General features: G+C 47.2%; 1 long non-coding RNA gene across 1 annotated transcript; it reads right to left on the reverse strand.

Annotated features, from left to right (window-relative positions):
• Positions 1 to 19645: 19645 nt before the first annotated feature.
• Positions 19646 to 110704, reverse strand: LOC309881706. Its single transcript, XR_014318172.1, has 5 exons — positions 110577 to 110704; positions 106724 to 106812; positions 43000 to 43097; positions 42265 to 42426; positions 19646 to 22143 (listed from the first exon to the last, which is right to left on the reverse strand). It is a non-coding gene; the product is annotated as an uncharacterized lncRNA (long non-coding RNA).
• Positions 110705 to 144179: the final 33475 nt, after the last annotated feature.

Raw genomic sequence — 144179 nt, forward strand, 5'->3', positions numbered from 1 at the left:
CTCTTCGGTCTCTGATAGGTTCTAAAATTGGGATTTGCCTTCCTGGAAAGCCAGACGCTCAGGGTGAGTGACTCACGAGCCTTGGCATGCAGCTCCCGCAGCCCGGGACACAAAGGCAGCACCTTCCCCCACATACAGTGGAGCTAACAGTAGGAAGTATTATTTTGCAGGGCTGTGCTCAGTGATTTCCTAGAAAAGCAACAAAAATGCCACATGTGTTTGTGTTTCCATGTGAATTCAGCACAAGGAAATCCACACAGGCCACATGCAGTTTAGAAATTGTAGGTGTTAGGAGCCTCATGTCTGCATAATGTCTTGCCTTTGGTATGCAGTAAACATTCCACATCTTTAGGGGAAACTCCCACATAGCCAGGAGAAGGAGGACTTTTAAAACCCAAGATCCTAACTTCAGCACAAAGGCACGAGCAGACAATAAATTTTACATCTGCTGAGGGAGCGTCCAATTTCACTCCATTATTTTGATACGCTACTTTAGTGGAACAATTATGCAAGAGCAATTGCAGACAGACAAAAAAAAAAAAAAAAAAAAAAAAAAAAGAGCTCTGAAGACAGAAGGATGTCTTAGAGGTAAGGCATTGGCAGAGACTTGTGAGATCCAGCCCTGCCAGGCATCAGGCCACACTGCAGAAGACAAGGGAGCCAGATTCTTACTGAGCCTTGCAGCTCGCAACCAGAGCCTTGTTCAGAAAGAAAAGGCAGCTCTTATCTCAGCACCAAAAAATCAACAGCCACTCAGAGCATGATGCTAAGCAGTTGCTAAATCACATCCTCCACATCTGAGGGATGCTGATGGGCATTGCCTTTCTGCAATACATTTCTACCTGTCACCTGGGGTCACGAGCACGTGTTTTCTTGTCCCTCTGCTGTCCTTCTCTGTGATAGGGGCTGATGTCCTAATTTTCCTTTGTTTCCAGCTTTATATCTGATTTTAAGGGATCATTTTTAAATAAAAAATTATATTTCAAAACACAGAATGCTTCAACCTGGAAGACAGAGAAAATGGAAAGCATTTGAACCTAAGCACAAATGTCACAACCAAGTCAGATCAGGCGAACGCCAGAGTATATGTGCACAGCTTCACACACCTTATCCCCATCTGTCCCCAACAGGCAGAACAACTGTAGGAGCTACAGGAGCTCTGAGGCCACTGGGAAAATATCAGAGCATCTCCAGCTTTCCCAGGTGCACAGACAACCCAGACACTTCACACCAGGGAGAGAGAAAAACCACCACAATTTCCACTACAGAATTACTGTAAAAAAAAAAAAGAAAAAAAGAAAAAAGAGAGCTTACACAATTCAACACCCCTCTGAAGGAAGAGTCATGTGGAGAAACATTATTTGAAAGGAAAAAAATAAAAGAGCCATGAGGTCATTTATATTGATTCCAGGCTGAACCTTGTAGATTAATTATGGGGGAAAAATAGGTATTGACAGCTGGATGTTGACTCTAAGCTGGTTATTAGAACAAGGCAGGTCGAGTGTGATCTTTAGAGGAAACAGCTTCTGATAGGGTCCTGGCGCTACGTTTCTTAGGTAACTGGACTCCATCCAAACCATCTGGCTCTTCTGCATTTCATGCTAACAAAGAGTACTTCACAAAGCCTGGAAGAAAATCCTGTACAAGAAAGGTAAGAATCACGCTCAGAAATGTGCCATCCAGGAGATATTTGATATATTTTTGGAAGACTGGAGTTAGAAGAATTAAGATAGGGAAAGAAAAGAAAAAAAGCAGAAAGAAATGTTCATACCCAAGAAAAAACAAGACAGTCCCTGCATTGTCATGTGTGGTTTTGTATTATTTGACCTTACTGAAGCTGAAAGCCTCTTTCTCAGGGAGCAGAGAACAGCAGACTCAGGACCACAGCTCCTGAGGCTGTGTCTTGGCTCATCTGAGGAGAGCGACTCGAGCAGGTAGCTTGCCTGCCTGCTTTCCCCCAGGACAAGTTAAGAGCTTTTTAAACCCAAACACAGTGGTGGTTTCCTCTTACACAGAGATGCCCAAGCAAAATCACCCCAGCCCAGATCACAGCTTCCTCAGCCATCAGGCAAAAACATGGGACTTCGAAGTTCCAGTGCCTCCTTCCACTTAATCCACTGGATTCAATCTCAGTTGCTAAAGCTAAACTGGACTCATGGGGATGCTCATCGTGAGGCACAGGAATGTGACCGTGTCCTTCACATCTATTCGTTTGTAGCAGGATCTGCACACGGACTCTGAGTCTGCGATGACAAACCTGTGCAAAACTGACAGCTACAGAATATTTGGCAGTGAAAAGGCATAATCAGGGTTTTCAGCAAATGCTCCTAATCTGCTCTCTAAGGCAGGTGGGAGCTTATTGGCAAATTCCTTGAGTTCAGCTGGGTGCCAGAGGGTTTTTCCCCAACTCAGTTCAGCCAAGTGCTTTGTCACCACCTACATACATGGTTATTCTAGGAGGGTACTGGGAACCCCTGGTCAGTACTGGGGTGGTCTCAGCAGTGCTGGGCACTCTGGGAGGATGCTAGGGGTATTCCAGGCAGTACTGGGTGAACAGGATGGGTCTCCTCTTTGTCAGCAAGGCATAGGGACAAACAACAGTGGAACACAGCAAAGTGATTGACCTCTGGCAGCTTTTAGTCCTCCTATGATACCTCATATGTGTCACAGCTCATCTGTGTTCACCCAGGTTCCTACAAGCGCTGCCTCTGCAGCAGGTGCTCCCATGCAGAGAACCCACCAGCTCACTGAGCCCCCCACCACAGCCTGGTCCCTGCTGCAGAGGAGTGGGCAGGACAAGATGTGTGTGCTCCAAGTTAGCCACGAGGTTTGCTCAGCAGCATGGGAACCTCTCCAGTCCTCCATCCAGGAGACACAGCACCCCGCTGTGTCTTTGCATGCATTTTAAACTGCAAATGCAAACAAACAAAAGCACGCAATAGGACCTTCCATGCCTAATAGTTACTCTTGGAGTTCTCATCGCCTGGGGGTGGACCAGATTCCAGTATGAGGGCTGATATAAAAACCAAAAGCCCTCAATTTGATACTTTTTAAGGAGGGGATGGGGACCTGGCCCTCATCACAAAGCAGAAGCAGCACCAGGGAGTGTAATGACCACAGTTACCTTCTACTGAGAGGCAGCAGCTATTTAATCACAGCCAATTATTCTGAAACAAGTCTAATTTTGCACTTTCACATTTTACAGCCATGATTAAAAGATGAGAGAGACCAACACCACATAACAGGCTCCTAACTCAGCCAAAACTATGGGATACAGTAGCTGATTGCAGGAAATAGCTTTCTATGGACACCTCACACTGGCTCTCAAAATTATTTTGGTCCATGATAAAAACGAAACAGGATGGCTCAGCCATCCTGTAATTACTCTCATGATCTGCTGTGAAAGAGGTGGTTAAAAAAAAAAAAAAGTCAGCATGTCGCATCTTCATTCATGTATTTTTAGGTTTTCAGATACAACTATGTATGTAACTATGTATGGGATCAGCCTATTCCTTAGGTTTAAAAAATAGAAGAAGAGTGATAACCTTTCCACCCAACCAAATATTGTATGTATCTGAATATATGTATGTAAGACCACAAGGACTGAAGGATAAAGCATCATACATGCTGTACACCAGCTGGCATCAGCTTCTCCCTCTTCAGCTGACTACTGCACACCTCTGGAGCATCCTACTACCCAAGGGAGACTGCCTCCACTCTTGAAGAATGATAGAATCATTAACGTTGGAAAGACCTCAAAGATCATCTGGTCCAGCCATCACCCTACCACCAGTGTCACCCACTAAACCATGTCCCCAAGCACCACGTCCAACCTTTCCTTAAAACCCCCAGGGACAGTGACTCCACCATCTCCCCGGGCAACTCATTCCAATGCCTGACTGCTCTTTCTGAGAAGAAATGCATCCTCATCTCCAACCTGAACCTCCCCTGGCACAACTTGAGGCCATTCCCTCTAGTCCTATCTCTAGTTACCTGTGAGAAGAGGCCGACCCACAGCTCCCCACACCTTCCTTTCAGGGAGCTGTAGAGAGCAATGAGGTCTGCCCTAAGCCTCCTCTTCTTCAGACCAAACACCCCCAGTGCCCTCAGCTACTCCCCATAGGACTTGTGTCCCAGGCCCTGAACCAGCTTTGTAGCCCTTCTTTAGACACACTCCAGAGCCTCGATGTCCTTGCAGCAGGAGGCCCAAAGCTGAACCCAGCACTCGAGGCACGGCCTCACCAGAGCAGAGCACAGGGGGACGATCACCTCCCTGGTGTGCTGGCTGCACTACTCCTGACACAGCCAGGATGCCGTTGGCCTTCTTGGCCACCTGGGCACACTGCTGGCTCATGCTCAGGTGAGCATCAACCAGCACTTCCAGATCCTTTTCCTCTGCACAGCTTTCCAGCCACTCTGCCCCAAACCTGTAGCATTGCATGGGGTTGTTGTGGCCAAAGTGCAGGACCCGGCACTTGGCCTTGTTGAACCTCATCCCATTGCCCTCTGCCCATCGACCCATCCTGTCCAGGTCCCTCTGCAGAACCTTCCTACCCTCCAGCACATCAACGCTTCTCCCCAGCCTGGTGTCAGCTGAAAACTCACTAAGGGTGCACTCCATTCCCTCATCCAAATCATCAGTAAAGATATCAAAGAGGATGGGCCCCAACACCAGCCCCTGGGGAACACCACTCATGACTGGTGGCCAGCTGGATTTCACCACTACTCTCTGGGCCTGGCCATCCAGCTAGTTTTTAACCCAGCAAAGAGTGTACCTGTCCAAGCCATGGGCTGTCAGCTTCACCAGGAGAATGCTGTGACAGGCACCACGCACACCAACCAACAGTCCCCCCCATGGTCCCACTTCATCTTTTGGAAAACAACCTCCAAACCATCCTGAGTGCCGTTATTTCACAGTGGCTCACTGCACACTTTGCCAATGCATCTCAACATTTATGGTGAGGGATCCCCCTCTGAAGCAAGAGAAGGCAGCTCTCACTGTGGCAGCGACCATCAGGAGTCTGCAGTCCTTCTGTATGCCTCTTGAGCTGCAGGATTGCAAGCTGAGTATGACTGAAGTTGATGAACCCAGGCTGGAGGATCCGCTGAGCCTGGGTTGGGCACCTGAAATTAGAGGCAGTAAATGTGGCTACACTACAGACCTACTGCACAGCCCAGGGTGAGCCCAGACAAGTCACCTCTAATAGCCTTCCCTTTAGACCCAAACTGACTTGTGTTTCTCACAAGCCTGCTGTTATCTCCATTTCCTTGGGTAAATTACATGCAGGAGTCCCAACCAGCACAGGGCCGGGTGGCACCCAGTGCTGCCCCATGCAAGGCCAGTGAGACGCCTACCGCTGGGGATGGTTGCTGCTAGGTTTGGGTAGGTGCAGAAGGGATGGGAAGTGTTTCTGCAGCAGTAGCTTCAGAGCAAGTTCATTCCTCCAAGCCCAGATCAAGGTCTAGGCTACAGATAAAGCTTTCAGTCCCCTTCTCCATTACCTCCTGGGAGCCCTGTGTCCACCACAAGCCTCACAGCCACCATGTGGGCTGCTGTGGCCCCTGCACTCAGCTGTCCCCACAACCTGCTGCAGATCTACCAGACAGACAGGCAAGGAAACCTCCTATTTTAAACAAAACCATCATCCAACAAATGTACCAAAACACTTTTCTTAAACATTAACCAAAAAAAAGTTCCAAAATGCTTGTTTTGACATTTCTGAAATGAGTCACCAGGAATACTTCGGGGTATTTATAAAATCTGTGTTTAAAGGAAGAGGTATAAATAGAGTTTAGGTTTTTATTTAAAGTGAAGATAGGGAAAAGGAGCTGAGATTTCTTGTTTGGTTGTTGTTGGGTGGTTTGGGGAGGAAGTTTTGCCTGAACCTGGATACAATCTCAAAACAAGACAGAGACATCAACTCTTGAAATTTTCCACAGACAGAAAATACTTCTCCTGAGCATCCCTAGTCACCACATCCATTGCTTACATTTCCCCATCAAAACTGTTGCGTTTCAAGCAAGCTTACATTCCCAGTCAGCAAATTAAGGTTGCAGAGGCCTGGATTCAAGGAAAAAAAGCATGCGCACACACACAAAAAAATATGCTAACAGTTACAAGCAACAAAACCCCAATGGAACAGAGTCTGGAAAGTTCAACATCAGCCTGGCCAAGAGCTTTTCCCCCATGTAACATTTTTGGAACAGATGAGCTAGTAAACAGCATACCAGGCTGATGTTCACCATATGACAGAAACCTGCAAGGACAGTGCTCCCCCAGCCCCAGACTCAGGACCACAGACACAGCAGAGTAGGCAGGATGGGCCCCTGGTTTGGTCCTGCGAAGTTCAGTTCTCCTCTGTGAGATGAGTCGCAGGGCTGGGAGAGGGGAAGGCACCCATCCTGCTGTGAGGGCATCGGCTACACTTGTCCTTCATCTCTGTCCCTTCACAGACCACTTCAGCCTGAAACCACTGACAAGAAGCTGTCCAAGTGGACAGGACTAGGAGACCCCATGCAGGCTCCACACCACCACCTGATGAAGGTGGCCAGCAGGGCACTAGGGTCACCACAGCATGCCCAGGGAGGCTCAGTGTGCTTTGGTCTGTCATGGGCTTTTTTTAATGCCAAACCAAGACCCAGCTTGCCCGATGGATTTTGGAACCTGTAGGCTGAGCAGGTGCACATTGGCTGCTCACTAGCGGATAGCTGCTCACCCCATCCGTCAGATGGGCACCACAGGTCTCCAAGCAAGTACATCTGCTCTGAACACAGCCAACTGCCTTTCTCAGGCTGGGGGTCTCTGAATGGTGTACAGAAACCAACACCAATTTATGGTAGTCAAAGCCAATCTGTCTGCAGAAGTAACCTCATTATCTGTGACAAGCTGAACTCCAGAGCCCAGTCATGATTTCAGGATAATAACTGAAGGATATGGCTTATCTTGCTGCTTCCATGTGGCGATTATAAATCCAGTTGGCTGGATTTTTATCTGTCAGCTGGCTCTCTGGAGGTGAACGGGTGGGATACGGTGAGGAGTATCAGCTGGGAATACAGATTTAGCTCCAGAGCAGCAAGCAAGCATTTGGGCTGTGCTGTCTCCAGGCTTGGAGTGGTTTCAGCCAATCCCCCAAACCAGTAGGAAGCGTCAGAGTCCAGCCCAGTGGAGAAGGCAAACATCTGAGTAAAGCAGTCCCAGGAATTGAGGCAAAAGGACTGCATGGCTGGTATTAGAGTAGGGCAGGAAACAATGTTATCATCTGAGGGGAACGTGGTATTTTGCAATGTTCTCCTGTCCAAGATCAGTGAAAAAAGTCTTACTAAGAGTTTTTGGCAAACCAAGTTAAAAAAAATAAAGTCTTAGTTTAAGCATTCAATCCGCACTGATGTCTCTGCCAGTCCTCCTTCCCCTCCCTAGTTTGCTTTTAAATTTAAAGGACGGAAGAGCAGGGTTTTTTTTTGTTTGTTTGTTTTTAAGTTGCAGTTTTCCATTTTTCTAAGCATTAAGCACCACAAAGACAGAAGGCCAACCTGTCCCAACTCCCGCAGGCATCTCCCTGCCCAGCTCCCCACTCGCTTCCATTGAGGGTCACAGCCATCACTTCTGTACCAGCTTTTGGCAGTCAGTCTTCCCTCCCTGCTGCTCAGCAAGGGAATAACGAGCTTGAAAAACCACTCACATGATAAACACGCAGGAACCATGGGCTTTCTGCTAAAACAAAGCCAGACATGTAGGATCCGTGATGCAGCCAGAAATTACCCCATAGCTGCATATTTGCAGCTTTGCTGCTGCACCCTATTCCAGAGGCCCCCCAGCTACGGTGACTGAGTGCCTATGGGACCAGGTGAGGAGTTTAATGAATTCGTGGCCAAACAAGTGAAATGCTGTGTGTGGAGCAGACAGGCCCAGGGGAGGTCCTGAGCTGCTGACATTAAACAAATCCCTCACCCTTACCTCTTTCTTGTGCCACATTTCTGCAAGCTTCTGACAATCTTTATATGAACGCAACAGTGCTCACACCGTTTTCATACAGCTCCCATTTCCACTAACAGACTCCGGCTATTTCTTCTATAGCTCCAGATCAATAAACCTCAGTGAGGAGACAAGCGCCACCTAAATTTCCATTAAATAAATACATATGGAAGCATTATGTGCTTCTTCAAAGAAGAGAAATAGCCCTCTTGCACTACACCACAGAAGACGCACCAAAAGCTGAACACCAGATGGGTCAAGGACGATGACCAGAAGCTGGGGAGGAGAGAGACCTGCAGAGCCAAGCCCCATGCCGCCACACATGGGGCAGCACAACTCCATCCCTGCAGGGGAAGAACACTCACTTCTGCAGGCAGTAACTAGCAAAAGGAGGCAATGAGCAGCAACCAGCAGGATGCATGCAGAGGCTGGCAGGAGTGGCCAAGGCAGAAGCTGCTGCTGCAAAGCCTGGGAGATCAGTAGGTGAGCAGGGTAAGGTGAGGCAGGGGACAGCTGCTTAGATACGGCTCATGGGGATGGCAGGAGGCTTAGGAAAAATGCCAGACCCGACGATTTAGCAAAGAAATGCTATTGCAGGAGAGGGGCACTCACAAACATTTCTTGTTAAGGAAATATATATACATGCATATAAATCACAGTTCAATCCTTTGCAGAAATAATGTGAATTGCTAACTTTCCTCTGTTTGTTCAGTGGCAGCCAGACTGACAGACAACAGCAGACAGATGACCTGAAATCAGGGAGGCCACTCAGCACGCTACCAATGCTTTTGCTCTTTCCATTAAAGCTCTGGGGCTGGGGCTTTTACAGTAACAACTTCTCTATAAAGAAAACAAATTGCTCTTCATCACAGCCACAGAGACAAAACTTCAATGTATTCAGCCTAAAGATTAGTCACAGTAAGACAAAAATAAATTCAAAGCTGGTGGCTGCTGAGAGCCCCAGCTCAAGGCTGCTAGGTCCCCGAGAGCTGCTGCAGTTGGAACAGAAATTAGGAAGACACGCACTTGACCTAGAAATACATTTTACTCTTTCTTGCACGTAGTCCCAAGCCTCCAGAAAGAAACGCAATGCTGCGAAGTGGCTGTTCTCGCCCCAGCCCTGCTCCAGATGACCTAAAAGCAGGTTGCCATCGGTGCAATGGGAAGGGCAGCAGGTGCTACAAAGGCTAAAGAAATGCACCAGGGCTAAAATCCAGCAAGCACCAAAGAACACTGCTGCACCGGGACTCCTGACCTCCTCTCCACAAGCCCTGCCGCCAGAGTAGCCTTTTCCAAATGAGATTTCCGCCCTATTCATTTCGACAGCACAGCCTGCACCCTTGGGAAAAAGAAAGAAAGAGCAGGAAGATCAAAGCTCTGCAAGTCTGTAATATTTTATTAGTCCCTTCCATCTGTCACGCACCGATGAATCATTTAGAATTAAGCCCCCTCCTGAGAACCGCTACCTTTTCGTGGCTGACTTCGGCTTGCAAGCAGCCTTTATCGGTTTTTCGTTCTGTCTGAATGAGTTTCAGCTCCTCATTCACAAACCAGCCCCTGCTCCTTGAATCAGAGGGTGAGGGAAGGGGAGGGAAGGAGGAGGATCGCGCTGCACTTGTCATCTCTTTCACATTCCGCTCGGTGCCTTCTGCATCAATGGAGACCTTGGGAATCCGCAGGCTTTGTTCTCCTCTGTGTGTGGGGGGGTTCCTGCTGAAAGAGCAGGTAGCAGCAATAACCCTGGGCAAACAATAACCCAAATCCATCTGCTGGGGCAAGAGAAAGATGCGACATGCTGCTTTAGGAGAAAGGGAGAGCGGGGGAGAGCCAGATTTCCTGAACACCCCTGAATAAGGCAGAGCAGAGGGAGATTTTTATAACGGGGATAATTGCCTTGTTCTGCTACCACTGCGATGCAAATGGAGGAATTTGAAAAGGCTTATTGCATAGTCTGCCTGTGGATAAGCCCCAGAAGATGCTGTGCTATGGAAATGGAAGGACCCCCACACATCTGCAGCCCTTCCCCCTGCAAGGCACTGCCGCAAACACGGTCCTGCCTTCTGCAGCTCTGAGGGCTCTCCCCCTTCACAAGGGTACAGCAGGTACAGACCACAGCAGCCCAGACTTTTATCATCAGTTAGCTTGCCAATTTTTAAAGGGTGCCCAACAGGAAGCATCTTAAAAATGCTCACATTTGTACTGAACACCCGCCCACTTCCATTTAAAAAAAATAATTCAGCTCCTACTCGGTGGAACCCACTAAAGCACACAAAAAAATCCCTCTTACAATTCACCTGGTTTCAGCAGGTTTTAACCTTGTCTCATTGGAATTGAGCCCCTTGCCTGAATGCAGGCAAGAACAAACCAGGAGAACATGTTGTACCGAAGCCTCTCCCCAGAGGCTTGAAGACAGCAAACGCAGGGCAGCATGCCCTGGGAAATATGCCCTGGGGTTTTAGGGGAAAAACACAAGTTTTCTTCATACCCTGTATTCAATGGGCCACTAAAACCAAAGCACACCCTAGGGACATCCCAGTTTTCCTGGGAGGTGTTTCACTCATCGGCAAGATCATCACTGCTGTTCACCCCTTGGGCAACCTGGCCGGCGCACCCAGCCACCACGCAGCTCTGTCCCAGGAAAGGCAGGGAACCAGGCAGGGAGCAAAGAAGGATTTTGAAGCCAGCACCCTCCTGAGGTCTGTCTTCCCTAAAGCAGGATTTTTTTTTCCTTTCTCTATTATCCACATTGCATTCAGGGGATGCATGAAAACTCCAGAGCTGCCCCAGGTGGTCTGTTTTGCCACCCGTAGTTACTGAAACTGGTGCTTCTGGATTGCTCAGCAAACACAGCAAGCCATTCACCACTTAGTGCTTCACAAAACTGCCTAACAAGCTTTTAAGAACAAATGCTGCTGCCATCACCATCATCGTGAACCTACATTCAGCTTTACAGAACAGCAGCACCGTGAGTGTTCGTGCCCTCTTAACACAAAGGATCTGAACAGTTCCTGCTATGCCAACAGGGAGGAAAGAACAGGAAAATAAAGGTGCTTGGCTGAGGCTGCTGCCCATGAAACAAGCAGCAGAGCTTGGTAAAGGTCCTCTGCTCCCAACCTTCAAGCTGGTATCCTCCCCAGCAGATCATGCCAAGGTACCCAGATTTTGAGGCCTGCCTATTACTTCAGTGAAAAACAAGCAAGGACACTCATGCAAGCTTTCTGTCTCCTGCAGATCTCAGAGCAGCACTTTGAGCCACAATGCAAGGCAGAAGAATAATTTTAAAACTATCTCCAACCTACAGTGCACCAGCCACAGTCTCATCTCAGAAGAATAACTGGCTGGCCTGAACATCGGAGCAGATTGTTGTCCTGAGGGCGCAAAGTCGGAGATGAGGCTGCTGCGCATCATTAAACAAACGGAGAGACAGCCCCAGAGACTCAGACACAACCTGACTCTTGCTGGCTCTGTGAAAGCTTGTTCCAGGAGCAGGAGTGGCTCCAGAGTGCTGTGTGGAAGGAAGAGATGCAATCATGGGCTGCAGCCTCAGAGACTTGATCTGATGATGGAGAATAGAGGCAGGAAGGGAATAAGCATGCTTCAGTGCTTTGCAGGTTCAGAGCAAAGCCAAACTGCCCCAAATGGGCTTGCAGGGCCTTAGGTAAAAGCTCTTTGCTGCAAGCTCTCCCCCCGCAACACCTGACATGAAATCTGATGGGAAATGGCTGCAGCTGTGCCTGATGGAGCACGTCCCAAGCTGCCACAACACACTGCTGTTCCCCTTCCTTCCACCACATGCTTGTTCAACAGCAAGAACTCAGAGCACAAACACACACAGGATGGCATCTCCCTGCAACCCCTCATCCCCCATTCTCAGCATCACAGGAACTGCAGCCCAGGGGCACTGAGCTCTGTCCTACCCTCAGCCTCTTGTCTGCTTCTGACTTCTGCTGCCCAGCTTGGCAGGACAACAAGGTGCCTCCATGGCCCAACCAGCTGAAATTTTCAATGCTGCTTGGGATGCAGCTGATGAACCTATTCCTACTGCAACAACCCCTTCCTTGCTCTCATTTCACTGGGTTGCTGCTGCTTTGTGTTTGCCTAATGAAGTTAACGAAATTAACTTACACAGATGGATGTAGTGTCACACAAGAAGGCACAAGTCATTAGATCAAGCCTGCTAAGAAGACCAAGCTTGTTCTTTCCAAGTGTCTTCCATCTCTCTGGAGCTCCTAGGTCCTGCAGCTGCTTTCTAGGTCTCTGCCTCTGTGCTACCCAAAAGTGCCACCCAAACAAGAAGAGAGGAGGCAGCTTCTTCCTCCTGTGTAGTCATGTCTATCAACATTCCCAAGAAGGCAGTTGACTTTGTTGTGAGGATTAGGCTAGATGACCTCCAGAAGCCACTTCCAATCTGGAAGTATTTGCTTCTATGACATCCTGGAATTAAAACCAAATTGGCAGGAAAACAAATACCAGTTCCTACACAGTTTTTATTTCACTTCTGATTACGAGTCATTAGTTAGGATCTTTCTGAAGTTTTCCTGGACTTTGTTTTGGCCTTTAGTTCAATCCTAGAAGAGTCAAAGGCAGCTTCTTGTGCTCTTGCAGCTAAACCAGGCTCTTGAAAGAAGATGAATGACCTGATCTATCCTAAATCCTGTTCAGTTTCCAAAGCAATGGAAGCCACATCCTCCACTGAAACTTCTCATGGCCAGACCTTGGTTCTGGGGTATGTGGGAGCCTGTTACCATCAGGACTTTAGGAAAATGTATCAGGACCACAAATATACAAGCAGAAACCTGAAGGTCCAACTAGACTGAACCAGGGAAAGTTTTCTTCCAATCTTTTATTCACTGTGAGTGAGTGCATGACCTCCAGCCCCAGAGAAATCTCATGACTACATGCTGAGAAATCACTGCTTGAATTGATGCTGCAATTTTTAGAAACAAAGGAACAGTACTGTGCTCTAGAAGTCTCCAGATGGGGATGATGAAGCCCATAACTTGCCAGACTTTTTTTTTTTTTTTTTTTAAATAAAAGTTTTAAGTGCGAAGCATCCTATTCACCTCAGGGGGAATGATCTCATCCACCTACCTGCTTCTTGGCAGCTTTCAAGATGGTAAGAGACCAAGCGATGTCTCCAGGATGGCAGTGAACTTCTCACAGAGCTCTTCTGGCTGAATTCATGCTAAACTGGTATTAACATCAGTTCCTTTATCTCCATTTCTGAAAAAGGCTCCAAGCATTAACAGCTCCAGTAATGACTCATGGGTTTAAATTCCTAAACCTTTTGAGAACAGGAAATTAAAGCCAAGATGAACAATACCCACAGATTAAATATATTTAGCTGCTGTGTTTCTTGTTGAGAAACTCAGAACTGTTTAGTGGTGCTTTTCATGTGGCTGCTCCATGTGGCAATGATGGCAGCCTGCACTTGGAAGTCAAACCAGCAAACTAAGAGGGGGATGCAGGAAGACATTTTATTGTTTTCCTTGTGCTTTCTGCTCTCCAGCAGAGCTCCTCCAGGCAGGAGTTTCTCACTAGCTCCCTCAGCAACAGATAAAAAACAACTAAAGGAACAGCCTCGAATTACGTGGTAGGGCACAAGCCACAAGGGAGGGAAACCACACTTCTCTGGGCAAGTTCTTCCAGGAGGGAGTCTCTGGAAATGTTTGCAGAAGTAGGTCACGCTCGCTCTGGGCAGGCAGCAGCAGACAAAAGCTGGGCTCCAGCACGCACCATCACGGCGCTTCCTCCCTGTGAGATAACCAGGGAAAGCATGCAGCTCCCAGCATCTCCCTCCTCCTTTTGTGCTGAGGCATCCTTTTCGGCATTTCGTCCACAGCTTTGTTGAGTCAGGAATCAAAACCATCCCTTGGAGCCCCAGTTCAGTGCCCTGGCTGCTAGGTCCTCGCTCCTCTGCTCCCAGGGCTGCCTGTTGACAGCTGGTGCATAGAGCCAAGGATCTCAGCTCTCTGTTTTTTCCTACTTCATTAGCTAAACAAACAATCACACCATATAAAATACCACCCGGCTAGTCCGCCTGGGAGACGCAAACCCATGCAAAAGGATCTCTGAGACAATTTTAGAAACAGGCTGCGCCTCTGCCAAACACAAGCGCTTGGATCAGGGTGGCTGCTGATCGTGCAGCTCCAGCTCTTGGAGAGCCACCAGCTCACGAGGATGGAGCACAGTCATCAAGATACGAAGACCTGGGCTATAATACTAACACGGCTTTCAATTAAAAGGCTGTGTATGAACAAAATACATTGAGTAATTCGAGGCATTATTTTGGGCTTAAACAGAACCCATTATATGGACATTTATGCAAACACAGTAAAGCTGGCTGGCTGTATGGGAGACTCACATTTCCCCATAACTCTCAGCACCAGATGTTTAAACCTAAGCTGCCACAGGAGACCAAGACTGACTGCAGTAAAAAGCAGGAAGAAAGGCATCTGCATAAATAAATCCTTCCCCCACGCCTCCATTGGTTATTCAGCACTCAGCCAGGAATGGGTTATGGCTCCGGGACCCACCAGAAATCCAGGCAGATGAATGCAGGGGAAGGAGCCCATGGGTACCTGGAAGAGGAGATGGGACTGCACAATTCCTTGCCCCTTGGACTTTCATCTTTTTGTTCAATTTGCACCAAATCCTCCTCATCAGAGGCACCACGAACAAAAGCCATCTGAGAAAAACTGCTGGCACAGGGTGACAAAATTGTTCAGATGGGGAAAATTTGTCATCCAACACAGCCTGCAAGGTGTCCCCAGCTGCAGAAGAGACTGCTCTGCACAGCAAGAGACCCTTACAAAGCCTAGATGCATGGGGCCATCCAGCTTCCACCACCAGGGTGACTTCAGCCAACGCTTGTCCCAGCCTGCAGTTAATGAGAGCCAGCTCTATCACCCACAGAAAACCCTGGGAAACTCAGCAGCTTCTGGTGAGTTTGGGTCAGATCTCCGAGGTTAAAGGCCAACATTTATGCAGGCTGAGGATGCACTTGTTCTCATGAACGCAGGTGCCAGAGCAGACAGCACAGAACTGCTCCATGACAGATGCCACCGCTGGCAGCTCCCTGGCACGGCACGGCGTAGCCCGAGGCACTGTGGTGACACCAGGCCCATGCTTCACACAGCGTTTGCTCCTCGGGGACCTCTGATGCCAGACTCGGAGAAGCACATGGTTCAGAGCACCCCTGTGGCTTAAAAATAGGGCAAGCAACTTGCTGGAGAGAATCAGCTTTTCTGTAAGCAGAATAAATAATTTACACACTGAAGTAGCTAGCTTTAGTGCTTTCCTGTGGCCTAGTCCTAATTTCAGAAGCCTTAGGGAGAACCATACATGGAGCTGGAAAAATAGACCTGCTACTCACATTTCCTTTGAGCTCAAAGCTCAAAATTCTAATCAGAATCAGTGAGCAGTTTGGTTTGGCCCTGCTTGGATTGGAGTCTGAGAAAGCTATTCAAGATTTGCTCACGTAACTCTAGGTCTTTTCTCTCTACAGCCCCCTTTACATCCCAGGGGCATTTGCTGCTTCTGCAGTCCAGCTACCAAGGACTTCTGCTGCAGGGAAGCAGGGAGAGTGGCTTCAGTTAAAGCCACAAATTTAGAAGCAAAATGGGCACTTTGAAAACAAAGACTCAGGAAATCAGATTATTCTGACTGATGTTTCAGTACTTTTTGACTAAACCTGTTCCCAAATTCAAACCTGAGCAGTTTTGTCCCAAACAAAGACAGCACTGAGGGAAAAACACAAGACAACAAAAATTTGCCCCACTTAACACTTAGTTTCAGCTCCTTGGCCAGCCACCAAGACTGTTATTTAAATTTTAGAATGAATTCATTCTCCATGAGAAACCAGCATGAAGCAGAAAGCCCAATACAAAGCTAGCTACTTTCCTTCTAGTGAGACACACAAGGCCAACCACGAGGGTCAAAGAACTGCAGACCTACGAGTCTCTGATTTTTCAGAAAGATTCACTTGGGAGGAGAGAGACAGGTCAAACTGACCTTCATCCTCAGCTGCCATCTCTATATTATACTGCTGTCTCAATACTTCCAGGTTAGCCAATTACTTAAAAATTCAACTCTTTAAGCATCAAATTTGCACCAGAGATGAAAATATCATCCCCCTTTTACCCGAAAATGCAGAGAGTACAAACAGAGCACTAGAGCTCCTTAAGGCAACCTTATAGTCCCGTTTCCTTTCCAGATCAACCGTGCTAGACTCTCATGCAATTACACAGGAGATCTTTTCCAACGCCAAACCCAGAAACGTCTATTTTTGTAAAACAATTCAAATTATGTAAATAATTCTCCAGTTCAGGTCCCCCAGACACATAGAGAGGTTTGACTTGGCACGTGCCTACATATTCTCCTCAAGTTCAGTCCACAAGCACTGCAGGTTTTTTTAAAGTTTCAACATCCCTCTGACCGTGCACCATGTGGGCAGGCCAGCAAATGAACATCTACATGTGAGCCAAGAAACAGTTGCTGGATTTTTTTTTTTTTAGCGTTTCCTTGACTTGCAGGCTAGTCCCCACCTTTTCTACACCTTCAGGAGATTCCTGTAGGAAGCTGGCTACCGACATACATACACCTGCAGCAAGGCTGGAGATGTTTAACCGTCCCTTTTACCTGATTATTTAGATGCAGCAGCCAAGCGAGCACCATTAAAACCAGTGGGATGTGCAGCTGGGAGCAGGCTGGAGCCTGGAAGCAGACCTGCCTGTACCCAGACCATTAAAGGAACAAAACACACCACACCAAACGGGCAGAGCAGACACAGTCACAGCAGAAACACGCAGCACCTAGGCTTGTTCCTCACACCAGTCATCATCCTAAGCTCTTCTGAGAGAAAACTCAGCTGCAGTTCAGAGCACCTGCATTCAAGAGCCCTAGTTAACCTTTAGATCTCCTTCCCTCTTGACAGGACCTCGGAGACCACCTCGCCTTCAGCGCAAACATTGACAGAGCACTTGAAGTAGATAAGAGATGAAACTGCTCGGTGCCAGGTTCCTTTGCTTCCCTGTAGCTGTGTTCTCACCCTGAATGCATGCTAGAGGCAACACAGAAGCTCAGAGTTTTGGCAGACCAAAGTATCTTGCACACCGCTATCAGAAACTGAACACAATCAAGTCAACAGCTCTCCCCCACCCATGGCTCTGCAGCAGAGACCAAAGTTAGGGCAAAGGCAGCATTCCCCCAGCCCATGGACAAGCCAGACCTCTTGCAGCACTGAGACCAACCTTGTTGCTTCCTTCATCCCCTTCCAGAATGTCCATACCACGAGCTGGCTGCAAATACCATTTCTTCCTTCTGTTTCCAGCCCACACCAAGAGCTCTGGGCACAGCCCGGCTCTGCCCAGGAACAGACCCACGAGCAGAGGGGAAGAGAAGCTCTTAGTGGAGCACAGCTGTTGCTCCCAAGCCAGCTGGTGCACATGCTCTGGGTTTTGGGATACCTTCTCATCTCCAGCTGGGTAGGACAACAGTGAGTCATCCAAAACACCTGTTTTGCAGAAGGATGAATCTTTGCATTTTCAGCTGGAAAATGAAGCTGAAACCACCTGTTAGGGATGCCTGCTTGCATTTTTGTTCAGTTACATTCATTTACTTTATATATATATATATATATATATTTTTTTTTTTATCTGAACTTTCATAATTCCCCATGAAATGTGGCTCAACCCCTCTTAAAAGATAACTTCAGCATCTGAAGGGCAGAGTTATGCCAGGATAGGGCTCTTGCACATCACTTCTATTAATGAGCACCACCAGCAAACTGAGTATTTTACGGAGAAATTCCCTGCCAATCCCGGATAGAACAAAGCCTTGTCTGCAGGTGGTATGTGCAGGTTGTGGCTGCAGAAACCTGCAGCCTCCTTTGTAACATGACCTTTATGGAAAGTCAGGGGTCAGGCTGGCTAAATCAACAGGAAAAAAAACACCCATGTTGTTCCTGATGCAATACCTGTCAGGGAGGTTTGACATTCCCAAATGCAGTGCTTTAGGCCAAGGGAAGATTGGGTCCAGGCCTGATAACCACTCAACTTTTAACCACTGCAAACACATAGCAATCTTCCCATGGTGACAATGCACATACTGAGCAAGGACAAGGGCACCTGCAATGGCCTTGGGCTACTGCAGGAGGAGATCAAAGCGGCCTGTGTGCATTTCCATCCACCCCACCGGATACGTGTGTGTACAGGGTGCATGCCTCTGGGGGCACTGCCCCTTCTTGTGCAATGTTCAAAGCATCAGGGCTCATTCTCTCGCTCACGTTACCAGAGGGTGGACTGCAGGAGCCGGAGTCTGTAGACAAGCAGCAGCCAGCTTGTCGCATGCGCCACGACTCGATGCAGGTGGTGGCCGGACTCATCCCTCCAGCTTCATGCCAAATTTAAGTCTTGGCATGACTTCACGGGTTCCATCGAGTTCCCAGAGGATTAACTTGACATGTGGCAGATGAAATCACCAGATCAGATTTCAGACTGGTCTTCTGCTGCCCTGCGCCTGCAGAAGCACGATAACATTTTGAGGGAAGAACCATTGGTGCAATTCTACCTTATACAGGAATTACGCAGGAATTGTATATAACACTGAGGCCAACAGAAATGCATAAATGTGATATATGAAGCATTACTCAGTAGAGAGGGATTTTTGTATATTGATTTATTCCCATCCAAGAGAACAGCATTTTCTGGCATCAGTGGGGTCCTGAGCACATATTTCAAAGTGAAACACAGACAGGGCAGCCCTTTCCCAGCTGTGCCTGCTGCCAAAAACTTCCAGCCACCATCTCCCCACACTTCCCTGGCCAAAGAGGTACAATGCAATCTGCAAGGCAATTCAGCAAAGGATCTTCAACATCCTCACATGTGAGATAGGACACCAGCACATGGAAGGGCCAGCCAGGTATAACCAATGGTTTGGGTGGGGAAAAATTCTACCTGAATTCTCCAAACTTCAAAAATGTGCCTGCTTTTGGAAAGCGATGATAAGTCAAGCAGGATTTACGTAGACACCGTGAGAGGTGAGAACAGGTTCTAAATACAATCTTATGTGATTGAATTTTAAGCACTCCAGTCAGATTCTTTTGGCATTACAGTGATAATCTTGGCATCATCACTCCCACAGTTGCCTGTGATTAGCAGTTGCCACATTTGAGTCTCCTTGTGTTCATCAACATCCAGGTCCTGCCTGACACCCCGCTGGGGCTGCAGATGAGACCACGGAGCAGACTCAGAGATGTTTGACAGGACAGATTTCAGTCATTCCTTTTCCTTCATCTCTGACCATCACGATTTTCTTCCTAGACCAAATACTCCTTTCCTTTTGCTCTGGTTTTCTCTGACAGCACAGTTAGCGCTATCAGAAATAACAGCAGTAGGTGGGTGAGACAGCAGTGTCCTGCCGGTGTCTTTTCACTCCCTGGTTGCCACAAGTGTGAGTGTACCAGCTTTTCCTAGCACTGCAGCCCCAGGAATAGTTAGCCTCTTCAGCTGGAAACTGAAAGTCTGAACCTACAAAGAAAAACCAGATGGGGGGAGAGGCTCCCATCCTCATCTGATATGTATGGTCAACAAGAGACAAAGCAGAATATGAATCAACAACATATTCAAAGGACAGGATTAGCTTTAATGGAAGAAGAGTATAATACAGGGAAATTCATAGAAAAGTACTTTCCCATACCCAGGAAGCATACTTGCCAATGTCACAGACTGCTGCTGGCAGAGCTGGGACTCAAAAACAGACCCTTGGCCAAATCTGTCTTAACCACAAGGCAGTTTTTGGCTCTCGAGAGTTAGTGTGAGTAGTTTGTATTTTATCTCGGTTAGAAGTCTTTAGTAAGTTGGGGCAACGGGGACATTGCATTCCACCTTTAAACTGCCTCTGGAGAGCCATATCCTCTTATCCATTAGGAGAGCAGAGGAGGCCAGGGAGGCATTGTCTGCTTGCCACATTAAGATAAAACAAATTGCTGCAGAGCTCTTTTCTGTTACCTTATGGTTGATGACTTCCTTGACTTTTCAAAAACAAAAACAAACAAACAAAAAACCAACAGTATTTTACTGAGAATCCCCATGTTTTCACACATCTTTGCTGGAGGTTTTTAGAAGCTAAAGTGCCAAACTCACCCTCTGTCACTGGTGTCCCTAGGTCACCAGCTTGGGTACCTCAGCACAGAGCAAAACAAGCAGAGACAGCCTTAAAGGAAACACAACAGTGTAAAAGCCTAGAACAACAGACGCTCAAGGAACTTTTTCTCAGCCACTTTCCGTTCATTCAAGGCTGGCTTAGCCCAAGAAGTATGAGACCTTCCAAGGCAGAAGTTGGATGGTTTCTGTTCCTGTACATTTTCTAAGGTACCAGTTTATCTCCAAGCAGCCTGAATTTGGGTTAGTTTTGCAGAGCCCTTGACAGGCTGTACCCTGGGGAAATCTCCCAGACTTCTGTTTTCATGATTACAGCTGACCTTCAAGACTTCTGTGCCTTTTTCCTCAGACCCCTGCGCTGTGGTCCCATCTTGAAACTATTTCTGATAGTGTCCTGAAAAAGGGACAGGATTTCAGTTCCATTCTCCCACTATTGCTAATAGAATAACACCTTGAAATCCCAGCATCCAAGTTGTAACAGTCACTGGAAAAAGAAGCAGGATTCCTCTTAGATCAAATAGCACAAGCTATGATCAAATTGAATATTCACAATACTGGCTTTGCCTTTCTTACCACATTTCTTTCTTCTAAAATGAAATATCTTAATAGCTATTAATAACTTAGAGATTAATGCCTTTGACAAATGTCCCATGTTGTGTCTGCAACCAACTTCCTATGCCTCATGGCATGAACCCTGAAAAACCACCTTCTGTGTTCACTCCAGCCAAAGGCAGAGAATAGAAGCCTACTTGATAACTGAAAAGATTCTGACCTGACATATGGAAAAGATCTCACTACGGCCTTGCTCTTCTATTTGTTATTCATATAACAAAACCAGTTCCTAGACCTAGAGATTATAAACTCTCTCTGGGTTTGCTCTGCACTACGGCATGTGACTTTCTATTGCTCAGTGTGCCAAAGGAGGACCTCGGAGGAAGTGGCAGAGGGCTGTTTATCCAGCTGACAGACTGGCTGTCTGACTCAGCTAATCCACTCCAGACCAGTGTACCTTCATGCTAAGCACAGAATCTCTTTAGTTCTTCACCAGATCATTTGAACTCTTTGACAGCTCAATAATTTACATAGTGGTAACAACTGGGAAGAAAATCACAGAAACGCTGAGGTCAGAAGGGTGCTCTGTAGATCACCCAGTCCAAATGTTCTGCTCAGAGCAGGGTCACATTGAGAATGTTGCTCAGGGTCACATCCAGTAGGGTTTTGTACATCTCTAAGGGCAGAGACTCCAAAACCTCCCAGAGCAACCAATTCCAGCGTTTCACCACCCTCCCAGTGAGCTTTTTCTTACGTTTAAATGGAATTTCCGGTGTTCCAGTTTGTTTAGCTTAGTGATATGGTTTAGTGGAGCACTTGTTAGTGTTAGGTCAGAGGTTGGACTAGGTGATCTTGGAGGTCTCTTCCAACCTAGATGATTCTGTGATTCCCACTGATAAGTCCCCCACTACCCTGAGCCTTCCTGTCTCTAAACAAAACAACTCCAGTGCTCTCAGCCCCTCTGCATATACTAGATGATCCAAGCTCTTCTTAATCATCATCTTGACCATTCACTTGACTCATTGCACTATGTCCATGTCTTTCTTTCACTGGGAGCCCAGCTGTACCTCACCAGTGCTGAAAGGAGGGGAAGGATCATCTCCCTCCACCTGCTGGCATCACCCCTGCTGGCCTTTGCCACAAAGCTCCAGTTCATGCTGGCTCCTGTTCAATGTGATGTCCACCAGGACCTCAAGGTCTTTCCTCTCCCAGCTGCTTTCCAGTTGGTTCTCCAGCCTGTTGTAGTGCCCTGGGGTTGCTCCTCCCCAGGTTCAGGACTCAGCATTTCCTCTGGCTGAACTGCAGGAGGTTCCTCTCAGCCTATTTGCCAGCCTGTTGATGTCCCTCTGGACGGCAGCGTGGCCCTCTGGAGTATCAGCCATTCCTCCAAGATCTGTATTGCTTCATTTTTTTTATGTAGGGCTTCATCCGAAGGGTACTGATTAATGTCGAAATACTCTAAAAGGAGAGATAATATTAAAATTTATTTTTGCCATGTTTGTCAATGATATGATCTTACACGCTCTGACAAAGCTGTGCCTGAAGCCTAGAGATGTGCGTGCACGAACTTCACCTGTGCATGACCAACTCAGCTCAAAGGTCTGATATCCAACATCCAAGCTCATGCATCCACGCTTGAAAAGGGAGAATCCTACACAGTGACAGTGATACGCATCCTATCCAGTCATTCCTTCCTTATTTCATTTGTCTGGCAAATTAAAGCTATAGAATTAAAAACTAGCAGCTGCAACTCAAAGCGGCCAATATCCTCTGTGGATGACTCATCCTCTTGTGTGGGTTTTTTTTGGGGATGTGTTCCTGAGGAAATGAAAACATGCTAGTGTATTCTTTTCTCTTGCTTTCTTACACAACTCTTCCTGTTCTCCTGCTTAGACACTGGTGTCTGTCCCTGTGGCTCCTCTCTGCATCAGGCTACACGTGCTGCCCGACCCTCAGTATTATGCAGGTAAGGCAAAGGAACTCCAAAAGGTAAGTGTTGTCTTATCACACCTGCTTCCACCTCTGGTGTGTCACAGCCAAGAAGGATGAAAATACCCATGAGATGGGCAGGGACTGAAATGAGGGAGAGAAATGAAAGAGAACGTGGTCCTGATGAAAGACCGCCCCTGTGCTGTTACAGCAAAGTGATGACAGCCAAGGGCTGTTTGATTTGCAGTGGAAAAGCAGTGGGCACACCCCACGTTGTGCATTACGTGGCCTTGCAAGACCATGAGAAACCAAACTGAGGAAGCTGAGCTGTGCTTGCGAAGCCTTGGTTCCAGTTGCTTCTCAACACACTTCCTCATGGTGCCCCGCTTTCCAGGTGGCTCAACGTGCACCAAGAGCTGGTAAGAGCTGCAAGAAGTCTGACCTCCTCCGAGTTGCCTGGAGGTGAGGATAAAGAGCACAGCCAGGGCCAGAGACACCGCAGCACTATGCCCAAAGGGACAGGCAGTGGGGAGGCAAACCCCATGCAATGATGGGAACTCCTCTGTCCAGCTAAGCTGAAGGATTAAGGAAGCTACAGCGTGAGGGGTTGTACCTGCAGTACACTGATAAGTCAGGATCCAGGAGCCCCAGTCCTCTCCCTTTATCCCCAGCCTACTCTGGGATTTCAGAGCTTCAGCCTGTTGGAAGGAGCTGTTTTGCACAGAGGTTCTCCCGTGCTCTGGTACGGCTTCTGATGAACTTTACATCAAGTAAAAGGTGTCTCCGTATGATGTAGGCTTGGCTTTCTGAGCCTAACATGCTGGATATGAAAGGAGCTGACATGCTGAGGTTTTCTCAAATTCTGTATTTTTAAGTGCTTTTGAGACTTAAAAATGTGCTCTAAAATGCTTCCCTTTAATTTCCTTAAAATTGTTACTGGAGCTGTTGGTATCTCTGACACATGTCAAATGCATCCTTTTCTCTGTTCTTTCTCCCCCACTACACGGTACATACAGAGATATAAAAAAAGGTTTTCAGCTTGGCACTTCACTACCCTCCTCCACACTTTTTGAGCACTTAGCCCTTTTTTTCTTTCTTTCTTTTTTTTTTTTAATAATAAAAAAGAAACTAAGGGAGTGCACCTAACTGAACATATAATTGTTTCATGTAAAGTTTCCCCAGAGAATTATATGATCTCAACCTGTCTTCCTTAGGCAGCATATAATCATGCAATCTACTGGTTCTTTGTTTCTCTTCGTTTTTTCCCCCCAATACTTGTAATAAGTTTTCCACCTTGTCTAGACATTTCTGACACGCGTTTCTTCATCTTCAGCAGCTGCAGCAGCTCTGCTCTTTCCACACCTAGGTCCAGCATCTCAGCAGCACCCAACTCCTCGTTCCAGTGTCTCCTCTGCCAGCACTGGCCACACTGAGATCACAGATACTCCTACCCCTTCCAGCCACATCTTTTGTCTCAACAAAGGGATTTTTATTTTTTATGTTTAACATCAGGACTGTTACCCCATTAGGATGAAGGCTCTCTCTTAATGGGAGAACACCCATAATGACCAAAATGGGCCGTGTTTGACAATCGGTGGCTCTGAATGCTACAGTAATTGCTGTTAATAGGTAGGTATGATCAGAGTTTTTCCACTGCAGTAGGATTTAACAGGAAAAGTAGGACTGCCACCTTTATTTCTATTTTAAGAACAAATGACAGTATTTCCATCCAAAAACTCTTTGTACATGGAAAGATGGCTGTGATATTTCTCGGAAATTGTGGTTTGCCTGCCTTGCCTTTCCATTGCCTCTCTCACCAGCCTACATCCCCTGCTGATAGAGCACAGCTGGAGCTCCGTAAACCAGAGCCTCCCCACCATGGGAAGGGTGGAGGCAATACAGCACCATGCTGTCTGACCAAAGGTTCCCCCAAAATTCCCACTGAGCACTGCAGCAGTGTTTCAAGGTCCCATCAGAGGCCTGGACAGCATGCTACTGCTGGAAAAGCTCCGTTTTCTGTCATCAAAAAGCCCTGTCTTCCCAACCCAGGTCTGAATGAGTCCAGTCGTTCAGTTAATGCTGAGGCAGAGGATAAGTATTGCTTATAGAGCAGGAATCTCCTCTCCCCTAGTTCACACACAAGGGCAGAGAGAGCAGAATGTAAAATTATTTGCCATTGTGTATTGGAAAAGTGCAAACAAAGTTACCTTGGAATGGGATTGCATCCGTTCGGCTCTAGGTTTTTGCCAGCCACCTAGCAAATATGTTCCCTGGCATGAATGTTTGCTGAGAAAATAAATCACATTTTTAGGCTTTTGTACAAAGTAGCACTGAAGTATGTAGTGGTGAGTATTTACCTCTCCAGCTTGATCATCAAAACTGCCCTCATCCACTTGGAGATTAGAAACATACCAAGCAGCTGATGTGTCCAAACAGCGAAACTCTGGATCCAAGCAACGGAGCTGCAGATTGTGTTTACACACCCTGAGTGTCCCAAGTACCTGCATCTCACAAAGCAACCACAAAGCCCTGGGGCACTCCAGAAAGTAGGAAATAGCTTGAAACTGGGTTCAGTTGCATCCAGGTTTCCTCACAGGCAATACATCCCACTCCCAGCTCCGCTGCACCTCAGCTACCCTTGTAGTGCCTGCTGTGCCTGGCCCTGCAGAAAGCAGGGGGTTGCTCTCATCTGGTCCACTCTAGGGGATGAGGTTCTCATAGCCCAAGGCCACGCAGTGAGTCAGACCTACCCTGTGTTTCCTGATCTAGCCAGCCACTGGTACTTGCAACCCATTTACAAATTCACAGCAGCCTCCACCAGCAATATTACTAATAGTCCAAAACATTCAAAATACATACGCAAGAGACCTGAAAATATATATATATTTTTTTTGTAATTATGCTTTTGTTTCTCTTTATTTCCCTTTGAAGTTTGGAGCCTTCAAGGACTATATTTAGCAGGTTCTTTCAGCAACTGCATTGTACTTTGAAAAAAAAAAAAAAAAAAAAAAAAAAGACAATCGCTTGATCCAGGACCTTTCAATGAAACCCAGTGTTACATTGCAGCAGACTGCTGTCACCCTGATGCATGGTGCATTTGCAGCGCTTGTGATGAAAGTGAAAGAAACTTCTCCATAATGATTCATGGGCCCCTGAAGTAGCTGCTAGAGAACAGCAGGCTGAACCCACGCCTGTCACAGCACTTCAGGTGGCTCCAGCAGCATGCTCTCTGAAGTCCAGAGCAGAGGACATCCACCAGTCCTGAGTGCCAAGAGACCTGGCTGCTTGACTCTCCACTGACTCAGTCACTGGCTCCTGGTAAGTCACCAGAAATGATTCATTTTGCCCCCTGCAGAACGGCTCCAAGGGTTGCCCTCTCGGGGCAGAAGCTCTCTGACCCACGGCTGAGACTGGCACCAAACACCACGCCAGCACTCCTGATGAGCAGCTCTGTTCTCACATCGGGGCCATGGCACAGACACCAGCAGAGGAAACTCCCACAGTGCTGGGGGAAACCAGCTGAAGCCCCCTCCTCGTTTAGATGTCCCAGGGGCTCAAAAAGCAGCAAAACACTGCAGTTTCTTGGTGCTCATCTTCCTTTTGACAAAGACCAGTTGGAACTGATTTTAAGGCCTGTTGGAGGATCTCCACCTTCTCCATTTTTTGGAAAAATTTCTTTGCAGCAGCCTCTGTTGAATTCCTCCCCTCTCATCCAGGGTTAAAAACCACTGGGCTGTATCCTGATTAACAGGACTTAAGAAAACTGGGCTCATGTCTTAATTAGTCCCCAGCACCAGACCTGCATCCTTCCATGGAGCAAGGCAGGGGCTGTTTTGCGACGGAGGATGGAGGGAACTCACCAAAGCAGGACCCAGGAACTGCAGTGGCTTGAAGCAACACATGGGTGAGATGAACACAGAGAGAAGCCAGACTGGATGAATGAAGGAACAGAATAAACCGCAGCACGGTTTATCATGACCTGCTGCATACCCAGTGCTATCCATGACCAACAATCACCACTGCCAGCCCATCTGCAGTGTACCACTGCTGTACCATATGAAAGTGCTCTATTTTCCTAATAATGTCCTCTGTGAACGTTACTTCCTCAGCTGGCAGCTCCAATCTGCCAGAACATTAATGAGAAACTAACGAAGAGTGCCAGGCTAATACAGAAGCAGTAACGAAGATTAATCTCTCCCCAGAGAGGATGACATGCCTTCTCAGAGACCTAGTGCACTGCAACAACATTTGGAGGGTCAAAATTAGGTCAATGAAAGCTAATTAATAGCAAACCTCTCTTTTGTTCTTAATTATGGAGCAGTGCATAGGGATTTCAAATAAGTCACTTATTCCATTCTAGCCACCGCATTCCCAAGCCAGGGCCTATAACCCATGTACCAAGCTGGCGGCACATCTGGGCACAGTCTATCAAAGGGAAACTAACAGAGCCAGAGAGACTGGGGCTGCAACTATGGCACCAACTCTGTTGAGTCTGTGCTTCAGAAGAGGGGTTGGATGAGGCAGGACCCTAATGAGTGAGTCCTGTGCCTCAGGCCAGGCTGGGGTTCTTCTCTTCTCTCCACAACAAGCTCCTGGCCCCCTCTGGCCTCCTTTGGAGTTGGTTCTCCCACAACACGACTTCCCACTGTATCATTTCTTGCCAAAGGATGCTGTGGTTGCTAGAATCATATGTACAGCCTTAATGAGTCTGCTAAAGAGAGTCTTCGTCAAGGGCTGCTGCATGCACTGATGTTACTACTGGCCTGGAAAGTTCCCCAAGGCAGAAGCAACACAACAAGACCATGCAACACCAGAGAGCCTTGCTGTTTGGGAACAGTTCAGAGTTCCCAAGCACACTGCTGACTTCCACTGTGGCCTTATGGCATTTCAGTTCCCTCACCTTGAGTCCTTGCCCAACACATGAAGGCACTCTGGTAGCTGAGGCTATGGCATCCCAGGTAAAGCTACCATCTCTGGTGCTTGTGTGTCCACAGCGCCTCAAGACACAACTGCAGCAACAACCGGCACAGGTTTGGTGAGGATGCCTCCATTCTTCCTTCATCTCCCCTGGGTAAACCCATAGGAAACAAACAAACAAACAATCAAACAAAAAAAACCACCAGCAAATAACCCCCTGGGCTGTCTCTGTGCTGGAGAAAGCACCAAGTTTCACTGCTGTAGAGGAGATGTCAAGCAGCGAGCACTTAGAATTCCTGTCTTGCCTGGCCAGAGCCCAAATGGAAGCAAATCCTCTGCAGGCAGGACAGTCCTGCCAGCTCCACGATCCCACAGAAGGAAAACATGCTGGGTCTAAAGAAAATCAATGACTTTGCACATGTCTTTGCAAGGCTGTGTTCAGAGAGGTGACTGGCACTGAAATTGCCCTACTTACCACAAAAGCAGTGACAGTGCCACTGCCGCAGCAGGGGACAGACTGACTCCAGGCCTTGTTTCAAATCTTGTTTTCTAATTGGAGCAGGCTGTGCTGCCAGCAAGAAAACAGGATCCTTTACAAGATCAGACATACACGTCTCCCACCATGCTTTCAAAGGTGAGCCAACAGCTCCACAGCAGCATTTAACTCTTGCCCAGCTGACATCCACAGCACCAGCCCACGCGTTCTCCCCAGGGAAGGAAGGAGCGGGGTGAAAATTCAGTGGGCTGCAAAGATGTGCAGTGGCTGCTGCAGTCAGGGACACTGCAGCGTGTTCTGCAGAGAGATGCTGGAAACATCAGTGTTGGGTGAGTACCTCTGATATGCAGCCCACCTTTGAGAAATGTTGGGCAACTTTACTGTGAGCTACACAAGAGAAACTTTGCATGCTAGCAGAGCAAAGGGAAGCCATCCTAATTCTGCCTGAACCCTTGCATGGGACTAATTGCCTGCCCAGCATTTTAAGCTGGGCAGTGCCATTTCTCGCACATGTAGATGTCCTCTCCAAGCACTGTTGGCAAAGGCTCTGGAACAGAGCTGCCACCTCTTCTGACTCGCACCCCCTGATGAAGATGGCAATAGCAGGACCTGCTTCAGGCCACAGGTCTCAGTCTGGAGGCGCTCTGTCCCTCCTGAAGGAGCACACTTCCCAGGCACCCGCTGGAAACACTGCTCCCTCAGCATCCAAATAAAACGCCTTGTGTATTCTGCTAAGGCGAGCACTGAAAGGAAGGCAGGACGTACCCACCTCCTGCTGACGGCAGAAGGACTTAGGCACCTAATTCTGCTAAGCTCCTTTGAAAGCCCTGCATTTCAACACTCAAAGGTCTGCTCTAATTGGCCAAATAATTGCCCATGTCACGTCTGTGCTCTTAAACGATTGGCAGGAGAACTAACTTGCACTGATTCACCTTATTCTGACTCACAGTCATTTATTTGCACTATTTCCAGCACTGGGAGTTGAAATAATGATACATGTTTTCCATACGTTCACAAGAGAATTCATAAACTGCCAAGAATACATGACTTCATGTCCAGCTGTGCCAGGCTCTCCTAGCTTCTTAACAAAATAAAACCAACCAGACCGAAGGTGTGCTTAAGTTTGGGAAAATATTAATGCAGGGAAACCCTCTTCTTCTCCATTTTTAAGTCAAATTCCAGCACTGTGAGAGCTTTGAAGGCCATCAGACTCAAAGACAAAGTCTTTCCTCTACTACAGCTTTAGCCCTTCCTCCCTAATCTTGGCTGGTGCCTTCACACTTTGCAGGAGTGCCCCCTATGAGGGCTGAAAACGCCCTCCTGGCTCCACAGTGCTTTTCTAGTTCCGATTTTTGTGTTATATTTGACCACCAGCTGGTGCCAGCTATGACAAAGACACTGTCCCCCAGCACACAGCCCCCCATTGCTCTCAGCAGGGACAATGCAAGCCACCTCCAGCTATGGCACAAGCCTCTGAGCCCTTCACATTTATTCCCTCCAGTACTGTCCAAACTTCACCCCGGGGGCCTAACCTCCCATAGCCCATGGAGGTTTACTTTTCTTCAACATTTTCATCCTTCCAGCGGGACACTCGACTAAATAAAAAGCATTGGGGGATTGATTTCAGCCTTCTAAATTCAGTCATCAACTAAGGCTTATTTCTAGAATCATGTTAAGCAGAGGAAGGACTTCTCATCTGTCAACATCAGGTGCATACCCCAAGGCTGCTGAAATTACAGGAGGACAGTGTACTGAATACAAGGTATGGGTACACGAGCAAGTTAGGTTACCCTTAAACTAAACCATCTATCCCAGGACACATCACATCACTTCTGACCACTTCAAGAAATGAACTAATGGAGGTAAAACCACTAACTTAATTCTCAAGCCAGAGCAGTACCAAAAAGCCCCTCGATTTAGCTGAACACAGAGTGAGGGAAGCTGCTCACAGAGCCTGACTCTGAATCACTCTCCAGAATCTGAATCACTTGGTTTCAGCTCAGCCAGCAGCTCCAGCTGAAAGCAACATGACCGTAACTCCCTGTGTGTAGTTCCCCCAGGGAAATGCAAAAACCATCTTGCAGCCATCCTGCAAAAGAGGAACCAAGAGCATGCCAGGCACTGCATAGCATGGCAGCGGGGTGCTGCACCAGCAAGCCATCCCACAACAGCTCCACCTCCATCTCCCACTGATCTCCCATTTTCTCTAGTCATTACAAGCACAGCAAGCAGCGATGGTCAGGGCTGTGAGCAGAAAGGAAATTACTTCAAGTGGCCAAGGACACGGGGAAGGGCACTGAAGATGAGCCATGCTGGGGTGAAACAATCCGTCAGAGACACATATGGCTTTTCAGCAGCATGTGCAGGCAGTGGTGGGGTAGGAGTATGGGAGCACCCCCTGACTGACTTTGAGCCAGTGCCCTCAGATCCATTCCTTAATGTCAGTTCTCTCTGCCTTTTCAAAGAGGAATGCAACCTGGCTGTGTCCGTGTAGGCCAGCCCTGTTCAGTGAGGGTTTGTGGGGCCACCCCACCAAGGATCTCGTGAATCTCACCCTGCACCGAGCCCTCTGCTTTAACAAATTGGCGGCGCTAACCAGCCCGTTTCTGTGACCCACTTACACACAGACTCAGCTCCTCTGAAACCAGGACAATTAGCGAACTTAATTGCAGTGACTTTGCAAATAGCCTTTTGTCATGATAAACACTGAGCTCGAAGACAGGATCAACGAACCCAAGGCAAAGGTGCCGCTGCCGCCTGTCCTCGTCAGGTAACCAGGGAGACGGGCGCCATGATGGGACAAGGGCGCATGTGGCAGCCGTCCACAATGCTCACCCAGTCCCATGGCACAGGGACGGTTCTGTCTCCCTGCCACCTCACACAGGGACACGGTTCACAGCCAGATGTGACAACCTGCTTGTGGGGAGATGCCCCGAGTCTCCACAGTTCTCCACTCGGTGCTTCAATACCAAAACCCAGCCACTGCTGAGTTCCCCGGGTGCTTAAGCACTTGCTCCACTGCAGTGTGTACAGTTTAGAGGTAATTTCTCAAAAACTTCTCAGTGGCTGGAGCATACTGGTCTTCCTGCCACTCGCCAGAGCTCAGGCTAAGGCAGTCACCAGAAAATTCTCTCAGGGTGTTTTTAACTCTGCCTCCCTTTAGTCAGCTTTCTAGTGGTCATTACAGGAGATCTGGGAGGGGAAATGAATGTTTGTAAGATGCATAATTGAATAGAATATGTAATAGTAAGCAAACTGGGAGGATAAGTCTTAAACTGATTAAAAACTATGCAAGCAGAACAGAATTAAAAATAAATGAAACTCAGATACAAGCCTAATGAACAACTGCTTTTAACCAAATTTACGCATTCCTCTCCATGATCTGTGATCTGTGCACCAACCTGTTGTGTGGGCAAAGAGGCCACAAGAGGCCAAACGCCCTGGTTGGTAGTGCTCTCTCCCCTCTGTCGGCCTGCATTAGCTTTTTGCTCTCCACGTGCTACCATCTCCCAGCTTTGAGGTCCTGGGACCATTCTGGGAGCACACAGCACCTCATGGCCAGGCCACAGATGATGCCCTTTCAGGTACAAAAGCCTAAGTTTAGCACAAATGATTTTGAATGCAAAAGCAGGCCCTTAAAAAACAAACAAACAAACAAGGCAAAACAAGAAAAACACCACCAAGGTACCAGACTGCATAATGGATATTAGCCATGTTCCTAAGTGTCTTGCTGAATCAAGGTCATGGCCTATTGATTACAGACAATGTATTAACAATGCAGTTTTCTCAGAAATGATGACTGAGCCTAAATGTAGGCCAAGCCTATCCAGCAAGTACAGCAATGCCGACTGCCACGGGAGTTATCAGCAGCCTGGGGACGGTCACACCAGCAGCGCATGACTTCTCCCGCTCCCCAGGACTGCTTGCACACCTTTATGTGCTGCATTGCTGCATGAGTCGACGGGATCACCAGCACCCTGTCCTGCCAGAGGCAATTCAGAGCAGTGAAAATTGCTCCTAATTGCACATGGGCTGTCATTCCGGAGGTGTACTGTGCAGAGGTTTATAGCTGTGCCTAATCATACAGGTCTCAAAATGAGAGGTAATTAATAGAAATTAATTAGCCAGTGTTAATCAAGTAAAATCAATTAGCAAATGCTATAATAACAGCTGTATGGTAGGATTGCAAAGGATAGACTATTCAAGACCCAGACTAATGCTCCAGTGTCGTTCCCAGTATCTGTATTTAGCACCGCCCTGTCTCGATGTTCAGGGCCAGTTCCCTACACGGGGCAGAGCTGGAGTGCCGGTTCAGTGCCTGTCAAGCACTGGGGCACAGCTCAGCCCTTGCTGTTATGCTCAGCTGCCAACAAAAGACACAGCTACAAGCGTAAGACATGCTACTTCTCTCTGCAGTACTTCGCTGTGTGGTCCACATCCCTGCCCAACCCCAGCAAGTGCTCACAGCCTGAATATTCTGATCCCATCTCATTTATCCCGAGCACCACCAGGTGCTCCTAACAGGATCTGTGGTTACTTCGTCTCCCAAGGTGCAAGCTTGTACTCACAGCACCTTGAAAACATAGCCAAAGTGGCTTAGAAGATGAGTTCCCAGTTCTGGGGAACAGAAGTTTTGATGGCGGTAGCTCACTCCTCTTGCGCAAGCCGAGGAAGCTGAAGCCTGCAGTGCAAGTAAGGAAAAGTATTAGTGCCATATTGTGCTGTAAATGCTGCAGCAGGGGAATACCCACAGACTGTCGATTCAGTGTAGCATTGGCAAGAGCTGTTTTTATTGACATCTGCTGTTTTCATCGTTGCATAAGGAAACAGGAAGGAGACATTCAAAAACAGGATCCAGGTCAGGTCCTGGAAAGCTACACCCGGTGTCAGTGGGTGTGCAGGCCCTGAAACCTGGGCCATGTTCTGCTGTCATTTGCAGTCCCTTACCCATGGGTAAGCAACTTCGGCCAGTTTCCACAAGGTCTGGGTTGCACCAGAAATTAACCCACAAGAGCTGGGCAGGCACGGCACGCCAGAACCAGTGCCCTTCTCAGAAGCAATCAGCTTCTCCATTCATACCCCAGAGGCTGCCCTGAATTAAAGCTGGTTCATGCTCAGCAGCAACGTCCAGGCCACTCGGAAGTTAATGATGCAGAAGAGCAGCTGGGCGTAACTGCTATGAAAGGGGAGAATGTGCTTCTAGCTTTTCCATCATAGTTAATCATTAAAGCCTTTCATGGTCACAGAAGGTGCTGGCTTCCTTACAAGCTCCCCTTATCAGCCATAATTATTTCCTGATCTGCTTTCGCCTAACTACCTGGCAGACTTCTGCACAACACCCTTGAATCACCTGACTGCATTTATTGCCCTATATTCCAGGCCAAATGGGCCTCTGCTGTGTCAGCTGCAATATTTACAGCATGTTATTTCTCCCAGCCCATGCCCAAACATAAAAGCTGTTCTGCCCCCTGCCTTCCCTTTATACCATCCCTCTTCCCATGACAAAGCAAAACAGAGCAGTAAGCTAAATATCTCAGAACTCTTTCTTATCTTCTCTATGGAAGCAGCACAGCCCCTCTTGCATAAAGCCCAGGAGAGTTCTGCTGCCCTCCCCCTAATTCCATTTCACACTAAGTTTTCAATCATTTTAATTCTACAGATATTGTCCAGACACCTAAATTAATGTATTTCTATTTACACTCCTTTCCTTTTTTCTTTTCTTGTTTTCTGACAAAGACTAGCTCACCTCCATAGAGGAGAGAGACATAAATCCAGGTGATAGACCTTAAAACCTCACCCTTGCAGCATGTTATTTTCATGTCAGAGCCAGCGGAGCTGGAACTCAGCTTCATACTGAGCGCAGTCCAGGGTTACCAACTTAACTCTTTTATTGAATAAAAATTGATAGAGTAAGCCTGACAAGCACAGCAGGTTGAACAGATGAAGTCAAATCCTGAGGTCCTATATGAGTGGAGCCAGTGGAAATTTCCAAGAGCAAGAGAGGGCTTGTACTTGGATTAGTAAAAACAACATAGTAAAAAAAAAATCAAGAACTGGAGATACGGTCCCCGTGGCAGCTGTGATCGACTGACAGAAATTCTGCCCTCTGTGAAGCAGAAGAAGCCGTCCCATCTGCAGGTACTACGAACCCATACATGTACATACACACATACTGTACAACACCTGCTTGAGCCACCAACTAGAGTTTTCTATTCAAACATACACAAAGCGGACAGAGGTCTCCAGACAGGAAGCAGAAGAGTCAAGAACTGGGAACATGGCATTTCACGATCAAATTCATCTTGTCAGAGAGACAGCAACATCTACAAAAAGGAATAAAAATGCAGAGAAGGGAGATTTTGTTTTCACTGCTTAGGTTTATGAAAATACAGTTTTAGGGAAATTCAAAACCACAAAGTGAGCAGGGGATGTACACAGAATAACCCCAAGGCCAGATTGCATTGCTGTTGCTTAACCTTGGTGTCTGATACATGGTTGACTCTGCTTGCAGGCAACACCAAGGTCATTGTGAAACACCTGTAATCAACAATTCAAACCAATGCTTCCTCTTTCTTTCTAGCAAAGTATTCATGTAAAACAGCCAGTAATTCAGAGAGGTCTCAGATACAACCAAGAATTTGGAACTGCTTTGCTCATCTTTTCTTGCTCACTGCAGTCAGGTCACTTCCAAGGCAGACCAAATGAATGTGCACCACAGGGACACTGGGCATGCTCTGCAGGTACAGATAATACACTGGCAAGCATAAAATAAGAACTCACAGAAGTGTCTACCCACACGTGCATTTCTCTGCTTTGTGAGCATACCATGCTTCTTTCTGCTCTCACAGTCATCTATCATTTTGCCTATAGCCACTGCAGGACATGCTTTTAAAATGCCAGCTCGTGGCTCAGGATGAAGGCACGCAGGATCCCTGAAAATAGTGCAGAAAGGCTGGGTAGAGGAAAAGATGGTGAAGCTTTGCCACCACTAAAAGAAGATGCACCTACGTCATGATTCCTGTGGGGGGTCTCATCACCCTCTCTTGGAAAGCACAGGCAATATGCAAAGAACAGATTAACCAGTGATTCCGCATACTGCACAGCTTCTGTCTCCATGTGGGAGGATGCCTCAGCTCAGAAAAGAGATGGCAGGGGGAGGTGACAGAGGTCTGTAGAGACACAGATAGTGGTAAGGTGATTAAAGCGTTAAAGGCACAAGAGCCAGAACCACTGCACTTACCAGGTCCACTAAAATTCACCAAGATGCTGATGCCAGTTGTCGAGTGGATGCACAGGAGGTTATGCCAAGGGAAGGACCACACTACCTACAGTTCCTCTCTTATACTTCCCCCAGGTATGTGTTAGTGGTCACAGTCAAGAGAAGGTGAAGGCAGGCTTTGGCTAGGGTCAGTCCAGGTCTCTCTAGTGGGGCATAAGGTGAGAGCTTACATGGGAAAACACGCTGCTTCCCACCCGGAGCAATACCCAGTCACGTAGCTCTTGGAAACTGCGCTTTTGATTTCTTGCAACATTCCATTTCAGCTCCTCATCCTGTTGCCTTCTTCCAGCTTTTTTTAGCATTAAATATACACCCTGATTTTAAATGACAGTTAAATATGCTGAAATAACAGCCTTGTAGCATGCTGTCAGCTGTCTGTCCACAAATAATCGCACTCCCTTCGCTGCTGCCTGTGTGCCCTGGCCCTTAACTAAAGAGGCTTCTTCCAGAGCTCAGTGCTCAGCCCCCCTGCCAAGACAGCCAGCAGTGGCAATTACAGAAGCCTCTCACTGTATCATGATGTCCCATCCATGGGGCACTCAAGTCCCACTGCTCCTGCAGACCAACCAGGGTGGGGGAATCGCTGTGGAGCAGAACCAGGCTCGCTTGTCCATGCACAACACATCTCGCACTTCTGTCAGGATGACCCCACAGCTTGACCTAATGATTGAACTACAAGATGCCTACCGTAGTCAGCAGCCATGAAAATTATTAGCAGCATTCTTTGAATTTTTAATGCTGTCTGAGAGATTTTAATCAAATCTGGTGGTAGGCAAAGCAGCCAGTGAAGATATTACACAGGAGGGAGGGAGTGTATCACCTGCCCTGCAGCTATGCCTTGTGTCACTGCTCCTAAATGTCTGCTACCAGAGTAGCTTGAGCAACCTTTTAGAGGGAAACTTGGCACAACCAGAGCATGCAGGGCAAGTTACAGCCACAGTATTTTGAACTGTACCTTTCCTTTTTTCAAGTTCACCCACCAGCTAATTGACATGTTGGTGGATGGTGTTGAACTTTCTCCCCACGGGTCCAAAAAGGATGCTATTTCCTTGTCTTTCACTGAATTTCTGTGCGAAATTCCTCCTGAAGATGGATTTAGGACCCTGGCACATACCTGTATCTTCTTGTTCAGGCCTTAGTGATCTGTTGCTGGGGCATGTTCCTAGTGCCGCAGGTCCTGGTTCACTGCAGGGCGTAGGTGGGAGCTTTCTGGCTTTTGCCAGCTTAGCAGCAGTGCCTGCGAGCCCCGGGGCACAGGGGGCCCTTCACCATCAATCTTCATCTTGCCTATCCACTCAGCCTTGTTTAACCACAGGGAAGGAGGCAAGGGACTGTTTCCTGCCTTACGAGAAACGTTTCACAAAACTGGAAAAAAGCTTGTTGCTATTTTCCTGAGGTGGAATTTGGTTTCCAGGTAAGCTTTCATTCCTAAAATCCCCGTGAATCACATATACAACCCCCCAAGAAATCCCACCTCGGGCAATGGGGTAGAGGTCTCGGAAAAGCGGTGCTTTGGTTAGCAAAACCTGGTCATTTTGCTTGGTTCCCCCTTCAGGAAAAAAAAAAAAATAATAATAGTAATAATAATAATAATTCTGAATTTCTTTCTGATCTGAACTTAGCCCAGAGACTGGACTAGTGACTGAACCATGCCCCAGCACATCCCCCGGGGCAGTGCAAGCCGCTGCCTTTTGCTCACACACGTGCCCCAAGATGCCTTCCAGGTGCTCCCAAACCCACTGTGCCCTGAGCTAAGCAGGCAGGTCCTCTCCCTCCCCATCGCCAGCACAGACAGATGCCACCAGTCGCATCCATCCCCGTGGCACAATCAATCTGTCAGCCCCAGTGACAGCTCTGCCTCCTGACGGCTCTTGAAGCGAGCAGCTCAGCTGGCACTGGGGAGCAGAGTTAAACTCTGTTATGAGATAGAGGTGTATGTATCTGCCTTTAACTCCACATTTTTGGTTCCGGTTTTTGGGTCTGATTTCCCCATGCCTATCTCTGTCTCACTGCAAAATAAACAGCTGCACCCTTACTATCAGCCAAATAGAAGAGCTTATGTGCAAAGCCCCTTGCCTCCTGCTCCCAGACCAGAGCACTGGAAGGCAAAAACAGAAAAACAAACAGCACTAACGTGATTTATCTTTTGTACAGGGGCTCCTCCTTCTCTTTCAAGACCACACGTTTCAATAATGAGAAACAGGGCACTCCCAACCCTCATGCACAATCCCTCTTTTATTTCTTACGCAGTAAGGAGCAAAGACATGAGACTTTCCTAACCGCTTCCCACAAGAACTGTCTCTGGCTTTGACTTTGATAATCCAGCCTGACTGATCTTCCTCTGGCGGTGGCACTGGCGTCAGCAGCCACAGTGATGGATGGGCTTTACAGCTTGAACGGCCTTTGGGACAGCTGGTGGAAGATAAGTGCCTAAAGCCCTCAATTTATGCCTCCTCAAGTTCCTAAGCCATAAGGATGTTCATAGATGCCTTTTCCCTTTACTGTTGGCTTTGAAACAGGAGCAAAATAAAAGGGTGAAAACAACAACAAAAAAAAGAAGTTGAAACTCTCAAGTCGCTGTGTTACATCCACTGCTAGAGGAAAGTGAATTATGTGACCAGGAGGAGAGTGGTGGTAGCTGCACAATTTTTCTACTGTCCCAATATCCTGATGCCATCAGCTCATATGCTGTGGTGTTTTGTTGTTGTTGTTGTTGTTTTTTTTTTTTTTTTTTTTTGTTAAGTTTCTCCTCTTGGTCTGAATTTTTATTCCATGCCTCCTAGATCAGGTGCAACAGGAGTGAATGCTGTTGCCTACTGGTAGGAAATGAAGGTAGGAGACATGGGAAGATCAATAGGTGAGCAGCCAAACAAGACGAAACATTGACCTAGACTTTGTGCACCCTAGCAAGATGTACAGTACCGACTTTATTTGTCAGATGCCAGAGACACCTCTCTTGTCAGGTTCCAATTCCAGCTAAACTCATATTATGCTAAGCCTTTCTGAAGTTTCCTCCTTCATGAGAGCATCTGTGATCACTGAGGCAATATAACAATGGCTGAAAATTTAAATGAAGTCAAACTGATAGGCCCCATTAAGATGCTCATCAAAAGCTACTAAAAACACACTGATTTATGCTTGCCAGCAGGAAGGTTTTGTTACAGGCAGTTACATTTTTCTTACTCAGTTTTCAGAGTTGCTTTTGTAGAGGTTTCACTGTTTAAGTATTGTAAAACTTATTGAATGCTCAAACAAAATTCATGACCAAATTACTGCAAATAAATGTAAATGCATTTCAGCTGACGCAGACAGCTAGCTGGGCACATGCTCCTAACCAATGGCAAAGATCGAGCGATCCAAGTTTCAGAGCCATGCACATGCACAGACAGCAGCAAGCAGCAAACTTTTGCCAGGGTTGAGCTGAACACCCAAACACCCTTCAAAACTGAAAATCAGAATAAAATTGTTCATTTTGTTCTTTCATGCTGACACAGACCTACAGCCATTTCCAGGGCAGGGACTGAGAGGGTGCTCCTAGACATCTCATTTTGATAAAAATCTAATTTGTCCTAAATGCCTTGGAGTTCAACACCCCAGGAGAACCCCAGCCACAAGCATACAGCAAAACTACATTGTGTTTCAAGACCTGTGAAATGCTGAGACTGACATGCAGTTGTGTTTTCTCAAGGAATGGGACATCCAAAATGCTTTCTCATTATAAAAACAGCAGGGCTAAGTTTTGAGGAAGAAGCCAGTTTTGTCTTTCTTTGTACTTGAGGACTTTCCCAACCACCACACAACCACAGAGAAAACAGATGTAACCAGGGTGAATGCGGGTAAAGAGTGATTCAGGATGTCTGAGGAAGCATCAAGTGCAAACAAGAGCTTTGAGATGAGGTAGTGCCTGCCTCGAAGTGAAACAGCACTGACAGCTGCCTGGTGTGTCACAGGGCAGTCACCCTGTTCCCTTCAAAGGTGATCCTTCCTGGAGATCAGACAGAGGAAAGTGGCACCTGCCTCAGAAGGGATCTGCAGCCATTTCCTCCCAGCTTATAAGGGCTGTGCTCCATGTGTGGTCTCGCTTCGTGCCCAGGTGCCCGTGGGAGTTGTTTGATTTCAGCATTCTGGGAATTGGAAGGAAAGGCCTCCAAGCTACTGAGTTCATAGGAATTGTGAGAAAACTCGTGGCCAAACAGAGCAGAAAGTCTCTGCTGGTGCTCCTGCTAGGGAAAGGGCTGATAAAGCAAGCTCTCCCTAGACACTGCAGAACTCCCAGGATGTTAGAAAGCAGATCTGACTCCTGCTGCTGCTTGCCAATCTGCTTGTTTCTTCCTCTGTCACCGATTCTGCTGGGCTTTGGAGCCCCAAATCTATCAGCATTCAAAGGGGACTTTTCCACCTCATCTCCTGAAACCTTCTCAAGTCAGTTTGTTTCTGTAATTTCTCTCAGACTTCTAAACAGCTCTCATTTTGGGGACCCTTTGGAGGCAGGCCTGGAGCATGCCCAGCTGACGACACATTTCCCTGCCATACAGGGGGATCTGATCCAAGGCCTGACTGTGCAGGAAGCTGATCCCCAGTTTTAGTCGGCCTTCAGAACAACTCATGTCTTGGCTATCCGTGAGAGAAATTCTTAAACGTTTGCTCAGAGCAAGTAGCAGCTGATGCTCTTAATCATCACAGAGAGGAAAGGGAGGGATGGAAAAATTCCCACCTGCCAGCCCTCTTACCAAGGCTTCAGGATGAGACCTTTTCTCGGGGGGGGAGCTGGTTCTCTGCTCTGCTCTTTTGAAGCATCCTGGCCTCAGATGCCATTGAAAGCAAGGTACTGGGAGTCTTGGTGGGCAAGTTATTAGGGTATTCCCCCCCAGACAGCTACAAAAACTGAAGAAAAGACAACTGAGAATCCCTCCCGTATCTTTTCTGAAATGACCCTGAGACTGGAAGTACTGAAGCAGCCTAACAGTAGGATAGAGTATCAGCACAGTATCAAAGGCTGTGAAACAGAAGTTCCCCAGATTTTCCAGTCCTCCCTTGTTCAAAGACCCCTCCTCCATCAAAGCTCAAACCCTGCTAGGACCAACAGATCATGTGAGAGGCATCAGAGGATTATTAATTTGAAAGAAATGGGTGGAAAGTGTGTCAAGCATGCTGAATCTTTGAACTGGGTACTTTAGAAGATCATTGCAAAATAAAAGACAACTATACATTCATTTTCCTTTTAGAAAGAACATATTGCACAAAGCCACAAAAGTTACATGACCTTCATGTGAAGGAGAACAGAAGGACCAATCTTCACTCATTGTAAAATGACTTGGAAAGGCAACAAAGCGATGCCAGTTTTCACCAGCTGAAGATACGACCAAATGTCTGCGGTACGCTGAAAACTATAAGGCCTATTCATTGTGAATGCTTCTGAGCATATGTTAATCAGTGAGAAATTTCTTTCCAGAGATAATTATGGAACAAATATAAGTCCATGAATTTGGCCTATTATGAGGACTGTGCCTTCCTCCAAGGCATGGAGTGGAGAGTGGGATCTATTAACATTGTCGGGCTGCAGACGACCTCTGAACTGAAGCTTGCCATGAATGTGTCCTTAAAGGATAAATACAATGGTCATCAGCTTAGCAGCCATGGCACAGTCAGGCCTGTGTTTAGGTTAATTTCCCTCTAAAAATGAAATGAGATGCTCTATATTTTCAACAGCAACACAGAGACCTGAAAGGAGAACCTACTTTCTGAAGAAAATCCGTGCTGCTCCTGCTGTGTAGCAGATGGCGAATAAATGGAGCACATCAGTGCCATCCCAGTCTGTATCACTGGCATCTCAAAACCACCCCAGAAAAGGTGGCAATGCCACTGAGGTCTAGTCCAGCATCTTCCATCTAAGACTCTTACAGGACTTTTGAACTGTGGAGATGTAATCCTAAAGCTACAACAGCAGAGATGTCTGTTTTTTCAGCCATCTACCTGAGACAATTTAGAGCTAAGACTTCCAAACAGTCCTTATGACAACCACAAGCAAGATGTACGTATGAAATCATCTAATGCTTTGCCAAAACAAAACAAAAATCTATATGAATGCTAGCTAGATCCTTTATTTGCCCAGGAAAAACTCCTGGCAAGAGAGTAATGCTGACCTAGTCCAATACATTGCACCTGAGACAATTCTGACTCCTTCTAGTTTTGATAAGCAAATTGTAAGCAAGGAGATATTTGCTAACCAGAATTATGCGCACACACTTAGCAAGGGATAGTCACAACATTAAATGGAAATAGATATAAAAGATTTTTCATTTCATATAATACAAGTAACTAGTACAAGTTCTCACACAAAAGCACGGGGAGCTGTGGTGAAGGTTTTTGGTGAAGGCTTTCCAGCCCTAATTCTCAGCAGTGAATGGTGACCAGTGCTCTTGGGCCCCCAGCACAAGACAGAAACAGAGCTGTTGGAGCAGGTCCAGAGTCCAACCCAAACCATTCTATAGTTGTACGGCCAAGGCAGGATGCTGTACTACACAGACCCAATCAAAAGAGCACTTCAAAATAGCATTTTCTTTTCCTGAAATAGAACGAACATCTTATGCAGAAGTTTGCCTTACTTCATGGCAAAGATCTTTGTCTATTTGAGAAAGTCAGCTCTTAACAGGCTGACCTTCAAGAGAAAGGCTGCTCTGCTGTTAGGGAGCTGACAATAACACCTGCTACACTCTGAGGTACAAGAGCACGCATCTCTCCATGTGCCTGACCTCTGCTCACCTCCTTCACTCTGGCCTTCCTGACTGGATTCTGTAACCCTCTATTTTAACTGCAAATCCCTCAAATATTTTCTGTGCATGCAGCTCTTGATGAGAATTTCCTGCTGAAGCACCGCCACCTATGAGTTGTTAGTGCAGGTGTCTTGCCTTATTACCCTGGAGTGTAATGGCTCTGTGGATTAAAGGAAGCTGCTTACCCAGGCAGCTGAAGTATGTAGCACAGGTGTGATGTCCCGAGACGTACAAGCACCACATCTTCATATCTGCACCAACAGTGAGCAGCTACCACATTTGGTTGGCAGGGAATCAGATGTCCTTCAGATCCTTTCTTTGTTCCCAAAGGTTCACAAGATAGGAGACTAAAACACAAGATAGAGAAAAAAATTAAAAAGGTGTGCTAACTGATGTTTGCACACATACACACACACACAAATCACCCATTTATTTTGTTATGGGCCTAATTTTCAGTCTTTGGCAACAGTTTCCATAACAAAAGGGAGCAGCCTGTAGCGTGAGTCACACTGTTATATCCCCCTGGCACTTTCCACAGGGGTTGGCAGCGAGCAGCCAACACGGTGGCACCGTGTTCCTGGGATTTGCTGGCCAGTCCCTCTGGTTGCCACGTTCAGGCAGGCAGGCTGGCGCTGGCACAGGCTGTGGAGGGGCTCACACAGTCACTGACGGTGCTCCTCGAAAAGAAAAACTCTGAAAGGGTTTCTAGCTGCAGGGAGGACTTCCATAAAAAACATTTTAACAAGTTCTCCATGGAAAGACAACTTCTAGGTGTGCACTGCTCCAGTTTAGATCAGTGTTATGATGCTATTAAAATGGAGGAAAACAGGTATCTTCTCTGTATGAGTTCAGCAGGAACGGAGGCAAAGCCCCTGTCCACCTAGGATAAGATGAGCCCCCAAGTCCAACACTCGTGTTACCTCCAGCTTTGCATCTGCCCATTTCCATCGGCTCCACAGGAGTCATTCTTCATTTATTCTTTCCTTTGTCTTTAGTTCACACGTTTATTAGCAGCAGACTGAAAGAAGAAAAGGGCTTATTAAAAAAAGCAGGGGCTAAGCCCCTTCTGCTCTTAGTCTCAGCTTCATCTAGAAGAATTCATAGGACACCAACCTACAATTAACACGTTCTCCACCCCCAAGTCCTGACCCTAACACCTGCACAAGAGCACTGGGTGCTGCATACAACTTGGCTCAACCTGTGCTGACCACAGGATGCCAACCGCCAGGTACTGTCACCCACGAGCCCACCTCAGGGGCCAGAGAGTACCCAAGGGAGTGACTTATTGTCACTGCACGCATCTGCAGTCCCAAAGGTTTGCTCTTTTAGGGCAGGAAGAGCAATTCCCAGCTAGTGACGTGAGAAAGATGTGAAGGCAGGAGGGCTCTGTAAAACAAAAAGGAAGACGACGGACACCCGAGGAGCCACATAGTACAGATCTGGCTACCCGTGACACTAGCCAGAACGTCCTTAGGTTAAATATGTCAAAAGCCCTCCTTAAGAAAGAGTGCCCAAATCAGAAGAATGGGACAGAGTTTAGTGGAGTTGAACCTTTGAAGCCATGGGATCAAAGCGGCGGGGAGTTGAACTTGGACATCTCTGAAGTAGAAGCAAGGAGAAAACTTGGCTGGGTGGGCACCTACCATGCTTGCACCCCAAACTTCTCTCAAAAGGGACTGAGCAGATCCAGGAACACCCCTGTAAAGCTAGTGTATGTTTCTTCCTCGCCATTCATCCAGAATTGCATCAGCTGGAGAGCAGATTTCTCCCTGCATGTGAAAAATGTGCATCGGGTCATCAGGTCAGCTCTCCCCAAAACAGGCTTTCTTTCACCTACCCTACAAAAGGCCCAGTCACACCACAGGTCTGCTTCAGAGCTCTCTCTACAAAAATCAAATCAACAACAACAAACACCACCACAGCCCTGTGACAGCCTCAGTGCCCCCAGTGCACCCATTCTTTGGAAGCTCCCAGCCCATCTCACATCCATGGCTGGCCTCTCTGCTCACCTCTTCCTAAATCGCCTCACCCTGAAAGCAACCTGGCATGTTTGGAAATTGCGACAGAAAAAGAAGCTAGATCGCAGGCATGAAAGGACGGGGAAAAAAAAAAAAGGGAAATTTGGAACAGAGCAATCTTCTGCTCTCCATTTGTGTCATGTTCTCACACACAGCCCCCGCATCAACGCAGGCAGAGCGCAGCGACCGTGCACTGCTGAATGAGAACGGGGCTAAGTCTGTAACAGCGCTCTGTTGCCAGCCCTTTCCCCATCTCGCCTGCCTTGCTTCTCCACACAGCCTGATCGGGGCAGGGGTTCTGCTGCCCACCGTAATTCAGCCCGAGTTTTATTAGGCCCCCCAGGAACTGTCATAAACCCAATGAATAATGGATGCGTTGCTTAACTGAGACTATGAACCAGCTTGTAAAGAACTCACTAAAAGTCACTCCAATTGCAATTCACTGCAGTTCTCACCCTGCAAAAAGCAATGTGACATCCATCAGGAGTATCACTAGCAGCGTGGCCCGGTTATGCCTGAGCCCCTGGTTTCTCCCAGTCAACAGAACTCTGAGCATGAGCAAAAATGACAGGATCCAACCTACGGCATTAGCATCTTCCTTCCTCATTAGGTCACTGAAAGCTCCCTGCGCTCCCTGAAGTCTCACTATTTGCAAAATCGCTCCAAGCAAATGCTTTGGATGGGCGGGAGTGCCGTGCACGCATTAAACAACCGCATTCCCGGGTGGCCATAGAGAAGGCCCGTGCTCGGAGCTGACACAGCTGTGCATGGCACAGAGAGAGGGCTGTGCCCTGCTTCTGTTTTCTCAGAGTCCCTGAACAGAAGGCCAGGATGGAGGCAGAAGTATCAAGTCACTTCTGCTAGGAAAACACTTTTAAAATGTTATTTCCGACACAGTCATCACTGAAAAGTGCCAAGGAAATGGGGTCTTCAAACGCAGAAGTCCCCATAGAGAATCTGTCTAAGGCAACACAAGCAATACTTTGAGTTTGTTTTTTTTTTTTAAATGAATAACATTCAGTAATCCAACAGTCAGAAATTAATCATCACACAGATATTAGGCCTCTCTGTTAAAATAAAATGATTATTAAAGACTAAACAACAAAGCTGCCTTCATGTGGACAGGGCTTGCCTTCCTATCTACTTTCAGGTTAATATTGAAGTAAAACTTATTCCAGATTAGACAGCAGTGTACCCACCTCTTTAAGCACCAGACTGATCTAGAAAAGAGAATGGAGCAGAACTGTGCCCTGACTTAGGTGTAGCAAGCCCCAGGCAATATACTCGATTCCTTCCCTCTTTCTGCACACCTCTCTGCCATCACGCCTCCTGTCTGACAACACAAATCTTTTGGAGTCCCACAGCAGGACGATGGGCTGCTCAGCATGAGCAAAGGCCATGTGATCTGTCTCTTACTCCTCTTCCCAGCCGATCTCCAAACAGTGTTTTGTTGCTAACAAACAGATTGTGACTCACTGAGACATTCAAAATTACATTCCTGTAATTTTCATTTTTTACTTTGCTCACTCAAATCCAGCCCGTTGTGGCTTGCCCAACTTCTGTTTGGCAAATACTCCCTCGCTGGCCTCGTGTGTGTCTGAACATCAGTTCAAAAGGAGATCCAGCCAGGATAGGGCTAGAATAGACCAGTTTCCACACACAGACAAAAAGCAAACTGAAGAAGTCTAAATTAAGCAATTCTCAGGTCTTCCCAATACCAGTGCATCTGTCCCCCAAAAAATGAAAAGCAAGAGCTCAAGCCAGCAAGGACAACCGCAAAGCCCAAGCAGAAGAGCAGGCAGCGTGAGACTTCCCAGAAAACATGCCACTGATCTTCACATCGTGGTGACGGCAGGCCAGGGTACCACCACCGCATCGATGCGGTACCAAAAGCAGCCCATGTAGTTACTCTCTGAGCCGTGAAATCACCGCGCTTATTATTTTGGCCACTTCTATGAGCATCCTATTTCTATGGCTTTAATTGCTGTCATACCAGAGAGCTGCCTGTCACGCTAGCCAACTAACCCACATCGGAGAAGCAGCAATGTTCCCGCCTGGAGGCTCCTTTGAAATCCATCTGTGTCTAGATTACCGCCTGTGCAGCCTCAGAGCGCCAGGCCATGCCTGCACCAGCATCCTGCCAAAAGCTGGGTGCAATCTTGTCTCTGCCCAGCCAGGGACCAGGCAGAAGCCACCCAGCAGGATGCCTGAGCAGGGCTGGCACCGACCGCGTAACAAGCTCTAACTTAACTTTCCAGATTGTATTCCAAATCTTGTGATATTTACACTCTCAGAACATCAGTTGATCACTCAGGAGGATGCCACAGGGCCAGGAGTGTCTTCCCCAACATGCAGACTTGCTTCAGGACAGCAGAATGAGAAGACAGGCATTTCTGGGGCTGGCTAGGGCTAATACACTGCTAAGGTAAGTCAATATTTTGCCTCCTGTCAACTTCGCAATCCATTCAATCATTGGTCACAATATTTGAATATGAGGCTTATAAAGGTGGTTGTGAAGAAACCCACTTCTGTTGTTTTATATTTACGGTGAGGTTTAAAGACTACATTGTTCTTAGAACATACCTGAGATGTTTTAATTCTTTCCTCCCAGGTGATTACAGGGCTCTACCCAAAGCAATGTTTGTGCTCCATTATCACGATGGACATAGACAAGCTTTCCCAGCTTCATTCAGTAGCTTTCACTGGGCAGTGCAATGAAAGAAAAGACAACATATTTAACCTTTCCTGTGGTAACAGCCATCCTAACTATCATTTTTGAGCTGACAGGACTGTCTGGAGCCAGGCACCCATTGCTGTTTCCTCATCAGCCTGGCTCTGGTTCCAAACAGCCCTTCAGAAACTCAATTACGCAGCTACGCACCCAGATTTCTTCTCCCACTCCAAGCTCTCCCAACCACGTAGATGCCCCAGGAGAGGTAACAGAGCCTTACTGAAGGTTCACAGCCCTGAAATTCCTTGCAGATGTGCAACTAACTTGCTCAGGAATACCACGGAGCCTACAGGTGGAAGAGACAGAGGAGAAGCTAAAGTAGCGCTAAAATATCCACTGTTGAAGAAATAAGTAGCTCAGAAGACAGAAGTGATTTGGTGAAGGAGAAAGGCCATGGATTTCTGTCTATGAAGATGTTGAAAACACTCATATTATTTCAACCAAGTGACAGCATTTTAAAGGAATCTTTGTGGAACAGAACAGCCCAGGTAACAACATACCTGGATTTTATTTTCTTAAGACCCTTAAAAGTTGTATTCTTAGGTAAAGAAGGCGTCCAGATATCTGTTTAGTTTTCCTTGTCCTTTAGGTTCCTAAAACAACATGGCCTCAATGTTTGAGGGTCTTGGCATTTCAGCATTTTCTACAGCAATATTTGGCTGCCTGGCTTCCTAATCTAAACACCAGTCATGAAGCTGGTTCTCCAACATCCATTTGCAATTTCTCCAAAGTAAACATACTAGAGGCTGCTAAATGTTCTCCCTCTGTACCTATCTCGAACTCTAAGCTATACTTTACATTACAGTAAATGTTATGTTTACATAATATGTACTTTACATTACGGATTATGTTACTGCTCTCCTGGCACAGTCTGCCCAGGACCTTTCAGCATCCAGCTCTGTTTTCCACTGCACACAACTTGGTTGAGTTTTAGCTCCTTGTGTTACGATTTTCCAAAACAAGTAACTATCTCAAGCTGGACTTTTCAGCTATTATGAGATTATATCTAAAAAAAAAAAATAGATTTTTTTTTTTCTACAGCCTAACCCTCTGCTATGCCACCCAAATGAGACTAGCATTTCAACAAGAAATGTTCATCTCCGTATGGCTTGGAACAAGTCCACAACACACATTTGCATTATCCTTCCTCTTGCGGAGCAGCATATAATAGAGGAAGGACTCAACATGACCAGTAAATAACTCCAGTCAATCAAATGACAAATAAATGATGCATGCTGCAGATGTATCTCAAGTTTGACCCGATGTAGTCTCACTCAGCCAGTCCCCCAAGCTGTCCTCAACGGAGTGCCAACCATGCAATGGTTTACTCAACTGAATTAGGAATACAAAACAAAAAAAAAATACAAAAAAAAGGGAGTGAAGGGAACCACACACCCCTGCAGACTTCTAGGAGTTGTTAATACTAATTTTAAGCTGTGACCTCAGACCTGTGCCTAAATATCCAGAGGATATTCACCTTTTAAGCCACAGTTTCCACTTCCCTGCTTACAGCTCATTCCTTAACACAAACACAGCTTGGTGATATCCGAAGCATAAATCAGTAACGTGGCCAACATCTCCATCAGCTCTTCTAGGAATAAATGTTGTCATTTAAAAAGAGGTGATCAAGCTTGTAAAATTAAGGAAGAAACATCACTTGCAACCCAAGTGATTCTGTTAACAAGCTGGATTCCTGCTTCAGGTTTTTGTCTGATAAAGCCATGTATACGACTGTATGAAAGGTTGTAAGTAGTTGGAAAGTGGAAAGTCCACATACAAGGTTTTCTACCATATTGCAACCGTTGTTTAAGCTTTTTGTTGACTCCTGGAGCTGAGTCATTTCATCTGCCTTGTGCATGAACACGCACAAAGCAGCTCCACGCTCGGCACAAGCATGGGGTAGGAGGGCAATCAGCTGTGCGGGAGAATCTATTTCCCCCTGCACGAAAATGTAATTTCATTTTCAGCCGATACCTTTATTTCTACAGTCTCTCAACTCTAGAAATGCAAAGGTTTTTAATGAAGATATGCAATCTTCAGGACTAGAGGTGACTGAGGCATGTCGTTATTAAAATCCACACCTCGCACCACTACATCCACACGCTGTTAAAAGACCACTTTGGCCTCTGAGCAAAGCTTGGCTCTTGTAGTTAGGGACAGGGAAGGAAGAGGGAATAGGGGTCTGTAGGAGCAGCAACACCAGGGCCTTTGTGGGCCAACAGCCACCAGTTCACCCACACCAATGCTGTGTGTTCATTCAGCCCCAGCCCTCCGCGGCCACAGCGTAGTCATGGGCTGATGCCAGTTTTCATAAGGTCTAAAAGAGAAGTTTGGAGCAGGGCAGCTCTGTCCTGCTGCACCGATGGAGCCCCGGGGAAGCGACCTGGCATAAGCAAGGTGCCGCAAGGAGAAGGGTTTAGACAGGCCTAAGAACTTTCAGCAGTGCAGAGAACTAGTGACAGTGTTCTGTGCTGCTAAAATGATGCGTTTCTGGCTTTTTATGTGAATGTCCTTTTACACTGCCCAAATAATTAATTAAAAGAAGTACCAACTCTCTTGAAGAAGGTTGTTTCCACAGCTGCCTTTGTATGGCATGTGCATGCCATTTGTTGAAATATTATAAGACTTTATAAACATCAAGCATTACTAAAATAGATTTCTTTCCCCCCACTCACCCTCCCTCCTCCTTCTTCATTTCAAGTCTGTGTAAAACCTTTTGCAAAAGATCCAGATTCTCCCACTGAAACCAAGTGCCACTTGTCTGGAAATAGATATCTCTGCCTCAAAAAGCATCCAGAGCAGATGGGCAGGGACAAGATGCTCTGGTATCACAAGTTCATGCTGTCTCTCTGATTACGCATCAGGGGAACGGTCAGAGGGGAGCACATGCCTGGCATTACCTCTTTCAGGCTTCTTTACCAAAGGGATCAACATTTAGCTGAAATGGAGAAGAGAGAAATTCATTTCAGTATTGGGGATACCAAAGTGGATCCAAATTGCCTTTAAATTCTCCTAATGCTCAGCTTTGGTGCCAGGCCTGAGCAAAACAAGGACACACACACCAAATGCTTTTCAGGAGAGCTGACCAGGAACAGGCAATCCAGACTAAGAGCGAAACACCGCAAGTTTTCCCTTCTCTAAAGAACTAAAAAACAGGGACACTTAGAAGTTCACAAGCTGCAGTTATTTCAGAACAGACAGAGCTGCTTGCATCAAGCTTTATTTTTACAGAGTGTGAATAATTTCTCACTTGAAGGTAGCTGGGATCATTCTGCTGTTGGTATCTCTGTCATCAGCGACGCTAAAAATACAGTAACCTCCAAGTTCAGCCACGGCGTGCTGTCAGCTCTGGGCCCATGCACACGGCTGCCAGGTCTCCTTCACCTGCTGACAGCGAGCAGCAGCAGCAGGCGCTGCCACCTTTCAGCTCCAGCCTCTGATGTGCAGCACCAGGCCCACCCTCTGCGCGCACACGCACAGCTCTTGCTTCCCCATTTATCCCCAGCAGTAAATATTTGATTTTTCCTCCTGCTCTGACAAAGAACGGCAGCCTGTAATTACAGCTAATCCTGTAAAGGTTGCGGTGCTGTCATGCACTTTTGCTCTCACCCTTGCTCGAGGGACCGCACAGCTGCCTTTGCTGCACTGCACCAGCAGCTTACGCCCAGCCAGAAGGTACATTACCCAAGTTTGCCTACAAAAGGGCAGCTAGAGAGCGAGCCAGTAACGAAACCTTCATTTTAATTGATTATTTACATATACCTTAATGTCCACCCCCTCCAGAAGAGAAATTATCTCGCAACATATGAAGATAGCTGTGCTAATTATGATTTCAGTTGCCATGAAACAGTCTTCAAATGTGGTCCCTCCCGTTGGGCTATAAACAAGGTCTTGGGGTGTGGTTTGCTCTACAAGGAGAAATAGCTGCAGCTTCACCAGCAGTGTTTTCACCTACAGGGGATTGTGCAACTGTGTGCCAGGAGCTGTAGCGAAGGGCAGAACTGGTTTTTACACCAACTTAATGCACGGACAAAAAGTCCATTGGGTATAGGCTATGGTTCTGGACATCTTTAAACAACTGTCTGAGGGAAAATGGAAGAGTGTTGAGGGAGGAATTGCTCTGCACCAGCCACCTCCTGGGTCTAGTACCACTTCACCACTGCACATCTGGAATTTGAGAGATGAGCCTTGGTCTCACCTCCTTTGGCCATTGCAATGGGCCAGCTGGAAGTCAGGCTTCCCACCAGCTTAGACCTAGCAGCAGCCTGACCAGGGGGGCTCTGCATCCTCATCCTCAATGCCAGGACAAGTGCTTTGGCAGGGGGAGGTGAAAAAACAAAAAGCCCTTCATAGTGCTGCTGGGTCTGCTTTGAAATGGCTGTAGTCTGGTCAAACACTGAAATTTAGGATTTGCATTAGTAACACCATTGTCTTTGGTCTGGGTTGCACAATGTGGTGTTTCATACGCTGGCACAAGAATCTCATTCTGTTTCCCTTGGGAGAGTTGCTCCTCTGCCTCTTACAGTACTAGATGTTAAGTTGATATTTGAAGGTATCTGTAAGGGAACTCGGTATTTTAACAACTTTGTTATCCAGCAAATTTCAGCACGGTACCAGCTATAAACAAGAACTCTGACACTACAGAAACAAAGCCAGGGCACCACGTCTCTCAGAAGACAAGAAACACGGCGCATCCAGTATTTTCCTTTGCCCAATGCAGTGATGGGAAGATAGAGAGGTGGCCTCAAATTCAGTATCAATCCACCACCCTTCTTCCCAATGGAAAAGGGGGCGTCCCTCCAGCACACACCAGGACCGACCCCAGCAGAACAGCCCGACCCTGCCACGGGGGAAGAAGGGACACCAAGCCTGGCTTCCAGAGGAGCCCGGGGCAAGCAGCTGCACTTCCAGCAATGGTCATTTGAAAGAGCAGAACTGCTGTGCTCAACTCCACATCGTTTCTGCAGAACCAATAGCAGGACCCGTCATGAGAGAGTTAAAAGAAAACACTGCCTAGACTACAGGGCTTGCTGGCCAAGTCATCGAGGGCTCTTGTACTTCTGATGCCTCTTGTGCTGATGCATGCAGGTTTTGACGTAGAACTTTGTTCGGTGGAGATAAACCACGTGCCCTCAACGCTCAGCAGTCAGTCTCCCGAGTGCACTGCACCTCTTTTTGTCCCTTGTATTCGGAAAGATTTATAAAATAATTTTACCGGCTCACTTCAGCGCTCTGAGTTATGTTCTGCAATAATTGTGAAATCCCCACGTGGCCGCTGAACATAACAGAGACATCGCTGCAAAGGGCCTGCTGCGAATTCTGCCCAGTGCCTGTACACCACAGATGCTCCTTCCCAGTGTAACCGAACCAAGCCCATGGCAGTTTCATATCGGAGGAATTTCTCCAACAAGTCTCACCTCAGTGAGGGAAAAAAAAATAATAGTTATGCTTCCCTGCCACCCCCAATGGAAAACCAACCCCAAACACGTGGCTTAAGGCCAACAGAGGGCTCTCCCAACCTTTGAGCTAACTATTAAAATATTTTAAAAACAAATAACTACACGGTTTCTGTTTTAATCCGCCTCCTTCCAGACAGATACTGGCAAAAAGATACTGGCAAAAAAAAAAAAAAAAAAAAAAAAGAAGGAAGGGCTGCAAATACAAATGCTAGAGGCTTCTCCTCCTTACATCTGTTCATCATAGTCACATGCTTTCTCCTCCCCACACATACTTTTTAAAGATAAAATCCTATCTTCAAAGCTGCCTCTTTACACCATTTCCAACTGCCTCACTGTTTTGGTTTCCGTTTTCTAGACAAATTCTCAGGTCTGAAGCCACTGCCTCTGGGTGCCTACAAGTTGACTTTCACGTACAGAACACCTTGAAAGGCAGGAGGCGCATTGTGTTTTTCAAAATAGGGTTCAAACAGTGATGACAAGGAGATGGACTCCTCGTGGCTTTGTGGAGCAGGAGCAATGCCCTGGCCCTGCAGAGGTCTCAGACCTGAGCTGGGTTGTATGATTTAGTCACTCATAAACTTAAATAGCAGTCACCTCTGCATTTATATTCAAGATGGAGACGGTCCCTTGGAACCAGCAGAAGCATCTCCTGAAGTGGGTTTGCAAGAAAACTTTCGCATCATGTCTCTGAGTTCGCTCAGAGCAGCACAGCCCAGTGATGCCAGCTGAGGTTCAGTTCACACCAGCAGGGACAGGACCGATCGCTATTAAACTTGCAACATTCTGTTTTTGAAATTGGCTGATTGTGCCTGAGCCATTAAGTGCTTCTAGAAGGCTGATGGACTGATGTTATTGATTGGGATGATGTGGCTGCCAACAGAGAGGCTGCACAGAGCATTTCAGAGTCCAATTTTGTTGCAACACTAAACTGCATTGTCCATAAAAGCCTTGGAAAAAGGCTGTCATCAGAGCTTTGTGATCAGTCACCTCCTAGAAACGCTGCCAAAACTGCCTCCACAAGGCTTCTTCGGCAGGTCTCGCTGCTCCCTGTTCCCTGGAATTGGCTTTTCTCCCCCAGACATTATCTGCTTGCTTGTAATGCTCTTGCCCCACTTGCAGCCTCCAGCATCCCAGCCTCCTGAGCTCTCTCTGTCCCCACCAGCACTCATGGCAGGGGCAGACCACGAGCACACAGGTCCTGCAGGCACCAGCTTGGCCCCCCAGCACTGTCGCTAGCTGGGGACTGCTGGCACAGGCTCCAGAGCACATCCCTCATGCTTATGAATTATCTCCTTGCAGTTTCATTATCAAAACTGGGAAAGGTTTGCTTAACGCCTCCCTGAGTTTTCTAAGGCTGATTCTTCACTGCTGCCCTTAAATAACAGTGACACAATTGGGATTTCCTTGAGGCTGAAGCTAGAAGGTATATAAACATTCACATTACGTTCCTTCGTAGGGGATCCCCTGCCCCTTTACAAACTGCACAGGCATAATAAAACAATGTAATGAAGCAGGCAAACATACACCGAAATATCAACCATAAAATTTCAGTGCCCAGGTATCCCCACCAATAGCCTTCAGCTTAAGCACGTGAAATTGGGCTAGTACTACAAAAACAAACATTGCTTCAGCTTCGCAACCAAACTAGCAGGAAAAGGAGGAGATCTGGGCAAGCCCCTCCTGGTGCAACCAGGTTCAGAGCCACACAGCTGGTAACAAAGACAGCTCCCCAGTTTTTGTAGAAAACCAGAGCAATTCAGGCTCAGCAAATTTGGGGAATTCTATGGGAAATGGCTTCCTGGGTGTCTGCTGGTTGGAACTGCAGGCTGCCAGCTTGCTATATAACCTTGGTGAAATACCGGAATTAAGCTGGCTGGATGGGTCTCAACTGCGTATGAATACACCACATCCAGTCCCCCCTTAGGGAAACATTTGCTATAATGCAGACAGGATTCCTAAACCAGGAAAATCCTAACAGGAGCAGTGCCTTCATCCAAGCAGGACCAACAGATCAAGGGACTTCAGTAATCACAACTGAAAAGCACAGTCCAAATTGCTGCTCCCACTGGCGTCCCCCTGTGTCCCCAATAAATCCTGTCTCTCTTCCAGACATAAGGGAGGCTGCTGTGAAAATGACACTCCAGGTCACGCAAGATCACTTTGCGCTGAAAAATGCTTACACTCAATTTCTCTCCAGCTCAGTTAGCCTTTGGGCCATCTTCCTAACTTTGACAGTAACATCTGTCACATAAGCTTCCAGAACTGATTTTTTTTTTTTTTTTTTTTTAATTTCTTTATATGAATGCTCTGCATTTGAAAAGGAAGAAGGCTGACAGGAGCAGGGAAAGGGGGAATGAGCACGTCCCAGTGGAGTAACGGAGGACAAGGTTAGAAAACGTGAAAAATGTGAAAATGCCCACATGCTGCCGCTGCTACAGCACCACTGCTGGAGCCACAGCGGTCTGAAGATGGTTCAACCAATTCACACCTCCCCGAACTTTTGCAGCTTCCAGTTCAGGTATGAAAAAGATCTTCAGGGCCATTTCTTCCCAATTTCAATCCCAGATGTAGCAGCTGGTTTATTCTGTGATAATTCTTCTCAGAGCCCCTGTCTTGCTGGCCCTAGCAGAGAGAGGCATTTGGCTATGCCCAACATCCTGCATTTTGCCCGTGTTTTCCCAGGCATAAAAGCCAGTGCATCATCGTCTACAACTTCTCAGAAGCAGTTACAGAACTGGAACAGCAGTCAATGAGGGCAATGACACTGCAGTGGGAGGGGAACAATTCTGGTCCCATGCCCCAGCCCGTCCCCAGCAAGACAAGGACATCACCTCCAGCAGGAGCAAAGTGTCAGCCAGTGCTGGCTCCTCCCCTGGTCCTGGGTCAGAGCAGCTGAGATTTCATCACAAGGCCTGGGAATGGGGATCAAGTCATTAAACAAGAACCCCTGTTTCCATTCAAGTGGTTAGAAAGAAAAAGGAAAAACTCCATGTCACGAGATTCATGATTGCCAGAGGCTTTCGGTGCTGCAGGTCGCAATTAGCAGCCACCCAGCCATTAGCAGAGATACCAGCTTGCAGTGCTTTCTGTATGAGGTGTGCGTACTGCACTGTCAAAGCTTTGACTCACAGCTATTTATGGGATGGCAGATACACCCTGTGGGACAAATGTAAATGCCTCCCCTGGTCAAGCCTGTCTCAGACACCATTCAGTGGGACTTCACAAGATTAGCCCTTCAGGCAGAGTTGGATTTTAGATATCCTTTAATACCGCACTGAAGCAGTCACCACCAATTCCTATCAGTGTCAGTAGAAGCTAATGCCAGGCCTCTGTGTGCAGCCCTCACTTTCTCTTTAAAGATTTATCAGGTTCACACCACAGCGCTGCTATCAGCTAGCTCTTAAAAACAGCCTTGGAGTGCACGGGCGTGAGCCTGCTCACAGATACCCACATTAAGCCAAGAGCAGAACTTATCCCTTACTGCTAATAGGGGAAAGAGAACAAAAGTGAAAGTGCCATAAATAAATCAAAGGCCAATTGCTGCCCTTAGCTGTACACGAGATGGAAGGGATCATCTCGGACAGACAAGATAATTGAGTCTGAGGAAGCATGCTGAGGACAGGGCTGCGTGCTGCCTCTGCCTCTCACCCCACGGACACTGCCAGCGAGGCAAAGTCTGATGCTCCTTGTGCACCCACACGGGCTCTGGACCACACCATGGGCAAGTGCAGACGACAGCCACCAGCCCAGGCACATCTGAGACCCACAGCTGGGGGAGCCAGGAGAGGCACCCGCCAGCAGGATAGGTGCAGCTGCATGGAGCTGGCACAGAGACAGCCATCCACGATCCCTCTCCTTCGGCAGGTTTTTGAACAGGAGAGGACAGCTCTGTGCCAGACGCTCTGCTGACACAGGTAGGCAGAGCTCCACAGATACCAGTGCCTCTGCCAGTGGCTGACAGCTGAGGACCGGCTCTGAATCGCCTTAACCACATCGGCGCCTGCTGCATTTCAAGTGGGAGCAAGATGGTTTGGGTTTTCTCAATGCACCTTTCAAGCCACAGCAAAGAGAAGCCAGGAGGGAAAGATGAATGCAATATTTACATAAAGCAATGAATGGGCTTACTAGAAAGGCTCTCCTAGTGCCAGTGTTTTTCCCTCAGTAAGGTTTCACTGCATTGCTGTATTCCCCTTTGGTTTGTCAGCCATCTTTCTCCTTTATTAGGAAGGAAACATTCAAGCCCTGCAGCTCATTCAGATGGCAAGACTTGAAATATTGCGTGCATGCTCCACACCAAAAAAACATACAGCCTCAATACATATTCTTTTCGGAAAACATCTCCAAAATGCAGTACCGGGAGGATCAATTCAGGCCATGCTGCTATAACCCAGCCTTAACTTTAATCCCCCTGGCACAGCGGTAGTTCTCCGTGCTCTCCTCCTTGAAGAATTACATCTCATAGAAACCTGGCCTTGCTCTTAGCTACTCCAAAACCTGAGCCAACGCGGTGGCAGGCGTGGCTCTAATACACCTTGACACTTTCACTAGTTAAGGGTTATAAGAGGCTATAACACTCTCAGGGCAATTCTTCTCTTAGTCCTGGCAACAGAAAATGAAGCAAGCTCTCTCAGCTGCAACAAGGGAGTGGGAGCAGGGACAGCACTGAGACTGCAAGGGAAAGCTCCCACGAGTTTCTTATCATAGGACTATTTCCTTCCTCTTTGCATCAGTTTTTCCTGCCAGGACTGAATGGTGTTGCTATGTCCTAATGAAGAATTGGACCTATTACAGCACATGGGAAATCCATTTTCATAGAAATTCAGGTTTGCTACAGGTGAAAGGAGTTGTGCAAAAGGAGCCTGTTAAAATGTAACCAGTCATCGGATGTACCAGTTAATCATCCACATGGAAGCTTGTCCCCTCTAATAATAATTTTCCATGGTTGCAGAATTAAAACTTAACTGGTCGTTGGCTTCAGAAATGACCTTGTCTGACAGGGAAGAGAGAAGGGGAAACAACAGTAACATGACCTTCCAATGTAAATTCTGGGTGAGGACAGGAAGGGAGAAAACCACTGCTGGTACATTCCAGCTGACTCGCGATTGACTTCAACCAGCCGGCAACCTCCTGCCTTCAAGGGTAGTAGGCTCGTGCCAACTTGAAAGTGTGAACTGAGCACTGTATTTTCACGAAGAAGCCTACCAACATGGTTTATCAGACACATAGGAACACTCCAGGGAAGGCCCAGAAACATCCTTGCATTTGGACTTGACTGTGCCAGCAGGGATGGATGCCTTTCTGCACAGGCACCCCAAGCACAGGGCTGGGATGTTGCAGGGACAAGAGATGGAAACATCACAAAAGTATTTAAAAATACAAAGCACAGATGAGAGAGAGTGTCCAAACAGATACTAAGTGTGACAACCCCCCTCACAGCATCCAGGATCAGCAGGTAAAATTTAAGAGGTTAAAACACTCACGGTGTTAACACAATTTTACCACGGAACCTGCTGCAACTCCCGCAGCACATGTAGAACTATTTTAGCCTGCTACTGATGGGGCAGAAATGAACTTCTTCCAAACAGACAACGAAGCAAACAAAAGACAAAGAAAAGACAAAAATCACTAGATGTGAAAAATCTCTGCTTCCTATGACATCCAAGTCAGACTTCACCTGGCAGCCAGGTCTACTCAGACAAGATGCTAGGGAGCCAGGGCTGGTCACACACAGGTCACCATCCGCTTCCAGAGATGGAGTTGGGAGAAATAATGCACAACCAGATATTTTTAAGGAAACTCAGTCATGCAGCAATGTAGAAAAGTGACTAGATGGACTGCCAAAACAGAAATATCTGTTATCATCTGTTTTCTCTTTCAAAAAGCACCTTACTTAAGGCACTTCATTGACTGTGAGTAAAATTTAAGCTTAACTTACCTGAAAACACAACTTACTCCAGTAGGTGATAAACCAACAAAGAAAAATCCATCATTTATGTAATTATGTATCCCAAGACCTCAGATAAAATGTAACTTAAGTTGGTCAAAACCATGGTGGTCGTTCAGCATCTCAGGGAATGCTTAAGTAACCGTTAAAAAAAAAAATGTTTTGTTCAAATCATGTCAAAATTTTCGAAATCCTCAGGTACCAAGAGCTCCCCAGCCAAAAGACTCTTTCTCTGCTTGTGGTCTGGGTTTCACTGAACGTTTGCAACATGCAGGCTTGGAAGACCAAGCCCCTGGCAGGGTTGCTGATGAGCTGAAGTCTCCAGGCTTCCCTGGCACTCTGCTTCAAGCCAGCTTCCCCAGGTAGATCACCCAGCAGCTGCAGGCCTGGCAGTTCCAGATCCACCCAGCTGTTTGCCCACACACAAAAAAAAGAGGATCTCAGGTCAGCTACTCAATGAGATCTTGCTGTTTTAGGAACTGTCCATGAGGAAACCTAGTGCTGCACTTCGGACTCTGCAGAAGCTCACAGAGACCAAAACACCATCATCTCAGTGGCCTTGGTTTCACAGGAAATCTTCCAACCAACTTCAGTGACACTACCTGCAGATAGAGCTTGAGATCATGTGGAAAAAAAAAAAAAAAAAAAAAAAAAGCACTGTAAAAAGGAAGAAAGGACGTTTGGAAGAATGCTGCAGCTGTGATGCATGGAGTATTTATTGCTGGGTACCAGGAAAATTCTCCAGCACCATGAAGAGTAAGAAGATGCCATTTACATTTGTTGCCTGGTTTCAGCAAGCTATTTTGTACTAAATTTCCCTGCTGATCCAGCTGCATCATGATAGCAGGTGTCTGCTAACATCAATAACATGTTATTGCATTTTTCCCTTCCACCTTCAGGTGGAAGAGACACAATGCATCACTATACAATAGAGGAGGAAGAAGACGCTGCCTAATTTCCCATAGGATGCAATATTTATCCTGTAAGTGCGGATTAACTGAATAACTTGCTAGCTTTGTGTCAAGGCTTGTAAGAAGTGGTGACTAATCCTAGCTAGTGGGGATTAACAATGTTTGCCATGGGAAATGCGCCAGACTTTTCAATTATATCATGTCTTACAAACAGACTGCAAGAGCTCTATGTGAATACAACTGTGTTCTTGCCACAGCACTGTGATAGCAGGGTCTGTCCTTTCTGGTTTTCAATGCCACAGACTGGAGTGCAATGAGGTCCCCAGCAAGACCATCACGTGGATGTGCAGCAGTACCAGAGCCTTTTGTTCTCTAGAGCAGGGCAACAGGAGGGGAAGGATGAGGCCTGCATCCTGATCCCTTCAGTTACATCTTACCAAGTATACACCGTTTTTGCTGCCATTGGTAGACTTAGTCACAAGAACACAATAGGAAGCCAACACAGTATCACAGTAAATCACCAGTTAGGCTTCCTATAGGCCCCCTACATGCTCAGTGCAAAGCCAAGCACTTGCATTTAAACCATTTTTCAAGCTTGTGCCCTTTGGAGGAGTCCAGTCTTGGATGGAGCTGCTGACCCTTGGGAGAGCCGCAGAGGGCTCTTCACCCTCAGCCAGCCAGTTCAAGGCAGGGACAGCCTGGGCAGTACAGAAGAGGTGTGGGTCACATCACAAAGGAAAGCCTCGCTGAAAGCACAGAGGGGAAGACCAGGGCAGTAACTGGTGGTACCGGTACTGCCAGGACTAAAACAGAACTGCAGAAGCTTTCTGAGGTTGTTCCATTCATTTCTTCAGTCAGCCACAGCGCTGGAGCAAATGTGACTGGTATGTACGAAGCAACCCCAGAGGTCCTTGGAAGAAAACTTCCTTTTGTGCCCTTTTCCAAACAGCTGCACAGCATAGCCAGAGGTGCAGAACAGCAACTGCAGGTGATTTGGGATGCCCAGCTTTCACGGTGCAGTACCAGCACCACAGCTTGACCAGCTTCTGAATCTTTATCCTGCTCTTAGAATCACAGAACCATGTAGGTTGGAGAAGACCTCCAAGATCATCCAACTCCAACCATCAACCTGACCGACCAGGTCCCATCACCAAACCCTGTCCCTGACTGCCACTGCATTCCCTGACCTACATACAGTCAAATTACTGACCTTATTAATTACAGCTAAATCACTGGCCTTAGTGACCTGCATACACTAGTAGCTAGAGGGCAAGAACCACAACAAGAATCCAAGTGCCCAGAGGAGCCTCTCACCCTGTGATGCTGGCCATACTGCAGAGTCCATCCTGGCTCACTGGAGGTGCCGTGGGGACACCCTGAGCACTGCAGCCATGCAGAGGTGCCTCGCTCAGCTAGCTGGTCACTTCACCACCTTCCACACAGTGCCGGGGAGGTGCAAGGCTCACTGCAGTGCCTGGGAGAGGTCTGTGCCAAGGCAGGGCCCTTCCTGGCCACTCCAGATGATTTCTGCACACCCACGGCCAGATCAAGGGGTTCAGTCGGAGCCAGTTTGGATTTTCCACTTGGTCTTAAAGACCTCTGGATAAAGAACAATCAAAAACAAAACAAGTCACAGAGGCTAGCCTTGTAAATATTGTTCTTCCACTCACTGACTTGACAGAGTCTGATACCCAGGAACCAAGCTGTTCACCTTCTAACTCTGCTGCTGGTAAGCCACATTCAGGCACACCTATGGTGGAAGCTTTATGCATGGCATAATACAAAAATCCCTTTCTGTGCTCCTCTCAGATCTCTCTTAACAAGCCACCTATTAGCCTTAATTTTTCCCACATGTATCAGTAGTTATTACAACTTACCTGTGCTCCAAGGCATTTGGGAATAACAGTAGCACAGAGGTAACTGGAGGGGAAGGAACATCTATTTATGCACAGGATACATGCAGCCGAACAGGACATTTTGCAATGGGGTGTCTGCCCAGTGACAGCAATCCCAGCACATCTGAGATGTGCCGGTCCTTTTTCAGATCAGGGACTGATGTATTGCTTTTCTTTTAATTGGCCTAGAAGCAAATTGTTTCAGGAGTTTGCAAGAAGTTGAAACAACAGCATCTCACTAAACAAACTGCTCCATTTGAGGACACTTGGGACGGGTACCTCCATAGGATGCTCTTTTTGCTGTCTCTTTCTCCTTATAAAACAACAAGAGCCACTGCACAGGCTACATGGAAAGAGTCAATCCTCCCCTTTGCCCCACTGAAATAAGAGGCTGGAAGCAAATCACCTCAATTTCAAGTTGTTCACATTAATTAAAATGTCATGTGTTTTGGGTCAGCAAGAGAAAAAGTCCCAGGTGAAGGACTCTGCAAGGCCTCCTGACCCCTGGTGACTGCAGTGGTCTCCACAAGGAGCTTAGAGGAAAGGCAGCAAAACCCTTCACAAAAGGGACTGCAGGCAATTGACAAGGCTATTTTGTGGGACAGGATACTTAAATCCATCTTCTTCATCTTAATATAGAGAAGGGATTGGAAACTGGGTCTTGTGCCTCTCCCATGAGTGCCTTCACTAGCTAACGACAGGAAGAGTCCTTGTGATTTTCTGGTAGCTCTGAAGTGAGCTGGGAGCCAGCAGAAGCTCCTCTCTTTTCAGCAGGCAGGTCTGCAGTGTCACAGGAGCCACAGCCAGAAGTGAGGATGACACAGAGCAGGGTTCAAGCTGTTGCATACCCCAGGACTACCAGCACAGGGTCTTCACTTGGCTGCACCCAACAGCCAGGCTAGGCAAGAAAGCAGAAGCCAGAGGTGGAGATAAGACAGCAGCAGCTGCAGGGACCTGGGAAGCTGTGGGAATGGGCAGGCTTTGGGTAGGGAGGAAGGTGGTGGAATTGAGACCTGCTCCAAAGACACTGGGCTCTGCTACTCCAGATCCTGTTTGTTGAAAGCTTGGGACAGAAAACCCATGGGCAGTCTCAAAGAAAGCTTCAGTCATTTACAGGCTGCTGTAGAGAGCTGCTCCCTCAACAACTGGAAGTCCTGCCTCCATCTGTCCACGCCTGCCTTCCTTCTGCTGAGCATTATGTTTAATGAATCACGCGGCAACCTCTTTTCCTTCATTTGCCAAAGAAGCATATGTGTGTGTGTGGGGGGGGGGGGGGTCCCTAAAGCTGCTGGGAACCTTACAGCAAGTGCCCCCAGAGCCCCTGCCCCAGGACTCTTCCCAGACAGCTCCCCAGCCCTGCAGTGAGCCTGTAGCAGAGCAGGTGACACCTACAGCATGTCACAAGCAGGGAGCAGGACACACAGCGCTACCCATATGTAGCCTGGGACCCTGCAGTAACGAGGGATTTGCCAAGTGGAAGCAGAGCTGAAGCAGCTTCTGCTTGAGCCTTGCACCAGGCTGGCAGCAGCAGGTGGGGACAAGTGCCAGCCTCTGCTCCCCTCCCTGCTGCCACCGTGCAGCACCCAGAGCCCAGCCGCTGCTCCGACAACTTCACCGTGCCACCTCCGACCTCCCGTGGCACCCAGCCTTACACCTTGTGCAGTGCAATCCCAGATCCACTTGAGATTTCACCTGCCACAGTAGAAGCAAATGATCCACAAGCAATTCAAGCACTTCTCCTAACTAATTTCTAAGTACCCAGCCTCTTTCCTATCATATGGCATCTCCTTGCGCTTGCATCAAGTCATAGAGAAGCAAATCAGACGAGCTGTCTGTCTCAAGCTACTGAGACTCCTGTTTAGTTTGCAGTGGGGCTCAGAAGCAGAATCATCCAGGGGGGACTCTGATGGGAGAAGGCAGGGCCTTTCTGGCTCACATGCATGCTCCCAAGGCTGAGGGGAGCACTGGCAGAATGGCTTCTTCTCCTACATGTGTCACAGAGCACGTGTTGAGGTAAGAGATAATTAGCAATGCAGTTATACAAAAGAAATTGTATGAAACTGAGACAAACTAGAGAACCTAATTCTGTTATCAACTCTGAAATCAGTATTATTTTTTTTTATACCTTTATTTATTTTATATCTATATTTTAATCTTACTCAGACTAAATATTAGGAAAAACTTCTTTACCATGAGGGTAGCCAAACGCTGGAACGAGCTTTCTAGCAAGGTGTCTGCTGCCCCATGACTGCCAATGTTCAATGCCCTCTGTAATATATTTTAACTTTTGGTTAGCTCTCAAGTGTCCAGGCGGTTGGACTTGATCTTTGCCCATCCCTGCAAACTGAACTATTCTAATTCTAATCTCTGTGTGCAGAGACAGAAGAAACAAGAGCGGCAAACTGTAGCTAGAGAGAAATGAAGGCTCAGAACAAATCCCATTTCCCTCTGTAGACCAGCTGTAGTCAAAATACCAGCAGCATGGAGGATACTCAAGGAAAAACAAGAGAGTAAAAATATAAAACAACAAGAAATTTTACAAATAAGTGTCGCAACTTGTTCTCGGCTCTAAAAGAGATGGTACAAACTTGATTTTTCACGTCCTGCTGTGTTACGTTGTGGACACAGCCCCTCTTAGCTGCCTGCTGGTCCTTTAACAGCGAGGCAGACGTGCTTGCATTCACCAGTTCCTCCCAGTTCCTCCGTCTGGGAGGGCACCCAGGGTGGACTGTCTGGGAGGACATCGGCAGGAGCAGCAGGGCATGGGCAAGATCCACTCAGCCCTTTCCCCTCGTGAACCTTCATGCCCCAGGCAACAGCTGAGGCTTGTGGGTCAAGATAACAATTAAGCACAAGCAAGGATAAAATCTCCAATTATTAATTTATTACCACCTTGTGCAATGAGCTCTAGGAAAGCTCCCACACAGTGGCATGCCATTTAAGCCACACATTATTGGCAGGCAGGCAGCAAGACAGAGGTGCCAGCAGGGAGCTAGGCCCATGCAGACGGGGAACGTTCAGATTTGTGGCAGTCTCTGGCCAGAAACTGCATCTCTCTGGATGCACCTGAAATCACTGAGCCTGTGGCTAAAGGAAGCAGGCAAGAGGCATGTGAACAGGTCTGTCATCATGGAGAAACAGGAGACAAATCTACAGCAGACAGGCACAGCAGCCCCCGTAAGCAACTTACTCATCTGCTTCTGTTCCATAACCCAGCTCAAAGATTGGGTGGAAAGTCCTGGGATGACTGGGCAAACATTTTGCACAGCGAGTGACTCACAGACATGCAGCCTGTGCTGTCCTGAGTTTCCTCAAGCCCTCATACCCTGAGAAAATGTCAAAAAAAAAATTAGAAAGGGAACAAAGCTGGAACATGTTAGTGCAAACCCAGCCTAGGTGATCTATTACACTCCACAGGAACCTCTCCTCTTACTTCAGGCTGCTTACCAGGCCAAAGGGAAACAAAATTAGCTCCTATTGACAGCTCTTCACTGAAACAACAGACACCCTCAGTGAAGGTTTCCATGGAAGAGACAGCCACTTTAACTCCACCACCCAGGCCAGCATCTTCTCAGGCAGTCTGAGAAGAGAAGAGACATGAAAACTTGCCTTCAGGTGGGAAAGGGTTCTCACTGAAGTTAACTGTGCATGCAGGCAAACAGAAGTTCATCATCAATTTTCTTTTGCAGCTCTCTCTGGAGTTGAGGAATGCTTCAGATTCCCATCTTTACAGTGCAACCCTTTATGTTCCTGCTTTGGAGGACTCAAGTTTTCCATTTATGTCCAAGCAGAACACCTAGACTAAAGCTTAATCTCATGCAATTTTTAATAACGTACCCAAAACATTTAACTGTGTGCCTAAACTCGTGTGCACGAGCAGCCTCACTAAAAGCAGGCTGTAAGCTGAGCACCAGCTTAGTCAAACAGAAACTTATGCTTTGCCTAGAAAAAACAATTGTGATTGCACAAATGTGCAACATGGTTATAGAACTGCTTCTCCCAGCTGAAGCTGCGCACATCTCCTAGCTCCTGTTCCAATATAGACTACAAGCAGCAAATTGGCCCATGTGCATGTGTGGGGATGAGGCAGATAAGGGGGATAAAGAGTGGAAGAAACACAGGGCATGTCTATACTGTACTACAGAGCACAATGCCGGGCTTGGATGGCAGTGCTGGGATGCTGGATTGTTGTGTCCATGCATGCTGAGAAGTACAAAAGTATAAATATGTACACATACACGCACATTATATACATATATACATGTATAAGCATACAATGTATATACATACTGTATATATATTGCATACACACAATGTATATACATACATTAAAAAGAGTAAGAGGTAAGAATGGCTCTGACAAAGCAAAATCAAAGGACAGCACCATTTTGCTGGCCTGCGGCCACACCAAGCTATTTCCCAGCACACCTGGGAAATATGCACAGGCCAGCTGGAGCACAGCACTAGAAGGAAACTTAGAGCAAGCAGAAGGCAGGGGGGAGAGGCGAGCACTTCTGTAACCCCAAACAGATGAAAACCAAAACGGTGAGGAGTTGTTCTAGTCTGTGGGTTGCTACAGAACCAATTTGACATTGATTCTTTGTGCCAAAATGGAAGAAAGGGAGAGGAAAACAAAGCCCCTCTTCACAAAAAGGGGAGTAAGAAATTCTTTAAAATCTTATCCTTAACCACAAGAGTCCCAATTTCAACCTTTTCTAATAATAATAATAAATCAAAACATTGTGGTCAGTTTGCATTTTACTCTATTCCCTAGAACATGCATCTTATGGGCCTGGAAACAAGATGGCAGTTGTCAGAGAAACAGGCAAATTTTTCACCTGAAGTGCCAGTTTTGCTTAAGGACCTTTCTCTCACCCAAGTGGGCTGTTTCTGGAAATGTTCCATCTCACACCGGCGTTCAACCAGCGAGAATTTTACAGCTTCATTGCAAAAGGCCGAGGCTGGTACTGGACCGTACCTCCACAGGTTCAGAACTGAACCTTGACACTTATACATGATTTCACCACTCAAACCAAAAGCCAAGCCTCGTCTTGCCAATACCCAATCTCTGCAGCTATTAACCATTCCCTAGTGCTCCGGGCCTTTTCAAGTGAGACTAGTTAATCAGCAGCTGCAGGTGTCTCAGTATTCTTCTGCTCTTCACTACCTTCCCGGCGTCTTGTCCCCACCAGCAACAGCAAGGAGCCAGGATGCCTCATGCTTAAACTCATTTCAGGACAGGAAGGACAAAGTCACAAATCGGAGAAGATGGGATTATCCGCTTGGCTGCTGCTTGCTCTGGAAGAGTTGCAAAGTCCAGGATGGTAAAATTTCCATCTGAGCTTGCATTTTCTGTGATGTAACCTCTCCTAAATGAATTTAAAACAAACAAACTAACTAACTAAAACAACAACAACAACACAGCTACAGAAAACTCCCATACAAACTGTCACTTGTGACTAGACCTGTTATAGCCCACTAACATGACGAAGAGCTGGAAGCTTTTGTTCAGCACATAGATACAACACAAGCCTGTTTCAAACTCCGCCAGTTTGGGTGGCACTGGCCCCAGGACTGCAGCTTGCCTAACTTCTAGTTCCTTCTCCCAAAGGCACATACCATGACATTTAATTAAGGGAAGCTCCCTGGGACACCCCTCTCCCAGAGAGGATCTTGGCTCCCCAGAAGTCAAGGAGATGAACTTTCTGCCCTGCCACACACTGGGCACACTCTGGCACCCCAGGATTCCTCTTGGGGTCTCCTCCCTTGTCTTTCTGCTTCAGCACAGCAAAACCCCAAAAGCTTCAGGACCCCAAAGCCTTGGTTTAAAGGTGAGTGGCCCTTTGTGCTATCCTTGTTCCTCCTTCCAAAACCAGGGGAAGCTACTCCTGCCCTGTCAGACCTAATTGGAAATAAGGGTTTGGGACCCACTTTTCAAAGGACGAGGGAAGCAGTGTATTTCAATGACAAGATCCAGCTTAACACAGCCTCCTGAGGAGATGGAAGTTTCAGGAAACACTTATTCCCATTCATCTAACCAGGACTGACACAACTCAGGCAAGCTCCAGCTCCGCCTTCATTGTACCCAGCTTTGTGAACCCAGAGATGGTGTAACACAGCTCTCAGCAACGAGCACTTGTCTAAATACTGCAAAGTGCTCTCAAACTCACTGAACATTCCACAGGCATAGACATCCTGTAATGAAATTAAGTGTTGGTGAACCAATCCACACAAATATTCCTGCAGTTCTTTTTCTGAATCTTATACATTCCCCCCCCTCCCTTTTTTTTTTGGTCTCTACCCAACAATTAAACCACTAGTGCATTTCTCAGCTTCTTAGTTTAAGAAGTGTACAGCCACACTTTCTAGGAAACTCATCTGCACTTCGAGAAGGAAGACCTCAACATAATCCAACCCTAACTGCATGCAAGATCCATTTGTACCTATCTAGCCTAGACGATTTTTCTAGGGCTGTAATTACTGGGGAGTTTTATATATATGTATTTGTTTTAAATATATTATCAGGCAAAAGATATGGCATGGAAACAGGCTCTGAAATGAGGGGGAAGAGGAGCACTTGTCCACGGAGTATTTGCCTTGTTCACTGATAAATACTCAAGGCAAAACCATTTTTTCCTCCCAGAGAGACGAATGGGACCAGTGCAGTGACCAAGCTGACCAACTGTCCAGACCTGCCAAAGTGAGCCCCTCGGGTGGAGCGGGTTCTCAGAAAAATAGGAAACTCCCCACATTTGGACCTTTGAAAACCCTCCCTGTGCCCAGTGGGGACAGATGACGAAGAGCATAGGCAGCCCTGTCGTCCCAGCAGAACTAATCCCTTGGGTCCCTGACAGGTTGTCCCCATCAGACAGCCAACCTCCCTCCCACTCCAAGCCCTTTTGTAGCTCACAGAAGACAGATCCTTCAAGCATCTCAGCACAACAAATCCTGGGACGTGCCCCAGATGCAGGCTGAGCACAGCAGCACGGTGACAACGCTTTGGGCACGTCTTGGGAGGAGCACTCAGCTGGCGCTGACCCAGCTGCAGAGTCACCCAGGGCAACTGCCTGCCAGAGCCAGCCCCAAGGACTCATTTCCCACCAATAATTTCTACAGTGTTTGGGCTCCTCACTGTTTACCTTAAGCCCCAGCCATTTCTGTTAGTGCTGCGAAGGCGTGGAGGACTCATACAGCCATTGTGCTGATCAGCACAAATGAGGCAACTGCTTCTCTGCAACTCCCTGCCTGGCACAAGCCTCCTCTTATCTGCGGGCCCTTGGCAAGCAGGGTGCTGCTGGCTCTCTCCAGCTAGCCTTTGCCTCCACCACCTACATCTCTGTTTATGTTACTTTCCCAATGCAATTGCAAATATGATAAAGGTTAATCTGGTACAGAAGGTAAATAGGGTTACACAAAGCTGGATTTAGCAATTTAGCTTTATTGGCCACTAAGGAAGGCAATTCTTCGATGCAGGTAATGAGGAGATAGCCAACCCAGATAAAGGATCTGTGCAATATAAACATCCTCCCAAAAGCCTGCTCCCTGCTTGCATAAGCACTGTAATCATGAAAGCAATTCTTAATGGAGCCACTTGGCAGAGGCCCTGGTACAGCAAGCTGTGAGCCTCTCCCTAGCTGATGGACCAGCTCCAAGAGCGTGTTACTACAGTGTAGTAGCGTAGCTGGAGGGGAAGAGGTGGAAAGCTGCATCAAGTCTGCAAGTAGAGGCACTGGAGCAGGGCCAGGCCTCCTCTGACATGTCACCTGCGTGGTTTGGAGCAGGTCACTTATCCCCTCTGTGCTCAACTCTGCATCGATAAATTGAAACCAATGATTCTCCCTCTGTGCCCCATCTCTCTCAAGGGGTGTTTCTTCCAGACAGGTAAGTACTTCTGACTGGAAGTGTTACTGTCATTCAGAAGCTGGCAATAATATTGCTTCTAATAAGTGAATTCTCATTTCTCCTGAGCTTCCAGTATTTGTTCATAGCCTTAAGGAAGGAAAGATTAAACAAATCAAGGCCTCAGTTTCCTTTGCCAGCCCTCTGCCTTCTTTCACCTGTCTACACCAAAACTTAGGACAATCCACAATGCTGAAAGGAAAACTTTTGCATCCCGTGTTTTGTATTGTTTGGTTTTGTTTTCTCCTTTGCTATCAAATTTAGCACAGAAGTGCCAGCTCTGCCTTACCTCTCAGCAGAGATACTGGCAGCATTTCACAGTTTCCCATTGCATGGCCTCAAGTCAAGTCAATGTGGCCACTACGCAGCAGGGCACGTTCCTCAGGAGGTTCAGTCTGCTGCACAGCCCCAGTTTTCTGGCAGGCCAGGACCAAAGTACTCAAGCCAGGAGGCAGGGTGAAGTCTCAGGAAACTCTCTGGCCCTGTGTTTTCCACAAAGGATTAAAGAAAAAAAAAAAAAAAAGTGAAGTTGAATTCACCTCAAAAGTCACTAACTGGACGATAGGTCTAGCAGTCACTAGCAGTGACAGGGTTTTCTTCCCAGAAGTAAGAGAGGCATAATAAACAGTATGCATTTAGCAGCTGCAGGATGGAATCAGCCTAGGCATTCACTCAAATATCAGTTATGCTGATTTCCAATGCCATACACTAGGAGCTCCTCCTTGTCTGCATTCATTTATCTTTCATCAAGGATTTTCATTGGATTGGTCTACGAATTTTCTCTATCCTACACACACTAATTGTTGATAAACTACCATACCGTGAGAAGCAGAGCCATGCACTGGGAAGTATCAGACTGGAAATGGGAGAGATGTTTTCTAGTCTGCAGCCTGCTGCTGGCCAACTTCTGCTGTGTAACTTCTGTCCACATGCCTCTTCTGCCCTCTACAAAACAGAGGTGTACTTCTGCAAAGTGCTATATGACATGACCCACGCTGGTCTGCATAACTGGCCATTCACCAGATGTATCAGAGGCAAGTGATGGTAATGTTACACGGGCCACCATGGAATTAACTCCCGCTGGTACACAGAACACAGTCAGAGTGACCACACTTCTGGATTTTGAGATTTGACAAACAGGTGAGTTAAAACAGACCTTTGGCAGAAGTATGAATCATACTTGTAAAGATAATGGGCTTTTTCTTGCAGGCACTGAGCAACCTGGAGTTTAATCTTAATCCCAAATCTTCTGAAGCTAACACAAGCGTTTGCATCAGCATCAATAATCCATCAAGAATTTTCTCAGCTAGGCAGACCCCCTGGCACAAGGAAGATGGTTTGCTCCTGTAGAACCGCGACCTATAGCAAGAGTGAAATTTTGCTTTCTATTTCTTCAAAAAAAAGACCACAAGACAAAACAGTATCATTAGCATTCACATTTGAGCCAGTATACCGTGCAAAGGCAGTAGCTTCAATACACACTTGCAGAGGTGACACCACAGGGAGCCTCATGGTGCAAAACCTACTCAAATGTCCTTATTTTCCTCACTCACCCTTTTGTGCAAACCACCTTCAAATGCCCACATCCCAGCTCATGGACAAGCAGTTTGTTCTTCACTGAAGGTAAGCGGAAGACTGCAAGCACCTTGGTGTTGGTGTGTGGGGTGGTTCCTTTTTTTTGAGACACCCATTCAGCCTCAGCATTTGATATACTCCAACATCTTAAGGTACAGCTGAACTGCCTTATTCCCTTTCTCTTCCTTATGCCTGGTAGCCTCTGATGTATGAGTTTGCCTTATTCAGCTTTAAAATCTCATCACCTATCATCTTTGGCCACAAAAAAAAAAAAAAAGTAATGCTGTCTGCAGTCACAGTCATTTTCCAGGTCCAGGGCCACAGCTGGTATCCACTAGAATTTAGGAAGCTATTTCGATTATTTTCTTTCTTTCTTTCTTTTTCAACCAAAAGATCTATTCCTCTGGGTGGTTTGAAGTGACACCTGATGGAGGATAAACCTTACCCCGTGTTATTTAACTGGGTGAGCAATGGAGCAGCCCAGGCATTCTTCTGGGAGATCAAGTAACAACTGCTCTTCTATTGATCGTGAAGGCTAGCCTAAGCCGCCAGAACTAATTCACAGTACAGGCTTGACACTTGTCTATCTGGAAAAACAATTATAAAATGTTCTTTTGTGCCTGCAAGGACTGTGTAGGCAAAGTCATAGCTTTCTAGGTTACCTTAAAGGGCCACTCTTTGGCTACCTATTCCTTGCTGGGGAAGCAAGAGACACCTCGGGTGGAGTCCGACCAAGCTCAGGGAGCCCTGGGTCCTCCTGGCTCACAACAGGCTCTGAGCAGCCCCAGCCAGAGCTCTGGGTGTGCTTTCCCAGAAGCAGCAGAGCTAAGCAAGAAATTTATGTTTTCCCAAGGAAATTAGTTCCCTAAGGGCAAACTAATTAGGCCTACAAGAGCCCCAAGTCCTTTTTGAAAAGGGAACTTGGGAATATAAATAACTTAAATCTTCCTTTACTTTTTTATGCATACTTTCAAACTGGGGCTTTTAAATACTCTGCTATTTTTTTTTATATAGAAATAAATAATAATAATAGACGATTAAGCACTATATTTGACCAGATCTGCTTACTTAAATACATCATTCCCCATGAGCACAATTAATAACAATGATAATAATAATGGACCTTGCAACATACCATCAGCATCTTCCCTGGTAGAGATGATGACATCCCCTCCTAGTGAAAGGGGAAACAACCTGCCTGCAGATGCCCGCCATGGGCCCCAAACTGAAGATCCCTCATCACAGGGCCTAGGGCAGAGGCTCCCAGACCGGTGTGTGGTTTGGACTTTGCTACTTAACTCTGTGGCCCTAGCTAGAAATGGACAGACGCATTTCCCTGCTCTTTCAGGATGAAGGCACTCACTGTCCAACAGCAGGGCCAGCATGGCTCAGTTCTGGCCGCAGAAGAAGGTGGTGAAGATTTGGGGTAATAACAGGGAGGAGGAAAGAATGACCAAAAGGCAGCACAAAACAGCATCTTTATAAAATTTTGTTTGGATGTCGGAGCAGAGCAGGGACAACCATGTGGATATATCCATCGTGATGCAGTTAGGGGAATGCTATTACTTTTACCCCACATCTGTTTCTGTGCTAATGCGCTCCTAGACACCTCTCTTTCAGTCACTGGTGAGATAAGGCAGCCTTTTAAATTAATTGTGCTTATGAGGAATTGTGTATTTAAGTAAACAGAGTTGGTCAAATATAGCTCTGCCTCATAAACCACCTGCAATATAACTGTGCATGGAAAAAGCTTATCTGAAAGTTCCTGAACTGCTAACTCATACCCATGTTCAAACACAGCGAGCTCTGAGCTGACATTGCAGAGTTCACCTTTTACTAACACAAAAAGAAAAGGAGGAGACCTGGCTGTGATGAGATTCAAGAGCACGGGCTTTGCCAGGAAACAAGTCCAATTAAAGCTTTCAGACCAGGACCCAACACCAGGACCTCTCAGCCCAGAAAAAGATGGGGGGGAAGAGGGAACTGGAGCTAAAAAGCACCAGCACAGCCCACAGGGGTATGCCGCTCTGCTCACAGCACCCAGCAGTGGGTGGAAGGCTCTTTCAGAAGCCTCACAGGCTGATGAGGAGAAGGAATTGAGCTCCCCAGCACAGCCCCAGCTTCTTTCTGTATCCCCACACACAAAGCCAGCTGAGGATACTTTCCTAACAGCCATGTCACTGCTTACCCTTCCCTGACTGCTTCTTGAACACCTCCAGACAAGGGACATTATATCCCCCCCCAGGTCACCTGCCCCACTGGTAAAAACACCAAAATCCACAGCAAAGAGGAGAGCAGATGCCAAACACATGTCAATATGTCCCTAAATGAGTTGCTCGCCACTACAAACCAACCAGACATTAGAGGCACTGTCCTGTTAGAGGTGACGCTGGTTAGCAGCACCTCAGAAGCTTACTTCATGCTTTCTCCCCTCTCCTTGTCTCAGCCTTATCCAAGACATTTTGTACGTGGCACAAGTCAACAACACAAGGACAATTCAGTCCAGTTTAAGGACAAAATCAAAAACCTATGGAGATAAAACTTCTCCCAAGGAAGACAATTTATTGTAGCTGCGCTTTTCATTAGTGAAGTGGAAGATGATGGAGGAACCCCTCTCATTTTAAATACGAATCTCACCAGAAATAGGCTGCTTAATTAAACCGTTTGTTTTTAAAGGGGAACTAGAGAGATCTGGCTCACTCATGAAAATAAACCAGTTAAAATTAAAGTTCTGAGGCCTGCTATTTTCGGAACAACCTGCCAGCTTTTCCCACCAGGCTCCATCCCTTTTATAGCAGATAACAACAGCAGGACTGCATTTCCAGCTCAGAAATCACCGCTGAGACTTCACCCAGGGCCAATGGACTTAGCCAGGCAATGTCACCCTCTTTATTGCTAAACAGCACAGCTGCATAATCTTGGTGATTCATTAAAATAATAAACACCACACAATAAAAATGTAAAATACTCAGTATTTGCTGGGAGAAGTATAACAGCTTATTTCCCTGTTAAATGACACCCTGATAGAGATTTATGTCATGTACACCATTTACAAGAGTACAACACTATCCAAGGTGACTGTCCTGCAGGTTTTTGATCACCGTAATCTTATTTCTGAGCAAGACATACTGGTGCAGCTTGAGAAACAAGCAGCAAGGCCTTATCGCATGAATTAGCTCTCTTCAAGGCAGCGCTAACGTTGATAAGATGCCTGGTGATAGTGCGCTGTGCAGAGGGATAAGAAAGGCAAGTGACTACGTGGAACCCTGAGTGAACACATGAGCTTCTGGCAAAGGATTTTCCTGGCAGAAAGCAGCTCAGGTGAGCCACTGCGACATAAAGGCACCACGGACAAGAACGGGGGCAACCAAAATGTCACGGGAGACAGCTGCTAACCATAACATGAACATCAACCCACCTAGGCAGCAGTCCTTCCTCACCGAGTTTGCTTTGCTGCTCTTCCACACCCCAAGCCCAGTTCTGCGTGCTGAATCCACAAAAAGCCCAGTTTCAGATTCATTTTCAGTGGCTGCTTTCTGAAGACTCGGGCTCAAGAGGCAAATGGGCACATGAGAGCTATGCTGCTACTGACAGCTACCCTGGCCCTGGAACTGCAAGGTATGGGCACTGGGAAACTGGCAGGCACCTGTCTGCTGCCCCAAACTCCTTGTGCTTGAGCACAGACCTAAGTCTTCTCCTCTCCTAAGGCAGGGCTGAAGGCTCTCAGAAATATGCTGAAGATACGGTTCCGGGTGGTGTGATACTGCCTAACAGGATGAGCAACAGGATCTATTTAGCAACAGGATCAGCTCATCCTCCTCTCAGCTGAGGGTCATTGCTCTTATCGCACTATCACCATGACACACATTTTTCCCTCCTACTGCTGGAAATTGGTTTGATCAGAACCAATGAATCATGAAGCCAGTAATAAGAGAAGTCACAAAGCTGACATTGAGAGGCTCAAACCTCATGGCGCTTGCAGCTTTCCTGCATGAGGAGAGATGCAAGTCTTTCCCTCCTCCAGAAATGAAATGGCAAAATTGCATCCAGCAGCCCATGCTGGAGGAGAGGGGGATCCACACATTCAAGCTGACAAGGAAAATACACCCAGAAGGCCCAAGTGGGAAGGCCAACAGCACTGCTACACATTCTAGCTAATTATGCTGTAAATGAGCTGCTAGAGGTAGAAAAGGGAGGAACGGCCATTTTATACCTGTGTTCTGAAACAGAAACAAAATTAAATCCTTTACCTCTGTGCAAACCTAAACAGCATTTTGGAAAGCATACGTATCATACTCAACACACTTGGAAAGGAAAAATAGAACAAGAGCAGCAAACCAGCAACAAAGCTGGTAACAAATCCACCTCCCTCCTTCAACCCAGCCCAATGAAGTGTTTTGGTGCTATTTGCCCTCACCGAGTTGTTTTTCATTTCTGAGTGTTTGTGCAGTTCTCAGTGCCTGCCCGGGACCGGCAAAGGCACTCCTAGCACGCTGAAAGCCTTTCTTGCAACATGCCTGAACAGCTTTGCCTTTGGCATGTTACATCTGACATTAGATTTACTGCAGCTGCAACAGCACAGCAAATAAATCTGCTATTTGGTGGCTGTAGATTTTGCCCAGATCCCTTCAGACAACAGGAAGGCACACACTTGACTGACGGTTTATTTCAGTAGTCATTTCTCCAGGGCATGGTATTAATATATCTTCATTGTTAGTCAAATACCACCCCAGCCTGAGCACTCTGGCAGGCAAAATCCTCTCCCATAAAACCACGAGCCTCAGTCCAAGACCCAAGAGGCTGCTGTGCCTGTGGAAACTGCACTTTTGGGATGCCCAGCCCATCTCAAGAGACTTTAAGACGGTGAAGGACAAAGAGTAGAAAGCTCAGAAGAAAGCAGCAGCCAGGAGGTAGCTGCTGCTCTTGGCCACCTCCATAACGCACAATGCTTTTCAGAAAGCAAAGGAAACAGCTTAGCAATGGATTCTGTTGCTGTTATTAATGCTGAAGTTTTCTTCCCTCACAGTTCCACAGCAAACCCATGGGGAAGCCCAGCTGCCCACCAGCCCCTGTGGCGAGCACTGGGGAGCGCTCTCTCCTGATCCCTGCAGATACCATTTTACGACTCGAGGCACACAATTTGATAACCCTTATCTGAACTTGCATGTTATTTGTAACAACAGAGTTGCCTGGATGCAGAAATCACCTCAATGACTTCCCGTAATGCTGGATTCCATTAAGCTCCAGATTCTGGAGAGGAATTGCAGAACTCCAGGTTCAGCAGCCATCTGAAGAAACATTTGTCAGCCCAAGTCCCAGCATACAGTGCTCATCCTGGGACACGTTCACTTCTCCACACAAACTGTTTGAATGACATAACTTCTGATGCTCAGCCTGTCACCAGAGCCCTTCAGTATTAAGTTTTTCTCAAAGCCATTGCTAATGGAGCCACATCAGTACATAAAAATCTCAACTTTCAGAAATAGCAACTCGTTGCTACACAGAGGATCTCTTAAACAAAGCAAAACAAAAAAGGAAGTTGATTCTCAAGTTTCAAACACAAAAATGCAATTCAAAGACAATTTCTATTCATTTATTTAAACTATTATTTTCATTACATATTCTGAGGGTGGAAAAGTACCGACTTATGGTTTGCCAGACCCCTTAAACACACAACGTGAGAAAAATCTGGAGAACGGGGAAAATGATCAGAAAACAAAAGCTCCAAAAGCCAACAAAATGAGGTCTGACACCATAAAGATGGCCAGGAGGCTGAACTGAAGTCCAAATTCAAGCAGAAATTCTGGTTTCCTTAATACAGAGGAAGATAAGAGATTTATCAGGAAGAGTTAACGTCTCAGCCACCGTATCAAATGACTTATCTAAATCTCATGGTACAGAAGAAAAAAAATGAAGAAGAGCTAACCGAGGTCAGTGAGGGCAGAACCAGGCTCCTCAAGCACTGCTTTTCCCAACAGTCATCCCACAGAACATAGAGATTGCAACCCCATTGCCTGCTGGCTATCCCAGATCAGACTGCAGCCCCACTCCGGGCTGGAGCAAAGGCAAAGCCCCAGGCTGCTATCCCGCATCTCTCCACCTCCAGCAGAAAGCACAGACCTCTTGCTGGACCCGCAACTTGTAGCACAGTGTTTTTGTAACCCTCCTCTCGCAAACAGTTTGGTTATATATTGCTGTCATAAATCCAGCCTAGCAACAGCTGGGACAGATTTACAGAGGATGTGTTTTTTTATGACAATATTATTCATGGTGTGTTAGCCCTTACAATGTGTTTAGCCAAAGGGTGAAAAAAAAAAGAAAAAAGAAAAAAAAAAAAAGATAAGATATCCTCTAGTTGATTATTGACAGATACTTGGCAGCCTGTGTCTCCAGGACTGTATGGTCACAAATAAAATTAATGCAGCCTCTGAAAGCACCAAGTCGGTAACTTGGCCATTTCAGACTGGGAAGTGACGTGGACTAAGGAGGACAAGGGCAATCATTTGTAACAGGCACTGCCTTTTTGTCTCTTGAGCAAAAGCTTATCAGAGGAACCACTGGCCCAAGAAGTGTGCAGCGAACGCTCACCCTGAATGGCTGCAGTGAGGTCTCTTGAGTGTAACAGCAGGGAGAAGTGCTGCCTGCTCTGGAGGCACCACAGGCACTGGCAGGGAGGTTTTGGTGACACATGCCAGGAGGCTACGCTGGACATTAATCAGACACAGATGCCCATGCAGGACACGGACAAAAAGCCAGCCCTGCTTCTGCCCAAAGAACACCTTTGCTCACACATGATGCTCTGGCTGCCTAGGCAACGGCATGGGCGCCTTTAGCTAAGCCACAGGCGACACAGATCAGAGCCTGGCTGTTAGGATTTACACCATGCAAGGCTTCAGGAGACACAGATACAACTGCAAAGCCACTGGAGAGAACAAAAGGCAAGAAACAACCCCAGGCTGCTCGACATGCTGGAGATCCTAGAGACACCACTTGGCTTTCCAGGCAAAGCAGAAGATCCAAAACACAGCACTGAACTGCTCCTCCTCGGCAGCTGAAGCCTTGCTTCTCCCCAGGCTGCACCTCTTGAGCCCTCCTGGTTACAAGCAGGGGAAAGCTTCCAGCAGGCAGAGGGAACTGCCAGCAGCACTCCTGGCCCTGCCCTACCCATACCACCCCTTAAAAAGGGTAATGGGGACAGGTCAGGTCCCCACTTCACTTACACAGCTGCAGTTAGGACATTTACAGTCCATTTTGCCTTGCCTCTATCCAACAGAGCTTAGACGCTGCTCACTGATGGCATCCCTGTTGTGCCTTACACAGCTGGGAAGTCTAAACCTAGGACCATGGCATGCAGGGACTGTGTCTTTCAGAGGGCGAGCTCCCCCAGAAATGGGAAGACAGTGGAGAAATCTGGAGTCTGCAGCAGAAATACCAACAAATCCAGAAGACTGTTCTCAACACTTTTGCCCAACATAATGCTCTGGCTGGAATATGCCAGTCTTGCCTCCTTGCCTGCTCACCACCACTTGTATCTCCTCTCCGTTTGGTTTGCCTCACTCCCCTTCAAGCCAACCCTGCTCATGTAGGTACAGAAGCACCACGATAAGATTTACAAAACTTTTTTTTTTTTTTTTTGTCATCTCATTTCTATTGTGCTCCAAGCTGAGGATCTCTGCCAATAACACAAGCAAGAGACTTTTTTGGTCAACTGGGCAAGCTCCTCTGCTGGGACTTACAAGGGCTAATTTCAAGCCTGAATTTATTTTAATCTTGGTCAAGTCACTTCATCCATCTAGAGCTTTTCTTTCCAGACTCGCTTTATTATTGTTGACTATGAGATAAAGATGAACCTAGGCCAATTAAATAACAGTTCTTCAATTAGCTTTTACTTCCCAGCAGTCATGTGAAATCCCGCTTGCTTGCACAGCAGAAATTGCAAGATCCAAGGTGAATTATTGATCTTGCCCAGTTCACCATGTTCGTGATTCCCTCATCTAGAAATAGTAAGACAATCAGAGATCAGAGATAGCTTCTCAGAAAAACTTCCTTCTAGTTATATCCCAAAGTGTTGTATTAACTCTCATTCATCATGTGTTAGCTGTGCCTGTTGGGTAGGTACCTCACTGCACCTTTTTGTGAGACTTCTTTTTGGTTAACACCATGCGTGACTTAACTCCTGCACTGCCAGGCACTGACTCTGCAAGCACCCTGGCTTCACCAGGCTTTCCAAAGGATTCCTGCTGCTCAGACGTCCTTACTCACAAGTCACCAAGCTGGGTCATCTCACCTAGCACAGGGACGTACTGCGCAGCAGCTCCATTAGCAGGAACCGTGTGCCTTTTGGAGAAAAAGATAAATTATTAGCTACTACAGAAACCAGACCCCCCCAAAAAAAACTTTTAACAAGGCACCTGAAAGCCCAAATTGGTTTCTGTTTGTGATTCCCTATTAGGTATTAGTAGCAAAAGCCTGAATGCAAACAGCCAGTACCTTAGTGCGGTTGCCACTGTTGTCATCATGGGGGCTGTGGGGGCCTCCAGAGACGCACGTGTCCTGCCTTGGAGAGCCCCTCACTGCAAGCAAGAAGCAGAGGCCATGGTGCAAGCAGAAAGCACAGCTCGGCTCCACAGGAGAGCAGCCAGACCCCAGCAGAGACCAGCAGTGAGGGGATTAAATGAAATAAAGGCCAGCTCTCCCACAGGAGGGAAAAATTCATCTTTGCTCCTGCTAAGACCTTCTGAAGGGGCTAACTGCTCTCTCTAGGACACTGCATTCCCCAAAGCCCAGATATTCAGAGATGTGCTTCTCCTGTTTCATCCGGTTGTGATACCAGGTGGGTGAAACCACAGGGCAGAAAGGAAAAAAGCCAGCAGGCCCTGTGCTGCGTGACACAGGCAGTGACGCATATCAAACAGGAGACTTCAAAAGCCCTTATCGGGTGCAGGTCTGGGTGATGATGTGTCTCCTCAGAGAAAGCTGATAGCCTTGAGAGACAAAGGGCCCCGAGAGCCAGGAATGCCTGCCGTCATTAAAGGTTTGGGCCTGTTCCCAAGACACAAGAGGCAGTGTCTCAGAGCCAAGGCTGCTGCCAGGGTGGGAGATAAGAGCACAGAAGAAAGAGATGCATTTGAAAAACCTTTTCCTCTGCTCTTCCCAGCACCTGCCTGTTGCACTAGTACATAACTTTGCTCACTCCACGTCCTTCATTTCTTCTTCTCCTCATGCACTGCCACTACAGTGCCCAGGCGGAGGCTGCACACCAACACCCGGCAGCTTCCAGGCCTCAGATGCCTTTCGGAAAACACTGCTCCAGCCTGGGCCTTGGTTTAACCCAGGGCTTGCAAACCCAAGGGCCAGAGCTCACAAGGATGCAGAGGCATCCCCAGGACAGATGGCCAGCTTCTGGCAGTAGCCAGCAAAATGATATACAGAAACTATCTTGCAAATTCAGCCAGGAAGGAGAGAGATCTCAGATCCCCAATGAGGACTCAGGCAGGCAAGCTGCCCTCACTGCTGCTGTAAGTCACCTGGCAGAGAACCTCCCGAGCGTGCCATTGCACAATTATACCTGCCACGTTTTCTAGCACCTTAACCCACGCCTCAGATAACCTTCCCCTTTAAAAGCACCGGGAATCCAGGTGAGGAAATGATGAGGGGAGGGAAGGCAGAGAGCCTGGCCTCTGAGGAGGATTTCTCTCCTGTGTCCTACGCACATGAGCCCAGGCTACAGAGGACACACATCAGCAAAACCATGGGTGACCGGTTCTGACCTTCAGCTCACATCAGCACAAGGCAGATGATGGAGAAGGCATGGTGTGATGGCTCTGCCAGGTCATCCCTTCCTAACTGCCCCCTCAGACAGTTCTGGGTGCTGCCAAAGGCACTGCGTTCACAGGCAGATGCGCTGCAGCCCAGCCCCACCAGGACACCCAGCTGACACCGTGCTTTGGCAACCTCGGGCTCTGTTCTTGTCTGTGGTTTGTGACTTCCTTTCCTTGCAGGTGTTACAAATACTGATTTACTTACGTAAACCCTGTTACGGGGACTGCCAGTGCTCTGATGCCTCATGGGGTCATGCCATTTGTGACCTTCCATTTCCTACTCAAGTCACAGCTGCCGACAGGTTTAGGGTAGGTACAGACAGACAGGGGCTGTTCTGGCAGCTTTAAGGAGTCACAATACAATATTCATTTCATACTTAGGAAGAACAAGAGGCTTTCTGGACTCTCAGGCATTCGTTCATGCGCTGCCTTCAGTGGCAAGCCTGTGGCTCACGCTGTCCCAACAGGGTCAAGGAGACAAACCCCCACCATGCTTCCTTTCATGCAGACACATGGGAGCACCCAAGAACAACCACCAGCTGTGGGGAGGACTTGTTACACTCCTGGATACTGCTTACTTCTCACTGCTTGCCAGCACAAATTTTCCAAAAGGCTCATGGAAGTCTGCCTGTCCCAACACAAGGTGGTCAGGAAAATCAGCGTGGGGCTGCAGGAGGCAGCCTTCTCCTCTTGCTTCCTGAATTTTGGAAACAGTATTTCAAGGAAAGTTGCAACCCAGCTAGGCAGCTGCCCGTAATACAACAGAACTGCTGCTCTAGCAGAAACTGCTACCACATTGCTGGCAAACGCTGCTTGTAGCATTGCCAGTACTAAGCTAGTGATGATTAGCAGTGCTGTTAGACAGGTCACACTTCTGATGCGTCTCACAACAGGCAGAGGGAAACTGCCCAAAGCCTGTGTACCTCAGGATTTGTAGGCAGCCACCTTAGAAGGCCAGCTGCATAGGGTAACTGCAGATGCTGAGTTTTACATGAAAAGGAGATCAGCAATTCTCTATGGGGACACCTACAAGTCCTTTCCATTAATTGCATCAGTGGTAGCTTGCAAGGAGAGCTCTGGGCACTCAAGCAGTAAAACCTAAGAAATGCATGCTGCTGGCAGGTGAAGTTGCTGGCCAGGATCTGCTCCCTGCATTTGCTTCCAAACTTGAAGCTGTGCTGTGAAGAAACCACAAGTAATTATTCTTCAAAGAGAGAACCTCAACAGGGGAACAGGGTTTTGCTTTCCTTGGTGCCTTCCAGAGTCCCTGAAAAGAGAGGATATTACTTTGCTATGGAAATCTCATATGCAGTGTTACAGGCACAGAAAATAATAAAGAGGGCACTGATGACGGGGAAGACAAGGAATAGTTGCAAGAGCTGTGTGTTCCTGAAAAAAATACTGTTTTTCCTGAGTATGACTATATTTAGGGACCATGTAAATGCCAACTAAAGTTAAGTTACAGATCTGTGATTGCCTGGCCTTATGCTTCCCCCCTTTAAAGTTACAGCTCAAATTCTGCTATACCCTCACAAAAACCTGTGGAGCTTCATGGTCTGGAAAGCTCCTACTTTTCAGTCTTGCACCTCTGAGTACTACTGACCAGGTAGCACAGCAGCTAAAAACTAACATGAATGTCACCGGATAAGTGCTTTTGATGGAACTTGATGAGCACCTTCAAGAATAGATGGGAGAGCAGTTTAGCGGTGTTTTTTTTTGTGGTTTTTTTTTGTGTTTTTTTCTAATCTTTCAATATGAGAGTTTCTTTGAATCCAAAAATGAAAGCACAAAAGCTATCGTTGTAAAGTCCTGTAAGATGTTTTAAAATGATTTGAAGGGTCCTTTGCAAGCCGAAAGATTTGAATTTCTCAGAAACTGGGCTGCTGTCCCTTTCTGATGATGACAGTCAGGTCCTGTGCACAATAATTGAGGAAAAGCGAATTCCAGGTCTTCAGGCCAGTACTCAGAGCAGAAAAACATGCCCCAAATCAACAGGCATGCCCAGCTCAGGCCATTTTCTGAACATTCCCCCAAGAGCACCAGCGCTGCTCACCTTCCAGGTGCACGCCAGGGCCTTGCCCAAGCTGCCTGTTTGCAGCCACCACTTGCTTACTGGTACCAGTACGAGTAGGTCATGCAGCACTTGCAGTAGAGAGCAGCTAGAGTTGTGCAGCCTGCTGGCTCCAGTGATGCAAGCTGGAGCCAGGTTTACAATTTCTGGTTAAGAAATGCACCACTACATTTTTTTATTATTTTTAAATAGAGCCTGGCCATGGGGCTTGCTAGGCTAAAAGGGACAATGCCACACTAAAGAAAGAAGGAACTCCATCCTTCTCTTCAGACACAACCCAACTCCATGTTCTGGTAGTAGGTGTCCACAAAAATTATTTTAGAAGTCCATTTTACATATTTAGAATGAAACATATTTAGAGAAATCCAGAAAAGAGGGGAAAGGGGTCTAGGTTCTTGGTACAAGCACTAAGCCCTATTCATCCAGCAGGACTGTTCAGAGGAACACAGGCTACTCGTGTAAGGCTCCTCTCAGCTCCAGGTGATGTTGCAGCATACAAAAAACGTACCAGTGAAACACAGCATCGCCTACAACCTGCCTCAGGAGCAACCATTCTGCAGGAGGAGCACACAAACTGCAAGTGGCTGCCAAGGCACAAGTGACCTGTGAATCTGAAAGAAGAATACTTGCAAAACAGGCTTTAGAAAGCAGACCAGATACTGTGAGATAGAAGATGCAAGAAGTACTTCAAGAACTTACCAATGTGCCCTGTTAGGAGCAATGGGTAAATTAAAAGAAAGTGGCTTTACTAGGAATTATTCAAATAATTGCCTTGAATAAAGACACATTCAAGATGAATTTAGCTCTGTATCTCTCCTAGAAATTCTGTCTTTCCGTTTTTCCCATCTTTGTATTCATTCATTCTCCCGGCACTTGAGTGAGGCAAAACAATTTAAAAATCCTACAGCTTTGCCTGCGTTGTTGCTGGGGAGGGAAGGGGAAGAGGGAGTTTTGTTTTAGTTGTTTACTTACAGGGCAGACTTCTCATATTTGTAATTTCTGCCAACCCCAACAGGGAAACAAAGAAAAAGGGCTATGTTATTAGAGAACAGGAGAAGGATACAGGTCTGATCACTGGCTATCCTACAAGAGCCCTTTTTTGGGCAAATCAGATTGACAGAGGTTTTCAAAACATTCCCTATCTCAGAAACAGGTCAATAACCAGGACAAAACCCAACACTGCAAGCAACCCCAAATCACTATTTGCTGTTTATGGGAAAATTACACTTCACTTCATTACACCTCATCAGTCCCCAAACTCCACCTGCAGACCATGTCTCTCCTGCCTTCTCTTCCACACCGAGCTATCCTGCCCCGGCCATCCGGGTCCTTGTGGGGATCTCCAGGAGCACCCCTGGCACTAAGAAGATTGCTTTACTGTTACTATACGAGTTTAAGACTTTGAACCCAGCATCAGTAAGCGCAGTGAGTTTACAACAACCTTTCAGCTTAAATGAACCCAGACGGGATGCACCTTTCACTTCCTGAACAGCCACCAAAGGCAAAGCTGAACTCTACAAATTTTGTATTGGCAACTTCATGATAACAGGATGGTTGAAGCTTAAATTCTTGTTCCCACTAAGCCAAGGCTAAGAAAACTTCAACAGGTACAAGAAAACTGTCCCATAACACTCAAAAGCAACACAGCCCAACCAGGGATGCAGGACAGTAACACTTTGGCAGGAACAGGTGGAAGAAATTACCCCTCTGGCAGCATGAGCCCATCACCTGATGGACAAGGCACAGGCAGCAGAGCTAAGGAGGAGCAACAAACGTGTTTCACGTCTGCCAGAAACACATGAATAGACTTGGAATACCAGTGAGAGAGAGCACAACAACCCATTTACCATCATGCCTCACATGACAGATCTCAAATTAATCCTTCCATTTAAGAAAGTAGATGGGAAGAGGTATTTCTGCTCCAAAGCAGGGCTAAAGCAGATGAAGATTGCAGCTTCAGGCCCTCATGCTCTGTACCCTAGATACTTTGCTCAACTGTGAAGTGACAACGTTGCATATGCATAGGCTTTTGCTCCAGCCACTTCAGCCAGATAATGTTCCTGCTGTCTGTGCATCTCAACCAGTCAGCAGTGTTCGCTTGAGGAGACTTAAGACATCCCCTGCTGTGTAGACCTATTTACCTTATATTCTGTATTTAGATGTGAGTCCTGGCTCATGCACACAATTGGCTCCTTTTTGCCATGACACATTGAAAGTGATTATTTCATGCTTTCCCTGTGTCTCGGTTTAGCAAACACAGGGTTTGTCACTTAGCTGCACCACTAATCACAGCACCCTGCTCGCGCTCCTTCCCTTCCGACGGGGAGATACAAGGCTTGCTAGGAACTGAACAGATGGTCCTGGGCAGAGCGCTGCGAGGACAGGCTGCACCACGGTCCCTCTGGAGAGTTCCAGACCCCTTTGGGATGTGTGAAAAATGGTTGTGGCTCCATCACAAAATCAAACGAAAATTAAAAAGTCACTTTTACACTTGCATCTGCATTGGAGAAGGTGGGTAGTGAGCCGGATGGGATGCCCTCCCACAACAATTTGTGAGGTTTTAAATATCCCAGTTTAGAGAAACGAAAAAGTAAAAAAAATCTCCCAATTTCCCCAGAAATAAGAACACTGGGGGAGGAAAAGAGGAAGAGAACATTCTGTTTCTATTCATTTTCAGGAATTTCAGTTCAGTTCCAACATTTTTTTAACCTTCAATTAATGCTAACTATCAGAATGAAGCAGCATTTGGACCTAAAAACACTGAAACTTTGCCATTTAGAAAAGGTCAAACGGTTTCAAAACATTTTCATCCAATATTTTTCAGCAACTGAAATTCATCAAACCCAACATTTTCCCATGAATTTGTTCTGCCTCAGCTGGCATTTTCTGAGGCATGATGCTACTTGAGGGATCTCCTTACCAGCCCTAGGGGCCAGTCCTTCCTTTTTGTCACCAACTTGCCTCTTGTGTAAGCAGCTCATGACACGACTTTGGATGTTGGTAAGCCACCCAGGCCCCAGCTCACACAGAGTCGATCGAAGCCAGGGCACACACTTTTACAGGGCTCACCACACACCTTCCATTTCAATGGGATATTTGTGCATCGTCCGCCTCGGTTTCGTTGCCCAAAAACGAGCTACCCAGCAGAGGGGTACAGAGAGTTCTCTCCTTAGCTCTGAGATACTGATACAACACTACAAAACTGCTTTTTCTTTTGTGAGGATCCAAATCTATGTTCACCTTCCACCCTCTCTTCAAGATTTTCAACCCAAAAACTATCTTCTACGTACCTGTGCAAGGTTAGCCCCCTCAAGATACCATGTTTTACTGCTCATTCTGCACCTGAAAAGCTCTCTGGAAGAGCAGTCCATGTTGCCCATGAACCAGCCACACTCCATTTGGCCAGATACCTGCAAATCCCAACCATCTCTTTGCTTATGGGTGGGATTTAATGAGAAGTGGCTACATCCTGGGAAGCCGCCCTGCAAGAGGTCCCCGGGTGGCTGGCACACATCTCCTCAGCTGCAGAAGGCATTTCCAAAGGTAACGTGCAGAGCTGCAGAGAGCCTGGCATGCAGTTGCTCCTGCTCCATGCTCGGAGGTGTCTGGCTCACATTCAGCTGCATCTCTGCACAGGCAACAAGCCCAGGATTGTCTACACTCGACTGTATAGACACGAGCAACGTGATGGGGTCAAAGTCACAGTCTGGTCCAAAAGCAGCGTCCAGCAGAGCTGAGCCAACCACACCAGTTAAAGGAAAAGAGATTAGAGCCTTCTTCAGGGATTTACAGGGGGCTGAGTCAACTGGTGTACACCTGTGCTAAGGGTGCCAGCTGGCACAAGAACCAGGAATATCACCAAACAACAGCCCCACACTTCCCCAAAACTAGATAGGACTTAATAAAACACAAAATCCCATATTCTCTTTTCTATACACACTGTCTCTCTAAATCCTAACGATTTTGAAACCAGAGCAATAATGAAGGAGCACCTCAGTGTTTGACTAGAAACTACACAGCACCACTCCAACCTAGAAACTCAATGTCTGCAAAGCTGGCTCTTGGTACTTACCACTTTAACACAACTCTAGCACACATTTCTTAAAAAAATAAATAAATTAACAAACAAAAAAAAAAAATCAGCCACCACATTCTTGGCAAACACAACCGCAGGGAGCCATTATGAGTGAGCAGGACTGGGAACTTGCAGGGTCGTCATCTGCTACCCAGACCCACAGAGTTGTCCCCAGTTAAAGCAGCACTGGGTTAAGTCTTGTTCTCCAGCTCTGGAGCTTTCTTGCCAGACATCCACAACAGAGCCGGCTGCTGAAAGCTCTTGGACTCTGCCAGTCACCATTGCCTGTAGGTGGGAAAGGTTGTGCAGGGAAGGCTTTCATCGAAGACCTGTTTCCAGTAAATCCAGCTCTAACACAGAATGCCACAGGGATTTCTCTCACAAACAAAACGCTGCTGGACTCCTCATAGCACTCCAGCCCACGAGCTGAGAAGGGCTGTGGCACAATGCTCTCCCTCAGAGCACCTCCACGGTGGCCTCGGTGCTGACGGAGAGGCAGTCGAGCATACTGTTTTTCTTTCAACCTGGAAAGCTGATAAAAGCCATCGTGGTGGGAAGCCTGGTGAGAGCCAGGGCAGCAGACGGGGGCTACAGAAACTGTAGAACTCTAAGGTCGCCTCTGTTTCCTTCAGCAAAAACCCAAGCAAGTCCCTCAAGTCCTGTCTTTTTACCTGAGCCCTAGGAGGCATCATGGCAGCCAAAGGGGAAAGAGTCAAGGCTTTCTCTTAAGAGATATAGGGCAGAAGCAAACAAACTTAGTGGGGTTCCTATTGACTTCTAACTGAAGCAGGAACAGTTTATTTCAACCATAGCCTTAGTTTCAAGGGCAGAAAACATTTCTCAAATCATTTCTAGAAACGATTCTAACAGCCTAAGTTTCTTATGACATACAGAGTAAGGCCACAAATGTAAATGGCAAGCGACATTTAGAGGGGAAACACCTTTTCACCACAAAGGATGGCCAGAGCTCTGCTTCCAGAACTGGTGCTTTGACCCGTGACAACCAGCAGCAGCCCTCCCACACACCTATCTGCCACATCCTGGTCTTTCCTCAACCCCTCCTGAGCCTTTACTCACTAGCTGGGAACGGGCACCTCTCACACCCCTCCGATTCTGCCTCATGTATTCATCTTCACAATATATGTGGAGCATGGGTACGAGCAAGATTGGTTACTCCACATCCCTACAGCCAGGCTGGGTGTTTTGGATCACGCAAAAACAACACCTCAGCAAAGGTAACGACAGCCCTCAGCAGCTGAGAGTTCCCCATCCCCCTTTGGTATCTCTCAGACACTTGACAGATCTTCCAGGGCACAAGAAGGTACAAGGGCAGGGCATTCCCGGTGCTCAGCATGACTGCTTCTCCCCCAGGCCCTGAGGTGAAGCCTTGCCTCCCAGCTGCTCTCCTCCCCACCTCGAGCACAGCGGGCAGCGCAGAGCCAGCTGGACACTGCCGGGCTCTCACCAAGGCTCTCAGCACTCTCTCAAGCCACAGGTGGGAAGAAGAGGCAGCAAGAGTGGAAAAAATTAACGTGGAAGAGCTCCTGGACCCTGCATCTGTACCTCACGCTTGACAGAACAGGGCTGGACAGAGAGAAGGAGTATGTTTGTTCAGCCTGTTTGCACAGAGACACGCTCTTTCTGGGAAGCACTCACTGTGCGATGCCACCCAGAAGTCCCTGGCACCTGGAGACCTGCACGGCCAGGCGAGCACACTTGGCTGCTCCCGTGCCAGATGGATGCCAGCGTTGGCACCAGCCAGCAACTCCAGAATGAGCGATCTGTTTCTCTTTAGACTTGGGCCTTTTTGCTGCTCCTGTGCCACGTTTCCCTCACAGCTGCTCAGGTAAGGAAGTTAAAAAGAAGTATCTGCAGCGACAGCTTGATTTTAACTCGAGGCTTGAAGACAAGAAAAGAGAAATTTTAAATTAGATTTTTAAATTTTTGCTTCTCCTCCAGTACTGGCGAGTGCAGATAAGTTTAGCTTCACAACACTTAAGAGACACCCAACAACTGAGGCGAGGAGTGCTCAGGCTGAAAGGCAGTCACCTTTGGGTGGAGGGCGACAGGGAGGCAATTAGATGAACGTTAACAGCAGGATTCATCATCTTGGCCATCCCCTCCTTACGCGTTGCACAGCCGGCCTTGAGAACCAGGAAGCAGTGAAAGGGCGAAGGCAGCAGCGCAGGGCGAGCCGCAGCCTCGGGACATGCAGAGATGGCCCACAACAAAAGCAGCATCTACCAGATCCAGGCACCAAGGGTGCACCTAACAGACTGCCAGTGTTATTTGCTGCTCTGGTACCAGACCACACCAGCAGTTTCTGTTCCTTGGGTCACAGAGCCAACAAGGGGCAGACACAGGCAGCTCTGCTCCATTGCCAGGTTCACCTCAGGGCCTGTGTCAAACTCGTCACACCCACCTGCAGCAAGCGAGACCCCTGAAAAGTCCAAGCCATCGGTTCACAAAGAGCTTTTAGATAGATTTTACAGTATACAAAAGAGACTGCCCCTTCCCATGGGGTAGGAAGAAGTTTTCCAATACACAGCTACCTCCAGGAGGTTATAAAGCCAAATGCAGATTTCCTGGAAGAAACCCTGCAGCTCCCAAATCCCAATGTAAGCCGCTACTACGCCATGCTTACATCGCCTCTCCCAGAGCAGGAACGTGTCCCAGCACCATAGGAGTGAGCTCACACGTTCTGGGGAATTCAGAGGCTAAGAGAGGTTTTGGATGGGACACGGCTCTCCCTCAGAGCCGTGAGCCGCAGGCGGGCTGCAGGATTGCAGCACCAAGGGTTTGACCTATTGTCCTGCTCAGCCACGCAAACCAAGGAAGCTCCCAACTTAGTCAGAGAGTGATGCCAGGGTACAGTCAGGCTGGAATTTCCTGAAGAGATTTCTCACAGGGCTGATTCACTGAAGGCTCAACCAGCTATGGGAATGGATCAGTTTCAGCAGACCCCCAGGTTAGCACTCTGGGAGGGGGAAGGCATTTTGGAAACAGCCAGGAATGATCTTGTTTTAGGAAATTCAGGTACTTACTGGAAGTTTAAGTTTTCTTCTTGTGCCAGCCTGTCCCGTCTCCCTTCCCACTCCCACTCCTTACCCCCCAAAATTACCAGGAAATAAAACTTCTAGAGTAAAACTTGTTCCAGCCTGGGAGGAAAACGCTGGAAAAGAAAACACACAAAACCTTGAAAAATTCTTACAGCATGAGAAAATTCCTTCTTCCTTTTGTATCCATCCCTCTGATCTGAAAATGAAGATGACACAACATGAGCATTCCTAATTCTCAGAGAGATTGAGTCCAGCAAAACCAGATGTTCCAGAAGTACCTATAGTTATGGCCCAAAACACAGAATGGTTTGGGTTGGAAAGGGCTTTAAAGATCATTTACTCTGACCCCCACACACATGGAAAAGAGGAAGAAAGGCAGCAAAGTAAGAAAATTGGTCTGTTAATCTTCTCAGTTTAAGTCTAACTTGGCTGCTCCCAGACCAAGTGGTTGCACTTTGGGTTGAAGCGGAGACACTGGGTCAGAGTCAAGTCAAAGATCTGAACTCTCAGAGAATTCACACAAGGCACACGTTACAGTGAGGGAACAGCAGCGAGTCCAGCCTCGGGCTGCTCTAGCTTCGTGTGGTTGCTGTGGTCTTGACTGAGGGATTACGACAGCACAAAGCTGAGCCTTACCCCAGCACAGGTAGCATCTGAGGAAAAGTAATTCCAGCCTGCATCAGCAGCAAGAGGAACAGTGGTGCAACAGCCTCTCCCTGCATTTCTCTCTGGGGAAGACAGAGGCGGCTTTAAAGATTACCACAAGACATCTCGTGGCCTCATTACACAGGAAGAGAGACTGGCTTCTGTGGCTGCAATTCCAAACAAGTCCAGCCTTCACCAGCAGCAGCTCTTTTCCAAGGGAGTTCAGTGCACTCCAGAGCAGGAAATAAGAACAAGGAGGAATAAAGGCAGCTGTAGGAAGAGAAGGACTTTGGAAGGGAAAGAGAGACCACTGCAGCACCTCTAGTTGTAACAAGGGAAAAAACTTGGAAATGGAGCAGGAATAAACTGGGAGGGAAGCAGGGGAGGAGAGAGGGGAATAAAATCAGGTGGAAGAAAGGATGCTTCTACCATTAAAATCTAGGACAGTTCTGTTTCTCTGCCTCAGATTCCCTATGCACCCTGAGCAAGCTATTACCACTTTCGCTCTGCTTCCTCCACAGGTAGCCCAGCCGTGCTCCTTTCTTGCTGGGCTGAGACTCCTTGATGGCTGTCCATGGGCTGTGGCAGTGCATGGATCGGGTACCAGGGCACCCACCACAATTGGAGTCGCCCTACAGAACCAACCTGACAACTTCTGCTCTGTTGCACATTTTCCCAACCCAACAAAATTTCTGTTTGAGAAAATAAGTCTGGGAGGCATCAACAGCTGGGCTGGAAGGTACAGCAAGAACACGCTACTTCAGACTGCTGGAAATTAGTGCTAATTCCAGTAGGGAGGACCTTCAAAGGACGTTGTGCCCTTTCTGTCCTGTAGCTGTAGACATTGAGCCTCCCTAACCCCTGTGAGCCTCAGCAGGAACTGCAGATAGCAACAGCTTTGACCCATGAGGCACTTTTTTCTACCCCCCACTGGTGTTAATACTTCGAACTCCCAAGGAAGTATAGGAAAAACAGCTGGAGTACTTTTCTGCCCCCTTTTTCAGACCTGCTGATGGAAGTTCTTAAATTTATACTGGCTAACGAACTACCCCCAAATATTTATGTTAGACTCAGAAGGAAAGAAATACTATGGGGACCTGCTTTTATGAAAATACATCCTTGACGTTCTACGCTCAAAGCAGTGCTGGTGCCTGAGTCCTGCCAATCCCTTAAAAGGGAAGCTTTGCTTAGTGCTAGCAGATTTTTTTCCTTCGCTGGGGAAATACTAACATTAGCAAGCTATGGAAAAGTCCCCAGGTGCTGGGGGTCAAGGGGAGGTGTTTCTCAGCAGGGAAACCAAAACGACTCAAGTTTCTGTTTGTTTTTTCCTTTTAAACAGGTTAGGGCTGCATGAGATCAATAAGGGAAAAACAAAAACCCTACCTCCGCTGTCCCGTAAATCGCAATAAACTAATTAAGTCATAAGACTTGTAATCCAACAATGTATGCAAAGGGAAACATTAATGAATTTTACATAACAAGCAGGCAAAGAACATTACTCATCACATGGCCTCAGAAATTCATTAAATAGCCCTTTAAGAGACACGATTGAAGTACAGAGCACTAAAACGATAACAAAACCTATTAAGGAGGCTGTTTAATTAAGCACATACTCACTGGCACATCTGACACTCATACCAAGGTGTCTGTGCTAAGACAAATAAAGTCTTTCTTCTGCAGTACAGCCAAGGAGACTGTAGTCAAATCTATTCTTAAAACACAAAGATAACTCTGACTAAGCAGCCAAATACCACACTGTGGAAAATCTATATAAGCGCTAAGGGAATTGCACATCTTTTCTGTAAAGGGCTAAATGAGATCTGCATGTGCTCCTGAGATGACTGACACAGCCTGACTCAGAGTCACACCAGAGATGTCTGCTGCATCACAGAGGAGGATGGAAACATCTCGTGCTGTGCTGCTCGAGTCTACGCGGCTGCTCTTCAGGAGCTTTTAAGACACCAGCAAAGGCCCTGAGGAGCACAGAGGGAAGGAGGTGAAGTGGGATGTGCCAAGTGGGGTGGCCTTTGCACCGTGCAGAAGGATTGGACAAGCAGGGAGACCTTGTCTGCCTAGAGCATATGTCCTGGTGTCTGTTTTCTCTCCTGCTTTTTGTGCGCACGCTGCATCACACCGGAACACCGTGCAATATACAAAATGCATCATTTTAACAGCAACAGACCTGTTAAGGATGGCTTGTACATGTGCCTCTTACACAGCAGTGCCTGCAAGGAACAAGCTGCCTGGCAGTATGGTACAGCGATCACTCACTCCCTCGGCCACGATAGGGACAAAACTCTAAATACGTTTCAGTTGAACCACCCACGTTCTCCACATGCTCTGCAAAACATAAAATACCATTTTATATTCTTCACCAGAAACATTTCTGTTCCTGTCCTGCCCTTTTCCTGCTGTTTCTTTCTGGTGCAGATCCATTACTTACAGAAAACATGTCTTAGTTTAATTACAAGCTACAGTTTAATCATCTCACCAGCACTTCAGGGATGTTTTATCACAACTGACCCACCAACACTCAAGTCTACAAAATATTATCAGAACACACTGTAATTTAGCACTGAAATAAGCCAGCTGAGCAAGTCTTTCAGAGCCAGGAGCTTCAATTAAAAGCAGCTTGATCCCACCTCCTGCCCATGGGCAGAAAGAGCCCATCCTGTCAGCCAAACCGACCTTTGTTGGAGATCCCACACAAACAAGCAAACACAGGGACAAGGAACTCTTCTCATGCTGCTGAGCCTTCCTGGCAGACACCTTTAAGGTCTGCAGGGTTTTCACACAGGTGTGACAGACCTCATCACTGCTGCAAACAGCCCCCATTAACAGTGTTGCTCTGCCTCACGATCCTGCTCTAGCACTCCAGAATTTTAGCATTGCAAAACTGGGACTCCTGAGCTTGCGATTCCCCTGCTGACCTGGGCAGCCACCTTTTATCACCTCCTGTCACCTTGGTTTCTTTGTAGCCAGCAACCTATTATAAGGGATGAGGACCAGAAACCACCTGCAGAAAGAAATAACTCATTTTCTTTCCTCAGAACTTGCCCACAGGACACCAGTCTTCTCAGCTGTCAATTCCTACACTTCAAAAACCCCCTCTTCCTCACAGCTCGACCAGCTGACCCCAGTGTCTCCAAGGTGCCAGCCAGCCCCCAGGCCCACATGCCCCAAGAGCAAAGATCTACCTGAGTTACTCACAGGCTGCTACCCCACCTCTCTGCCAGCAACACCCACCGCCGCTCTTCTCAAGCCCATGCACATGCATGGAAAACAAGTTTCCTCTTCCCTGGGTTCTCACTAAAAATGCTCTTCCTTGAAAGCTGTCTTTCCAGCCCAGCCACAGCCTTTGAACACAGGTTCACATGCCTATAGGTCCATCAGCCTCTAAGAAAAAAAGAAAAAATATAAAAATAGTAGAAACCTGCCAAGTACCTGTGAAATCAGGTGTGTTATCTCTCCTCTGCCCTTCTCACAGTGATCGAGCTTCCCAAAGCAGAGAAACTCCAAATCTGTTCAACCAGCACAACTCTTAACTTCATCTCAGAGCTGCTCTCTCCCATCTGAATTGAATCTGAACTCTTCCCCAACCGAATCACAGAGGGAAGGGTTGTCACCTGCCACTGCAATTAGTGGGTCCATCAGCTGGCATGCAGCTGATGAGTAGTCAACCCACCTGGACCCTGCCTAACGCCAGGTGACTGAGGCCAGACAATTACCTGGCCAGTGTGCCAGGCTTTCTTTCAAGCACAGTTTTACGGCTACTTCCACATTCCTCTGCAACACAGCAGAAACAAAGAAGGTAGAGAGTCTAAACACACAGTGGTGACAGAATCACTGCATTTCAAAAGGCTTTAAAGGTATTTATTTATGAAGTCAAAGCCTCCTTTGTCCTACTCACATGCATTTTAGGTATCCCTGAACATCCCCCTGTTTAGATGTATCTGGGCCTGGGGAGCAGTGGAAGCCTGACTCTCCCATTCACAGAATTGTCTAGGTTGGAAGAGACCTCCAAGATCACCCAGTCCAACCTCTGACCTAACACTAACCAGTCCTCCACTAAACCATATCCCTAAGCTCTACATCTGAACATCTTTTAAAGACCTCCAGGGATGGTGACTCCACCACTTCCCTGGGCAGCCTGTTCCAGTGCCTCACAACCCTTTCAGTGAAGAAGTTCTTCCTAACATCTAACCTAAAACTCCCCTGGCTCAACTTAAGCCCATTCCCCCTCGTCCTGTCACCAGGCACGTGGGAGAACAGGCCAACCCCCACCTCGCTACAGCCTCCCTTGAGGTACCTATAAAGAGCGATAAGGTCGCCCCTGAGCCTCTTCTTCTCCAGGCTGAACAAGCCCAGCTCCCTCAGCCGCTCCTCGTAGGACTTGTTCTCCAGGCCCCTCACCAGCTTCGTTGCCCTTCTCTGGACTCTCTTGAGCACCTCTATGTCCTTCTTGTAGCGAGGGGCCCAAAAGTTACCAAATTTTTATTTTATTTTTTTTTTTTTAAGGTTGAGGGAAGTACAAAGCATAGGGAGCAGGGCTGATCGAGGCACTGCATCCAAACCAGTGCCACAAAAAAAAAAAAAAAAAAAAGGCAAAAGATCATAAGGAAGGTCTATAAAATGCAAAATGGTGCAAAGCTAATTGAATAATTAAAGCAACTTAAACTGCCCACAGCTTGTTCCTATCTCTGCTTTCAACTTCCTCCTTGAAGAGCTGACTGAGGAATGTCTCACCTGCCTCCTGGTGCCAAATTTCAGGCCAAGAAGGACTTTTCCCTAGAAGACCTCATCCAGGGCAGCTACCCTTTATCCATTCCTCTGCTCTGCTGCCAGGATAGTGGAAGAATTTTCCCTGCAGTACTCCTAGCCATCAACATTCTGTACTTCTGCCCTCTTTTGTCTTGCAGGTTTTAAGGTAACTGAACTGCACTGTGGCAGGTATGGAAGTTCAGCTCAAAATGAAGTGTTTTCTTTCCCTTCCAAGTTCACCTTCCCCTTGCAATATACAGCCACTAGTTGCATTAAGAGTACAAGTCCATCATAGTGTGACTACGGTATGAGCATCCTGCTCAGCAGAGCTTGTTTTGGAAACTAATAAATTCTGATGGTTTTCCCTACTTAATTTTTTGGCAGAAAAATCATTCACTCACTGATGACCCAGGGACAGGAAAAGAAGCTCTGAAGATACGCAGGATCCAGCTGGTGGATGTTTTCCAGAGCCAATGCCCCCTGCTCACAGAAGTCAGAGTTTACTCAAAATTTAAACAAAACCTGTTAACAGAATTCAATAGGACAGTTAGCTATGGGTGGGTCATCATCTGTGATACACTCAGCAATGCTTTTGGGATGCTTGGGGTGTATTTGTGAATTTCAAGCTCTTGTACAGTTTTAGGGCTAGGCACTTTTTTTGTGATCAAGAAATGCCTTGCAACAATTTCTCTGTTTCTGGAGCTAGAGGCAGGGTGACACCTTGCAGCAACACCTTGTGTGTTTAATACCTCCCATCACTTACAAACCCAGCTCTGGCAAAAGGTGGCAATTGTAGTTTTCAGTTTGAACAGTCAGCATCACAATAAAAATGGGTTGCTAGCATAGGCATACAGTAAGAAACAGCAAAAGGCAGCTTCGTAATACGTGCACTTGTGTGTGTCAAAATAATTGAATGTGACAGAGCTGCTTGGGACTCAGAAGTGAAAATATATTTGGTTCTCAGAGTAAGTATCTCTTTGGCAAAGACCTCTACACTGCTGCCATGAACTGGTAATGATGATTTCACTGGACACAGAGTCATAGTCTGGTTTATCTCAGGACAGAAATAGGATCGCTGGGTGTTTCCGTGTACACAATGGCAATCAAGCATCTCAGAACAGAGGGAAAAGTAAATATAAAGGGTAATATTCAGAAATAATGCCATTCTAATAAAAGCTACAGTCCTGACCTAAAGCTGTCCTTCCAAAAAGAGAAGCTGAAATCTCAGAGATCTCCAGGACATGATCTGGGGCAAGCTGCTATGGATGTCCCTGCTGGAGCAGAGGCTTGGACCAGATGACCTCCAGAGGTCCCTGCCAGCCTCGTTCTGTGGTTCTGTGAGTTTGGAAAGTGACAAAGACCTCTCTGCCCGTCTTCAGAGGCAAGCTCTGCACAACAAGCTACCCCTGTAATGATGGAGGAAAAACTAAATTAGTCTCCCTGCTCACGTATGTCTCATGTTGGGCAGACATCCAGCAGTACAGCTTTAGGAGATGAAAACGACAACATCATGCTTCCCAAAACTCGTGATGAAAAGAAAACAAAAGCACCTAAAAAGAATGCAGGGGGATTTTGACATGGTATCATTTATTATTTTTTTTTAAGGCTAGTGCCCAGACAGGACTGCTTTGCTCTATCATGATAATCAAATGACGCTCTTTCCTCATAAGCCCTAAGAAAAATGGTTTCTTGCCAGTAAGCCTCATCCCTACTTGTGTTTTTTGACCCTGTTTTCCACACCCCCGCAGTTGTGCTTCATTGGGAAAATATTCCACAAGCTGCTAAAGAACAGAGGCAGCATCTCTCATGCCTCTCTATAACCAAAAGCATCAAGTGTAATCATCAAGAAATGTTGCCCATTTTCTCTCTCCACAAAATTTCAGCCCATTTTCTCCTCTTTATGGTAGAACAAACAAATAAACAAGATCTTTCTCTTCATCTTGTGGGTGAAGGCTTGGGAACCTGATTTCCATTTCAATAGCTACTGTGGACTTGCACAGCGCCAAAAGGGGGCATTTCAGTAGTCTACACTGCCCTCCAACAGGTACATATTTCTTGTGGTTCAGAGGGAAATTAAGGATCAATAGCTCTATTAGCAAATCTTGGTCTGAATCACTGGATACTGTTGTTCCAGATAAATCAACTTCTACAGAACAGTTTCTGTTTTATAAATAATAACCTTCCCAGGGAGGAAAAAAAAAAAAAAAAAAAAAGAGAAAAGAAAAGAAAAAAAAAGGATTCAATTTCTTTTCTGCAGAATTCAAAGAATTTGGAAAAGTAATTTCTTATGCCAACAAAATTGCCAAATTCATATTATGTCACCCATTTTTTCACAATCTCTTTTCAATCAGTGATACCAACTGAAGATTCTACTCAGCTCCCAGATGTCCAAAACCAAAGAAGCTCCCCAGCATTAATGAGACTGTCCCAAACAGGAGGACACACTGGTTGGGATCTCGGTGACTCTTTCTGCCAACACTCAGGTCTGAAGGACTCACTGCCTACTCAGATGTGACTTTTTTTTACAAGGGAAAAGCAGCAGAAGCACACCTGATGAGTTTTGGCTTTGGGATAAGTTTTGGGATGACATTCTAGAGGATCAATCCATTCTAATTATTTTTCATGAAGTGATTGATGAGGAAGACAGAAACAAATGTAATTTCCTGGTCACATCTTGCTCTGGTTGAAGATGAGCATTTCAAAGCAGCAGCTCTTGGCCAATATTTGCCCTTTTTTAGGGACAAATGATGGCAGACAGTCATTTACACACTTGTTTCTCAAGTTCACAGATGCATTGTGCTTGCCTCTCACATGCTCAGGTTACTTCAGAAGCCAAATGCCACACATGATTCACCTGGTAGGGATAATGAAAGAAATGCCTACATTTCTGGGTATTCACCTTTGGCCTCTGGCATAAGCTCTTAGTAAATCCTTAGATAATGAGCTGATAAGTAATAGGTCACTCCAGCAGAAGACAAGCTGAGACAGCTGTCTGAGGAAGCCATGAGGTCAATGGAAAAGTTTACAACATATCCTGGAGATAAGAAAGGAGATCATCCAGCCACTCATTTTCTGAGGAGAAGCAGATTTTCAACACAGAGAATGCATTGCCTTGTACTAAAGACCAAAGTTTCAAACCCGTTAATAAACTTAATGGTATCCCCGATGAATTACCATACTCCAAGGTGCTTGCCCCACAGCCTATTGGCACCAATGTCCTGAATGAGCCACCACCCTTAAAATTCTGGGCTGAAGCCAAATATACTCCCCCCCACATGAGTGGTGGTCACTGCTATGCATGGCCAGAATCTACAGAGCCACTAGGCACACACTGAGCTAACTTCCATATTCCACTGTGCAGCGCTGGCAGATCTACCTCCTGCCAGGCCACCAGCTCCATCCTTCTGCTACTGCTGCACAGCAGGAGAGCAGCGAAGCACAAGTATCAGCAATGCTGGAAAGAAAAAGACTGTGTCCATTCAGGTATGAAACTAGAACCTCAGCTACACTTTGCAGCTACAGCAAACGTAACCTGGAGCACACTTCTGAAAAGCCTAATGGTCACTTCTTAGCTGCACCACTTTGCGACATCTGGTATATTTTGTGTGTGCCCAGGTTCCCTAGGGGTGTAAATTGCTTTTTCATATCCACCTTTCTCTCACACCTCCAACATTTCACCATATTCAGAAACTTGGCTGCCAACTTAAAGCAGAGCCCTCAATTCAGAGCAACACTTAGAAAAGTTGTGGCAACATTTTTTTTCCCCAAAAAAAGAAACTTGCAGTGGACAGCTACAATTCTTTCTGCAGATCATGTTGAAGCTAGCTACCTTTTACTATTTTCAGTAGCAGATCCGTGGTTTTCAGCTAAGGCCTGCTTTCTAAAGTTCAATACACAGAAGTCTCAAGGTCAAGCCATGCGCACTGACTCAAGAAGCAAGTTATTTCTACCCATTGCCTACTTCACAACTACAGGAGAGGAGGCAGAACAGTTTGCTGAGGGTCACACAAGAGAAAGAGAAAAGAGGATTCCTACTCCCTATATTTAATTACAGTTTATCCCAGGAACAGAACAGGTGTTAGGCTAACAGGGTCGTGCCAATTCAAGTCAGGAAGAAAACAACTGCTGGTGGTCGCAGCAGAGCTCCTAATTCCCAGCTTCCCTCCCAACAGACATGTTACTGTCATGCATCCATTATGCACGGAAGGAAGCATTCATCACAAAGTATATCAAATAAACAATCAGTTGCACTTCCTGCATGCATCTAAACTGGTATAGATACTAAAATACTATTCCACATGCAGCTACTTTTAACTTGGGAAATAGGTGGATATATTGAAGAGTAAACACCACTGATCAAAGGATGTCTAGTGTAAGAGTAGCAATCTTTCAACACCAGACCCACTGGGAATGTAAGATTTGCCTTTGTAAAATAAAACCTGTACAGATCTGAATCCTGCCTCTTGCACAAGCCACAATCAGTCTTGTAGGGAAAACATTCTCATCCCACCAGCCTTCCAGTGTTAGGAGAGGCAGGATAACATGGGAGTTCCTCCTAGCTGCTGCAGGTGACAGCTTGAGGTTAGTAGATGAACACGTGCAAAATCTCTTTGATGGAGCTAGCAGCATTTTTAAGACATTTTTTGACTCATGATAATCCTGGATGGCAATAGTGAATTGCTTCAAAATAGATTAAAAAAATGTGAGTAAAAGCAAGAGATGGTTACTACAGTCAGCTCCCACTGAAGAAGTGTAGTGTATCTTTAGTTGTTCCATGATTTTCAAAGGGAACTACATCCCCATCTGTATGGTCAGGAGTAACAGGGCTAATGGATTCACCTAGAGTAACAACTACTTCACAGCAGAGCCTCCTCAAGAGGCCAACATCTGCTGTACTGGTTCAGGACAGCCTAGGAAAATGAAGATCAAATCCGATTTTAAAAGAAATGCATATCCTTGAGTTCAGTTAGCAACTAACAGGGGACTTCTTGCACATGTGAGAGCTCTGTATACACATTAGCACGTTGATTTAGAGGTCACAAGGAGCTTAGGGCCCACCTTAACTTGTTAGTATGCACACGTGTTAATAAACGCATACTAAGAACTCGCCTTTTCTCCCTTTGATGATAGGGTGGATTGTGCAGACTGTAGGAACAAGCTTTGACAGAGGATCTCAGCAGAGTTTGAACTGTTGGGAACACTTCCTTCTGTCAGCACATTTGGCTGGGAACTTAGAGGAACGTAACAAGCATGGGTGACCTCTCTGACTCCCGAAAAATTAGAAATTGAGAGTTGAAATTCCACACACCCTACAGAAACAAAACCTCTCCTGACAACATACATAGATTACTGTGACATAATTGATCTAGTTAAGGTTTTTCTCCATGGGAAAACTTAAGACATTCCATCTGAAGGCTTTTGAAGTCTTTTTAAAAGAACACTTGCCCAAAATAAACTTTAAGTGTTGCCCTGTCCATAGTCTGCTACATAACTTTAAAACCAAGTCAATAAATCCTGAAGGAAGCTGTCCTCACTGCTGAGGTAGAAATAACCAAGTGATAAGTCACCACGCAGTGATAGCTTTGTATTTGTCAGGTATTATCATAAACATAACTTATATACTCTACACAAGACTTCAGTACATTTCAAATCCATGTCTTTAATGTTATCTGTTACCTGCTGCTATAATGTATATAACCTGATGTTAATGTTATCTGTTACCTGCTTGGTGAACTTCCTCCCCAGGTTCCTCATTCCTTTGTGATGGAGACCCTTGCCCTGGAGAGGATGTCCCAGATTTCATATGGGCTCAGGTCTGCTGAACGAAGTCTCCACATTGCATCCCGACACTCAGAAAATTCTCAGGGAGCAGTGAGGGGAGACCTGCTTTGTATTTCCTGCTGCGCCAGGCAATTTGAATGGCCTAATCTATGGCACAACTAGATCTTCAAAAGGTATTTTGGCTCCAGAGTCCCTTACATAAGAGACAGGCAAGTCTGAATTTCTAAGAACCTGCATCATCGTCTTGTGTCAATACAAAATATATAACAGGAGGTGCACAACCTTTCCCTAAGTTGTAAGGACATCTAACACCCACACTTGTCAAAAGCTACAGTACTAATCCTAAAACAACAGTGACCTCTGACTCACAGCTCGCTGCCAGTGGCCTGATTTTGAAACTTTGACAGGAGAAAAAAAAAAAAGGTAGAGCTGAAATTTCATCTTAGTAAACATGTAATTTTGTACCTGAGGAGCCCTTCCCACAAACCTTTTCACACAAAATCTTCAGCAACTGCTTACACTTCTCAGACACATTTGCAGCTATCACTGGAATCAGTAGGTTCCAGAATAGATGAGAACTAGCTCAACTAGCTCAGTAGATGAGAACTAGCTCAACAAGTTTGGGAGAGGAAAAAAAAATGTACTTAAAAAACACACACACACAAAAAACAACAACAACAACAACAACAAACACCTTCAAACTTCATGGCAATTAAGAATGACATTGGGAAATGGTATCTCAAAAGTTCATTGAAAAAGCCTCCAAAAGAGTTCAGGCATCTTGTTTACAGGAGGGGACATTTTTTCCGCAGAAAATTTCCCATACATCAAATGGCTCATATATATTTTTATATGTAAAAGAAGCATCAGCACATGCACTTCCCAGCAGCGAATACTGAGCCTTGTAAGCTCTGTATACGCATTAGCACACCCGTTTAGAGCAGGGAGCTTAACAGTCCACCTTAACCTGGTAGTGCACTCGTGTGTTAGTAAATGCACATTAAAAACCCACCTTTTCCCCCTGCGATGACAGCATGGACAGTGCAGGCAGTAGGAATGAGCCTTGACAGAGGATCTCAGCAGTACTGGAGCAGCTGGAAATCCTTTCCTAACACCAGGTCAGCTCCAATGCTGTCACCACATTAGAAGCCCAAACTTAGATAAGCTCGGGATATTTTTAACATCTTATTGATAATCACAGCAGAGCTGTGTTACTTTACATTTTACTTGGCAGAATGGTGACAGGAATAATATAGAGAAGATTTAAGATCTCCAAAGGAAGAAAATTCTTAACAAAGTCTAAGACAAAAGCAGGCTAAGTTTAGGAGTAGGAACACATTCTGGTTTTGCAATAATTAAGAGTCACACAACACCTGTTAGCCGTATAAGTGAGTTATGCTTCACAAGGGATGACAAGAAAACTTTCTTCAGCTTTGATTCAAGTTCTTCGCATCTCCTCAGCTTCCTGCTTCCAGCTTAATCCAGTCCCAAATCTCCAGCAACACAAAGCATTCTTACATATGGGGAAAACAAAATTATCTCGATTTTCTGCAGTGATAGGATTTTTCAGCCTTGATTTGTCTCCACAATACTCAGAAAAGATTCAGAGGAACACGGTGTGAATACCACTTTGATGAGAATCCGTTCCTTGTAGCACATCCAACAAAGCTCCTCTGGGGCAGCAGCAGGCAGATGTACCAGGGGCTGCTGGGTCACCCAAATCCCTCAACTCAGGAAGAAACAAGATAGCAGAGGGTCCCAGTGACAACATAGCCAGCCCACCTTACCCTTCAGGAACAAATGGGGATCTCCAAGAGGTTGCAAACGTCTCCCAGCCATTCCCAATACGTCCCTTACACCTTGCCCTCTGAGGTGCACAGTGCATGCAGGAAGATCTTGTCTATAGCTTCAAAGGGCAGTAAGAGCTTGCAGCCTCCACCATCTACACTCATAGAAGCCTCATGGAAAGGACGAAAAATAGGTTTTTCTTGCCATCAGCTTGACACAAGCTCAAGGAAAGAAGGGAGCAGGAGGGATTTAGTGCAAAACAGGGCAGAATTACACGTACACATCACAGGTTTCTTGCCATGCAGACTATTCTGCAGAGCACTTTGCATGGCTGCTCTTTGTCTGGTGGTGGTTCAGGATTGCTCACAGGTTACCAAGGGCCACGTGGCCACATAGTCAATGCTGCCCTCACCCAAGGAGATGACAGTTCAAACAGTACAGGCAGGAAAACACTCGAGGTCTGAGTTCACACGGCAAGAGCTGAGAAAAGCTCAAGAGGCTGTGACAATTCCTTCTCCGTTGGCAAGGATTATTATCGTTTTTAAGCATGTATCCATTAAACGGGCAGGATATATTGCTCTCAGTGTGTTCCTGGGTACGTGTGCATTGTAGGCTGCATCCCCTACAGCCTGACCCGCCACACCCCAGCAGAACTCCAGGATCAGAGGGTACAGATGCATCCTGGCCAACAGGCACCCCCTGGTAAGGTACCAACAGGGTTTATCTGGAAAGAGGTAACAGGAGGACGGGGGAAGTGGACAGTGGCAGGCGGGGAACATCAGCCTGCAAGAGGAACAAGAGTTGCAGAAGGGTGGCAGAGGAGAGGGCTGGTTCCCACAGTTTCCATAAAGCTGCATGGAAACTGCCTGCAGAAGGTGCCACATGTTTCCTTCTGTGTATTTACCTGCCCCTCCAGAGGAGATGTGCAGCTGCTAGCACAACAGGGAGTGAGAAGGGTGACCAGGCAGTGCCCCTCGCAAGGAAACCTCCCCTCTCTCCCCTATTCCCATAAAACTGACATATCTAATCCAAGCATTTTTCTTTCTTTAGTCTGGCTCCTTTTCTCTGAGGAGCCATTTCCTCCTGTCTGTTGTTGATTGTTATTGCTTCTTCTCTGTAACTGCATTTGTCATGATCTTTGCTTCCAACTAGCAGGCAATCACACACATCTCTTGTTTTTCAAGGAACCCGTTCAGCGAGGATTCTGCAAAAGAGCAGTTTTTCTTTTGGTCCTGGGAGGTCGCAAACCCCACAGTATGGGAGAGATTGCAGATCCCTGCAGAAAACACTGGAAGTGTTAGCAGCTTAAAACACATCCAAGAAACAAAACCCCAAATCCCCAAGCATCCTTCCCTTAGACTGGAAGGAAGTGTTTGTCTCGCCAACCTGATGGGTTAAGAACTACATCACATGCCGTGCCCGGAATGCTAATGAACTTTGTAACTAATGAGTTGGTGGGAACCCACTTGCCACACTGCTGAAGGCCACCTTCCCCAGGGGGTAGACAGGACATCCCCAAAGCCACACACTCTTGCTTTGCTGTGCATGTTTATGAAGCATTTCTGACTGATTAGCCTTTCAGAAGAACCATTCCTCCCCTAGAGACTTTCCAGGGGTCAGAGAGCAACAGGACACTACTTCATGCCACGGAGTATCAAGGGCAAGCTGCTTCCCAGGGGATGAGGAGTTGAGGGGGTAATAGCCAGCAGGACAGGGCCCCATCCTGCAGGGCACCCAGAGGGGCAACCTGGAGTCCGGATCCATCAGGCGAATTCTTGGTGACGAGGCAGGTCCAAGGTCTAGCCAGGAAGTCAAGCTGAAGGTCTGAGCCCAGTGGCAGTAACCAGGGTCAGACATGGTCCAGAAATCACCGGGCAGGTCCGAGGTCAATCTGGGAAGTCACCCCATGGAGCCAGGCACAGGCAGGGCTGTGGGAGACAGGTACCCCTACAGCATAGCTCAGCGAGCACCTGAAGGTCAGGGACAGAGCTGAAATGGAGCCCCCGAACCCATGGGCAGGGGTGTGGGTAGAGGCCCCAGGTCATGTCTGTCAGGGCAACGAAGGCCGATCAGGTGCACTCGGGGCCCTGACACTTCACCTCTGCAGTCACAGTAGCCCCTTCCCCACAGCCTGGGCCAGCAGCACAGCCAGACACCAAAAGAAGAGGGACTTTGCCACCATCCCTCTTAGGCAGAAACTTCATGGTCTTCACAAGAGATGAAAACACTCCGAAATGAGAGGGGTGCCATCCATTCCAGCCTGTGTCTAAGCCAGGGCAAAGAATATGCAGCCGAAGCCAGGAGCCATTTCCTCGCCACGTGCTGCTGTGCCTCGGGCAGAGAGGAGCAGCTACAGAAGTGGCACAGCGCACGCACCTCCTGGGCCAGCAGCACTGCAGCATGGTGACAAAGGCACAGAGGTGCAGGAAGCGATTACACCTCCAGGTAACAGAGCTGCAAAGCTGAGTAAGCAACCGGTTATTTGCATTCATCACCAAGCATGGGGCTTTCATTAGAAACCAAACAAACTAAACCCAACAACGCAACAGTGTCAGTTGTTCATACAGGCAAGGGAAGTTAAATAGCCTCCTCCAATGGATGCTGTAGAAGCAGAATGCGTGGGATAAGAGTGACAGTAGCATTGGAGAGGCTGGAAACTGGCCAAAACACAACACCCTGCCGCACATACACTCCCTGCGCGTTTTGGGAGAAGTTCAGCATTTCTGGAGCATCGTGGAATGCTCCTTTCCGGGTGATTTTTAACTCAGTCTTCAGACCCCAGCCAAGAACGCACTCTGCAATAACTGGAAATGTCCAGTAATCAAAACCAGAAAAAGATTTCCATTCCGTTGCTTAGTTTTATCCCTGCAATGGTACTCTCTGACCCTGTGTCAGAACATACAAGCTTACATTCAGAAAGATTTAATGAAAAGTATGCAATGGTCAGAGATCCTGCTGCCAGGGGAGGAGGGGAAGAGAGAGAAAGAGGAAAAATATATCAAATAGCTTATAAAGAAAGAAGCATGTGCACTTCCCAGCAGAGGATACAGTTTTCTAAGCCATACCATTTGGGGAAGCTTCCTCTAACTGACACTTCCTTGAAGGCAAAAGATAAACAGATCGTGGGGCCAGTGTAAGGGCAGTGCTGCGCAGCTGCAGCAGTCTCTGAGAAGGTCCCACTTGCATTGCCTTGGCTTGCTTCAAGCTCAGAGGGAAGGTTAAGCTGAAGTCACCTGCTCTGTGATTCCCCATGTATGCAGAACTGGCTGCAAAAGCATGCTCCAGCCTCCAGCCATTGCAAAGGGAGAGGCAGGCTCTGCCAGGCACACGTTTTTCTGTAGCTATCCTTTTAGAAGTTGAAAATAAAGGAAGAATTCCCAGAGTTGTGGGTATCAGCATGCCTGTTAACTCCTAAAAGAGGGGTTTGGAGGTGTCAGGGCAACGCACATTCCTAGAACTGTTTTTCTGAAATCACAACTCTGGGAATACAACTCTGAACTGGTTGAGTCACCATCCCTGGAGGTCTTTAGAAGACGTTCAGATTTAGAGCTTAGTGATATGGTTTACTGGAGGACTTGTTAGTGTTAGGTCAGAGGTTGGACTCAGTGATCTTGGAGGTCTCTTCCAACCTAGATGATTCTGTGAATAGCAGGGAAGGAGAGAGCTTGGCTTTCCATTCAGAGAAAACAGCACCACTATTTTGGGTTGGTTTTGTTGAAGAGCAAACTGAGCAATGAGACACACCAACATTTTCCAGTTCAGAGATCCTTTTTCACTGCTGATTCCTTCCCAGGCCCAGCACAGTGTGCATGTACTCCTCCTACCCAGCCCTTCCAACCACGTGTCAGTTCGTAGCTAGGTGAAGCTGTCCAAGAAAATACAGCTTGCCAGATGCCATGTTTCCAAAGCCCTGCTGTAGGTGCCTTCACCCAGAACTCCTCTTTCTCTTCTGTTCCCTCTTGGGCACGGCAGCCTTGCTCCTCCCCAGCAGCCCTCATGCCCCAGGGTACACTTTCCTGTGCAAGCACACGCCTTATGTGCTCAGGGAGGGAGCTAAGGAAATAATCGTTGAGACTGCAGACAATTTAGAAATAGCCTAGGAAACATTCCTAAGCAGACCAGCTGCCTTCTGGATGCTCTAGAAAGCCTTAGTTGTGCTGATGCTTCTTTTTGTGCACTAAGAAACTTAACGAAATTCCCTCCAGGCTTACCTGTCCCCAGACTCCTAGACCAGGCAGGCAGCTCCACAGCAGTCATCTCCATGGCCCACCACTGTCTCTGACAAAGACTGAGCTGGTACCTAGGTAAGAGACAGAGCAGGCTGAGAATATATTGTATTTCCCTCCCCAGACCCTAATTATTAAGTCAGCCAGCAATCATTTTCAGCTGAAGAGATTTATTTATTTAGCTTTAGATGGTTTGTCTGTTTAGTAATTCCCAAGAGGCCTTTCTTTCAGACACTCAGTACTGTCCTTCTTTGAAGACAAGTAAACATCTTGCACCCAGAGCATCTTTTAAGGGGAAACTCTCCCCATTCTACTGCTTTGGACATCAAGAACCCCCCTTTTTCATTTATTTGAATCCTGACTCCCACTGCCCTCATTCATTACCCTCCAGTTCTTGCATGGAAAGAGAGGAACAGTCAGTCCCAATGTGCTCTCTAGGTGTCTCCAGACTTGGCATATCTGTCACATTCCTCCAGAAGTCATTTCTTTTCCACATTGTTCCCCTGCCCCTTGTATGGAAGCTCCCAGGCCTGGGCTTGGAAGGCCACACCAGCAGCATGGAGCTAAAGGCTGTCATGGTTTAGCCTGGCAGGCAGCTCAGATCCACGCAGCTGCTCGCTCACACGCCCTGCTGGGACAGAATCAAAAAAGGGCCAGAATTCATGGGCTGAGATAAAGACTGCTTAATAAGACAGGGAAAAAAAGAAATGAACAAAGCAACTGCTCACCATCCACCAAGTGTTGCCTAGCTGATCACCAGAAGCCCCCCAGCCAAATCCCCCCAGTTTTATTCTTCAGCATGATGCCATATGCCATGGGACATCCTTTTGGCTATCTGGGGCCAGCTGTCCCCTCCCAGCTGTTCATGCATCCCCAGCCTGCTCGCTGGCAGGGCAGTGCAAGCAGAAAACCCTTGAGTGCTGCTCTGCAGCAACTAAAACATCAGTGTGGTATCAGCACTATTCTCATCCTGAATCCAAAACACAGAACCTTATTAGCTACTAGAAAGAAAATTCACTCTATCCCACCCAAAACCAGGACAAGGTCATTGTCCAATCTCAAGCCAAAATTCCCTGTTGGGGAGGGGGAAACACTTTATCCCCCTCTGAATTAGGGCTGCTTCTCCACAAGGGAATTTGACTCATGCTTTCACAAGTAGAGAAAGAAAACACAGACAAATATTCTTCTTTTACACTTTTCCTCCCGTTGAAACAAAAGGAAACACTCAGAAAGCAAAACTAATGCTCTTCTGAAAGCACAATGATCCCCTTCTCAGAAGAGCAAACCCAAAGATCATGACTCAGATGTGGGGCTAACTTCCTCATCCTATTACTCAAACGTTTGACCTCCAATATTTCTCCATTTCTCTGTAAGGGTGTTACAGGCCTAGCTGATCTCACCACCTGTTACACTGATCTCAGAGATCCTCAGCACTTTTCAAATACAGTTTGGTCGAGTCAACAGCATGCACAGCAGCACCTAGGAAGCCATGAGTCTGACCTTGAAATCCATGGTTTCTTTTAAAGCAGAAGAGACTTTGGGGAGTGGAGAGGAGATGGCAGTGGCTGTGTGGAGGAGAAGGTTTTGTATTTACAGAACACAGCTTAACAGAAGCATATCAATCTCCCCAGCAAGCCACACGCTTCAGGGACCCCACCACCTCAGGGCAGGCCAGAGTCTTCTTGGTTAATGTCACTGATAGGAGGATAATTCTCCTACAGAGATGCATGCAGTTAAGTGGCAACGTACTTTATCACCCTGTTGGTATCCAGGAGCAGTTTCCTGGGTATTAAGAAGATGAACATGCCCAAAGCACTGTGATGCTGTGATATTAGATTACAACACTGACATCACCCTTAACTCCAGCAAGTCAAAGTATTTTTTATTTACTAAATCAAAGATAGGTCATAGGGTTAGAGACACCCCCACACACCAAAAACAAAACAAAAAAATCAATTACTATTTAGATTAATTGTGGTTTCTTACACTAAGTATCCAAACCAATACTTGAGTAGAAAGCCAGTTTTGATATAGTCTTCTGCAGTAAGGCTGTGTTTGTGGCACAGGATGCCTCAGGAGGCCCTGACTTCCTTTCATAGCCTGAAGCCATTCGAAGATCACAAGGATTCAAAACCGTGTTCTCCCCACCACCAATTTCCTAAATCTCAGGTCAAATCTAGAAAGAGTTGTTTGGACCTTCCAATCACTAGATCACTATCTGCCCTATCTCCTTCAGACACATCAGCACCCCTTGCACAGTGCTTATCCCTGGCCTCGGCAGTGAATGCAGCAAGTTTACCAGTGCCCAGGGCCTCAGCTGAGCTCCTAGTTGATCTCTGGCCATGATCATTCTCTCCCACCTGGTAAAGCAGCAATGGGTGTCTCTTTCAGCAGCAGCCACCTTATCTCCCAGCTCCCACACTCTCAGACTGGTCTTAAGACACAAATTCAGACCGCCCTACAGTGAGAACCATGCATGAAAGTCAGTGATAAAGTTCTCAAGGTGAAAGCCACGGTAGATGGAAGGAAATCACATTCTGACATATGATGGTGGTGGAAGCCCTATTTAAAAAAAAAAAAAAAAGAAAGAAAAAAAAACAGAGAGGGAAGAGAGAGAGAAAGCAAACAAGAGGAAGAGAAAAAAGAGAGAGAGAAAGCAGCAATGGAGCAGAAGTGAATGGCAGGAGATGCTTCTGACAGTACTGCCACCAAAAGAAACTCTTAGCAAGCCATGACCTCAGCACAAAGCATCTTCATACACCTACCTGTGTGTTTCAGGTCTGGGTGTAAACTACCTCCCCACATTACACAGACATACAGAAGCCTTTAATAAACACAGCTCTTGACTGGTTTTTGGTTGCAGTAGAACACACCTACCAGCCCACAGTAACATGTTAGGAAAACAGGGTTGATGAGAGGGGAAGACGGATTGTCACAAGATAGCAGTATCTCTACTAAAGAATGTCAGCTGCCTTTAAAATGACTGGTTTTAGATTTCCAAATTTTAAAGAGGGCAGCAAAACTGTTCATGATCACTTAGATTGGTCTCCTGCATTCTTGAATTTCATCTGATGTCCCAAACCCAAGTCTTTTTGCTGAGATAGACACAGATTCTTCAGAGATTTCAAGTGTCAGAAAAAAAAAAAACACCACTGTACCCCTTGGTAATTGGTATCAACAGTTAAATAGTGACCATTAAAACCAGGTACCTTATTTCTAGCTTAAATTTATCTGAATGTATATCTAGCTGCTGACTCACACTATGCTTTCATCTGTTTTTCACCCATGCTCAGGCATCACTATCTAATGAAATTCGTCCCTGCATTTGCAGGCAGACAAAGCAAATGATAGCCAACAGTTTGGGCCAGGAAGAAAAGGATGCTGCATCCATAACAGGGCCCCAGAGTTCATACAGCCAAGTCGAGAATGAGCTTTGCTTTATAATTAAGGCTTCCCCGTGGCAATAAAGCCTCAGCTCAGGACAAGCGGCATCCCCCACCCCACTCCACCCCCCCACATCCTGCTTCTGAAGCATTCTGAAATAGTGGCCTGAAGCGGCCAGCCAGCAAGGCTTGTAGCAGCTAATTGCTTGTAACATTGCTCTGGAATTACTGCCATCATCAAAGTTATGAATATAAAAAGGAGTGCAATAAAAGATAGTGCATGCCACCAAAGATGCAGAGAACCATTTTGTAACCGTGCCCTAAGGGGAGCCATAGGCAGACACGGATGAGGGCACATGACCCCCAGCAGCTCTGCACTATGTGGCTGTGCTGACATTTGTGACCCTAAACTTGCTGCTTACCGCTCTGTGTTTGAAAAACAAAGGTAGATTTACCTTTATCTAAGGATCTGGGCCATGCTTGAACAGTGACAGACTCCTCCAGCCAAAAGGTCTTGTCCCACGGCAGACATTCTGGAGGCTGTTGCGCGGCACAATAGTGTCAGCTGGGACCAAACTGCAACCTGAGAATTTTGAGAACATAAATTAGAACCCCATGGGACTTGCAAGGACATAAAAAGACAGAGAAGAACATCCCTGGTCTACCTGTGAACTGCACAGTCTGTCTCCATGTTAGGACAGCTATGCCATTCACAACCACAGTGGGAAACATTTGTAGCAGCAGCAGGCTGACACCCCACATATAACAGCACCACGGAAGAAGCCTCAACACAAGTCACATCGACAAGATAAGCCTTGACAAAGGGCATGTCTAGGTGCTGAGATCAGGAATTTCCCTTCTTCGGGCTGGTGTGCTGGGATGGGGCAGAACAAACAGCAAAGTGGAAGCAGCCCCACGACATTTAATTGCATTGTTAGAACGAAGCTAGGACTGTCAGGTTTACAGCACCAATCCATATTGCTTTCTTTCCTCACTGAGGGAAATTCACATCTGGGTCTTTGACATCTTGTATTGAAACATGTCATGGCCCAGCAGCAAGCCTGCCTATGCAGGATGTGGCCCACGCCACCAGTACAATGGCACTGGGCAGCAGTTCCTGCAGCCTAAGCACCACCAAACCCAGAAGCAGTGTCTCATTACAGTCAGACCCAAAGAAAGAAAAGCCATCTCTATGCACTCCTTAACAAAGTGCCTCAGTACAACAACTTCTTGCAAAGCATGTTGTGAGGCTGACTCTTATATTGTCTATAAAACAGGGCTATTTTCAAGTGATGAATATTTCTCTGTGTGGTTTCACAGTCCATATAGGATAATTTCAACAGATCTGTTTTCCTTTGGTCCATTGGCAGCATGTGGAGGTGGTTTTTTCCATAAGAGAAATGATGGTGAGACCTGTATGCCAGACATAGGGAGCAGGTCTCTCTCCTTTCCTGTGCTAATTACTTCCCAAACAAATCTCTCTCTTTAATTCCAGGTACTTCTTAGTCTAGAAGAGGTACCAGGCAGGACCACAGTTTGGAGAGCTGGGACCCACTGGAGCCAAGACAAAGCCAGTCCTCCAGGTAGACTGCCTAGAAAAAATCCTTCTGCAGTGCCTGAGGCATGCACTCACAAATCTTCCAGATCCAGCTGTAAAAGTTAGCAAACCTGCTCTAGCTGGGGCTTGGAATTAGCAGGCACAGGAAAAAGGCAGAAACCTGACTCCAAACCCCTAGTATTGATTTGGCTCAAGTGTTCCCCTTTTCACGCCTCCAGACTTCTCCCCTCTCACCCACACGCAGCCAGCCCTTTCTGCAATGCAATCACCAAATAATATTCACCATCTTGTCTAAATAATCCCCCCCGTGTTTCCTAGCCTACCAGGATGGAAAACCTGTCTGACTGCCCAAGCTTCTGCAGGAAGCCTGATGAGGTGCTAAGAAAATAATTCTGCTTACAAACTTTTTTGGTCTGAAACAGCTGCTTTTGTAGTTGGATAGGGTTTTTGGCTGGCAGTCAGCTCTCCCTACAAGCCGTCTCACCAAGACACTCCATTTGCTTCCTGTTCCCTAGCAAGTCCCTGAAGGAGAGCAAAGAAACTGGGATTAAACATGTATGACAGAGCCAGGCCAAGACACACAATCTGAATTCCCAGACAAAGTACAAGACAAATATAAGAATCACAAAGGAACAAACGTAATACGGGCTTAAGTCTAGCATGAGCCCTCTGTAAATGTGATCTGAACAGCAGGCTGCACCTTCCAGCCCAGCAGATTCTGTTAGAGCAAAGTCTACAAAGCAGCAGATCTCAGTGAGAGAGACAGGAGGCACCAGGAATTTAGAAAGAGGCTTTAGGGATTCAACATCACCTTGAATGACACCAGGACCACTACCTTCAAATGATCTTGGAGGCATCAATGTAGAATGAACGGGTGCTCGAGTCCTAGCCCAGCTCTGCTCAGGTGGAGCTACAGAGCTTGAGCACCTTGGTTGGGAAGGGAGGAAATAAGAAGTCTGTCAGGACTGTCCTCTTCTGTCCATCCAGCTGTCCCTGACACCATCGGAGCACCCAACCACTAAGAGAGGCTACCAGTGTAGCTCTGATTGCACTGCCTGCCACAGGTGAGCCAACAGTGGATTAAAGAAGCAATTAGAGAGTGAAGCAATCCTGCCCAGCCATGGCTGGTGTTATATGCTTAGTTTTCCCAAAATAGTTCTTTGGGGTCCCAATGCAACACTCCAAACATTAAGTTTCTTCCATAGGATTGGCAAAACTAAAGACTGCTTTCACCCGTGAATGATTTAAAGAATTACCCACCAGTAAAAACTTCAGGTGTGAACACCTTGAGTATTTAAGTAGACCTGGGTCTTCACAGATTCCTCTTCTGCTCAGGAGGAGCCTTGGACTTGACTTACCATGCAGCCACACCGCGTCCCCCTTGGTGCAGGGGAAATCCCACTGAGCCTGGCTGCATTGTCATCCCAGCAGGAAGCAGAAATCTCACAGGAAAGCCTATTCTAGTGATGTTTCCAGTTTTCAGAGTAGTTTTGCAGATCAGAGACACTTCTGGACCAAGGCCAAGGCAGAGCTGTCCAGTGCCTCCAAAAAGGTGGCTAAGTGGAAAATTTCCTCCAAAAGGGTTAAGAGAGAGAGGAGGAAGGAGAGACTTCTTCTTAGGTTTCATTTACTGATGAAAGCAACGAGAACTTTTCCTCTTTCCCCAGAATGTTGCATTTCTTTTGGCAGTAGGGAAAAAAAAAGAGTCTTCTTTATCATGCATGCATATTTCCTCGCTACTGAACTGACAGAGCTTGCAAAAGCTGAAAAAGGAAAAAAAAAATCTGCCATCAGAGTCATGTTTTTAACGAAGTATTTTTAGTATTCTTCATGAATAGGGAACACCGAAGTACCCAGCCCTGCTTCATGTAGTTGACACTTCTTCAGTAAACAACCATCAGTGCCACAAGAAAAATTTCTATTATACTGGGGGGGGGGGGGAGAGCAGTGAGGTGTAGACAGAAGTAGTTCAATGAACTCTATTCAGATGCTTTGCTGAACTAGTGTCTAAGCAAGGAAATGCTAAAGGAAGCCTGGAGCCAGAGCATTTCCCATGAGACGGTGAATCAAGACCTTCCTCTCCCCTGTGACTCAGTGTCACAGGAGGCAAACTGCAGATGACTTCTGGCTGGCTGAAGCCACAGCCATGGCATTGTGAGCAGGCTGGCTCCTCCGGATGCATGCAGAGAGATGGCACGGAAGCAGCACGGGAGACCTGCTGGGGTTGCCCTCTGTTGCAGCTGCTTCTGTTTCAAAGCCTGGCTAGCATCAGTCATGCTGTGAAGATGTCAAAGGGGGTAGCAGGCACCTCTGGCCTGTGCTTCATGTGCAAAGAGTAGAGGAGGATGAGAAAAAAAGAAAAAAAAAAAAAAATCAAAAGACACAGGAAAGAAGGAGCTAAGAGCTAGGAAGAGAAACACATTCTGGGTTGCAAAGAATAAGCAAAGCACACACAAAACATTCAATTACCTGCTGCAGAAAAGGCAGCAAGATCAGCTGTTCTCATGCAATGCACAGATCCCTTGAAGAAATGCAGCCTTTCTGCCACTCCACCCTTTTTCAGAGGCTGGCTTTCATGCCAGTAGCTCTCCTTAGCCTCTTAGCCCAGGTCTCTCACTTGTCTGTATGCAGAGGAAGGACACTGCTGGAAAGTAAAACAGCTCCTGAGCTTCCGAGAAGCCTACACGCCTCTCAAGTGACTAAAACACTCCAAACAAATGAGAAATGTTAGCTTCTTGAAAGAAAACAGAAGCGGGGAAAAAGGAGATGGTATCTAAAGCCAGCCAAATATTAGAAAGTAAAGTGATTGCATTCACATATAAAACAAAGCCTCTGGTTTGGTGTGACCACATCAGAGCCTGCAAGGATTACTAACGGTTTCTGCATGGCTTTGCTGCCCACACCCCTTCTGCAAAGGGTACCCACAGCTAAGAGCACGTCATCTTCTTGCTCACTTATTTGGCGCTCTTGTTTGGAAGCTCAAACCCAGAATACCAAGAGTAACTACTTCCAAATACTTCTTAGATGGCTATTCACACACCTGCAGTATTCCATGAGCATTTGTCACTACCAATTAACTCAGCAAATGTTCTTTGCAAAGCGGAGGTGAAGGAATGGTGCAAAGACAAGCAGTTCATATTCTGCCTTAAAACAGGTCCCACTGCTGTGTAACATGGCTGAGGCATTTAGCCAGTCTCTTCCAAAACACTTCTAGGGACAGAGACACCACCACCTCCCTAGGCAACCTACCCATCACTTCCTCCTCCTTAACCACTCTACAAAGCCTCCCCACTCCAAAGCAGCAGATGTTGCATCAGCCATAATAACCTGCCTGGGTAGAGAAATGTGATGAAACATCACAAAGAAAAGAAAAAAGAAAAAAAAAAAAAAAAGGTATGCAAGTAAACCTTGCAATTTCAATCCACTTCATGCAGCTAGCCCAAAGAAAAGGAGGTGAAAACCCTGCCCTGATGAGAACAGCAAGTGTCTGGCATCCAATTTAAGACCAACCTCAGGTATGGAGCTGAGGTGCTACACAACCTCAGCCCCAGGATGGAGAGCACAAAAGCTGGATTAAAAATCCAGACTGAAGACCACCCCTAATCCCTGAAGAGAAAGAAACCCATGAAACTAAATCTTCAACTCTCACTGCAGGGCCAGGTTCTGTGAGCAGCCCCCATAAACACAAGCATGAACTGGACACTGTCCCCTTCCCTGACTTTCCCTTCAGGAACTTCCCAGCTGTTATCCACCCACCTGCTTGGGTACTGTCTTGCAGAAGGTCACAGCAGCAAGCAGTGCAGCACAGACTGCGCTGGGAAGTATGCGCTCTACTCTGCTTACCAGAGAGGCCTGTTGCAAACTGCAGAAACTCAGGGATCCCAGGGACCCACCTGTGAAGAGAAGAAACAGCACCAGGAGTGAGTAAACTACAGTGGCTGACGTAATGTAATAGTTGTCAGGAAAGCCTGTCTTGATTCCTGAACTGTTGCTGATGTTTCTGGCACTCGAGATGCTTCAATGAGACAACTGAAGCCACTGAACCAGCAGAAAGTAGAAACAAAAACCCCACTGTGGCAAGGATGAGCACAGATGCCTCCTCCAACTGCACCTCTGAAATGGATGCTAGACTACTGCAATCATGTGCCAAAACCAGACCTGTGGAGCTGAACAAGCACAGGACATTTATTCTCTTGAGAAACTCATGTTATGCCCATGGAACTGACTTTGCAGGGCCCTTTTGCTGCTTCCCAATGGGCCACCAAAAGGATGCCAGCGTTTCCCTGCAGACACCCCTTGTCTATTTTGACATGTTCTGCAATGCAGGACCACCTCTTTCTATCCATGAATGCCCAGCACAAGAGGACCTCACCTCTGTTGGGAGGGCTTTGCACATCAGGACGTGCCCTGCTGTCCCCTGAAGAGCCCCATTACCATGCTGAAGTGGTTGCTCCTAGCTCACTGCTGAAGATGCTCTCTGCCTCCCACCTGAGATGAGCAGCAGGATTCACGTGAGTCAGGCTTCCTGCAAGGCAAGGCAGCAGCAGGTGAGGCCCCTTACAAGGAATCATCAACCTCTCAAAAGGCCTTTTGGTCTGGTCTGCAGCAGCATCAAAAATCCTCCAGACAACAGCGGTGTGGTTCATGGTGCTTGGAGACAAGTGGCCGAGGGATTCCTGTCTGCTCACAGCCTCCTGCTTCTGCCGGGCACCTCTCGTCCTCAGCCGCCGTGCCACCGGTCCCTTCTGCCCACAGGAGAGCCAGGCAACTTGTTTGGTTTTACAGAAAACAGCAAATTCACAGAAAAATGTACGGAGCTATTCAAAGGACCAAATAATTCTAGTAATTAAACAATTATAATCCCCCAACATTTTTTGAATCTAACTTGATTTTTTAGTTGATTTTATTTGAAGATAATATATTTCCACTTGAACAAAGGCAAAATTTGAGGCTAAACCTCTCCTTCCTCATTTGCAAGCCTGTAAAGTGGGGCTTCCTGCCCTTGCTGCCTTGTTTTCCAGTTTTCCCCCCAAATTTTCTGCACCTCTTGTCTCAGTGAGGAGGCTTTCAAGGTGCTGTGCCAGCCTGAGTTTCTATCAGCTCTCTGCCAACTAGGAAAGGAGTCATTAGCTGCCTTCCAGCCTTCCAGAGGAAGCAGCCAAGCCAACTTTCCCTGCCGAACCAGGCAGATCTCCCAGCACAAAGCGCCGAAGGTTTGTTCATCCTGTGGTTACAGCAGCTCATGGCAGCAAGCGCTGATCACACTGCAAGAGATCACATCTACAGGGTGCAGAGCAGAGGGAGAGCATTACAGACCCGTCCCAAGCAGATGGGAGATAAGGGAGCCAGGAAACCTCTCCAGCCCTCCTGCACAGTCACTGGGTATCACAGGGATGTCTGTACAAGGCTACCACGGGACCAAAGCAGCTCTGCACCCTGACAGCAGTGTCCCCATGCTGGCCACTCTGGACTTAGTCTCTTTTGGGGGTGATTTTCTAACAAGACCTACACTTTTGCTGCAACTTGGTGTGAAGAAGAATCAAATCTCATTTCCCATCTAACGCTTATTTCCATAAATGAAAAGCGGGAAGCTAGTATCTTTGAGTTCTCTTCCACTTTGCCAAGTCTGACTGAAACCTGCAGGTAGGCAGTGATGGCACAGGATGTGTTTCTTCCACAAACCAGACTAAAAAGGACAGCGGGTAGGCGTTTCTATTGACGCAAAGGCAATTGAAGGAAGTGACGGAAAGCCATAGTGAACAACAGCTCCCTGTCATCCCAACAGTCATCCCAAAAACGTATGTTGGGAGATTGAGGTCACCCTTGGCTCCCAAACCAGTATTGATCCACTTGGCCCTACTGTCCTGGATAAAAAGCATTTCTGGGTAAAAGCAAGGGTGCTGCTAAGTCTTCCTCACAGTGTCATGTCAAAAAGGGGAAGGCTGACAGAGGTTTCTGTCACAGCTGCAAGTCATCACAGTATTACTTCAGCCCATGAAGATGTACCTCCACTTACAGACTGGCATAAAAGCTACACAGGGAGGCTGAATCAAACCTGTGATGTTCTCAAAAGAGATCCTGAAGTTTGCTTAAAAAAAAAAAAAAAAAAAAAAAAAAAAAGAGCTCTCCTCCACTCTGCAGCTATTTTTAATCTAGGGTGGACTGTGTCATCCTGGAACGGAGTCAAATGAAAACGAGAGATTTAAAGCACTTCACTCTCCCCCTGCTGCCCCTCTGCTCTGCATCAGTCATCACTTCTTGCTTTGTAAACTCTTAGTGGGATTTGCACAGGGCCAGGCAAAGCAGGCTCCTCCATTTACTGCTATCCAACAAATATATTCCAGTAACAGGCTGTTCTCCTGCCAATGCCTTCTGTTTTCCAACTCGTTTCATTTTCTTTAGTGACTTTCTTGCAGACAAGTGGATAACCAGAGCCTTGTGTTGACTCCACGTGGATTCTGTCTCGCAGTGGTGCCAGCTATTTCTTTGCAGAAACACTGCTCATGTAGGAAGTGGGTACAAAATCTCTCCCAGCGCTGGACACAGTTTATTTGCTCCTGTTTCCGCTCCCTTTTCTCCATCAGTCAGCTCACAAAGCCCTGACTGCTGCTCTGCTCTGCCCGGGGCTCTCCCCTGTTGCCTCCCTGCCTTTCCTGCCAGGCTCTCCCAAGCCGATAGCCAAGGAAACCTGTCCACACCTATGCACGCTGGGGCTGCGCCTTTGTTTTGGGCAGTGACGTGTGCTCGGGGTGGAGGCCACCATTGTTCCTGCTCCCTGATTCCACAAAGGAGCGTTAATAATTTCTTGCAACTGCAGTAAATGAAGGGTGGCAGCTACACCCAACCTATAATACTGCTTTTCCTCTGTTACCTGTTAAAAAGGGGGTTTCTTCCACTTGCCGTGGGAAGGTGGCTGAGGTCCAAATACTGCAGTGCCACCTCAGCAGGAGCCAGTAACCTTAACAGGATTTCTGCCAAACACATGGACCCTTGGGAGGCACAGCTGGGGCACCCAGCCCTGAGCCGGGCCAAAGAGCTCCTGGGACTGTTTGGATCAGAAACGAGAGCTGGGCTCCCTCTTCCCCATGCCGTTGTGTTTCCCATCCTAAGGAAGGGATGCAGTGGATAATGAAGCTGTCATCTGTGGTGTTCAAACAAAGCAGCCTGACAGCGCCAACAGAAAAATACAACTGTGCCGTGGAAAGCAGATGCTTTTTCACAAGAATAAAATGACTCTCATTTAGTCCGTGGAAGGTATTTTTTCAGATAAATTGCACGGGAGCCAGCCTGAAATCCTCTTATTTGTCTCAAGAGGTACCCAGCTCTTCAGGTGCTCTCTAACTTGAAGAGTGCAATCACACACCAACACTTGGCTTCTATAAGCATCACATAAAGAACAAAAACAGTAGGAGACATTCCTCCCCCTGCCTTGTATAGCATGAACATTACGTGCAAGAACGAAAACATAGCAGAAGGAAGTCTTATTTTGCAGCAGATAATCTCATTTTTCATATTCAGTGCAACGCTCAGCCCATCCTCCCAACACTCAGCTGTGCCAAGGTTCGTGAGCTTGGAGTGAAATGATCTCCCACAGAAAAGTTCCCTTGCCCCACAAAGAATGAGAGCAGTGTAAAGCACCAACAAAAGGAAACAAGTGGTGAAAAGTAAAAGTAGGTGGCTTAGCCACATCCCACCTTGATATGCAATGTTTCAGCAACCAGGGCGAGGAAATGGGTTTTCCTTTTAAACAAGGGTGGGCCAGATCCTTGGCTGGAAGAAATCAGCACTGCCCTGCTCAGATCAGCAGATTGGTGCTGATTCACAGCAGCTGAGGGTCTGGTATGTGGTTTTCTCCTGACGGTATCATAGTAATTTAATTCTAAATTAAAATCATGTGGAGATGTTGTTTTAATATAATATTGTTAAATACCAAATACAAGAAAACTGAACTAAACTAAAATTAATCTAAAATGAGAGAGCGTAAAGGAAATGCCTTTCCATTGTAATGGGGACTCGGAGGCTAGAAAGAACCACAAGATAATTTGAGGAAATCCCTTGAAGCATTCTCACTCACTAATTAGTCTCTTCATTCTGGAACAAGGCCATCGGTGGTGTGAAGGTTTCAGGGTTTAACACATTTCCTCATGCTCACTAGGAGCTCAGTGTAATTCCTGGAGCCAAAGCACCGAGGAGGACTGAACTGGTGTGCAAGGTGACCGTGCTCACCCCTCACTCGTCCCCAACAGCACGCGTGGCCCAACGGGCCTGTGGCCATGCCAGGCTCGAAGCCAGCAGGCCCTGCACAACTCCCCTCTACAACCAGCTGAGATAAAGAGATATTCTGCAGTGGCAGACGTGGAAGCAGAAGGCACCCTGGGAAGCTGCGGTGCATCGCAGCATGTCGGCAGGGCAGAGGCACACCCCATTACAAGGGCTTGTGCAACTCCATCTCCGTTTAGTCACAGGGTGGACGCAAGCAGGGCTATCGCAAGCTTGCACGCAGCAGGGCGCAACGGCCTTCACAAGAGCAGCCCCAGGCTCTCTGCTCCCTTTCACCACTCTCCCTCCTGCAGGATCTGTCCTCCCGGCTACGGCAGCCACTTGGCCACCAGCCTTGCCTGGTCGGGCCGTGCCCCGGTCCTTCCTGATCGCAGACAGCCAGGCCTCCAGCAAGCGCTCAGCCTCCTTCAGGATCAGCAAGGATGATGCTAATTCTCTGTTCAAGTGGGTGGAAGCCTTTATTAATGTTTCAGGCCTGAGAAATCTCACCAGTGCAGCGAGAACCGCAGAGCTCCCTCCTAATTACACAGCAGAGCACCGCATGATTCATGTCAGCAGCTCCCCGGCCCCCTCACCTCCATCCTTGCTGGTGTGACACAACAAATCCGAGTGGAAGTGATTAGCAGGTTGCAACCGCAGCCGCCTGCTCCCCAGTGCTATTAACAAAGAAGGCGCCATGAATGAGCCGTGGCAGGGCAGTCGGAGGCCTGTTGAATCATGCTCTTTGGCGTTGCAACATCGGAAGTTGCACTTGAAAACCCATCGCCTGGGTTGCTCTCAGATTTCCCAACTCAGGCGGGAGGGAGGACGGAGAACCCAGGCTGAGAACATTATACATGCATTTTTAAATTCCCAGGGGAGGCTCAAAAATTAGAACTAGCTCTGGGGCTCTTTGTTTTTGTTTTTCCCTTCCCTCTACTCTTTCCTTTTGGTCTGATTAACTTTGGTGCCTGGCTTGCACAATTTTATCAGGTTGGACCCGATGAATCACTCATCTTCAGCAAGCAACAGAAAGACTGCAGGCCGCAGAGGGTTTGTGTTTCAGTAACAAAAAGGCAGCAAAGGAAAAAAAAAAAAAAAAAAGAAAAAAAAAAAAAAGAGAGAGAAAGGGAACGGGGGCAGGGAAAAAAGACAGTGGGCCAACAGCACTCATGGACAGCTTTCCAATGTCTGGTCTCAGACAACTAGCAGCACATTCATTTGTAAGAGTGCCAGACCTCCTAGGAAACCTAAAGGGCTGCTGTTATTTATAAAGCTAGATTGTAGCTGTTCTGTGCGCAAGACTAGCTCATTATATTTATAGGCACCTGTCCCATTTACCCACTTCAGGTCCCTCACTCTCATAAATCTATGAGGCTCACGGGATCAGTCTTCCAACACTAAGATATACCTCTCCTTCCTGAGCAGGGCCATTTGGAAGTGTCTATCACCACTGCAGGGCTCAGCAGCATGTGTCTGTAAATATACACCTGAAAGCCCCACGTTTCTGTCAATGCACAGGCAGCCAGATTCAAGAGTTTGCCTTCCACACAGAGAGGATGAGATTTTTGCATTTAATTTGTAAAAAGCTCTCAGTAAATCTTAGCCACAAAGGTTTGATTTAAAGATGGTTTAAAACTGTCAGCCAGCTTCAGGAGAAAAGATATACAAGCCAGTCCCATCAATTCTGGCAGCCTGGAGTCCTAGTGTCCCTTAAGAGGGAAAACCAAAACAAAATCAACCCTCCTAGGTTTTATGCCTGAACTTCAACCTATCTGCACATAAATCGAAATTGCAGAGCTCTGCTAGTCAGACACAAAGAGCTCTGCAAACACAGCCCTAGGTGAATACAGCTCTAAGTGAAGCTGGAGACATGGGCAAGCAAAGTCGGCCCCTACAAATTGCACTGGGGACAGGAAAAGCAGGAGACTCGGCCTTTCTGGTTTGTGGGTGTTAATATAAGAACAGAAGAAAAAAAAATCTTGTCTGTTTTGGAGGTGAAAGACTTATTTCTCAACAAAAATAAATAAATAAATAAAATGGTACAGCTCTTACCTCCTACAAATAGAACAGACACAATTCCCCTGTTGAGATCAGCCAGGCTCACTCCTGTCAAGCAGAAGCCTTGACCAAATGTAGATACAGAAGCTGAGGCAACCTACTGCTTCTAGTTGTGCACAGGTTAGCAAACTTCCCAGCAGAACCATGCCCTACCTGTCCCAAACCCGGTTTTCTTTGGTGCTTCAAACCATGCTGGGATTTGGGGCACCAACAATGATGGCAAGAAGCATTTTGGCTCACTCCAAGTAGCAACAGTGGGCAGGTCTTGAGAGGAGCCTCAAAGAGCCCCTCCAAGGCAGACACTTTCACAATCCTAGGGCAGATGCCATTTTTCCTGCTTAACCTCTTGGAAGGATTCCCTCTTTCTGGGTTGTGAATTGAAAGTCATCCAGAGAAAAATATTTGCCCTTTTGCAATATATTTCCAGGACTGATTGTTTAACTGTTTGATGTAGCATAAACTCAAAAAATGAAGGAAAAAATATAAGGACTCCCACGACTCAAGAGTATACCCAGCCCCAGATGTCTATTGAAGAAGAGCCAACAGTCCAATGCTGAGAGAAAAAAAGGTTTGAAGACCTATGGGGCTGGATCCAAAGACAGGAGCTTTCATATCTTAGCTCGAGTGCCCAATCCCAGGCAGGTGTCCCTGGACACGAGGTAGCACTAGAAATCTGTGTTGGCCACAAAAATTTTCACTAAAATTTACATTTCTCCCTTAAAAGTCATCAGCTACGTAACACAGCATTTACTAACAAATAATCATCGCATCAAAAGATTCCCAACCAGTTCCACTAGGAACCTAAACAATGCAGCTTTTGGTTAAGGGTGTGAGAGATGAAGCAAAGCTGACTCAAGCTGCTTCCAGTTGCTAAGCTTAGTGAAATGCAATAAATACAGAGCAAACCCAACTTTTCCCTTGTTGTTGCACACAGTATTTGCAAGCAATTATACCAGCTGCATGCATTATTTACACATTTAGTTTTACACATTTACATATTTAGTTACGAAAGTTCAGGCCATAAACTGAAAAGGAAGCTGGATTTAAAAAAAAAATTAAAAAATTATTTCATGCCTTAAAACATTCTTTACAGAGACAAATGGGAAACAGATAAATAAACTCAGGCTCTTTCCTCTACGTTCTTTCATCCCGCATGGTCATTTGCACCCTGCTAGGATTAAGAGCAGCTCACAGTTCCCTTCTGTCAGACACATCATAGATTTCACTTGATCATTTCTGCTTTGTAATCTATAACTGTGGCTGAATTATGGGACAATCTTCAAAAACCCTCTAGCCTCACTGTAAAGAAGCGATGAATCCATGCTCTCTGCTAAGGAAGGCAGGGCTGCAATCAGTTGACCTCTGTAGAGGAATGAAGTGCCAACATGTGTACTAGGAGAATGGAAAGGCAACAGCCCTCTGGGAAAGGATGAAGAAAAGAAAACCACACAGGGGTTATTTTGTTAACCTAACCTAACCTCTCTAGTCTTAAAGTAAACCTGAGGGCTTCTCTGGCAAAAGACAAGGCCATACTGCAGGGCTCAGCTGACCAGTAACAAGGTAGGAACTGTGTACTCACCATCCACAGCTTTGATTTAGTGCAGGTAAATAGTGGCCTAGCATCAGCATTACCTGAACGAGGGCTGACCAGGGACCTGACAGCCACGGTTCAGCTCCCAGAGGACAGCCATACCTTCCCCACATCAGCACCAAGCTGTGCCTAAAAGCCAAGCAGCCCTCTCCACGGGAGAGGTACTTCCCTCCAACATGCACGTACATCTATCTTGATGTAATACCATGCGTGGCTTCGATGGGCCTGTGCTCAGGGAACATCCCTTCGGATGCCTGTCCTCTAGGTACTTCCTTGACCCTCTGTTCACATGCCTTTAGGGAGCTGGAGACCAGCCACAGCAAACATCAGATCTTCTCTGGTGCCTCCAAAAGTCACCTCCCTGTCTCCAAAGATGGTACAGATTTTCCAAGAATCATTTTTCAAGGGGAAATCCTCTTTTCTCCCCCTGTTCTTGAAATAATGCTGAAGAGCCTTTGGAACTTGTTAGCAGGGATGTGCGACGGCTTGCTTTGCAGGAGGACTTTTTAACATCCTCACCAAGACACCTTATCTTTTGGTTCTGAAATGCCACAGGAAGAGAGATCACAAAAAAGGAAGGGTTGTAGGAAAGCTTACTCCCTAACTCCTGACCAGCACAACTCTGGCCAAAGTACAATTAAAGCACCACAAACACACACATCCCTTTCTGGATCCTGGGGAAGACAGAGACAAGCAACAGTCCCTGAAGGAGAAGGGGGTTCCAATATCACCTCCTCTCTCCCCCCACAGCATCTGTCCATAAGTTTCTCTGGCAGAATCCTAGCAGAAGAGCTGAGCAATGGATGCTAGCGACAGTAGCTCTCCCAGGCATTTTGGGAAAAGCCCACAGAGTCTGAAAGCAGCATTTACAACATTGCTTTGCAACTGGGAGAGAAATCACAGTATGGTCCAGTAATCAGGCCAAGCAGCCAGAATCATAGAATATTTTTTAACCCATAATAAATAATGGTTTCCTATACTTTATTGTGGTCACAAAGTCAGAACTAAATTTGATAAAAAATGCAATTATTGTACATAGAAAATTTTGAAAAATGTCACTCCATCCTCAAGGGAAAAACAATGAATGCTGTTTTAATGAAAACCAAGCTTACGGATTGCTGGTTTCTGAAAGCAGCCTGGTAAATATTTTTGTTTTCCAATAAGCAAAATAAATACTGGAATAGACCCACAGTCCTTTCCCTTCCATTGCTTTAAACCCCCAGTTTTTCAAAGTGGAATAAAGAATGCCTGTCCTCCAGTTTTAAAACCAGCTTATGGCTCCTCAAGATATTGTGACCCAGGGCTGGAGAGTGCAGTGAGAAAAAGCCAGGAGACCCCAATGTCCTCTGGGGATTGCAATAAACGGACAACAAGGAGCAGAACCTGCTCCTGACAACACAGATTGGGAAAGTGCCCAGAGATGAGGCTTATCATGCCACAACTTGAACCTCCCCAAGCAATTCACACACCCATGTCTCTACATGAAAGCAATGAGATGGGAAGGAAGCACAGTTAGGGTTTGGCACTGCTCAAGCCCTGTGCAATTACAGGCAAGAGTAAACATCTTATTCAAGGATGAGCAATTGTCCCTCAAGGGAAAACCCCGGGGCTTCCAACCCTCCCAAGAAGGTCACAAATGGGTACAGGAAACAAGAGAAGACTTGCACAAAGGGAAGGAGCTAAACCCTCTGCCCATGCGTGAGGAACTGAACAGACAGGTCCACGCGCTCCAGCACTGGGCACAGATTTCAGAACAAGCACATGGGAAGCTGTGGCATCACTCAACCCTTTGCTTCTGAAGCTTTAGGAGCATTATTTAGTCTTTCTTCCCAATACAGCAATTCCCATCAAATCTCTAGTTTTGCAGGAGCACCTAATTTATGATGACAACTTCAAATCAAGCTGTGGCTTGAAAGAATGGTCTTCAAATCCATTTGTCATCTTAAGTGCCATCAGTTCAGTACAGCCAAGTTTACTGCCCTTCCAGATGCCATTTCTCAGACGTCTTTCCTCCATGGCAGGAAGAGGGGCATCTTGAAGTCGTCAGCAAAGCTGTTCCTTACTGAAGATGGGGATCCTGCAAATAGATTCAAACTTTGGTCAATCTGCCCCTCATCCACCTACACGCCTGTTATACAAGCTTCAGATGACAGCTCAAGAACTAAGACAGTTAACACATGCCAGCACGTCAAATCTAGGCACAAAGGCCTGAGGAAAAGACCATCAAATTCCTTCAGTAGGCTCGGGAGGGGACAACTGATAGCTCATCTGTTGCCATAAGTACTTGTTTCTCAGATGCCAGGGCCAGGCCAATTGATGCTAGGTAATTAATCTTCCTGAGAAAACGAAACCATCTGGCTGCACGGTAACTACTCTTCCTGCCTGGACTCAGAAGCCCACACGGCAGATCCTGTAGAGGGGATAGCAAAAATCTGTCTGATTTATCTGACATTGCCTGGGTCCTTTCTAGGTCTAAAAACACGAATTCCCCACAGCCATCAGCAAAGCCAATGTATATGGATTTTGAGTGAGTCAGTACTGCAGTTGGGTTAGGTCACTTCAGTTCCTTTCCCTTCTGAAAAAGCAGCACTGAGTTTGCAAAGTGACAGGAGCATGAGATGTCTGACCTCAGTCCCTCGGGGAACCCTCAGGGCAAGCTGGGCACTCTGCTGCCTTCTGGACCTTCCAGAATAGCACATCACCCCCTTGCTCCCCCAAACACTCATACCATCTGTATTTAATAGCCAAGTGGCATGCCTGGGAGGAAGCGAGGGCTCATCAGTTTCAGCCTAGATGCATATGTTGGCTTGCTGTACTCAGAAAAATATCTGAGGCAAGGAAAGATGAGGGGGAATTTACTGACATTACATGAGCAAGCATGGCCTGGGATGGCGTTCACGAGCCCTCGGCTCTGCCCAGCACAGCCAGACACGCAGTGATACCAAGACAAGCTGCAGCCCCACAACCAGACTTATTTCCTCGGAAAGCCCTAGCTCAGTTTGCTCAGCAACAACCTCTGGAGGATGTCGAAACCCACAGCCACCAAGAGGCCTTCGAAAATGCCTTTGCACCCTTTATGCTGTTGGATATAGCCACACATCACAGCTTTTCATATCGGTGCTATACATTACGTTTCAGGGCAATACTGAGGCAATCACACCATCAGTCCATTAATAACACAGCATTCAACATCCTCGGTAACTGAAGCACATCCCAGCTACCTAAAAACAAAGTGAGGAGACCCAACACATGTAAATGAAGAAAGTTCCCTGAAGGAACCACAAATGGTGCTGTGCAGAAGTCCCGTGGGATAAGCAGTGCTGTGACTCAGGGCAGCATCACGCAGGCAGCTCGCCAAGGGCTCCCCCAGCCCTGAGGATGAGCAGAGAGAGGCACAGAGCCTGCCCCCAGCTCCCTCCCAGGCCTTCCCCTGCTTGGGGGAGCCAGACCTTGCCCTTGTGAAACTCAGTTCAAGGTGGACAGGAACAGGCAGAGCTTCATTTCAAGCGTGCCTGGGTTGCTCAGCGCAGTAAGAACTGTAAGAACCATGAGGATGAAGAAAAAAAAAAAAAAAAAAGGCTTTGTGGTTAATTATGAGTGTGTTAACTTTAAGAAATAGGGGCAGATTGGCAGAGGTAATTATTCTATGAGATGCATTTCCCTTTTGGATGGGAGATAATGAGACATCCTTTGCCACACAGAAGAGCCTCCTGGCAGAGGACCAACTCTGCAGGAACCAACTGCCCCCTTCCCAGCACCAGCCAAAAAAGCCAAACTTTTGCAGCAGTGAGAGAACAGAACACAAAATCAGTTGACTCCTGAGAAAGCAAGTGTTTTCCCCTTCTCAATGCGAGAACGTTCAACTTAACCCCCCAAACTACAAGAGCAGAACCATCACCAGGTGCACGGTTGCCATCACCTTTAAGGGTGGAGAGGGTGCCTTTGCAGAGAGCCACAAAGCATGGCCGGTGCGTTGGCTTGCAGGTTCTGGAGCTGACAGGGAAGTAGGATGGAGTTTTCTCTACTTTATTTACAACTTGAGCTCATCCCAGTACCTCTCCCCCAAGAGCTCTGTTGCTGATCAAGCAAAGTTCCAGCTAATGAGACTTTATTTTTAGCACCAAGCAGTAGGAGAAGCTGAACCTTTCAACAAAGCCTCCTCAACACTCTAACGAGCACATTATTGCTTAAGGTGAAGAAAGAAAAGTCAAAAGCTGGGGGTGAGCCTGGATCTGGGTCAGCATCAGTGTCTGTGTCACCTGTAGCCTTGTTTTATGGGACGTGTGTGGCTAATAAATGCTGATTATGGAAAGTGGAAAGGAAGAGGCAATCCTGAGAAGCGTACAGATAGGAGAGAAATCACATGAAGAAGAGATAATACAGAACTGCAAAACTGTTGTAAAAAGGCATTAGAAGAGCTCTGTAGTTGAGGTTATTGGACACAACTACCCCAGGCTCCCCCCCCACCCACCTCTTGGGTATGTCGTTGTGATGGATGTCACTTTCAATAGTGATAGCAACAGCAAAACATCTGTGCTACATACAAATACATTAACTTTTACATTGGTTTAATTTACTGCTTTATGAGTTTCCATCATTGAGGAACTGAAGACGAAATTCTCTTCCTTGGGATGTCAATAACCATGCATACACTTTACAGGAAGAAATATTTCTTTAACTATCTATTATATCTTAAATAATTCTGAACATAATTATTTTTTCTTGTCAGGGAAACACAGCCCAGGAGAGAGAAGTAAGCAATTCATATTGCTAACATACATCATGAGCTGGATTTGCCATTGCTCAGTATCTGGTGAAGTCGTTCACGGCTGCTTTTCTGGCCACACATACAAAAGATGAGTTTGCTGCATGGAAGGGGACAGAATGGACTGGCCATTAGCCACTGTTTTTTTTCTTTTTAAAATGACACATGCATAAATATGTTATTGAAGGTAACATTGTCACCCAGTTGCCAAAAGAAAAAAAGGAAAAAAAATGGATTCTCCAGCAGAGAATCTGCCAGCAGTCCTACACTGATGCACAGTGTGATTTGGTAATAGGAAGGTGGTGTTCCTGCCTCCCAAGTCTGAATCGATGGTGTACCTGCTGCGGCATTACAGCCAGCTGCACTTTAGATACTGTGAATTAGAAACAGACCGAGTCAAGCCCCAGCATGTTTTTAGCTGTCCTCCATTTCAGAAACTAGGAGACTGCTGAAGGAACAACCTGCTTGGCTGTTCCCGTGCTGTAAGCAGAAACTACGGCAGCATCACAGCCGCAAGTGCTGGGCTCTGCGAGGAAGCAAGGAGGGTGCTGGTTGCTGGCTGAGCCTCCAGCTCCAGCCACAGCAGAGCTGGGTCAGCTCTCACCCACCTCCACGCACCTCTGTGTCCCTGGAAAGTCTCTGCTTCCATTACGCTGCCCAAAAAGCGACAGCCTCCAGCTCAGCACCATGATTGTACAGGGACAAGCGTGATAAGAACATAAGGGGCTGCATCAAGAAAAATACCTGCTTCAGGATAAACTGGTTTTGAGATGGTGCAGAGCTATAAAACTGACCAAACTACTACCAAGAGCAAAAGCATCCCTGGAGAACCTACTTCAAAACTGCATGAAAGAGGACTTGATATTATGGTGATTTCCGAAACAGGGTGGGCATCTTGGGACTGAGCTACATCAAGTTTTAATGTTATCTAAAGATCACAAAAAGAGATTTTACTTCTTTCTGCAAGTCAGACCATCCACACAGCACAAGGCAAGCATCACCGTTTCAGTGGGTTCCTGCTTTCACACCATGGCTCCCAGAGTCTCTTAGCCCAGAGCCCACATCTGTAAGAGGTGGCACCCAACAGCTCCCTTCATCTGCTTCATCCCTTGGGGCTGAGGGCACTGATCGAGGTGCCTCTGCTCACATTCAGCTTGGTGAAATCAGTCAGCTCACTTGCCTCCAAAAGGCAGCCCTCCCCACCAGCCCTTCCACTACAAACACAAAAAGCCTGAACAGGCTTGCGTGTAGCACGAGGAACAGGCACTGGGAAATGCAATCAGTTCCCCCAAGCTGCACTTTCAAATTGCGAATTACAGATCAGCTTCGATGTTAAGAAAGGAGTAAACCACCTCGGTTTGTTTCCAAAACAAAATAATGCAGTGTGTCATTACTGAACGCCATCCCACCCAAATGGAATTCAGTGCTTCATTCAAGCCCAAACATTTTTCTTCAATGTATTCAGCTGATTAACTGAGGATTCAACTGTTTATGCCTTACTATGTGCTTGGTTTGGGGTTGTTTTTTTTCCTCCCCCCCCTTAACAGTAATTGCATTTGACCGAAGTGATTCACCTACACACATAAAAGACTTCAGCTGGCACCTCAGAAGAGAAACAAGGCAAAAAGAAGGATTGTCTCCTTCCCTCACCTCCGAGCCAGATTAGCTCACTCCTGCTGAAGAGTGGCCTGGATTCATGTCCAATGTCCCAGCCACTCTACAGGCCTGGAAAACAACTTTGTGTGTGTGCCTCTCTAAAAGCCGGAGGCCTGATCCTCCTGGTTTCACTGCTGTTACTCACCCTGGCTCTGTGGTACTGGACCTACGGCATCAATGTACCTGCCATCTGTCCGCCTTCCACTGTTTCTTTCACAGTGGTTAGGGCTGCTGAGGAAATATTTACTTTGCATTTGAGAAAAGGTCGTTGACAGGTGGTGTAAACCACTCTTCCTCCAAGACAACAGAAATGAGAGTCAGATCCTAGAAGAGAAAATCAGTCTGGAGTCTTTCATCCTCCCCTGCTTCCTCCCACATCCCATTCAGACAGCATGAAAGGGTTGAGTGGCTCCAAGCTCAAAGAAAGAAGGCCATATTTCACCTCCCTCACAGAGTCTACCTCTGTTGGTGCCTTGTTTGGCTCTCAGCAGGAAGCAGGGCTCGCCCTAAACAGAACTGAAGAACAAAACAGGAAGATTCATATCCTGTAGCATCACAGGGCTGGCAGGAGCAGTTCCCCATCTTTTCCTAGGACAGCCAAGGTGGCACAATGCAAGCACATGAGCTGGAGCAGGGGTCAATTGCACTTTCCAGACCTCGCCTTTGAAATACCCTTTGTTAGGTGTGCTTGTACGCAGCTGAAGCAGTGGTGACACAAGAGGACATCAGCTGCACCACAGCACTGTAGCACAGCAGAGGATGCAGGATATGAAACTAGTTTGGCAGCGTAACACTTGGTCAAAGGAAGCAATGCACTTTCCTGTGCACAACGCCGTGTTCTGTGTTGATTTTAAGTTCACTTTTTACCAGTAACTCTGTGGTTCCTATGTGGTTTCATGTACACAAAGTACACAAGGGCATAAGCACTCTCATTTCGATGAAAATAATCTCCTGCTCAGAGCTGTGCATGGAACAATAAAGTTAATAAGCTGCACAGTTACAGTCCCACAGCACCCATCTGTCTGCACACCGTATCCCCTAGTATTGTGACCAGCCACAGGGAAAATCTGTATCCTGCAACTGCCACTTCACCTAAGTGACATCAAGCCTGATCAAAGCCCATTAAACAAAACAGGAGCCTGGCTCTTGGGCTGCTTTGGGCCGTGCCACAGCAGCATGAGAATTGTTTCACCATTTCTTTGCTTGCACAGGGATATATCTGTCCATTCAGAGCAGCAACAGCTGTTTCGCATGGAACAGGGGCTGGAAAGAGCAAACACATCGAGGAAGATCGTGACTGAAAGAATATATGCTTGGGGAACGGAACGGGAGGAAAAGTGGAATTTTAACGAGGGTGAGGAATGCTGGTATACAGATCCCTATCTGGCTCTAAGCGTCTTAACCCCAGTGCTGTAACAACACAGCTGCAGCAGCACGGCTTCAGTGCGTGCAGTTCTTCCTGCCCTACATCCTAAGGATGAGGTTTCACCAGACGATTGATTCAAAGAAAGAACTCGTTTCGTTTCACCTCCCTGCAGCGTTGTCTCACTCCTCCCTTGGGCTGGCTGCAATGCTGTCCCGCTACCCTGAGGAACTGATTCATCTAAAAAAAGACAGCAATAAATAACCCACTATGGAAAGAAATAGCTGAAGTTTCTGGCAAAGCCAATTCACAGCCAGGTAGGTGAGTACCCAAGCACCTGGCTTTTTGCAAGTTAAAGGCAAGTTCTTGCAGAAAGGACCAAACTTCTCTCACTCACCTCCAGAGTCACCTATCTCTGTGCTGCTCAGAGGGTTTAGTGCACACACACTTGAGGAAGGGACACAAAAGATAATGACAGTCTGCCGAGCAAAGCATCACATACGGGCTTCAAACATGAACAAAAAGCAAATTTTGGCTGGGTCAGGACTTCTTACTACTTAGGTGCCTTCATGTTCACCAAACGTGACATTTCAAGCACATCATATTCCCTGCTCAGTGCTCCAGGCAGCCTCTCCTCCCAGGCTCACAGTTACCAGTGGTTATTCCTTTCTACGGAGCATTTACCAGCAACTCAGAAAGGCTGCAGCAGCACGTTGTGAGGGTCTCCCAAGGTTTTGCTGGCAGCCAGCTCCCTTGTACCCAAGAAGGATGAAGAGCAGGCTGGCGTGCTGTGCGCTCCCACTGCAATTGCAATGATTTGTTGCAAGTTAGAGCCCCCAAAGAAAGCTTTCCCTGCACAACAAGAGCACAGACAGGACAGGAAAGCAAGTACTTGGCCCTTGCTTTGCTCCAGTTCCCTAATCCAGCACAAATGCATTTGGGGATTTATGGGTTTTTTGGAAGCTGCCAGCGAAGCTCAGGGCCTATTCCTTGGGTTATTGTTTTCCCATCTGTTTCTCTTCATTTTATTCCATCACGGAGGCCCCATTGTGGGACACAAGAATGTGACCGGAACAATAGGCAGAACTTGCTGCCTCCAGGACTGCAGTGAGGGCAGAGCCACCACTGCAGGACGGGAGCCAGCGGCTTCTATATTTAGCACTTTCTTGCTTATTCCAGATCACATTCGCACCCTACACTTGGGAAGTCAGGAGGCTTTCACCACACCACTGTCCCCGAGCGCCGTGCATCCAGCAGGGCCCCTGAACATAAAACATTCATTTCCCTTCTAATAATGCCAACAGGAAGACTTCCTGCTCCCCCCTCCTTTCCAAATCCCTATTTTGACAGACTTTTTTTTTTCTGTATATAAGCAAACTAAACAAAACCATCCTCTCCTCAAGGCTGAGGCCTTGGAGCAGCACCAGAACTCAAGAGCTTGGACAGCATAGCACCACCAGCAGGAGCAAGGCTCTGCAAAGAGGTGGAAATGGTGCAGCCAACGTATCTGAACCCGAGCTAAACACCCTGACCCACAGAGATGCTCCCCAAGCCCACACCATAATACCTGAGGGCAGGGAAGGCAAAGGAGAACCGGGTCTGAGCACCCACCTGGACTGCTTTCACTGCAGTGACATATTGCACTTCACTCATTTCTATCAAAGCAAGGGGATCCTGCAGAGCAAGAATAAAACCACATCATTTTTCCAGAAACATTTGCCTAGGAGTTTTTCCCCCCTGAAAAGGATTCAAAAAACATAACAAGACCTCTTTCTGCTCCTTCCACAATGTTTGTGGATTAGGACTGCCCTGCACTAAGTCCCCTTCTGAAGGGAGTCCCCTTTCAGAGCACGGCTGGTGGGGAGAACACGATGCTTCTTGGCACAACAGCCACAGAGGGGAAACTTTCCCTTCCCACTGCCTGCAAGAAGACAGAACACAGGTGGGCACACGCAGGACCTCTGGCTGGTCCACAGGCTTTACACAGTCACCTGACCTTCCTTTTAGACCATCTCTTCCCTCAGTAGAGAAGAAAGCATCCAAAACTCAGATTTAGAGTAAGGAACAAGAGGACACCCTGGGTTTCAGTGCCTACACCTGGGACAACTTCTCTGTTCTCACTCAGAGCCCCTTGCTCGCAGCAGACTCTGAAGAGCTCCAAGGAGGGAGACTCTATATCCTCCGTTGGCAGCCCATGCCAGCGCTTGCCTATTCCAGTCCCTTCTCTTCAGTTTGTATTTTAGCCAGGATTGGCATAAACAAAGAACTGAATTGTGTGTTTCTAGGGAAAACAGGAATTTTAGCACCTCGGAAGCTAGCCCATAACACCTGCAAAGCTGGGCATGACCATCTGCAATATGAGTTAAATACTGAGGAGTCCCAAATCTTCACTGATTTTACCCTCTTGTGCCTACCTTGGGACAGACCAGCCTTGGCAAAACCTTATAGGCAAGCAGCACCTTACAGGCAGCAGCCTGAGATGGCCAGAAGCTGCCTACTCCCACCAAGGGGGAAAGAGTCAATCCTCCTCCAAAGCATTTCTTAAATATCAGTTCTGCAAAGGCTGCTGGAATGTGTCTCCCCCCTGTAAGTCAGCAGGACGTAGCACAGCCCAGGCACAGATGGAGAAATGACACCTTCCAATGGTACCACAAACCATGTCACTGATTTGCTCTGTGACCTCCAGCTGGGTTAACTTCTCCTCACAGAGGTCCTGCTCCGAGGCAGGGAGTCTGCAAAGAAGGGAAAAAGAAAGGCCTTGAGGCAGCAGCTACTTACTGAAGGCAGAGGAGAGCAGCAGGCTGGAGTTTCCAGTGGAAGAAGCTGACAGAGAAGCGGCAGCAGCACTCAGGGCCTTACTTGGCCAGCAAAGCTCTGAATAAAATAAACATGCTGCTCCACCTTGCAGCCAAACCCATCCCTCACGTTTTCCCCTTACTTCCCAGATGTGCCTCCCAGGAGAAATAGGATCAAGCTCAGACTGTTTGGAAGGCTTGTCTTCCACTGTGTTTGAGCTGCGATCACCTCAAAAATGGCAGTCTTCAGGCTCAGGGCCACAGCAACAACATGGAGCAGTGAAGGATGCTGCCCTGGTGTCCATACAGGCAGGGCCACACGCCACTGAAGGACTTCCCAGGACATCAGGTCAAAGCACCGACGGCACAGACAGCACCATTTCATAACCAATCCTCATCATAAATGATAAATCTCTCGCCACCAAGTAGCTCAGCTTCTCAAATCTCTCATTCTGCTCCTATATTGAAGGCTGTTCCATGTCCTAGCACCACAGTAAATGGGAAACACCTGATTTCAAACCTCAATCCTCACTGGTCTTATGCCACCTCCACCTTTTAGTTTTCAGAGCTCTTCCTCTCTCCTAGCCATTCAGAAGAAAAGGGATTTAAAAAAATGTGCTCTCCTGGAAGTCACATACCTCAGTATACCTACAGAGATGCCTTTTCAGGGAGAGATACTAAAGCCATGACCTGTTTTGTACCCCTACGGGCAGGGTCTGTGCCCTCCTCGCCCCAGGCACCAGCCCCAAGGAAATCACCTTCCTCCTTCCAACGGGGTGCAAGGCACAGGATGATAAAGGGCAGCATGCTGGGGGGAAGGAGGCAGAAAGGGGCTTAACAGAGCCCTGCAGAGCACAGACACGGAGTAACAAGCAGACTTCTAACACCAGAACCTTCAGCTGAGTAAGGATTATAACTTTGCAGATAAGTGCAATCAATGCGTATGCACAAACATTTGCGGTCAGCAGTGCAATTTCATCCCCAGCTGAACAATCCGCTGGGTGCATGCGTTCAGATGCACGCAGCACCATTCCTGCACAACTCGAAACTGTTTCCCATAAAGCCACACAGGCTCTGTTGGGCAGGGGCCAAGCAGCTAAACAAAAAACGTCTATCCAGAGCGAGAGCTCTTCAGAGACAGTTCAGCATCTGGAGAGAGGAGGGGGACTTGCTCTGAGAACGCCTGGAGAGCCCGACCTACCACGGCTCGCACCGCCCCGTGCAGCTCAGCGTGCCGGGAGCCAGCGCTGCAGCCCAGGCAGGGGCATCGGCCAGAGCCCATGGGCAGCAGCTGGCTGGGCAGCCTTTGCTTTTTAGAGAAGCCAGACTTTGTTTTTTGTTGGTTAGAAACAAAAGGCATCGCTGTTAGAATAAAAGGAAACGAAGAAGCCCATGCTATCTCCACCCATGTCATGTAAATAAAGCTGCAGGCAGCTTCCTTCAAAGCACCAGGCCTGTGAAGACTACGTTCAGTTTCAGGAGGGACCACAGGCATGGCCAAGGTGAAGGCACTGCCTCCTTCCACCATGCTCCAGGAGACCAAAGCTCCTAGCAAAAGGGAGCAAGTGCTCTGAGAAAAAAAAAAAGGTCACGGTGCCCTGCTCTTATTCCAGGCTCCGTAGCTGGGAAAAAAGAGCAGCCAGTTTTGTCACCAAGTGCCCTGGATGTCATCTGACCGTGACAGGGAAGGAGAGAGAAATGCTTTCCTCCAGAACACAAAGATGGAATTGGTTGAAGTGGCTCCAATCAATTGTGCTGCAGCATCCGAGATGGTATTTTGATCCCAGTCCTACGAGACAGCACAAGGCCAGGCAAAGGCAGATTACGTGATCTCTCAAAGCTGCCTTTCACTACAGCACAAAACGTCCTCTGTGTTATTAGAGGACTTTTTGGGGCTGAATGAAATAACACTCTAAAGCTCTTGATTCCTACCTCAGGGCAGCACAGCATCATTCCAGCCCATCCTTCTCCAGGGATGAGATTAAATATCAGAGATGAATCAAAATGCAGTCTATCAGGCAAGGCAATCTGCCAAAGCAGCAAAAAGGAGACGTGGAGGGAAGAGAAGGGTACCTGGGTACTGGAGTGACCTGTTTAAATGCTGCCGATAGATGCTGAGCTGCTGGCTCTCTCCCAGGCTCTGAGGGATGGAGGAAGGGAATATAGAAACAGAAAGCTTCTTGCTACCTTGGAAGATGGGGACAAACACACATCACTTCTCAAGCACCAGCTGTGCTCTCAGACAGGGGCAGTCAGCTGGAAGAGCTGAGGACTGTGCAAGGCTATAGTCCAGCCTGGATCTGAGAACTGGGCCTGGCAATGATCTGGGGAGGAGAACGAGGCCCAAGCAGGTGTGCTATCTCAGGAACTGAGGAAAATGCTCCCCTCTCAGCCCAAAAGGGACTTCAGGAAGTCCCAGCCCATGAGACCAGATTTCTCTCTCAGAGCAGAGGTGCAAGGGTGGCCTCCAGCCCCTGGGCCTCGATGGGTGCCTGCACACCACACATTTCCACTTTGAAACAGCAGGAACACAGCCGGAGCCAGATCCCTTGGCCACAAAAGCACCGGCTGTTGAGGTTGGAAGCACGAGAGGCCGTTTTAGTGCCATCAGAGTCCAGCTTCAGACAGAGCTCCGCTGTGCCACGGTGCCCTGCTCAGGCACCGAGCAGGCCTCGCTCTCCCAACAGCAGCTGCCTGCACCAGGCACTCGTGTAACCCACGAGATACAGCATCCGTGCTCTGGCAAGGAACTGCCAACACTCAGAGGGCTGGCTGACTTCAGAAAGCACTGCAGGGCCTTTGTTGGGGGTGCCTGAAACCCAAACCACCTCAGAACTTGCTTGGTACCAGCTGCAGCTTCTCAGCACGTGGCAGCAGGTAACCCGCAGCAGGAGGGGAGATGGGGAGGCAAAGCAGAGTGGCACCAGAAACTGTGCCGGAAGGATAGAGAAACCACACCAAGAACTGGAGAAGCGAGCTGTGGGTCTCAGAGGTGTCTACGCACACACGCAGTTTCTTGGACTGTTTATCAGGTTCAGGAAGGAAGAGGGATCGGTCTGCCAGAGAGATCACAGATGCTGGGGCTGTCATATGATGCTCCCTGTAAGAAACAAAACCCACAGAGCGTACACACAGATAAGAGAGGAAGATACAAAGAAAGCCTCAAAAACAGCAGAGGACATCCTAACCCCACCCCAGAGGTGCTACCTTTAGCTAAGCCCAACCCTGGGGGCAATTCTCTGCACTCCCCTGGCCCTCTGCCCCTCCAGCAGTGGAACTGAACAAACTCTTTCTCAGCCTGGCTATGTGAAGGGCCAGGGAGCCCTGCCCGGTCCCAATCCTCTCCCAAGGGTGCTCAGCTCCCTTTGGGTAAAATACCTCCTCGTGTAAGTGCCCAGACTTGCCAAATACCCCTTCCTCACTCCTAGGAGCTTTGACAAAACTTAGGTACAAAACTTAGCCGAGCCAACAAGGCAGAGCCATCAGCTACGGATCCAGCTAGAAATAGAGGAAGGCCTGGCCAGCATAATGGTTTTACCCTGGCTCAGGCAAGAGAGCTCATCTCTTACCCTGGCAGTAAAACCCTACACAAACTCTTTGCGCAGCCCTACCCTGCTTACAGCCACCACTGGAAGAAGGAAGAAACCCTTCTCCAGTTGCTAGGAGGATGTCAGGGCATGGCTGAGGCGTCCAGGCCTCCGAAAGCTGGGACACCCACGGTGGGGACCAGAGCAGGGACTCTCATCACAGGAGCCGTACAGCATCAGATGCTCTCTTGCTCTTCGTTTTTAACTGCTTGCACATGAAGCCCAGATGGTTTTCAGAGTGAGGGAGAAGGGTGTGTTGCTTACACAAGCAGTGCCATATTTCAGTAAATATCATATGCCATCCAGACATTTTGGAGCTGATCCAATTTCCGTTAGGCTCTGCTCAACTGGGGACCTGGCTCCTCCAGCAGACAGCAAACTCCATTTGTGCTCAGAGCATGTCCAAAACAGAGCCGTGTCTCAGGCAGACACATTTGGACCAGATGATCCTGGTTACACCTGGCATGAGGACAGGATTTCCAACGTGCAGCCATCCAGCCTCTGCTTCCAGGCTCCGCTCAGGCAGGAACAGTTCACTCTTCCTCGCGTACGTATCGTTCCAAGGACAGACCTATCCTTGGCACAAAAATCCAAACACTTTTAAAAGGTGGTCTCCCCAGTGCTGGCAACTGCTTGCTGCACAGGATGGAGCTCGCTAGGACACCTCTGGGACCAAACCGTGCTGAATAACAGAGCACACCTGACACACCACCCCTGGAGAGCACAGCTCCACCTTCCGAGTCCTCTAGCACAGCAGAACAGGAGGCTCGGCAGTCACACGAGCTGTGAGAAGTTTGGCTGATGCCAGCAGGAGATGCAGATCACAGAACGGTTTGGGTTGGCAGGGACCCCAAAGCCCACCCCTTCCACCCCGGGCAGGGACACCTCTGCCCCAGCCCAGGCAGGGTCCCAAACAGCCCGAACAAAGACACCGAGTGGCTGAAACACGGGGGCTGTTGTGTCTGCACAGCCCTAGCCAGGGGTGCTGCACCACCTCTGGCCCACAGCCACCACCATAGGCTCCAAGGCAGCTCTCGCATCCCGGGATGCACATTTTTAGTGAGAGAACTAGCAGAAACACAAGGAAAGGACTCCAGGAAACAGTGGTAACAGGCAGGGATGGCAAAGATTTGTTTCTCCTCAGTGACATCTTGACAGCGAGAAACAGTCCCCGTCTCCAGAGCCCAGCTCCCTCTGCGGAGCACAGAGGGAGGACCAGGCTCAGAGGTCTGAGCTAGGAGGCCTTGGCTCTGCCTCGAGTGTCCTATGGCTCCCTGGAAGTCGCTGGAAGTCACTTCTCTCTATATCACTTTGCTCCTCTCTTCCACTGGCTCCTCACTCGTGTCCCCACTGTCAAACACGAGGCTCAGGTGCACAGCCTCTGTCTCGTAGGCTTCAGGACCTTACACTGGCCAAGACAAACAAGAGCTCCGAGCATTTCTTGCAGGCTTGCACTTTAGCCAAACTGACTTTTTCAGGGTAGAGCACCCAAATATATGAGGGAGGCCCTTAATCTACCACAGGGCAAAAGTGACAGGGAAACAGCAGCTGAAGGGGAAATCAACAAAAACAGGTGGAATCATTCTCCCCCCAAAAAAGTTCTGCTTTCTCTGAGCAGAACTTCAGTGCTTACAGAAAGCATGGCCTATCTTCCAGGCAGTTTTACTCACACCCTTCCCTTCAAAATCCAGCAAAAGCCTTGCAGGCTCAGCAAAGGGAGTGTAGATGTCTGTTTCCCTGGCAAAGATCAGGAGCTGAAAGCCAGGCTCCCCTCCTACAGCCCACCTGCACGGGACACACCACAATGGATGACTTTGGTTCAAACCAAACCAGAGACCCAATCCCTTTTCTGGCACTTCTTTTGGCCACAGAAGCCAAAAATGAATATTTCCACGAAACGGGATGGTGTGGGTTTAACCCAAAAACCAGCAAGCATGTTTTATTCCACTTAAGCAGTGTCTTTAGCGGGGGGTTGCCAGCGCTAACATCTCGGTCCTGGCACAAGCTGGAGTGCCCGCACCGCCACTTCCTCCTCGCGTGCATCTACTGGGCCAAACCAGGAGGTTGGTACTGATAAAGCCCCAGCAAGTGCCTGCTGAGCCTGTTCCTGCCTTTGTAAGGCACTAACCTCAAGTCTGCCAGGGCCTCTCTAGCTCACGTTTCCTCTTCTGTGACTCCCTGCCCCACTGCTGCGTGGCCTTCCCCTACCCAGCCCCCCCAGGCTTCCCCTGCCTTCACCCTGGTGCTGCAGCCAAGCTCCCAAACCAGAGCCAACACCTCGGTCAGACTACAGCCCAGGAGAACGGCTGCTCTCTGGTAGCAAAGGAGGTTATTTTAAAAAAACTGAAGTGGCCATCAAATACACAAGCTCCAGGCAGGTAGGCTCAGCCCACAAGCGCAGGAAGCCACAAGCCCCATTTTTAGTTACCGCACCGCAGAGGCTACATAACCACCCCTACCTCAAGGAGGAACAAACCAAAAAAAAAAAAAAAAAAGTCTCTTAAATCAGACCAGTTGGTCACATATTCCTAAAAGACTCGGACAAGTTGTAACCTTGAGCTTTGTGGCATGCACATCAGCACGCTGCGGGGCAGCTCTCCGGTTACTTCCAGGGCTTTCTCAGCACCCTGGGAGCTGGTGCTGGTGCTGCTTGGACACTTTGCTCGGTCCTTTTGTGAGCTCTGCATGTCTGCGTACATGTCTCCCACGTTTACTTGTTCATGCTGTCTATCTTGGTATGCTACAGCAATTTCCCAGTCTAATCACATGCCTTGTTGCATTACCACACCAGTGATAGCTGGTTGAACCACACACCACATCCTTGCAATTACTTCTATTACTCACAATTGACTTATTTATTAAATTTCAGCTTGCTGGGCTTTGCCAGAAGATGAGCAAGATCCCCGTCACCCCTCCTTGCTGTTGATCAGCGTGGCCGAGGGCAGGTGAGTAGGCTGCGAGGTTGAGCTGTGAAACAGTTTTGCAAGCGCTTGCTTTCTCCGGCAGCCGAGTTCCTTGCATCAAAACACCAGGACTTGAGCCCCAGGAAGTAAACTCCTGAATTGCAAGAAAAATCAAAAGGGAAAGTAGATGCAAATGAAGCCTAAATTAATCTGTGATTTTAAAGCACACAAACAAACATTTCCCAAGGCTTGCTTGCAGCGTGATGCCAGCTGCAGTTCCTGCACGCGGGTGTACCTCTGCACCCACCCTCACTTGCAGATCTGATGAACAGCAATCCCTAACAAGAGAAGCCAAGTGCCTCTAGAGCAAGTAACTGCTGCTTGTGGGGGATTTCCTAGGCTTGGAACAAACGGCCTGATGGTTCCTGGCTGCTTCAGAGGCCCAACCCACCATCTTGTGCCTCACAAACACTCCTCTGACAAAAGACTTTGACTCCTTGCTTTCAAAGGGGAACAAACAGAAGGCAAGTTCAGACAAGGCTCATGGCTGCTTGCCCAGCCAGGCCTCAGCTAGTCCTTCATAGTAAATATTTGTTCTTAATTACAGTGCCGTTTGCCCCAGGAGCTTGCCCACAATCTGGAGGAGGGAGGGGGATTATGTTGTTGATAGGTAAATAATAGCTCTTTCATCCAGAGCACCCAGAGCATTTTCCAAAGATGAAAGCCTCCTGAATACTTGCCCCATGGCTGAGGGTGAAGGTTTAAAATCTTTGCCCCACTCTGGGGCACGCTAGGAACTCCCAGGACTAAGACCCCATGCAGCAGGGACACACAGGAGCAGCAGCACAGAGCCGCTCTGCCAGCACCCACTCCTTGCCCCACCAAGGCATCGATGCCAAGCAGCTGAAGTTTCAGGGAGTAAATCTGTGGTGGAGCCAGGAAAAAACTCCTTCCTCCTGGCCCAAGGGCCCACTTCTGCCCAGAAGACAGCCCTGCTGTGCTTCTTCATGTCCAGATCCTGCAGGAGAGCCCCCAAGGGCCTGCAGCATCTCCAGGAGAAGAGCGGCCACATGAAGCAACCCCACAGCAACGTGTGGGAAGCGGCCAGTCCCCACTGTCCCAAAAAGCTGACAAGGTCGAGTTTTGATCTCCCTGCACTTGGCTTCCAAAACATCAAAAATACAAATATTTATCAGCAAGACGGCTGACCTCTGCTCTGTGTGAGCAAAGGGTGAGAAGTGGCAGGAAAGCCCCCAGTTGCCTCCCAACAACACACGCACCCCCCTTCTCCCCCTGTGTCACCGCAAAGGCACCCAGCATCTCAGCCCCAGAACACATTGCCCATTTCTTCCATAAGGAAAATAAAAAAGTAAACCAGCCCAAGCAATCAAACCCAGCATCTATCCATGCCACGGGTCCTACATTCCTCGCCGCTGTGTGCAGCCAAGCCCAGTGCAGACGGGCTGTTAGCACCCGACAGGAGCCTCCAAAGAGCAGGCCCCGAGCTTTCAGGAGAAAGACGGAGGTGCAGAAGCCCAACACTGCAATATTTAAAAACCCAAGAGAAACTGCACTCCTTTCCTCCCCCAGTCAGCCTATGGCTCACCAGAGGCTTGTTCAGGCCCCAGCTGGGCTGAAGCAGCTATGGAGATGCTGCTGCACTTGTAACACAAACCCTCCAGCACCATCTCTGCTGCTCTCCCCCTGTGTCTTATCATTTCCAAGCACGTTTGCTGAGCTTGGTTTTCTTCCTCTTTTCCAAATGCCACTGAGCCTCTTATTTTTTTTAACCTCTGCTTAAAAAACAAAACAAAACTCTCTCCCACCAGCTGTAATGGACTGGCCTGAAATCTGTTGCCAGCATACAAAATATATATATATATTTTTTTACAGTTCCTTTCTAGCAACATTAATTCATCTTTCTCCTCTGTAATACTTGCATCATTTGGCATTTTCCTCCTCTTAACCAAGGCCTTTGAGTTCCTGGACAGAGATTTAATTAAGCCTCTGGAAAGCCCCAGCCCAATATCCCCTACGAACACCCTCACAGGGAGCTGGAGTTCCGCAGCCTGACCCGTATCTGCAATCAGCAGTAGTGCAAGCAGCGTGAGAGAGAAAAAGCTTTGCTGCAAACATCCTCCCCTCTTCTAAATTACCCCCTCAGTTCGGGGACTGCCAGGCCCCAGCCCTGCTTTTTCACACAGACCCCGGCTCAGGAGCAGCTGAGGTAAATGTTTTGTTGGATGATGTTTAGTGACCGGCTGCGCTGGGGCTACGGGACCAGAAATGTAACTGGTGTCGAGTCTCGCCTCTGGTACGTGGCTAAGTCCTGCCTTCCTGAACCTCTTTATTACATCCCTCGGATGTTTACTTTGCTTCCTGCCACTGAATTTGTCAGCCAGGCTTCCTTGCCATTATGGTAGTCATCAGGTACATGGTTAGGGATGCGTTTTACAGTGTGCCTAAACAGGCAGCTAATCTTATAAACCTCTGTGTATCTCCAGCCTATATAGGTTAACACCCATAAAGAAACACAGAACATTTAGGAGCAAAAGTCAACAAGGAGGGAAGTTCTGAACAGCCACTTTCATAACAACCTTTTGATTATTCCTGACTGAAGTCAAGCCCCTAACACAGCAGTCGGCCTCAAGCCCCAGACCTCGCCTACATCCTCCACCTGTCAGAGGAAAAAGTACCTTAAAACCAAAAGCATCATCGGGTTTCTGCTGCTCACACAGAGTCACACTCTCCTGAGCAGCCCTGAACCTCCCTAACCCTGATCAGCAGCTTACAGCCTTGTCAAAGATGGAAGAACGTGGTTTTGGGGTCAATGTGTCCTTCTCCTTTTAAAAGCACTGGGTGGTGAGGGGCGGAAGCAGCAGGCACCACAAGCAAGTTTATACACAAAAGGTTGAAACCGAAAGAAAAAGCCTTCCAAGAAAAACAAATGACTTCCAGATTAATGCTTTTTCCTGTCCTGATACGGGACAAACAATCTTAAAGTGCTAGCAAGGAGCTGTTTCTCCTACCTCTGTTCTCTCACAGCTGCTAAGTGCTTCTGGGGAAGCAGGGAGCGGGGCTGTACAGGTCCCTCGCAAAGCCTGGCAGCCTGAAAAAGAGCAGCAATATCTGAAAAGCCCTGGAAGGGCAGTAACAGCAACCAGCGACTTCTTGAATGAACTCTCCTTGAGACCAAAGCAAAAAGCCCTGGCTCTTGATCCTTGCAATCCCCCAAAAAAATAAGAGGAAGGATGCACGTACATCTAAGGCAATTTATTCAAAGTTTAGGTGTGCACCCCCTTACCTTTGGCAAGGCGCATCATAAATATTCACTAGGGAATGGAGCAGGGCAGGGGAGACTAGGAGACACTACACACAGCGTGAGTCACGGCAAGCCATCGCAGAGGATTCATTAACTGGATTCAGGTGATCCTATTAGCTTCACAATTGCTTCACATCAGGCTGTAGAGTAATTAGGGCTGCAATTCAGACAGATTTACCAGAACATTTTTTTTTTATT

This window comes from Aythya marila (assembly GCF_965140915.1).
Source record: "Aythya marila genome assembly, chromosome: 10".
In the NCBI taxonomy this organism is placed as follows: Eukaryota; Metazoa; Chordata; class Aves; order Anseriformes; family Anatidae; genus Aythya; species Aythya marila.